Here is a 144,179-nt window from a genome sequence, read left to right as displayed (position 1 = left end):
AATAGCTTGGGGTGTCTACTTTCCAAAATGGGGTCATTTTGGGGGGTTTTGTGCTATTTTGGCATTTTATGGCCTTCGAAACTGTGATAGGTAGTGAGGAGTTAAATCAAAAATTTGCACCCTTAGAAATCCTGAAGGTGGTGATTGGTTTTCGGGGTGCCGTGCGCGACTAGACTCCCAAAAAGTCCCACACATGTGGTATCCCCATACTCGGGAGAAGTAGCGGAATATATTTTGGGGTGCAATTCCACATATAACCATGGCATGTGTGAGCAATATATCATTTAGTGACAACTTTTTGTAAAAAAAAATTTTTTTTTAATTTTTTGTCATTATTCAATCCCTTGGGACAAAAATAAAATATTCAATGGTCTCAACATGGCCCTCAGCAAATAGCTTGGGGTGTCTACTTTCCAAAATGGGGTCATTTGGGGGGGTTTTGTGCCATCTCGGCATTTTATGGCCTTCAAAACTGTAATAGGTAGTGATAGGTAGTGAGGAGTAAAATAAAAAATGTATGCCCTTAGAAATCCTGAAGGCGGTGCTTGGATTTCGGGGTCCCGTACGCGGCTAGGCTCCCAAAAAGTCCCACACATGTGGTATCCCCATACTCGGGAGAAGTAGCGGAATATATTTTGGGGTGCAATTCCACATATAACCATGGCATGTGTGAGCAATATATCATTTTTTTTTTGTCATTATTCAATCCCTTAGGACAAAAAAAATAAATATTTAATGGGCTCAACATACCCATCAGCAATTTCCTTGGGGTGTCTACTTTCCAAAATGGGGTCATTTGGGGGGGAGGTTTGTACTGCCCTGCCATTTTAGCACCTCAAGAAATGAGATAGGCAGTCATAAATTAAAAGCTGTGTAAATTCCAGAAAATGTACTCTAGTTTGTAGACGCTATAACTTTTGCGCAAACCAAAAAATATACGCTTATTGACATTTTTTTTACTAAAGACATGTGGCTGAATAAATTTTGCCCTCAATGTATGACTAAAATTTAGTTTATTCGATTTTTCTTATAACAAAAAGAAGAAAATATCTTTTTTTTTTCTAAATTTTCGCACTTTTTCCATTTATATCGCAAAAAAAAAAAATCGCAGAGGCAATCAAATACCATCAAAAGAAAGCTCTATTTGTGGGAAGAAAAGGACGCAAATTTACCAGTTAAAGCAGCGCAGTGCGAAATTGGAAAAAGACCTCTGGTCCTTAAGGTGTTTATTGGTCCGGAGCTGAAGTGGTTAAAAGGACTTTTGTGGACCTAATAGCTAGTGATTTGTGTCACTGCAGTCTCTCCCTGCTCCACACAGCGTCCTGTCCCTACACTGACATAAGACAGAGTGTAAAATGGCCGCCAGATCAGGTCTATTTATAAGGTAGGGGGAATGTCCAATTGTCCATGTGCTGAAATGTCTCAATTGGCTGTCCTGTACCCCATGATGGATGTGTCATCATGGGTCAAAGTTCTTTCCCAATGTAAACGCATATGCCCGCCGGGTGAACAGCGCCAGAAGTCCGCCGGTTTGGCGAATTGCGAACACGCAAAATTCGCCGCGAACCGACCGCCGGGCGAACCGCAAGGCCATCTCTATTCAGAAGGCATGGGCGGGCAGACCTTGGAGACCGCCTGATGCAAAGTTCACCATGTTTACCCCTTTACAGATGCATCAAGTACAAATAAAATATGTGTTGATCTGTCTGCCAGAAATTAGGTGTGCTACTGAGCTACCCAACCAGTGTTTCAACCCTGCCTGCTGGACTACAGAACTCAGCATGCATACAATATTTTATTTTTTTGTAAAAAAAAAAATGCTGCTGGTTTGACTCCAAAAGCCTACCCACACACTATGTGTAGGGGAAGGGCTTTGTGAGATGTAGTTCTGGGGACATGCCTAAATCAATAGGAACTGAGCTTTCAGCAGTTGACCCTAAATAAATGTTTGGTAATGATGTCACATGGATCAATGAAAGTTGTTTTTTTTCACTACAGTTACAAGGTAAATTAAAGGAGCTCTTTTTTTATTAATTCATATTTCTCCTTTCGTCTTCCAGGATAGCCTCTGAGACATAGGGCTCTTCCCTCCGGGACAGGTAACGTTCACCCAAAATCTAAAAGGTGGTTCTCCAGGCCTCTCCTTTCAGTTTTTTGTGTTTACTGCCATATGGGAAGGGAGCATGTAAGAACCTTAGGGACAGCTCTATGCTCAAGGCTATCCTAAAGGAGCCCTTGCCGTACCTTCCCCTCCATCCAGTCAGGGAGGAGTGGTGCTGCGCGTCCCATGGTGCCTTAAGCTTGGGGAGAGCAGGGCCCCTGGAGTTTGTTGTGGTCCCCACCGCACTATGCAGGAGCTTCTCATAGTAGGGGTTACCTGGTCCAGGATTCTTAGAATCGTGGGGATGTTTCCTCCTCAGCCTACCCTCCCTGAGGGAGGACGGGGAAGAGGGCGCCGTTTCACCAGGGAGCTCGAGGTTTAGACAGGTCTGTGTCCCTTTCTGATGTTGATGTGCTGGTCAGAGCGGATGGACTATTTCTTCAGTTTCCAGCACATGCCCATTCAGCTCCGCTCACATGTTCTTCTGCCTTGGCTCAAATCCCGGGCCTGCCTGCTTATTTCCTTGTCTTCCCCGGCAGAGTCATTTTCCTCCTCTCCCCACGCAGTAGTAGTCGGAGCCCGAAGAGTGAGACCTGAGAGGCTATAAGGCGGGCGGCGGCGACGGGCAGAGAGAGGCAGCTGAGCTCAGCTGACGATGTCCAGCAGCAGGAATAGAGGGGAAACAGATCCAATCGTGGGGCTGCCAGTGCCTTCAAGGCTTCAACACAGGTGTGCTTTGGGGGTGTCTGTGAATAGACTACATTGCACCGTGCCTGTCTCTCTGGCATAATGGGTGGTATTAGAACTCACAGGCAGTAGGCACTTATTGGTCATAAGTTAACAAAATCAGCACCCAGCAGCCATGTTATGTGACACACTGTGACAGACAGCCAGAGCCATGACAGAGTGCCAGATTTACTGCTACAGGCCGTGATACTGCATTTCTGGGTATTGGAGCCAATCAGCTGACTTGCCTAGTGGTCTGCCTATGTAAACAAGGCAGTTCACCATTCTGTCAGTATGGAAGACATTGATCCTGTGTTCCTGCAAAGCAAGTACAGGGATCTATGTCTTCCCTTAGTAAAATCACCCACAGTGAGAAAACACTTGTTAGGCACACATTTAACCCATTGATTGCCCTAGATGTTATCCCCTTCCCAGCTATGTCATTAGTACAGTGGCAGTACATATTTTTAGCACTGATCACTGTATTATTGTCCCTGGTTCCCACAAAGTGTCAAATGTGTCACTAATGCCGCGTACACACGAGCGGAATGTCAGACAGAAAAAGTCTGACAGAATCTTTTCATCGTATATTCCGATCGTGTGTATGACTCATCTGACTTTTTTTTTTTTCGAAAATTCGGAGCTGCCTAGAAATAGAACATGTTCTAAATATTTTCGACTGAACCATTTCCTATCAGGAAAACCGCTTGTTCCGGCTGTTCCGGCGGACCAAAAAGGACGCATGCTCTAAAGCAAGTACGAGACAGAAGCTTTTGGCTACTGGCTATTGAGCTTTCTTTTTCTAGTCCCGTCATATGTGCTGTACATCACCGCGTTCTAAACGGTCGGACTTTAGTGTGATCGTGTGTAGGCAAGACGGTTTCAGTGGAGCTCCTTCGGAGTTTATTCCAACGGGAAAACCGGTCGTGTGTACAGGGCATTAGTGTCCGATTTGTCCACCGCAATATCGTAGTCCCGCTATGAGTCACTGCTGCCATTACTAGTATAAAAGAAAAAGTATGTCCCCGGATTTCATTTTAAAAATCTGGTCACCTTAGCCCATGGCTTACTCTGGCGTGTATCCTTACTTTCCCTAGTCCCTGTGTGGGGAACCACAGGTGACGGGGGGGAGGACTTTTTTCTGATAGACCCCAAGCACAGTGGTGGTGAGGGTCCGGAGCACACACTTATGGGCAATTGTCACTCTGATTTTGGCCTTTAGGTTAAAGCCCAGGACAAAGCCCAGATGCAGCCTCCCAGAAGAAGATGTGCCATGTGCAGCAAAGATGAGCACCAACTGGGAAAAGCCTCTTTGCCCTGAGTGTGTCAGTAGTCTGGTCAGGGACAATTCGATGACTGCGTGTCATAAGATCCTTTTGTCCGTTAAGGATGAGATTGCATCCACTTTCCAGTCTTTTAAAGGGATGATGGATAGGATGCAGGGTCCCTCTATTTCCCTATCCAGGGCAGCTAGCATGCCCTCTCTGGCAGAGCCTAGTCAGGAGGATAGTGAGAATAGGGAGAGGGAATCCAGGTTGCTTGCCTCCACCCAGGCAGACTCGGGTCTTATTTAGAGGGAGAAGAGGATTACTTCAGGGGGTCCAGGTACAGGTTGTCGCTGGACAACCTAGATGACATACTCAATGCGATCTACGACACTTTGGAAATTGGAGAGGAGTCGGTATAACTTTCATAGCACAACATCATGTATCAGGGGTCCGGTGCACAGAAGGCCAGGACATTCCCCATGCACAAATCTCTAGTGGAGTCAATCTTATTGGAGTGGGAACACCCTGAAAGGAGACCCTTCTCGAAAGGGAACCTGCGTTTAGGGCTGCCTGAGAAGAAGGACACGGCCCATCCTTGGAACAAGATTCCCAAGTTGGATGCACCGTTGACCAAGGTCTCTAAAAAGACAGATTTGCTATATGACAACCAAGGGTCCTTTAGGGACCCCATGGCTAAAAGAGGACATGCTGCTTTAAAGGGCTTGAGATGCCTCTTCCATTGGGCTTAGGCCAGCTCTAGCATTTATTTGTGTCACCAGGAACTTTGAGTGCTGGATAGCGCAGTTGCAGTCTCCCATTTTGGTAGGCATGTCCAGGCAGAAGCTACTTAAGTCATTCCCATTACTGTTTAAGGCAGTTGGCTTCTTAGCGGATGCCTCAGCAGAATCAGTAAAGCTGCCAGCCAGGACTGCAGCACTGGTGAATGCCACGAGAAGGGTTGTGTGGTTGAAGGCTTGGGGCAAGGGGATGCAGCGTCCAAGCTGAAACTGTGGAGGTTACCTTATTAAGGTGATCACCTCTTTAGGCCGGGTCTACAGGAGGCACTGGTGCGGACCCAGGACAAGAATAAGGCGTTCCCAGAAAAAGGAAAAAAGGCAGAGGGTAAATGCTTTTTCTTTATCGTACATCACGGGACACAGAGCCACAGTAATTACTGTATGGGTTCTATAGGCACCTTTAGGTGATGGACACTGGCACAGCCTAGCCTGGCACAGCTTAGACAGGAAGTTTAACTCCCTATATAACCCCTCCCCTTACCGGGAGTATCTCCGTTTTTTCGCCAGTGTCTTAGGTGTTGGTCACGAGTAGAGATGTGCTGTGCTGAGCTCCGCTGGAGTAACCCTTGCTGGGGCAAGCCATGCAAATGGATCCATTCAAAGTGTCTTTTTAGGCCAAATTGAATGGTACCCGGGCCTCGTGTCGGTGTAACGCTTCTCTTTTTTTAGAGAGCAGGATCCAGTACTTTGGTTTTTTCAGCCATATTTCCTGGTGGGGTGCTATAAGGGTCCAAGGGTGTTGAACCCCTGATAAAAAAGGGGCCCCGGTCCTTGAAGGTTTTTTTAATGGAGTCCGCCGTGAGGGGTGAAGATTGGGTCTGTTTAGTTTACCACATAACCCTGCAGCAGGATAAGGTAAGTGGAGATTCCTAAACATTTTTTTTAATTCTTATGGGTTTTCTCCTTTAAGTAAATGTTGTTATGCCTAAAGTCGCCACCGGGGCTGTTAAGAACATGTACTTCTTCCATGCTTGTCAGTCTCGCTCTGTGTCAGTACAAGCTGCAGGCTTCTTCTAGTCCCAAGCCTCAGGTAAGATGTTGGAAGGGGTTTTTTTTCTTTTTAAACATCCCTCACCCAGACAGAAGTATCTCTTCTCTCCAGGAGGCAGAGGGAGCACGGGCCAGTCGGCGGTATGCTACACCGCTCCCGCTGCCACCATCATAGTATGGTGGTTCTCCTTCCATCGGCTCTCCTACAGCCCACCCTCCCCCCACATGCCAATCAGAGGCCCACTCACATGGGAAAACAATCTTTTTTGAAAAGAGTGGGGGGGGGGGGGGCACGGTGGGAAGTCGGAGGAAGGGGGGGCAGGGCTTAGCATGGCATTAACGTGCCTCAAACGTTCACAATGCAGGGCTGTGTAGGCAATAAGTGCACCTTTTGCAGGTGCATTCAGCTGAATGGGCAGATGGGGGCATGTGAGTGTTGGTGACACAGGCATTCCCAATGCACGTTTACTTAGCATCAGGCTGAGCATTAATAGCAGAGGCAGTTGCTGGACTATTTGCTCAGCAGTGAGTGCATTTTTGGCAGTACCTCTGCATTTGTGCTTGGCACTATGGTCAGAAGGGGAGGTACAAATACCCCAAAAAACAAGGGCTCAAAGGGATCGCCCTCAGGCTCTGAGGACCCTCCCTCTGCAACACCATACCCTCCTGAAAGGCCTAGGGAGGCTGGTCAGAGTGAGCCATTGGGTTCGTCAGGGGTTGCAACTGCTTCCAACATTTCAGCCCCTGTCTATATTACTGAGGAGGTTTTCTCCTCAGCCATGATTGGATTTGAGGAAAGGTTAGCAGCTTTAATCGCATCTTCCCAGTATGGGAGAAAATGCATTAGGTCCCCTTCTACCACCCAGGACCCTCAAACAGAGGAACAGTGGGAGGGGGAAGATGAATCCCCCTCAGGGGACCGTGAAGAGGCTGATGACTTCTCTTCCAAGGGATCAAGTGGGGAAGGACCTTCTTCAGCTTCACAAGCTGAGAAATTGCTGGTGCAATCTCTTACTGAAATGGTCTGCTCCACATTTTAAGCTACCCTTAACTAAGTCGGTTGAAAAGCCCACTTCTTGTTTGGGTTCACTAAAGCCTCCTCAAGCTTTGCATGCCTTTCCTGTACATTCATTGCTGGAAAAGCTTTTTCCCTCCTAAAAAGTTTTCAACACTTTAACCTATGGAGGAAAAATTTACTAAGATGTGGGGTATACCAAAAATTGATGCCGCTGTATCCTCTGTGAATAAAAGTTTGACTTGTCAAGTTGACAACGCACAAATGCTTATGGATCCAACCGAAAAAAAAATTGGAATTCCTCAGGGGTTAAGTCCTGGGAAAATAAGTACAGGAACTCATCCAAGATCCCCCACCCCCACCTCAAAAATACAAAATGTGTGTATATCGCCTTTACATCAGGGTCCGCAGAGTTCCCCCTTGCAGTGTAAGGGGGAATCCTGCAGACTCTTACGTAAAGGGGAATGCTGGGAACTCTGCCCCCTTCACTCTGCCCCCTAGTGTTCTCTGTATCCTTCACCCCCCCCAGTAATATCATCTGTCTCCTTCATCCCCCCATTAATGTCCTCTGTCCCCTTCACTCCCCCCAGTAATGTTCTCTGTCCTCCCCCCCCCCAGTAATGTCCTCTCTCCCCTTTACTCCCCCCCCCAGATATAATACTAAAGTGCAAAGAACTCAAGCGCTGGTGTGGTAAAAAATACTCAAAAAATTACTCAAAAAATTAATAATAAGAATAATAATAAAAGCTGCACCAAAATGTCAGTGATCCCTCACTCGTACAAATGTAAAAAACGATATAAATATTAGTGCACTAATATCAATACTCAATAAATACTTGTGCCATAAACATCTGTAATTATGTGAATAGATTGATAAAAAATGACCGTATATGTGAATAAATGAATTAAATGTGAATTATAAATAAATGAATTCTCCATAAATAAATACACCTCCTCCAGATATGTACTCTGTCCCCTTCACTCCCCCCCCCCCCCCCCCCCAGTAATGTCCTCTGTCCCCTTCACTCCCCCCCAGTAATGTCCTCTGTCCCCTTCACTCCCCCCGAGTAATGTCCTCTGTCCCCTTCACCTCCCCCCCAGTAATTTCCAGTTCCTGGAAGAGTGGGGGCTGGTGAGATCTCAACTGAGCTGTCAGCGAGGGGGTGAGCTGTCAGCAGTGTGGTTCTTTTCCTTCGTTGACCATGAGGTGGCAGCAGTGGCCCCGTAGAGCGGAGGCTAGGTGGTATCGGTAGTAGTGGAGATGGGTGAAGGATGAGGGATTGAGAAGGAGAGTGGAATGGGGCACACCTATGACATCACACACCAGGCATGCCGATTCTATGAGGTTTGCCATTACACCAGGACACTCACAGCCGGTGTTTGGGACTCGGGAGTTGTAGTTTCCTCCTGCGCTGCTCAGTTCTCTCCAGTCTCCACCCACTGCCACCAGAAACTTGAGAGTGGTCCAGACTACAACTCCCGGAATGCAGTGCAGCAAACTGCCCTCCCAGCTCAGCCCGCCCCTGTTCAAAGGCCAGTCCTGCTAAAGGGAACTGCGTTCCTGCTATGGAAAAAGTACAGGGACGCCGTTCCCATGCGGTCCCGCAGGACTCGAGCTCTGGAATTCCTGTTGAAATTTTTTTTCTCTTTGGCAGGTTCAGTAGCTCGACAGTGGAGGCAATTGGGGTATGTCAATCCTTGAGAGACCATTTGAAACAGGTGCTCAAGGTTTTCCTTGAACAGCAGGCCCAGGATTTATGTGGCTTTGGGGGCTTTGTGTTTTGTAATTGACACAATCAGAGATTCTATTATTTAGACCTCTCGACTTACCCTTAGGTTGGTACATATGTGTAGAATCTTATGGTTGAAAAGTTGGTCAGCCGAAGCTCCATGCAAAAAAACTCCTGGCTGGTTTTCCTTTCCGCGGTGAAAGGCTGTTTGGAGATGATTTGGACAAATATATCCAAAAGATATCAAGTGGGAAAAGTACCCTTTTGCCAGTTAAGGAAAGGAGTAAACATCCCTCATTTAAACAAGCTCCTTCTCCACAGCCAGGGGCATCAGCCTCCAGGCAGTCGCGACGGCCTCTACCAACAGGTTCAGAGGTAAACCTCAGGGTCAACCTCAGGGACTAAAGAAGTCCTGGGGGAGGAAACCTACAAGACAGAACACTAAAGCCTCTTTATGAAGGGGCACCCCCCGCTCACCCAAGTGGGGGGGAAGACTTCTGCAGTTCTCAAGGGTCTGGCAGGAAGAGTTTCGAGACAGAGTGACAGGGTGGTCTCCACAATAACTCTGTTACAAACTAGAGTTCCAAGAATTCCCATCTCCTCGTTTCCTCAGCTCAAACGTCCCTAAATATCCAGAGAAAAAGAAGTCTCTCTTTCAATCATTAGACCGACTTTTGTCTCAAAAAGTGATCATGGCGGTCTCCGTGAAAGAACAGGGGTTGGGGTTTTATTCAAACTTTTTCACTGTGCCAAAACCAAATGGGGATGTCAGACCCATTCTAGATCGCAAGGATCTAAATGGATTCCTGAATATCCGCTCTTTTCGCATGGAATCAATCCAATGTGCTTGGAACAAGAAGGTCCAAGCGCTAGATTTTCCAATGCGTTTGTCGCCAAAGGTGCGCCAGAGCCTCAGTTGGTGGAGGATATACAAGAATCTGCAGAAGGGGAATTCCTTCTTACCAGATACCTGGAAGGTGGTAACAACAGATGCCAGCCTGTCAGGTTTGGGAGCAGTCCTGGAAGAAGTGACCGTCCAAGGAAAATGGCCCAGGACCAAAAGGACCTTGCCCATCAACATTCTAGAGATTTGAGCAGTGCGCCTAGCCCTAAGGGCCTGGACATTCAGGTTGCAGAATTATCTTGTCAGAATTCAGTCTGACAATGCCACAGCAGTGGCTTATATCAATCACCAAGGGGGCACCAGAAGTCATGCAGCCCAAGAAGAGGTAAACCATATCCTAGCCTGGGCTGAAAAGCATGTGCTGTGCATATCAGCATTTTTCATTCCAGGGATAGAGAATTGGCAGGCAGACTACTTGAGTTGCCAGCAGTTGTTCCAGGGGGAATGGACCCTTCCCCCGACATCTTCCTGGCTATATGCAAAATATGGGGAGATCCCGGATGTAGATCTGTTTGCGTCCAGGTTCAACAGCAAAGTCAACAACTTTGTGTCAAGAACAAGGGATAAACTTGCATGCGGAACAGATGCGTTGGTGACCCCGTGGGATCAGTATTCACTGATTTATGCATTCCCTCCTTTTCTGCTGCTACCACGACTTCTTCGCAGGTTCAAGCAGGAAAAGAAGTCGGTGGTGCTTGTGGCCCAAAAGATCTTGGTATGCAGAGATCATAAAGATGGCGGTAGGGGACTCATGGACCCTACCACCACGTCCAGACCTGCTTTTACAGGGACCAGTGTTCCATCCTACCTTCCAAACTCTACATTTAACGGTTTGACTATTGAAACCCACATTCTGAAGAATCATGGGCTTTCAGGCTCAGTGATATCTACATTGATTAATGCAAGGAAGCCAGCTTCCAGAGTCATTTATAATAGAGTCTGGAAGGCATATGTTTACTGGTGTGAATCCAGGGGTTGGCATCCCAGAAAGTATATCACAGGTAGAATCCTTGCCTTTCTGCAAATGGGGTTAGAGATGAAGCTGGCCTTGAGTACTATCAAAGGCCAGGTCTCAGCCTTATCAGTATTGTTTCAATGACCACTTGCTTTGTAGTTTTTGGTCCATAGCTTTATACAGGGGGTAATCCACCGGTTAGGTCACCCCTGAACCCTTGGAACTTGACTTTAGTTAGTTAGTTTTGTGTCGGTGTTACAGAAACAGCCTGTTGAGCTGATACGACATATTCTCTTGGTCCTTTTGACAAGGAAGCTAGTTTTTCTGGTAGCCATATCTTCTGCAAGAAGGCTGTCAGAATTGGCTGCTCTTTCTTGTACAGAGCCATATTTAATTATTCACAAGGATAGAGTAGTATTGCGTCATCCTAGCTTTCTGCCGAAAGTGATTTCCGCTTTTCATTTAAACCGGGATATTGTTCTACCTTCATTTTTTTCAGAACCCTTTTCTATGGAAGAAAAGTTACTACATTCTCTGGATGTAGTGAGAGCAGTCAAAATCTGTTTGGAGGTGACTGCTCAGATTTGGAAAACGGATGTTTTGTTTGTGTTGCTTGAAGGTCCTAGGAAAGGACAGGCAGCTATTAGCTACTATTGCTAAGTGAATTCGGCAAGTAATTATTCAAGCTTATGGTTTGAAGAGGACAGATCCACCTTTTCAAATCAAAGCGCACTCCACCAGGGCTGTTAGTGCTTCATGGACAGTGCATCACCAAGTCTCCACGGCTCAAATCTGCAAGGCCGCAACTTGGTCTTCAGTCCATACATTCACTAGATTCTATCAGGTTGATGTAAGAACGCATGAGGATATCACCTTTGGGCACAGTGTGCTGCAGGCAGCAGTATAGGTCCTCAGGTCTGATTGCACCCTACTTCTTTGTGTCTCCCTCCCCTCAGATAGCATTGCTCTGGGACATCCCATACAGTAATTACTGTGGCTCTGTGTCCCGTGATGTACGATAAAGAAAATAGGATTTTTATAACAGTTTAACTGTAAAATCCTTTTCTTGGGGTACATCAAGGGACACAGCGGTCCCTCCCCTCTTTTGATACACGTATATTGCTTTGCTAAAAAACTGAGGTATTCCCAGTAAGGGGAGGGGTTATATAGGGAGTTAAACTTCCTGTCTAGGGTGTGCCAGTGTCCATCACCTAAATGTGCCTATATAACCCATACAGTAATTACTGTGGCCCTGTGTCCCGTGATGTACTCCAAGAAAAGGATTTTACAGGTAAGCTGTTATAAAAATCCTATTTTTCAAGGCCACAATCAGCAGGCCCAGCAAGAGAGAGTTGGTCACCCCAAAAATCACTGGACCAGGTCACAAGGGATGAGGAAAAGGAGGAATCTTATTCAATCCTCAGACCGCCACAAAGCCCCAATAATGCCTGTGTTCCAGTGGGAGGAAGATTGGGGGACTTCCTTCCACAATGAACTACGACAACTTCAATCCATTCATATTAGAAGTTATAAAGAATGGCTAAAAGTTGGAATTCAATTCAATTAAAATCCCCTTCCAGTTGTCTTGTCACCCCATTACCCCACGATCGTGAAAAAGCAGGGGCTATGAGTCTACTGTTAGGGGAGATGTTGGATCAGCAAGTCCTCACACAGGCGACCCATGGAGAACGCTGCCAGGAAGTTTGTTCCGACTTATTCGTGGTCAAGGGAGGCGTGGCTTGGCGCATGGAGGAGACGGCAGCTTGAGACCTCAGCTCCCACTCCACATCACGGAACGGCGCACAGCACAGCCATCCATCACCTCGCAGCCTTTCCCCATGAGCAGGAGAGGGACCGGAGACACCCCCGAGCCTCGGGGGACCTCAAATCCAAAGAAATCGGCAGTTATTTTGCCACGAAAGGTCCCGCAGGCCGGACCACGCCGGCTTCAAAGATGGCGGCGACCCGCGCGGCGGCAGCACAAGCGGCCCTCACTGCCTCTCAGGTACCCGCACAGCTACCTACACCCTCCCCTCCCTCACCGCAATCCCACGGATCAGGGAACCGGAGCCCCCACAGCCCTCCATGTCCCGGAAGCCCTCCGCCCCAGCCATACACTCGACATGGGACATGGAGAGTTACATCAAGGCCCTCCCCACTAAAGGGGACATTGAGGCCTACATCAGCAGGCTTAAGCGCTCCTACAAGCGTGAAATCACTGACCTACGCCATGATATAGGACAGCGCTTTGATGATATTGAAGCTACTGTGGAGGAGTCTGTGACCAGAATTATCGAACATGATCACATCCTTCAAGAACACACTAATCAGATCCAACAATTGTTTTACGGTCTCGACGACCAGGAGAACAGAAGTCGTCGCAATAATATTCGCATCCGAGGGGTACCTGAATCTGTTGAAAACAAAGACCTTGTTAAAGCAGCCACCACAATGTTTAATCAGCTACTGAACAAACCTAAGGAAGAGCACCTAGAAATTGACAGAATTCACAGATCCCTGGGCCCCCGCAACCCCAACCCTGCTTACCCCAGAGACATTATATGCCGCATTCACTTCTTTCATATCAAGTCTGAAATCATGCAGGCCGCCCGGAATCAGGAATCCATCTTTTTCAATGGCTCTCCCATCATGCTTTTGACGGACCTCTCCCGGCAAACTCTTCTTCTTATGCGGAAAGCCCTGAAGCCGCTCACGGACGCACTCCACTCCAAGCAAATTAAATACAGATGGGGCTTCCCTTTCCACTTGTTTGCATCCCATGAGGGTAAATCGGCCACATTTCGCACCCTGGGAGATCTACCTAACTTCCTAGGGGTATTTGAACTACCGCAGATTAGGATTCCAGATTGGCCATTGGAGGCGGCTACTCCCGGGTTCCCTAAAGCACCTAGATGGAAAAAGCAATCCAGGAAGAAGCGATCCAGATCTCGCACCTCTAAGTCTCCACCGGGATGATTTTTTTGTCCCCCCCCTTTTTTATGGGGGTCCTCCCCCCCTTGTGTTTTTTTTCCCTTTGCACTTGTTGGTTTGAAGGCCTGACCCTCCGTTTTACAGTATTTTCCTTTCCTCCTCTGGGAGGCCATTGGTCGGGCCAATAAACACTGCTGACAAGTTCCGGCCTGAGAAGTTTTGCCTTTTCTACAGGACTGCCTACTGGTTCTACCTATTTTTGCCAACCCTTTGTAGAGCTATGCTCGACATAGGCCCCCCTGCGGGCCACTTAAGCCATGGGTGGATACCGGCTTTGAACAAAGACATAGACTGTACTTTAGTCACTTTGTTACTGACTTTGCACTGTTCAATGCTGATTTGAATGCTCTGAATGCACTGTGCTGTGCGCTTTAGACAAGCACTTTTTCTTTAGTATTGTTTGTTTTGTCATGTTGGGGCGGAGCCCCTGAGAATTGCCTTTCCACGTTCCCCACGTTAGGGCGTGCAGAGTCTTTACTGCCTCTGTTTCTTGATATTTCCTAGGAAACCTGTGTAGTGTTCACTTCCCCTGAACACTAGAGGGTGGGGCTTGACTGCGCCCTACCCACCCTTCCTGAGGGCACCGTATCCCAACGCACCCGTACGGGCTCGCCGGGGCCCTCCCGGGGGTGCTGTTACCCCCTGTGTGTTTTCCCTGAACGGTAGTATCACCCCTCTGCTGGAGGGGGTAACTGGTTGTTTTTCTTGACGCCCTCCCCTCTCCTAAACCTACAATCCATTCACTGACCTTTTGCTTCCTCAGCTGGAGGCTACCTCCTCTGGCTCCCATGACAGGAACCCTAGCACTCCCCCCTCGTCCCCCCCTCTTGGTATGTCCTCCCTAGGCATAAAAATCTCCTCTCTCAACTGTAGAGGGTTCAATACTCCAGGGAAACGTAGACAGCTCCTACACCACTTCCACAAAGCTAAAACGCACATTCTACTGCTGTAGGAAACTCATTTCAGGTCGGACAAGCTCCCTACCATCTCTGACAAGCGCTACCCGACTTGGTTTCACAGCACCAACCCCGACGCTAGAACACGGGGGGCCTCCGTGGCCTTCCATAATTCCTTTAACTCAACCGTCCTTGACCAGGAAATAGACCCCAAAGGTAGATATGTGTTTTTGAAACTGCAGGTTCAACAAACGGTTTTAACTATTGTTAATGTTTATTTCCCTAACCAGAATCGGTACCGATTTCTCTCCTCCGTGGCATCCCGCCTCCGTGTATTTGGAACTCATAATTTGATCCTGGGAGGAGATCTGAACGTACCGTTAGTACCGAGACTGGACTCATCCACTGGTAAGTCAACCATACCGCCTTCCACACTGATTAATATACGCTCCGCTCTGAAAGACCTCTCCCTAGTAGACCCATGGCGGGTACTCCACCCGTCTGCGCGGGATTATACTTACTACTCCCCTGCACATAACTCCTACAGCCGGCTCGACTATATACTAGTCTCCCGATCGTTGTTGGACTGTGACCCTACATGCGAGATCGGACTGAAAATCTGGTCTGACCAAGCCCTGGTGCATCTGACACTGGGGAGACCCCCACACCTCCACAGACACAAATCCTGGAGACTGAATGATAACCTCTTGCGGGACTCTGTTTGCAACGCAGTGATAAATGCGGCGATCACAGAGTTTAACCTGACCCATGCTCACGACGAAACCTCTAGTCTAACCAAATGGGAAGCACTTAAATGTGTTCTTCGAGGCATTTTGATTCAGCATGGTTCTAGGTTAAAAAAAAGCCCGTACTGCCGAAATTCATAGACTGTTCACGCTGATCTCTACTCTTGAAGATTCCCATAAACGTTCCCTTGACTCTAGGACACTGGCAGAACTCTCTAATGCACGTAGGGATCTCAAACGGATTTTCACGGAACGTTCGGTGATTGCCTGTACTAAAGGCAGACATATCTACTATGCTCATGCGAACAAATGCGGGAGACATTTAGCCCGCACGCTTCACCCCCAACAACGTAGACAAAATATCTCCCACCTTATGTCCCCTACCCAGGTCAAACGCTCCAAAAACTCAGAAATAGTTTCGGATTTCCGTGACTTCTATTCATCCCTATACAACCTACCAGTAGCCAACACGTCCACCACCTCCTCGCATCTGGACCTCTTACAATATGTACGTGACACCTCATTACCATAGTTACCCCCAGATGCAGCAACAGACCTGGAACGACCACTGTCCACATTAGACTTTTTAAACGCCATAAAGGGGCTCAAGAAAGGCAAAAGTCCGGGTCCTGACGGTTACACGCCTTTGTTTTTCAAACAATACGCCCAACAATTGGCCCCACTGATGGCAAAGGCATTTGAGGAGGTTGACGACGGCTACCCACTATCCGTCGCGCTTCTGCAAGCCCAAATAGTGGTGATCCCCAAACCTGGGAGGGACCATGCACTGTGCGGTAACTATCGCCCTATATCCTTATTGAATGTCGACCTGAAACTTTACGCTAAAATTCTTGCCACACGCTTAGCCCCCCTCCTTCCCTCTTTGATACACGGGGACCAAGTGGGGTTTGTCCCAGGCCGAGAGGCCAGGGACAACACCACGAAAACACTCCACCTGATCTCTTACGCTAAAGCACATAATATTCCTACCTGCCTCTTGGCCTGCGATGCTGAAAAGGTGTTCGACAGGGTGAGCTGGAAGTTCCTCAGAGCATCCCTGCAACAAATAGGCTTAGGTCCCAAATTACTGTCGAAGATCATGGTCCTGTACTCCCATCCTACCGCTCGAGTTTCAGCTAATGGGCAATCGTCCGCACCATTCCAAATTAGCAATGGTACCAGGCAGGGCTGTCCTCTTTCGCCCTTGCTGTTCGCAATCACGGTGGAACACCTGGCACAGGCTATCCGTAACAATGCCTCTATTCATGGTATTCCCACTCCCTCGGCTCCCCGCAAGCTGTCACTTTATGCTGACGACTTACTTTTGTACGTCACGAAACCCCACACTAGCATACCTCACATTCTCGCGGAATTAGACCGCTTTGGTAGCTACAGTAACTTCAAACTTAATATCGCAAAAACAGAAGCCCTGAACATTTCTCTACCCCACCAGGAACTGACGGCCCTACAAGGAAAATACCCGTTCCGGTGGCAATCACGCTCAGTTAAATACCTAGGGACCGCAATCCCGAGGGACCTGCAGGACATCTACTCCTTGAACTTTAGCCCCCTGTTGACTAACCTTAGGCGCTCCCTTGACTCGTGGCACAAACTGAAACTTACTTGGTGGGGGAGGATGAACGCCATTAAAATGGATATACTGCCTAAAGTCTTATATCTGTTCCAAACCCTCCCCATACTCCTCCATAGGACTTTCTTCCTCTCCCTCCGCTCTGCGATAATCAAATTTATATGGCTAAACCACCCTCCCAGACTGAAACATAAGGTCCTCTGTGCCCCCAAGCTTAGAGGCGGTACTGGCTTGCCTGACTTTCAATTGTACCACACGGCGTCCTTACTATCCAGGCTATTGGAATGGTTCCCGAGACCCCTGACTAAACCCTCAGTGATTATTGAACAAGACATGACTCCCATTGATCTTAGGGCCCTTTTATGGGGACATCACGCTAAACTCAGTTCGCTCCGACAGGTTTCCCCTCTGACGGTCACGGTCCTGACCAAATGGTATGAAGTGTCTGGTAAAGCGGGCTTGTCCACGGATCCCAGCCCTCTCTCCCCCCTCTTTGATAACCCACTCCTTCCCACTCTCCTCTTGGCAACCCATGTAGGGGCATATCACAGAGAGGACTGGCCCACGGCTAATCAATTTGTTCACCCTTCCACAGGTCATCTAAGGGACCCGGCAGCATTATCACCCTCGCCCAGCTTGGACTGGCTTTCCAAGCGATCCCTAAACCAATTTTGTAAATTGCTACATATATCCGGTAATATCCATAGGCCGCTCACCCTGTTTGAGGAATTTTGCACCCTCCCCCACACTCCTAAACACACTCTATCTCTCTTCTATAAGGAGATCCAATCACTCACCTACACCTCTCTTCCTATATACACTAATAAGTGGTTGACACGGAGATTACCCCAACACAATGGCATACAGCCTTTATACTTACCCATCAATCCTCCAGATCAGGATTCACTCAGGAAAATAATTATAAACTGCTGTCACGGTGGTACAGAGTTCCAGTCTCGGTGCATAAGATGTTCCCCGGATCAACGGATGTGTGCTGGAGGTGTCACGGAGCGACAGGTACATTTCTTCATATATGGTGGGACTGTATTATGGTCCGTCCTTTCTGGGATAAGGTTTTTGAGACGTATAATGCTATGTATCAGACTGCCATGTCCCCCTCGCCCTTGGTTGCTCTACTGTCCATCATACCGGGCTCCATTAAATCGCACAAAAATTGCCTCCTTAGATTCCTCCTTTCTGCTGCCCGCCATAACATCACCCTTTATTGGAAAAAAGATCGTACCCCATTGGTAATTGGCTGGGTTGACATTCTTAATGATATGATGGTCATGGAGGAGCTACAGGCGAGGGCTGATGACAGGTGTGACAAGTTCACCGCCCTGTGGTCTATTTGGCGCCATCACTCAGCCTCGCTGAGCTTTCTGGATGGTCTATGCGTTCCGTACTGAAATTTCATGTTTACCGGGGACACCATCCAGAGGGTCACACGGTTCAGGTGTCTGACCTCCTGGTTGTCTACACACACCCATTTTTAACTGGTTCCTTCTCTCCTCCCCTCCCCTTCTCTGAGACAATCTATGCTAGAAGTCAGGTCATTACCCTGGGGCTGCCCCGGTGGTTGTAAAGTTTATTCGAGCGCTTTTCATTCTAGGGTTCCTGTCTACCTTGCTTTTCCCCTGCTCCCTTCCCACTGCATCCCCCCCCCCCCCCCCCCCCCCGTCCTCCCTATCAACTTATTCCTCCTTCTGTTTATGTTTAGAATCGGATATTAACAAGTTCTGTTATACACGAAGCTCTCTCTCTCTCGCTCTCTTTATATATATATATATATATATATATATATATATATATATATATATATATATATACTTGTAATGTAAAATATTTCAAAGTCTTAAGTATATATGTTGAGATCGATCAATCTTGTGAGACGAATTTCCTTAATTAGATCTGAGTCAGCGTTATTCAAAAATGTGTATTTATTTGTAAACATTTAAAATAGAAAAGAATACTTACAAAAATAGTACAATAATAATAATAATTTGTGTCTTTCTTTCTTATTCAACATATCAAATCATGTCTCATTTAAAATGGCGGAATAACCCTTTGTATGCTGGAAGGCTGTGTGCAAGACATGTGTCTTTCTTCTAGCTGCTGATCTTCCAGAGGCACATCTGCCTAGTTGTGTGTATAAGATTCAACAGGAAGTCTCACTCCCAGCTCTTACCATTATATTAACCAACATTCCTGAGTTCCGGCCGAAAGATAACTCCTCCTTTACAAAATTGTGAGCTTATGAGTGATTGTTATAATCAATCTAACATATGTTAACACTTAAAACACAGCTCCACAGTCTAAAATGACCGGATGTAAGGGGGAAGGGAGATTCTAAGCAAAATATCTTCTCCATTACATAGGAAAGACCTTCTAAAAACATATATATAATGAACTGGAGAATTTAACATAAACAACATTTATCAAAATCCTGACAGGTTTTAAATATTTACTTCTTCAATTATCGCAAGTCATAACATAGAAATTACTGTCTCAAAGTCTCTTTCACACAATATGGAAAACTTATATTCTGAATAAAGTATAATAAAGCCAATTAAAATTTAGATATTAAGAATATAACAATATATATATATATATATATGTACCTCAGCACTTGTGTATTTTTGGAAATGTTTTGTCATTTTGTATTCCTGACTTGCACTGAACTTGAAATAAAAATATGTTCAACCTTATTCGTGGTCAAAAAGCCATGAGGCATGTTTAGGCCAATCCACAATCTCCTTCCTCTAAATAGATTTCTATGGTACGAACACTTCAGGGTGGAGTCCATCTTCACAGTAACAAATCTTCTGTTTCCAGATTGCTATATGGCAATGATCGATCTCAGGGATGTGTACCTCCATATACCAATACATTGACATTTTCAGTAATTTCTCAGGTTGGCGGTCAGAGTGAATTCTTCATTTTTAGTTATGGGCACTGCCATTCGGACCAGCGTCCTCACTGAGGATTTTTTACAAAAGTCCTGGCAGAAGCCTTAGCACCGCTGCCCATCAAGGTCATTACAATGATCCCCTACTTGGATGATCTGCTGTTCGTCACCCGATCTCATCATCAACTGGAGATGTACTTGGAAGAAGCACAGGATTTCCTGCAGTGTCTCAGTTGGCTGATCAACCTGAGCAAGTTCCAGCTTGTTCCAACTAAAGAAGTGCAGTATTTAGGCTACAGGATCTCCTCAATAGAGAGGAAGATCTTTCTCCCTCTTAAAAAGATTGAGAAGATGGGTCAGGAGGTGGCACTGCTTCAGACCAATTGGCAAGCCCAGATTAGAGAGGTAATGAGGGAGGTAGGACTAATGACATCCTGTTTCCCACCAGTAGGGATGAGCCGAAAACCCCCCGGTTCGGTTCGCACCAGAACCTGCGAATGGACCTAAAGTTTGCACGAACGTTAGAACCCTATTAATTAGAATGGGCGCCAACGTTTGAAATCTAAAGTGCTAATTATAACGACCAATATGCATGTTATTATTTGGGGACCCGGGTCCTGCCCCAGGGGACATGTATCAATGCAAAAAGAAGTTTTAAAAACTGACGTTTTTTCTGGAGCAGTCATTTTAATGATGCATAAAGTGAAAAAAAAGTAAAATATTTCTTTAAATATCGTACCTGGGGGGTGTCTAAAGTATGCCTGTGAGGTGGCACGTGTTTTCCATGTTTAGAACAGTCCCTGCACAAAATGACATTTGTAAAGGAAAAAAAGCTGTTTAAAACTGCTTGTGGCTTTAATGTAATGTCTTGTTCTTGCAATATGGATGAAAATCTTTGAGAAAAATGGCATGGCTACCCCATCAGCCCCCTTACCCCAGCCCATTACCAGCCCGTTTTGGTCTTGTAGGGATATTAAGGGGAACCCCGCATCCAAAATATGTTATGTTAAAGTTAGGCAGATGCCTGTGTTGCACAAATCAACTACACAACACCAGCAATGAGGTGGGGTAGATTCAGGTATATGCTGTGCAGGAGGCACACTACACCCACTGTAACAGCGCTAGGTTAGGAAGCAAAGCAAAGCTGACACTGCCCCTGCCTATCTTGCTCTCTCCCTGAACACTACACTCACTGTAACAGCGCTATCTAAAGAAGTAAAGCACAGCTGACACTCTTCCTGCCTATCCTTCTCTCTATGAATGCCGCAACACACTACACAAGGCCGCCGCGCTGGCAGCCTTAAATAATGTGGGGTGTGTACTAAACCCCCTGAGCTATAATTGGCCACAGGCATCCAACCTGTGGCCAATTTTGGCTCTCCTCGCTGCCAGCGCTGTGATTGGCCAAGCATGCGGGGTCACAGTGCATGCTTGGGCAATCAGCCAGCAATGCACTGCGACTGGCGCAGTGCATTGTGGGCCGTTCATATCACACAAATTTGATGCAAATGGCCCACAAAGTTCTGGTTTCGACGAACGGACGAAGGGCCGATGTTCGATTCGAACATGGGTTCGAATCGAACACCGGGGTCATCCCTACCCACCAGTCCACTGGGCAAGGTTTCACCTGCTGGACAGGGGTTGGACCAGCCTACCGTCCAGAGTCAACTGGGCGCTGTGGTTGTGGTGAGCCAGTCACAATCTAGACAGGTCTATTGTGGTAAAGACCGACAGCCCTGATAGTGACAACAGTTGCCAGTTCTTTCGGCTGGGGTGCCCAGTTGGAGGAAAACTTAGCTCAAGGAACTTGGTCTCCAGTGGAAGCCAGACAGACTTTCAAATCAGAGAGAGTTGCTGGCAATTCAGAAGGTTCTAGAAGCCTTCCAGTCATAAATAAGGGGGCAGAACCTTCAGTTGCGGATGGACAATGGGCAGCAGTCGCATATATAAACAAACGGGGGGGGGGGGGGGCGGGGGACGGACCAGGAGCCCTGCCTTACAATTAATTAAAATTTTCGGCTGGGCTGAACTAAACCTAGCTTCATTGATTGCCATCAACTTAAAAGGGACTCAGAATTCTCTAGCGGATTTTCTCAGCCACCAACTCAACCACTCGAGGATATTGGGCAGTCATGGGGCCGGCCAGAGGTGGACCTCTTCGCCTCAGAGAGCAACAAGTTCACCCAGCAACAAGTTCACCCAGTTCTTTTCCTTGCATCCGCGGGATTGAGCCAGGGGGATAGATGCCCTTGCCAATGCATGGGAGTTCAGCCTTTGCCAGGGCCGGACTGGCCTACCGGGATACCGGGAGATTTCCCAGTAGGCCGCCTGCCCTGGGGCCACTTTGCAGCTACAGGGCTCCCTTCTCTCCTGCTCCTGTGGATCACAGAGCTCGGTCTGTGTTCAGCGGCTGCACTGTAACAAGTTCCCGCCCCTCTAGATCGGCTCATGTGATAGAAGATAGAATATCACACAAGCCGGTCTAGGGGGGCGGGACCGTGTTACAGCACTGCACAGCTCCGTGATCCCCAGGAGGAAATGCCCACCCTGTGTGCCTGGATAGGGGGGCGGCATATAGAGAAAATTAGCTTTCTATATTCCTCCATGCACCCGCTGAATGCTTGCAGGAGGAAGAGGAGAATTAAGCATTCAGCGGCTGCATGGAGGAATATAAAAAGCTAATTTCCTCTATATGTCTGCCGATCCCAATCCTATCCAATCCAACTTCCTTTACTGCCCCCCCCCCCCAGTTCTCCAGTGAAGGAATACAAACACCAGGAGGCATGAAAGAGGACTGGAGGGGCGGTGGAGTAAGGGGAGAAAAAAAAAAAAGACTCTCAATAATGGAAGGAACCCCAATAGACCAGGGCCTGGACTCACAAAGACCTACCGCTAAAGAAAGAGTAGCTGTCAGCGAAGAGGAAGGAACCCAAGGTATAACTGATGAGGGAGGTAATATACCCGAGGAAGAGCAAAAAGAAAAAAGGGTGAGAGACAAAGACCATAAAGGACCTAATGGTGATACACCAAGGAAAGAAATGGTAAAAAAGAGTCTGGAAAACCCTAGTAGGAAAGAGCAAAATAAAAGAGGTTCTGAGGGGGAAGAGACGGAAAGTATAAATATAGAATGGGACTTAAGAGAGCATATAAAGGCCCTCCCTACGAAGGCGGATATTCAACAATTAATAGCAACAGTAGAGAAATCATGTAAATTAGCGGTAGAGGAATTAAAGGAAGAGGTGGTGACAATAGGTAATAGAATGGAAGGAATTGAAAATACCCAAGAAGAGATGGCACAGGCGGTAGCAGAGGCCCAAGACACTATTAAATACCATGAGGAAGTAATGAATAATTATAGAGATCAAATGGATGAATTTGAGAACAGGGATCGGCGACAGAATATACGCATACGAGGTCTACCGGAAAAATATCATAGCAGTGATCTGCCAACAGTAGTCCAAAAGCTATTCTGTCAAATTATGGGAACAGCTGCGCCGGAATTTATTGAAATGGACAGAGTTCATCGTGTTACCTCCTTCAGCACCCCAAACAAAGAGAAGCCCAGGGATGTGATATGCAAATTGCATAAGTATACAATAAAGGAAACAATAATCAGAATTGCACGAGACACCCCTACAATTGAATATGAAGGAGATCATATCCTTCTGTTCCCTGACATATCCCGTCGCACACTAATGCAGCGAAGAATGGTCCGACCATTGTTGGAAGTTCTACAGGCACCGGGGACCGCCCTGTCAGCTCTCCGCTCTCCTCTATGGGGATCGGACGAGCACGGACCGTGTGTCCGTGTTCATCCGATCCGCTCTGCAGACGGACAGAAAAATAGGATTTTCCTCCGTCTGCAGAATCGGACATTTGCGGAGGCGGACAATAGCGGGTGTCTGCGGATGCTCATCCGCAGACACCCGCTATCCCATAGGGATGAATGGATGTCCGTATTTCATCCGCAAACGGATGGATGAAATACGGACATACCATCAGCATGTGTGAAAGGGGCCTTAGGCCCCTTTCACACATGCTGACCGTACATTCGATCAGTTCAGTCACGTTTTTTATCATCAGTTGTTGTCAGTTTTCATCCTTTTCATTTCAGTTTTTCATCCGTTTTTCATCAGTTTATGTCCGTCTTCATCCATTTTTTGTCAGTTTTTCATCAGTTTTTGTCAGTTGTTATCCGTTTATGTCCGTTTTTCATCCGTTTTTGTCCGTTTTCCATCCGTTTTTGTCTGTTTTCCATCCGTTTTTCATCCGTTTTTGTCAGTTTTTCATCCGTTTTTATCCACTTTTTTAGAACTGTATGCAATAATTTGTTCATGAATTATGTGGATTTTCCCATGATTCCTTGTTTTCCCCAGCATGCATTGTGCTTCCCATGCTGCTTTGTGGTTTCAGCTGGCTTTGTGCTTCCCGATTCCTTGCTGTAGTGTATGTGCTTATTTAGCAATGGATTTGGACAGATTTTTTGAGCATGTGACATTATTTGTCATGCTATCTTATTTGAGGAGACAGAAACGCATGAGCAGGAACAAATCTGCAATAAGACGCAGGTACTGGACACATCCCATGCTGCTGAAGAGGCCCACTGAAGGGTTTTTTGCTCTGCACTATGCAGATCTGCGACAGTTCCCACAAATTTTTTTTAATTTTACGCGAATGTCTCTACCAACGTTTGAATTTTTATTAGAAAAGTTGCAACCCCGTTTGGAAAGGATGAACACGGATATGAAACGTTGTGTGCCTCCAGAGGACTTCTACTTACCCTGAGGTAAGCCAGCCAGGCTTTCTGCTTATGTCCAGCATAATGTAGGGTTCCTTTCATTATTTGTTCTACTCTTCCCAGGTTTCTGGCATCTGGACTATCCTATACGTCCCTAAACCACTACTTTTTGTTGGGAATCTCTACAATTTCTGGAATTGTGCACGACACCTGTCAAGCAATATGGGAGGAGCTTCGGTGTACTGCAATGCCTGTTCCAGATACATCTATGTGGCAGGAAATTGCAAATGGGTTTTGGAATAAGACCCAAATCCCTAATTGTGTTGGAGCCCTGGATGGGAAACACATCCGAATTCAGATGCCACCTGGATCTGGCTCACAATATTTTAACTATAAGAAATACTTCTCCCTTGTGCTTATGGCAATCTGTGACAGTAATTATAAGTTTGTAGCTGTAGATATTGGAGCGTATGGATGTACTGCAGACCCAAGAGTGTTTACAGCAGCGAAAATAGGGAGAAGACTACTTGAGGGCCACTTCCATTTGCCATCAGACAAACCTCTTCCAGGAACTGTGGGGCCAGATATGCCACATATACTTGTAGCTGATGAGGCATTTGCACTTTCTATGAATTTCCTAAGGCCTTATGCCAGGCACAATCTAACTCCCCCCCAAAAAAAATTTTTTACTATCGGTTGAGTCGCGCAAGGCGACTTATTGAATGTACCTTTGGCATTTTGACCAGCAAGTGGCGCATATTCCATACAACAATTCAACTGAGCCTGAAGAATGACGAACTAGCTATACAAGCATGTTGTGTCCTCCATAACATTATACGTGAGAAAGAAGGAATTACTGTTGAGGAAGAGGACGAGATCGATTTACCTTCTGTACGGTTTACTGGACTGCGACCCAACAATTCAGTTGTTACCATGCGTGATACGTTTGCAAACTATTTCATGTCCCCAGAGGGAGAGGTTCCGTGGCAGTATCAACATGTGTAAAAACACTCACCAGGCACTTTATTAGGTATACCTTTGTTAGTACATGTTTGACCCCCTTTTGGTACCCTGAATTGTATTTGTTTTCCCACATAAACTGGAAATGCAATAGTTTTAAGAAATAATGCATTTTCATGTTAGCAGTATAGCAGTCTTGTAACTGCTATCAGTGTATAAAGCTTGTAGTTTTCATTCTCCTAGTGCCAAGATCAATCACCATTGACCCTATGACCATCACATTCTTTTGTATCAGTTGTTTTTGTGTTATATAGAGTACAATAAATACAATAAAATATTCCATGCAGTCAATTATGTTTATTAATGTCAGTGACGACAACATAGAAACGCAAAAATAAATTCAAATCTACAACCATATTTCCAAAAATATATATAACCCAAAAAAAAAATATATTGCTGCAGTGCAAACTGGGTGGCCAACTACAATGGGGCAACATAAAATGTTTTTTTTTAAAGGTCTTGATAATAAGGACTGTGGGAAGTGGGATAGGGATTGGACGACTGGGGAGAACTAAGGTAAGAAGTGGCCGGGGAACTGGATGACTCAAAGGTGGGTGCCACTTGACGTGGGGGTGCAAAATTTTGGGCAGTGGGGGCTGGAGCACGTTGGTGATGGCGGATAATGCCTGGGTGGTGATATGGATGGGGATAAGGATGCTGCGGAGCTTGCTCACCATATGGACGTTGGGGATGGCTAATAGGGATGAGCTTCGTGTTCGAGTCGAACGTATGTTCGACTCGAACATTGGCTGTTCGTCCGTTCGGCGAAATCCGAACACTTGGTCCGTTCGCGTCAAAATTCGGATGGCGCTCACGGCCCACAATGCACTGCGATGGCGCAGTGCATTGCTGGCTCATGATTGGCCAATCGCAGCGCCAGCAGTGAGGAGAGCCATGATTGGCCACAGGCAGGATGCCTGTGGCCAATCATAGCTGAGGCTGTGTAGTGCACGCCCCACACTATATAAGGCCGCCATTGAGGCGGCCTCGTATAGTGTGTTAGCATCTGAAGCAGTGGGTGTTCTGTGTACCTTCAACACAGTACACACCGATAGTTTTTGGCTGATTTCCTATCTGCTGTTGTGTAGTGGTTATTGTCTGTGCCCTGACCGCAGTATACACCACTATATTCACTATTCACTTCACTATATTTATATATCTTTAATAATAGAGCTTGCAGTCAGTAGTGTTAGGAGATAGTGCGTGCTGTCTGCGTGCTCTGTACCCAGTACATACCGCTATAATCCACCTACATAGCTGTTCTCTATTTGAGCCCAATTGCCATCTGCAGGAGTTATTGGAAGTTGTGTGTGCCTCCAGCACAATATAAACTACCCAACTGCTGTTTTACCCAACTCCCTTCAGGCCATTACCATGTCTGGAAGGCCAGCAAGGAGAGGCAGACAGGCGCGAGCCGATAAAAGAGGGCAAGCAGGCTCTGTGTCTAGAGACAACAGTGCTGGTCGTGGACGCGGTGCATTGTCATCAGCACGTGGCCATGGGACATGCTTGTCCTTCTTTTCAGCAGCTGGACATGTTGAACCGCAACATGCCAACGACTTGGTAGAGTGGATGACCAAGCCCTCTTCATCCTCCTCATCCTCTCTCACCCAGTCTCAGGGTAGTCGCAAAGCAGCTGCCAACGCATCTTCTTCCCTCCTCTCAATGTCATCATCAGTGACTCCTTCCCTAGACCCACCACGTCCTCCTGAGGAGTCTCCTGAACTCTTTGAGCACAGTGTTGGGTACATGCTCCAGGAGGATGCCCAGTGTTTGGTGGGCTCTGATGATGACACTCAGCTAGAGGAAGGCAGTAGCGTGAGCGCAGAGAGAGGGGATGCTCAAGAAGGACAGCAATCTGGCAGTCATGTTCCACAAGCTGCAGCATACTGCCAGGTTTGCTACAGCGATGAAGAGGGAGGGGATGATAAGGGCACTGACTCCACGTGGGTGCCTGGAAGGAGGGAGGAGGAGGAGGAGGAGGCACATGTCCAACGAGGCAGGATGCCCTCCGGGGGCCAGCTTAGGGGCAGCACACCGACTGAATCACACCGCAGAGCTCCGCCTGTGCAGAGCGCTGCCTCTGCGCGTTATTCTAAAAGTTCTTTTTGAGACGAGTGCATCAGATCGCACCGCTGCTATTTGCAACATATGTCTCAAGCGTATCTCACGTGGCCAAAACATCAGCCGCTTGGGCACCACATGCTTGACCAGACATATGTTGACCTGCCATGCAGCTCGTTGGCAAGCGTACCTCAAAGATCCACACCAAAGAACAAAGCGGACCTCTCCTTGCTCCTCATCAGCTGGCATCTCCAACCCCACTAGACCTTCAGTCCTCTCTGAAACCTGCTCTGAGAGGAATGAAGGTGTAGAATTAGGTGTGTCACAGCCAAGTGCTTCCGGGAACTCTGCTAGCGGTACACCCACGTCCGATTATAGCAGGCAAATGCCCCTGCCCCAGCTGCTGGACTGGCGGAAGAAGTTTATTCCCAGCTATCCACATGCCCAGCGGTTGAATGCTAGCTTGGCTAAATTGCTAGCACTTCAACTGCTGCCTTTTCAGTTGGTAGACTCGGCCCCCTTCCGTGAGTTTGTACAATGTGCGGTTCCTCAGTGGCAGGTCCCCAAACGCCACTTTTTCTCACGGAAGGCGATTCTGGTTCTCTACCGGCATGTGGAAGGCAATGTCCTTGCCTCGCTGGACAGGGCGGTCAGCGGTAAGGTGCATATTACCGCTGACTCATGGTCCAGCAGGCATGGACAGGGACGTTACCTGTCTTTCACGGCCCATTGGGTCACTCTTCTGGCTGCTGGGAAGGATGCAGGACAAGGTGCAGTAGTGTTGGAGGTTGTTCCGCCACCACGCCTCCAAAATGCTACTATTGGTTGTGACACACCTCTCTCCTCCACCCCTTCCTCTTCTTCTTCCTCCATGGCCTCTTCCAGTGCTCTGTCCTCAGAACCAGCGGTGCTCCGTAGGCGTTGCAGGGGCTACGCAAGTACGCAGGCAAAGCGATGCCATGCCGTGCTTGCGCTGGTTTGTTTGGGGGACAGGAGCCACACTGGGGCGGATGTTTTGTCAGCTCTGCAGGGGCAGGCCGAGAGGTGGTTGACGCCACACCAGCTTAAGCCAGGAATGGTGGTTTGCGACAATGGCACCAACCTCCTCTCCGCCCTCCGACAGGGACAACTGACCCATGTGCCCTGTGTAGCTCACGTCCTTAACCTGGTGGTGCAGCGGTTCTTGGGCAGGTACCCCGGCTTACAGGATGTCCTGAAGCAGGCCAGGAAAGTCTGTGTGCATTTCCGCCGATCATTTAATGCCTGTGCTCGGCTGGCTGAGCTCCAAAAGGAGTTGAACCTGCCCAAGAACCGCCTTATATGTGACATGCCCACCAGATGGAACTCAACATTGGCCATGCTGCAGCGGCTGCACACGCAGCAGAGGGCCATCAATGAGTACCTGTGTGACTACGGCACCAGGACAGGGTCAGGGGAGCTCGGTTTTTTCTCACCACGCCAGTGGGGCATGATCAGGGATGCATGCACTGTCCTGTCACCGTTTGAGGAGGCCACAAGGATGGTGAGCAGTGACAGTGCATGCATCAGTGACACTGTACCTCTTGTCCACCTCCTAGAGCATACGCTGCGTGGAATAATGGACAGGGCACTTGAGGCAGAACAGAGGCAGGAAGAGGAGGACTTCCTTGCCTCTCAAGGTCCCCTTTATCCAGACAGTGTTCCTGCTGTGCCACCCATCACACAGGAAGAGGATGAGGAGGAGGAAGAGGAGGAGGAGGAGGATGATTGTGTCAGCATGGAGGTGGAGGCTGGCACTCAGCATCAGCAGCAGCAGTCTTATAGGGATGATTTACAGTCCCAAGAAACACGTGGACTTGTACGTGGCTGGGAGGAGGTAGCTGCGGATCATGTTGTCCTTAGTGACCCAGAGGACTCCGGACCGAATGCCTCAGCTAACCTACGCTGCATGGCCTCCCTGATCCTGCAAAGCCTGCGGAAGGATCCTCGTATTCTTCGGATCAAGGAGAGGGACCATTACTGGCTGGCCACTCTCCTTGATCCACGGTACAAGGGTAAGGTTGCCGACCTTATCTTGCCATCGCAGAGGGAGCAGAGGATGAGACATCTCCGGGAGGCCTTGCAGAAAGCTCTGTGCAACGCGTTCCCAGAGACTGGGAGGTTACAAACTCCTGGTCCTGGACAACGTGTTGCTGAGGCATCGGTCAGAAGGAGCGGTGGAGAAGGTGGCCGTCTGATGCTTTCAGACAATTTTTTAGTCCGCAGCCCCAAGGTATGATTGGTTCCAGCACCCATCGCCAGCGTCTGATTTACATGCTGCAGGAATACCTAGGGGCAAGGTCAGACTTGGACACCTTTCCCACCGAAAATCCTCTGGCTTACTGGGTCTTGAGGATGGATCACTGGCCAGAGCTTGCACAGTATGCAATTGAGCTACTGGCCTGTCCTGCATCCAGCGTTCTTTCGGAACGCACCTTCAGTGCTGCTGGTGGCTTTGTTACCGATCACAGGGTGCGCCTGTCCACCGAATCAGTTGATCGACTGACCTTCATCAAGATGAATCAGTCTTGGATCACCCACAGCTACCAAGCACCTGAAGCTGATGTAACCGAATAATTTTTTTTGAAATACCACATCCCTTCAAGACTGCCTATGCTGATGCTGAGTGACTGTCCTGTTATGTTGATTGTCTATCCTCTTTCTCCTCCGCTGATATGTTGGAAGAACATTTTTGGTTCTGGGTGATGCCAGCAGCCCAATTTTTCTGCCCCTGTTTAACAGGGGCGTTTAATTACAATTTTTGATGCAATGCTTTGCAGCAGGGCTAATTCCTGCAATAAAACTAGAGTATATGGCAGAGGTTGCAGTGTGGTGGCACCAGCACCAGTGCCTAAGGCCCAATTTTTCTGCCCCTGTTTAACAGGGGCGTTTAATTACAATTTTTGATGCAATGCTTTGCAGCAGGGCTAATTCCTGCAATAAAACTAGAGTATATGGAAGAGGTTGCAGTGTGGTGGCACCAGCAGCAGTGCCTAAGGCCAAATTTTTCTGCCCCTGTTTAACAGGGACATGTAATTACAATTCTCGATATCATATTTCACAGGAGGGCCCCTTCCTGTGCCCACCCAGAGTAACGGTGAGGACTTATAGTGTTGTGGTACCAGCACCACAACCACCAAAGGTCAATTTTTCTACCACTGTTCAACAATGGCATGTAATTACAATTCTTGATATAATCGTTCCAAGCAGGGCGCTCCAGCGCCCACCAAGAGTCACTTTGAGGGCTTACAATGTTGTGGCAAAACCAACACCTTGTTCCGCCATTTCTGCAGAGCATATAGGGCAGGCCCCTACTTTCAAACATCCAACTTACAAACATCTCCTACTTGCAAACGCAAGGAGACAGCAGCAAGTGAGATGAAAAAAGATGGACGACAAAACAAATTATACAGGGGTGATAACCCTTCCCTATGTTTTCCAAAAAGCTTAAAAATAGTTTTTTTGACTGGAGCTACACTTTAAAAATGTACCAGTTGAAAATTACAAACAGATTCAACTTAACACAACAAACCTACACAGTCCCTGTCTTGTTTGCACCGCCTGTATACTGCTGTTCTGAGTATATAGGGCCTGGGGGCCACACGCATTTCCTTTTTTTAATATGGGTACAGGGTTACCCTTAATATGCGTACAAGACCCAAATAGGCTGGTAATGGGCAGGGAGGGCTACCCATGCCATTTTTCTGAATGATTTTCAACCATATTGCAGGAACCAGATATAACATTAAAACCGCAAGCAGTTTTAAATGGTGTTATTTCCATTAAATGTCATTTTGTGCAGGGACTGTTCTAAACACGGGAAACACGTGGCACTTCACAGGCATACTACAGACACCCCCCAAGCACCATATTTAAAGGAATATTTCACTTTTTTTTTCACTTTAATCGTCAGTAAAATCAGTGCTCCCGCCAAAACGGCCATTTTTAAAAACATTTTAGGCATTGACCCATGTCCCCTGGGGCAGGAGCCAGGTCCCCAAACCCTTTTTAGGACAGTATCTTGCATATTAGACGTTAAAATTAGCACTTTCCATTTCGAACGTTCGAGTCCCATAGACTTCAATGGGGTTCTAACGTTCGTTACGAACGTGGGGTCCGTTCGAAAGTTCTGGTGCGAACCGAACCGGGGGGTGTTCGGCTCATCCCTAATGGCTAATAACTGGTGGCATGGGATCTCCAGATAGTGCAGCCACACACCAGTGAAATTGAAGATGGCCATGTGAACGTCCATTTTCCGTGCAGTGGGAACCTTTGAAATGTGGTGGTATAGGTTTTTCACAAAACTTGCATCTTCGTTATTGGGGTCGGAAAATGGATCGTTGCTATCCGCCCGTCTCATTGCCCTCATTTCTTGCATAAACGACAGCATAGCTCCATCCATGTCAGGCCTTTGCTGTCCGTGTCGTTTGCTTCTGGAAGCAGTAGCTCCAACAGAATGAATCTGAGGGTTGGAACATTTATTAGCACATTTTATTCTATCAACATTTCAAAATGGGACATTTTATATAGGATACTTACAGGCACACGTTGTGGCACACGTCTTTCAAGCGTGGCTGTAGATTGTGAAGATGGGATTTCCTCAGGAGCTTGCTCCCTACCACCAACTCCAATGTCTTCCTCTGCCGCAGGCTGGGTATCCACTGCACCCCCCTCCTCTTCTGTATCCGAAATGTTGCTGGTAGTACTGTAAAATATTTGTTAATAGATGGACTACAGGTGAGTACAGTAGAGTTATTACAATACATGGATCCATGTGTGTCATTAAAGTGGACCACTTATACATACAGGTAGGTGCAAGAAATATCCCCTAAACCTACACGGTTTGGAGATATTAGCAGAAAACCCGTAGACAACGGCGCCTAAGCGTGCCGTTTCTGAAGACGATTGTGCCATGACTGGTGGATCCCACGTGCATGACGTCATTGTGGCTAGGGCCAGTCACAGTACCGAAGCCATGATACGCAGAAGTCACTCAGGGAGTGATGGCGGCAACGGAGGAGGGGAACGGGGACCACAGCGGGGGCTTCCATCACAGGTAAGTAATTCATAATGAGCTAGCATGCTTGTACTTTTCTGTACTTTTGTACTTCCTCTTTGGAGTATATAATTTTTTTTACTCGGCCAAATAATTTAATATAGGGGAGAAATAATGTATTTACTTACTTTCTTAAGTTCATAACACTTCTCAAGAAGTCCAGTGACTCAAAAAAGGGGCTTTTTTTGTGGATGGTCCTGCTCCGCTCCGGCTTTCTCTTGCCTCCTCCTTTAGCTCCCGTCTGTAGAGGTCTCTAAGGGATCTCCACCTTGTGATGATTTTATCACCTGTATAGGAACAGTAGACACAATGAACTGATAGAACTCCAACATGACAATTACTTATAATATGAGGCCACGTGACCTCGTGACCATGTGGCCACGTGACATGCCACATGGCCACGTGACAATGTGGCCACGTGACATGCCACATGACCACGTGACATGCCACGTGGCCACGTGACATGCCACGTGGCCACGTGACATGCCACATGACCACGTGACATGCCACGTGGCCACGTGACATGCCACGTGGCCACGTGTCATGCCACGTGAAATGCCACGTGGCCACGTGTCATGCCACGTGAAATGCCACGTGGCCACGTGACATGCCATGTGAAATGCCACGTAACCACGTGGCCACGTGACATGCCACGTGAAATGCCACGTGGCCACGTGACATGCCACGTGGCCACGTGACATGCCACGTGAAATGCCACGTGGCCACGTGACATGCCACGTGAAATGCCACGTGGCCACGTGACATGCCACGTGAAATGCCACGTAACCACGTGACATGCCACGTGGCCACGTGACCACGTGACATGCCACATGGCCACGTGACCACGTGACATGCCACGTGAAATGCAAGGGGCCACGTGAAATGCCACGTAACCACGTGACATGCCACGTGGCCACGTGACCACGTGACATGCCACATGGCCACGTGACCACGTGACATGCCACGTGAAATGCCACGTGACCACGTGACATGCCACGTGAAATGCCACGTTACCACGTGACATGCCACGTGAAATGCCACGTGACATGCCACATGACCACGTGGCCACGTGACATGCCACATGGCCACGTGACATGCCACATGGCCACATGACATGCCGCGTGGCCACGTGACATGCCACGTGACATGCCACGTGATCACGTGGCCACGTGACATGCCACATGGCCACGTGACATGCCACATGACCACGTGACATGCCACATGACCACGTGACATGCCACATGGCCACGTGACCACATGACATGCCACATGGCCACGTGACCACGTGGCCATGTGGCCACGTGACATGCCACATGACCACGTGGCCACGTGACATGCCACATGACCACGTGGCCATGTGACCACGTGACATGCCACGTGAAATGCCACGTGAAATTCCACGTGGCCACGTGACATGCCACATGACCACGTGACATGCCACATGGACACGTGACCACGTGACATGCCACATGGCCACGTGGCATGCCACATGGCCACGTGACATGCCACATGACCACGTGACATGCCACATGGCCACGTGACCACGTGGCATGCCATGCCATGAAATGCCATGTGTTTAACCATGCCAAGCCACAAACTGCTTACCACGTATCCGACGGTGCTTATTACTAAGCGACAACCAGTTTGGTGTGACCTCCTCGAAAATCTCCTCCCACTTCATACTGGTGATGTTGCGGTCACTGTACTCAGCACATGTTTTGTCCCATAAGCCTGGCCTGGCATGCACGAGCTGAATGAGCCTTTCATGGGAGACATCTCTGGCCATTTCTTCACTTCTCTCCAGGCTGCTCTCCTCTCTCTCTCTCTTGGCAGGTCTCCTCTCTCTTCAAATCACACAGGTTCAGGCAGATTTCGCTCTACAGTAGGCAGCTCTCTTTCTATGCACTCTCCTCTCCTCTCTCCACTCTCTCCACTAGCAGCATGTGCTTGTGCATGTGACTGACCACTACCTGGGTCAGAGGTCACCTGTACATTAATGTATATGTTTTGCTTAAAAACGGATGTCCACGGAACGGATCGTCCGCAAACGTCAGTTTTACGTCCGTTCCGTTTTTTTGACGGAAGAGAAAATAGGGTTTTCTTCCGTTCAGAAAACCGCAGCTGAACAGAAACGGACGGAAACGGACGTTAGCGGATGATCATCCGCTAACGTCCGCGATGCCATTGACATTGTGCTCCATTTTAATCCGTAAACGGATGTAGGGAAAAACGGACGAACGGTCCACACATGTGAAAGTGTCATTACATGTCTGTCTTATCTATATATAATACACTCTTCAAATGTGATTTAAAATTTATGGTTTTCCCTTTTATGAACAAGAAAAATAAAATGAAAATAATATAAAAAATAATGACGTTATGCTGTTGTGCTGTTATAATAATGCTGTGGGGCTGGCATAAAAACATTTCCAGGGCTGGATTTTATTCCCAGTCTGGCCCTGGCCTTTGCTTTGCCTTCCCACCAGTAATACTAGTTACTGAAGTTCTCCAGAAGTTTTTGAGCTTGGTTTGCTAGCCTAATGAGGCTTCCCATATATCTCCTGATTCCTATCCCAGTGAGGGAGGATCTTGTCACACACGGACCAATTTGGCACCCTCGGGTATGTTGCGCTCTTCTCCTGATGGGCAGACGCTATTATTTTTTCAAATTTAGTTGTCTGAAGCTGTAGTTTGGCTCAGACTAATTCTCTCTAAAAGTTCTGGTTTCTGTACCAGTCCAGCTGGGTTACACTGGTTCCCACTTGACCATAGGTGTCGCTCTCACCGCAGGTAAGTGTGGAAATGCAGCAGGCTGGATGCATTGGATGCCACCTCTTGCTTGGAAATAGCTCAGTGGGAGTGGTTTGCCTGCTGTGCATTCTGGGAGAGGGTATTTAAGGTACAGACACCATTTTTGTTTGTCTCTTTCTGGGGTCCGCTATTCCGACCTCATGGCCCTCCTGGCCTGGGGTCTGTGTCGCATGGTTCTGTGCCTCTGGGCCGGCTGGCCCGAGCCCTTGCAACTGAGAGTGTGGGCCCAAAAATGTCTTGGGGCCTGTTGATCCAGGGGTGTTCCTGTGCTGTCTCGCCTGCAGGGAGAAGCCAAGAAAACTGGAGGATCCAGGGGAGGACTTCTCCGGTGGAGGACCAAGTGCAAGGCTGGTGTCTCTGGAGGAGCCTGGAAACTCAGTTGGAGGGCGCAACCCAGATCAATACCCATACAGTATCGCCGGGTCAGCTGAAAGAATCTGGTACTGTATGGTAGTTCTTCTAAAACTCTCAAGATTTCTAAGTTCAATTGACAAGTCTGTGGCAGAGACTTTGTTGAGCATCTCATTGGCTGCTAGGTCAAGTGAGAGGGGCCTATTCGGTGATTGCTGCTATTTTTTGCTAAACAAATAAAAAGTTTTGCTTTTGTTTGTATTATAAAATTTTTTAAATAAGTTTTCTCTTTCTGATGGGCACTGATAAGGCGGCACTGAGGGGCACTGATAAGGCAGCACCGATGAGGTGGCACCAATGAGCGGGCACTGACAGACAATGGGCACTGGTAGGCGGCACTGATATGCACCACTGATGCGGCACTGGTGAGCACTCATGGGTGGCACGGGTGGGCACTGATGGGCAATGATAGGCGACACTGATGGGCACTGAAAAGATGGGTACTTATGGGTGGCACTGATAGGCGACACTGCTGGGCACTGATAGGCGGCACTGATGGGCATTGATACTTGGCACTGATGGGCACTGATACACGGCATTGATATGAGGCACTGATGGGCATCCCTGGTGGCACTGGCAGTGGTAGGCATTGTCAGTGGGCACTGATTGGCAGCTGCCTGGGCATTGATTGGCAGCTGTATGGGCACAGATGTGCATTTCCCTTGGGGTCTAGGGGGCCTGGTGGTCCAGTGTGGATGGCCATCCTGGTGGTCCTGGGTGGCATGATGGTGGTCCTGGGCGGGATCTGAGGGGGACTGCGCTGATAAACAATCAGCACAGACCCTCCCCTGTCAGGAGAGCCACCTATCAGCTCTCCTCTACTCGCGTCTGTCAGAGTAGTCTGTCACACGCGAGTGAGGAAAAGCCGATCACCGGCTCTTCCTATTTACATCGTGATCAGCCATGATTGGACACGGCTGATCACGTGGTAAAGAGTCTCCGTCTCAGACTCTTTACCTAGATCGGTGTTGCGGGGTGTCAGACTGACACACTGCAACAACGATCACCACGATGCGTGCCCCCGGGGACGCACAGCGGCTTGATATCCTGAGGACGTCATAAGACGCCCAGTCTCGATATTGAAACCACTGTGCCAACGTCATTCTGTTATATGGCGGGCGGCAAGTGGTTAAATTGCCTACACCAACCCTTATCATAAAAATCTGTTAAAAATAATATCTGACCAGAACTTGTAATGAGGACTTTCCACAGACATGGATCAACAAAATTTTGAGTCAACAAAATCACAAAATAATTAGCCAGTAAAGAGAATAGCTGTATACATATTTGTTTGTTGGCCACTTTTGGTAAAATATCATGCTATGGCAGTTGTCCAATTTTACAATTACAGCTGAGTGGAATAGTGCGCCCCCCTCTGGCTGCTGTGGTTCTTTCCAACTATGTCAGCAGGAGGAACCAGAGTGGTCAACCAGGGTACCCACTCTTCTACCAGCCTGAGGAGTCAAATTGGATCAGCATGGGAGCTCTGCTACAGAGTTAAACCCCGTACACATGGGCTGAATGTTCACACTCTGGCTGTTCTCCTCACACAGGCACATCATGTCTCATAGCATGTCTCTGTGCAATATCACCAGGTAACTATCCCCGTGATGTCCTCTCTATCACCAACACTGCACACCTCTTTATTCTTCTTCACCCTTTTCCCTTTTTCACTTTTTATTTTCTTTTCTCTTTGTGATATGATTCCCTTCACTTTGTAGCAACTACGCTTTTCACTTTTTCAGGCAATAATGGGTGATGGTTTATTTGTTCATAAATACTGTATGTATATACTGATATAATTCACACGTATAGGTCCAATATCATTTACTCTACAGACATACAGTGTTTGCATTTTTACAACCTTTGCCTATTACATTTGGACGGTGCTCCTTGGGTGTGTTGGTGAGCTTGCTTCTTCCTTGGGTTCATTCCCTCAGCTCCTGGGACAGAATTGCCTCGCAGATCCTGACTTGCAACGCTGCTTATTTAGAACAATTTATATGTAAGTGTAGCACTGACTCCTGAAGGAGCGGCTGAAATTATTGGGCTTACCGTTACCTTCTTCACCTCATATGCGTCTAGGGGTTTCCCGAGGTAGATGGCCCAAAAACTGCAGAGACTGATGACAGATCCACTTAAAGGGATTTTTATTTGCGAAAAAGTAGTTAACAACACAGTCTCTCAGTATAGGATCAGAAGGTTTAGGTGAAAAGTCCAGGTACTCTTAATGTTAAATTCAGTATGAAAATTCTCTCACTTTGAATATATCCAGAGAATGGCCATTCATAGCTGGATCCTCACCCTAATTGGATAGTCCTTCTCTCACCAGGACTAGCAGCCAACAGGGTGCTTGAGTCAGGAACAAGTCTCTGCCACAGACTTTGCTATTGAACACGTGAGGGAAACTTGAAAAACTTGTAGGACACTCGTGTGGTACCAGTATCTTGTAGCCAGTCCGGCGATACCACCCGAGGTTGGATTCACTTGGGTCCTTCAGCTTGTCCAGGCTCTTGTTGAGAAGCCAACCCTTGCGTGGCCTTCTCCCGAAGAGTCCTCCCCTGGAAACTTCACAGTTGCTGGGCCTCTCCACTAACCGAGACGGCACCGGACCACCTCTGAATCCTTCTTTCAGTTTCCTCGCCTCGGGCTAGCCAGCCCCGGGACTTAAAGTCAGGTGGAGCAGCACCCCAGACCATGGAAGTCCTGGGAGCTGGTCAGGAGGACCAGGACCATGCAGTCAGAACATACTTCTGGACCGGAAACCCGAAACACGTGACATCCGCACCTTAAGTATCCTCTCCCAGAAGGCACAGCAAGAGTGACACACCCACTGGGCTGGTTCCGAGAGAGAGTAACGTTAATGCACCCAACTAGAGTTTCCATGCCTGCCAAAAGTGACAGCGCCCCCTATGGCCAGGCAGAACACCCTGCAGTCCAGTCAGACTGATGCTGAGGTCAAAAATTTAGAACAATTAAACCCAAACCAAACTGCGGTTTTAGGGTAACATTAAATTGCAAAAACAAATAGCGCGTGCTCTTCAGGAGTCGGCGCTACATAAGTATTCCAGGAAGATATAAATATTGTTTCCCCTTGCCCCTCACCTTCTTTCTTACAATCTAGGCAAAACATTAGATCCTATTTGGTACCTTTTTTCATTTTGTTCAGATACGCTATGCGTTTTCTTCCGGATGAGTGGCAACTGGTCACGAAACGCGTCAAGTCTAATCAATGTCATCATGTTCGCAACACATAGCTTGACCTCAACTGTGATTCATTTGTATCCTATAACCCATTTTTATCCACTACTCAATAAGCATTTGGCTTTTTATACTAGTTACTTCCATGGGATACTATGCGATGTCAGATGCCATCGCCTTGTATATCCACTTTTAGATCGGACCATTTTGCGGGCTTAAGACCAGACCACTTTTTGCGATTCGGCACTGCGTCGCTTTAACTAAAAATTGTGCGGTCGTGCGATGTGGCTCCCAAACAAAATTGACGTCCTTTTTTTCCCACAAATAGAGCTTTCTTTTGGTGGTATTTGATCACCCCTGCGGTTTTTATTTTTTGCTATAATTTTGAAAAAAAAACATTATTTTTTACTTTTTGTTATAATAAATATCCCCCAAAAATATATAAAAAAAACATTTTTTTCCCTCAGTTTAAGCCGATGCATATTCTTCTACATATTTTTGGTAAAAAAAATCGCAATAAGCGATTATTGATTGGTTTGTGCAAAAGTTATAGCGTTTACAAAATAGGGGAAAGTTTTATGGCATTTTTATTAATAATTTTTTTTTTTTACTATTAATGGCGGCGATCATCGATTTTTATTGTGACTGCGACATTATGGCGGACACATCGGACATTTTTGACACATTTTTGGGACCATTGTCATTTATACAGCAATCAGTGCTATACAAATGCAGTGATTCCTGTGTAAATGACACTGGCAGTGAAGGGGTTAACCAGGGGATGGCAGTGTAGGGGTTAAGTGTTCCTAGGGGCGTGTTACTTAGACCCCTTTTACGCCAGGGCGTTTTGCAGGCGCTATAGCGTTAGAAATAGCGCCTGCAATAGCGCCCTAATAAAGCTGCACCATTGTGTGTAGTGTGAAGGCCCAAGGGCTTTCACACTACAGCGGTGCGCTGGCAGGACGTCAGGGAAAAGTCCTGCCAGCAGCTTCTTTAGAGCGGTGAAGGAGCGGTGTGTTTACCGCTCCTCCGCCGCTGCTCCCCATTGAAATCAATGGGGCAGCGCTGTAATATCACTGGCAAAACGTCGCTATTGCGGCATATTGCCGGCGGTTTTAACCCTTTCTCGGCCGCTAGCGGGGGTAAAAGCGCCCCGCTAGCGGCCGAAATGCGCCGCAAATCCGGCGGTAAAATGCCGCTAAAAATAGCGGCGTTTTACCGCCCACGCTATGGGCGGTGTGGTGTGAAAGGGCTCTAACTGTGGGGGGCTGGGCTTTGTTTTAGTGAACACTGATCTCTGCTCCAATCACATGGAGCAGAGATCAGCGTCACTTGTTGCTAGGCCGAAAGGGGGGATGCTGTTTACAACAGCATCTCCCCGCTCAGCTGCCCCGTGAGACGATCGCGGGTATCCCCGCGGCGATCGAGTCCGCGGGACCCGCGGCCGGACTCACAGGGGTCCTGACCGGCGCGCACGCAATGGCAGGGCGGAATATAAAAATGGATGTACCTGTACGCCAATATGCCTGCCCGTGCCATTCCGCTGACGTACATCGGCATGCGCCGGTCGGGAACTGGATATAGATAAAAATGCTCATGTTCAACCATGTATCACATGTTTATGAAGTATGCTTTGTTTATGTGCCAATTAAACAATTTTTACAATTTCTTCTACCACGTGTCAAAATCCCCCAAAAAAAACTTTCTTATGGGCTGAATGTCATGAGACTTTCGGCCCATGTGTATGGCACCCGGTCTGACAGAAGCCAGACGAACTGTCAGACGAACATGCTGGAAAACCAGCAGTTTAACGGCTCCCGATCAGTGCTTTCAGCCAATGGTGGAGTTCGCTGATCACAGTGTGCTGGCCTGGCACGCAGGGGGCAGTCTCCCGGTCAGAACACAACAGCTCAGTGGGGGTGGGGTCACTGTACTAACATCAGATTGTTGTCAGGTTAATTATAGTTTGTATCAGGCATTAGGTTTTAGCACACAGACAGGTAAACAGTATATATAAAGTTGTTTTCTTCACCGGTTATTTATTTTGTGATTTTAATGATTATCTGTCATTTCAATAACAGTAACTGTTTCGTATCATAAAAAGATGTATTTATTTAACATTTTTTATAAGAAAGTCACAGCAGTTATCAATGTATCGACTTGCAGAAAGTGAATATATAGTGGTAAAAAGTTTATGAAAAAAAACGTTAAACTTGATATGCGTTTTTTTTTTTCATTTGCTAAATAAGTACCTAAGCTACATATATATATATATATATATATATTGAAGTAGACATATCCTTAGGATTTACTGTAGGTACAAACACTCATTCCAGTCCACCACAGTTAAAGTAGAACTATGGTCTCATTAAAACAATCTGTACTCCAGCACTCAATTAAAGTACATCTGCACCTCTTTGGCAGAGGTGGCCAGCTATGCCACGGTTTTAGTGCCGTCACAGCTGGAGGAGGTAGTTCACATGCTGTGCCTGCTTGCACTGTAGTGGGATAATGTTTTTGGTAGGGATGGGGGGAAAGGGTAGTGGTGGGGGGTGACAGAAGTGAAGTGACTGTCAGCAGATAATAAGGGGGTTGAAATAATAGTAATAGGCTTACCCGATTTGAAGTGAGCAGGGGGCGTGGTAAGGTGTGGTAAGGTGGGACAGGGTGGGGCCAACGGTGGTCTAGGCAGAGAGGGGGAGTTGACTGAGGGTCAGTTGGAGCCAGGCAGGCAAAAATAAACTTTTCCCTCCCTCCCCTAAGGTTAAAATTTGTAGTTTCACCCTTCTCTTTTTTTGGTGGCCTTCCCTATAGACACTTGGAAAGGGATGGGGTGCGTTAGTTGCAATGGTATTTTGTGAGGCGATCTGATGGAGTCATAGCAGTGGGCAGGGGTCTCAGGGTTTTGAATGTGGGCATAGCCAATATTGTCTGTGGAGACTGATGGGAGGGGTCCATCTTTGGTATGGGTACCTTCCCGAATAAGCGACGTCAGTAAGGCGATATCGGTATTGGGGCTGTATCAGGTGGTAATGTAGTAAAGAATTGTCCCCGAGTTGGTGTATAGTAGCTGGGGACCATGGTATGGAACTGGTGCTTGATACAGCTGATTCGGTAGACCATCCTTGCCTCCAAATACCTAAATACCCATACTAAGAGATTCATTCAGTAATGCCTTGTACACACGGTCGGACATTCCGACGACAAAATCCATCAGATTTTTTCAGACGGATTTTGTTCCAAACTTGTCTTGCATACACACGGTCGGACAAAGTTGTCAGAAAATCCGATCGTTCGGGACGAGGTGATGTTCGTTGTGTAAGACTGGACTACGTAAACGCTTGTAGCCAATAGCTTTGGTCTCATAATTTAATCTGAGCATGTGTGACACTTTGTCTGTCGGAATTATCTACAAACGATCAGAAAAAGTACGATCGAATTTTGTTGTCGGAAAATTTTAGATTCAGCTCTCAAACTTTTTCCGTTTTCGGACAGAAAAAGTCAGAAAGAGCCCACACACGATCGGATTTTCCGACAACATAATCCGATCAGACCTTTCCTGTCGGAAAATCCGACTGTGTGTACAGGGCATTAGTGTACATTAGTGGGGTGAAGTTTTATCTTCATGGAATGTGATAAAAGATGTATTGTTAATGGTGTTTTTTGTAAATAAAAGACTGCTATGGCTGTTTAAATCCCTTCTACAGTTGTCATGTCTTATTCATATAAGGTGGGAAGTCAAGTGTGGTCACGGCAGCCGGTACATCAGCAATACACCAGTCATGTTGCTGCAACCCTCCTACTGTGAGCTCTGCAGTGTCTGGGAGGGGGGGGGGGGACATAAATGAGCAATGATTTGGCTCAATCATGGAGGGTAAAATAATTTTTTGTTCACTTTATCAGACTTGTGCATGATATTGCATAGATTTGGGGCTTGTTTGGACAGAAGCCTTTAATTATACTTAAAGTTTACTCTCAAGAAGTCTTGCCAGTTCCTTGTTACCATATAGGCTACATGTTCTCGTATAATGCATCAACGCCGGTGAAAAGGATCCACGTTAGCAGGAACTGTCAGTGCTCTCATCAACGAAGGGTGGTGACGGTTCATGAGCTGCAGTAATGTCCTGCAGCTTTCTTTTCCCTGCTTCATAATCATTATTAGTGTCTCTCTGATTTGCTCCTGCACCACGTCGGAGCTTCGTACATGAGCCAGTTGCTCGTCTGTAAAAATACTTTGTGAAACAAGCTCATCCAAAATATAGCTCCATTCAGGTTTTGCTTTAATGATTGCAGCAAAATTTATTCTAAGAAACCCTGTAAAAAATAGATAAGAATGTGTTATGGTTGGACGTTCATAAAGCAAAACTCATGATACAGATTTTCGTTTTTTAAGGCAGAAATATTGGCAGCTAAAATCAATACGTGATTGTGATATGTTTTAACAGGGAAACAGACAGCAATAAAAACAGACAAGCATTCTAATCCCTCTGCTCTCTATCTAAAATAAAAAAAACTTTGCCTTTAGTTGTGCTTTAAAAGGTTAAACCACCGTGTCACAATTGCCTGCATTGCACGTGGTTGCAGAGCGATTGCGGCACCCATTTTACTTCTCCTTGGCCACCTGTGCGAACAAGGTCTTAGGGTCCTTTCACATTGACGTTCCGTTCAGGCCCGCCTGTCAGTTTTTCAGGCGGACCTGAACGGGTGCTCCATAGAGGTCTATGGAGCGTCGGATGTCAGCGGTGACATGTCCGCTGACATCCGACCCGCTCCGATCCGAAAAAGTGTAACGGAGGAAAAAGCTATTTTTCCATCCGTTTGCGGATCGGATCGGATGACAACGGGCACTGCGGTCCGTCGTCATCCGATCTCCCATAGGGGAGAGCGGCGCTGTGACAGGTCCGTCCCTGCACAGTGTGCAGAGACAGACCTGTCATCTCCCTGCTCAGCGGGGATCGACGGAGTGATCCCCGCTGAGCAAACGGATATCCTCGGGGCGGATCAGAACTGATCCGCCCCGTGTGAAAGGACCCTAAGTCATTAAGTGGCCTAGTTTTAGAGGAGACTTTTTTTGGCTAATGACATAGTAGTAGCACCTGGTGGTGTATGTGTTACATAAAACTTTTAAATTAGTGAAGCAGCTGACAGGTTTACTTTAACCACTTGGCGCCCACACTATGTCTATTGACGTCATGGGCTTTGTGGTGGTATATCTGAATGATGCCTGAGGCCACAGGCATCATTCAGATATCGGCGTTTTCAGCCGGCGATTCCCTGCACCATAAGAACGATCATAGTGGCTGTTCCGCCGCTTGATCGTTCTTATGGAGGCAGGAGGGGGCGTCCCCTCCTCCCGCCGCCCTCCGGTGCTTCTACCGACTCACCGCTTCCATCAGTGAGTCCGTCACAGGATCCGCTGGCCCCCGGAAGTTACCATAGAGATTTCCGGCAGACCAGATCATCCTCGGAGTCTCTATGATCGCTCGGAGGCCGGGCGCGATGTTATGATGTCACGCCCGGCCTCTGCATTCAAATTAACGGCGCCGTTTTGGCTGGGAGGCCAGAATCGTTTCTTTAAATTTTTTTTTATTTTAGGTTTCCCAACCATAGAGATGAGATATGGGGTCTTATTGACCCCCATATCTCACTGTAAATAGGTCCGATCGTGCCATATTCCTATTACAAGGGATGTTTACATTCCTTGTAATAGGAATAAAAGTAATCAATTTATTATTTTTTTTAAGTGTCAAACTAAAAAAAAAAAAAAAAAAAATTAACAATAAAATTTTTTTTTAAAGCGCCCCTGTCCCCGTGAGTTCGTACGCAGAAGCGAACGCATACGTAAGTCCCGCCTACATATGAAAACGGTGTTCAAACCACACATGTGGGGTATTGCCGCGAACGTTAGAGTGAGAGCAATAATTCTAGCTCTAGACCTCCTCTGTAACCCAAAAAACCCTAAAAAAATTTAAAGCGTCGCCTATGGGGATTTTTAAATTGGGCTAACTTTACTGTTTTTTGTTTTTTTTAAGCATGCGTGTTCGAAAAATTGCTGTACAAATACTGTGCGAGATAAAAAGTTGCAACGCCATTGTATTCTCTAGGGTCTTTGCTAAAAAACATATATAATAATATATATTGGGGGTTCCATGTAATTTTCTAGCAAAAAAATTATGAATTTTACATGTAGGAGAGAAATGTCAGAATTGGCCTGGATGCGAAGTGGTTAAGAACCAGATAAAAAAAAACATAAAAGAAACTTACTTTCAGCATCCTCATAGACAATTGTTTCAACTGTAACACCGTCCATAGTTGTGTCCTACGGAGAAAAAAAATGATTTAGATAAATCTGTCAAAATTTGGTCAATGAAAAAGAGTCAGACACAAACATTTTCTGGGGTTTTACTGTGTAAGGCTCCGTTCCCACTAGTGCGCACTGTTGTGCGACTTTGGACACATAAAGTCGCATGGCAGGTCACAGCACATTGATTTCAGTGACATCCGTTCCAATCTATATGACTTAACGTTGCAGCAACTTTGAAAAGGTGCCTGCACTATTTGATTTTGATGCAACTTTGTCTCAACGAATGTAAAGTCAGATCAAAATTGTATCAAGGTGGAACTCCAAAAAGTCACACTTTAAATTGCACGACTTTGGAGGCACACTAATGGAAATTTAGCCCTATTCCCTCCCTTGCCAACATGTTGGGTATCTTCCTGACAAGCATTGGAACTGAAGAAGTAGCTTGGTGAGCTATGCATTGTCTCCAACATTACAGAACAAGTCCAGTTGAAGGTGATCAACTATCCCTTAGCTTCTTTGCTACCATGATGATAAGTCTCTTTGGGGCTCTATTGTTCTTTTTTATTGATTTTTTTGGATATTGTAGTTTCTGATTAAATGTTTACATATTGAGTGTTTTACATTTATTATTATTATTATCCGAGTGGTTTTAACTTCTGCTTTCCAGAACGTTAATTGTTTGTGTGTATATATATATATATATATATATATATATATATATATATATATATATATATATATATATATACACTACCGTTCAAAAGTTTGGGGTCACATTGAAATGTCCTTATTTTTGAAGGAAAAGCACTGTACTTTTCAATGAAGCTAACTTTAAACTAGTCCTAACTTTAAACAAATATACTCTATACATTGCTAATGTGGTAAATGACTATTCTAACTGCAAATGTCTAGTTTTTGGTGCAATATCTACATAGGTGTATAGAGGCCCATTTCCAGCAACTATCACTCCAGTGTTCTAATGGTACAATGTGTTTGCTCATTGGCTCAGAAGGCTAATTGATGATTAGCAAACCCTTGTGCAATCATGTTCACACATCTAAAAACAGTCTAGCTCCTTCCAGACGCTACAAAACTGACCTTCCTGTGAGCAGATTGAGTTTCTGGAGCATCACATTTGTGGGGTCAATTAAACGCTCAAAATGGCCAGAAAAAGAGAACTTTCATCTGAAACTCGACAGTCTATTCTTGTTCTTAGAAATGAAGGCTATTCCATGCGAGAAATTGCAAAGAAATTGAAGATTTCCTACAACGGTGTGTACTACTCCCTTCAGAGGACAGCACAAACAGGCTCTAACCAGAGTAGAAAAAGAAGTGGGAGGCCGCGTTGCACAACTAAGCAAGAAGATAAGCACATTAGAGTCTCTAGTTTGAGAAACTGACGCCTCACAGGTCCCCAACTGGCATCTTCATTAAATAAATGAATAAGGAAGGCTATCACTCCATTTTGCAAGGCCATGCCATACCCAGTGGACAGCGCTTGATTGGAGCCAATTTCATCCTACAACAGGACAATGACCCTAAACACACCTCCAAATTGTGCAAGAACTATTTACAGCAGAAGCAGGCAGCTGGTATTCTATCGGTAATGGAGTGGCCAGCACAGTCACCAGATCTGAACCCCATTGAGCTGTTGTGGGAGCAGCTTGACCGTATGGTACGCCAGAAGTGCCCATCCAACCAATCCAACTTGTGGGAGCTGCTTCTAGAAGCGTGGGGTGCAATTTCTCCAGCTTACCTCAATAAATTAACAGCTAGAATGCCAAAGGTGTGCAATGCTGTAATTGCTGCAAAAGGAGGATTCTTTGACGAAAGCAAAGTTTGATGTAAAAACAATGTTATTTCAATTAAAAATCATTATTTCTAACCTTGTCAATGTCTTGACTCTATTTTCTATTCATTTCACAACGTATGGTGGTGAATAAGTGTGACTTTTCATGGAAAACACAAAATTGTTTGGGTGACCCCAAACTTTTGAACGGTAGTGTATATGTATATATATGTATATATATGTGTGTGTGTGTATATATATATATATATATATATATATATATATATATATATAATATATGGCAACTCTCGTATACATAACCATGCCCCTGATGATGTCTGTTTGTGATGAAACACGTGGGAGGAGTCAGGTCACGTGTCGGCCATCTTACTGGTTGGAAACATTGATTGTGTCTATTGGATTTACATGCGCTTAATTACTATGATGTTTGTGAGTATTCTGGCTTTTGCTGTGCTCTTAATAAATGTACTTGTCAGTAATACTGCGAAATTATGTTTTTTATGCCTATTACCATGACAATCTGATGCGATGATAGCTTGTCCAAGGAGGATCCTATTGGTGTTCACACAATTTATCTCTCCATGTGTATGGTGATATCGAAGTGGATAATTTTTAAGCGCTGTTTTGACAAAGTGGTCCATTAGTTGGGGTAAGAGTCATTGTGAATTCTTCCCTCTAGGTGACGGATCCCTCCCAGTTCTTCTTTGTGTGGACTTGCACCCATTGGACTGTTTTTATATGGAAATGCTTCATCTTTCTAGTATTGGGACTTTATATTAGTTTTCAGCGCTGCACTTGTGATTTATGTCACCATGATGATAACGTTGTCTTTCTTCCTTTAGTACAACATATAAGGAAGTATATCTACAGTACTTCTATCAAGTAGCCTTGGATGCAATTCTATGTTTGCTCATGGTAACATTCTCAAAAGCTTAGCCTTTTATAGGACAGCTATCAAAAAACAAGTTGTTAAACTTCATATGGGTATAATACCAGCAATTTTGCACCTAAACAATACAGGTGAATAGAAGCATGACAGAGTCAGGCTAACATGACCAGAAGACCACTAAGAATAGTCTTGCAGATTTTGCAGATGGACTGGACCATGAGAGTAAGGTAGTATGGTAAGCAGATCATATCCTTGTGCTTTGGACCACTAGCTTGTTTGTGCTGAAGATGGGTTATTGTGTGGCTAAGTAAGATGTCCCTCCGTTAGGTTATGCCCAATGGTGGATACTGGCGTTGAACCCTCTTAGGCCTTGGGCTGCTGCCTTTCTGGTATGGCCTTAAGGGCGTTTCCACATATAGACTAGGAATGGGAATAATAAGAAAGGAAGTGTGCCTGATGTCTAAAAGAATGCAAGTTCAATGGTAAATTAAGAGGTGTTTATTGAGAATAGCGACAAGTATATCAAGCTAATGCGTTTCAAGAGAAAAGGGTTCTCCCGTCTTCATGGCTGGTGCTGCACGCTATTAAATGGGAATGATTACCATGCAGGTTGCCCCTGGAACCTCAGTCACTTTGTCAATTTTACCTCAGAAACCTTGCAAATATATAACTGTGTGGGAATCATTCCCATTTAATAGCGTACAGCAACAGCCCTGAAGAAGGGAGAGCCCTTTTCTCCCAAAACACGTTGGCTTTATATACTTGTCGCTATTCTTAATAAACGCCTCTTTACTAACCATCAAACTTGCATTCTTTTGCACATCAGGCACGCCTCCTTTCCTATTATTCCAAGTCTACTGGTGCTTTGGACAAGGATCCCTTTTACCATTAATTTTTTTGCAAACAAGCAAATATCTGAGGATATAAATGACATTATAAATAAAAATGATGAAAACCCTAACTTTAAATTTGAAAACATGTGGGACCCATGGGCCCAATGTATCCAGAACTGAGTGCTTTCTCCAAGTTGAATAGATCTAGCGCCGGGTGAGGACATTCAGACCTAATTCTCTTCATGTTTACTTTCCCTTCTTTGGTTCTTTTTTTCTTTCCCTTTATTTTCTCACTATTTGTTTCTTCTTGGTTATTGCCCTACTTGAGAAAGAGGCTTGGGTGACCTTGAAATGCATAGATCTGCCCTCGGAAATCCCAATGACATCAATTCTCCACCATCTTGTTGGTTTCCATTTCCTCCTCTAAGCTGTCATTCAGCCTGATGTCTGGACTTTCCAAGCTGCAAGTTGTAGGAAGAGGCTTCCCATCCCAGATGCATGAGCTGACCACTTACGGATTACATACAAAAAGTGACAGTTCTTCTTCCCATGAGAGTTTCTAATTTACTAGTGTTTCTTAGTACATTTAAAGAGGAAGTAAACCCTGATGGGTTTACTTCCTCTTTGATTCCCTGCAAAGGTAAAGCATAATGGACTACTATGCATCGCATAGTAACCCATTATGTGTCACTTACCTGACACAGGAGCCAGCGAAATCACCATTGTCCCCTTGTGTACGGAGCCTCCATCTTCTTGGTGGGTCTTGCTGCTCCGGCGCTGTCATTCGACGGAGCCGCAATGACGTCACTCCCGCGCATGCTCACGGGAGCCCCCACTCAAGGCATATCGCCATTAACAGCGGCACGCTCAGTGCGCCTGCGCACCGTTGTCTACGGCACGGTGCCTGTCTTTTGGCAAATATATCCTAAACTGTGTAGGTTTAGGAGATATTTCTTGGACCTACAGGTAAGCCTTAATCTAGGCTTACCTGTAGGTCAAAGTGGTTTGTAATGGTTTACAACCACTTTAATGCTGCACTTAGTTTGGTGCCCCCTGGTGTGTTCTCTTGGCCCTGCAGGTGAATCCATCTACCCTGGTCTGAGGTTCCCTGTTGTTGTGAGACTGACCATCAGAAGCCCTTACTATGTGATGAGCCTGATTATATGTGAGTTGCCATTTATCCTTTCACCACAATAAATCTGTTAATATTCTACACTCGGGTTGCACACTGCTGCGTTTATCTAATGTGTATATTCATGTATGACTGAAACCGTTACTTGTGTTTCATAGTATGTAGCAAAACTTTTTTGGAATAGGCTTTCCTTGTTTAATTGGCTACTGGCTATTGCTATTTGATGCCTTATGGAAACTGAGGATATCCTATGTAGTCTGTTATTCAGTTGTCTATATTGTACTCCCTGCTAATGTCTCCTGCTGTTTATGTAAAAGTATCTTGTATATACTTTGAAATTTTGAATAAAAAACATTGAAACTAAAAAAAAAAAAACTTTAAAAATATTACTGTCAACATTTTAGGCAAATTAAGTTTAATAAAAACCATGTTCATTATGAAGTAATTTAATAGATAGCTACTGTTATAAATATTGTTGGACTACCCAGCCTGCTGCTGTTGGACCTACCCTTCTGGAGTTGTTGATAAACTGTTCTATCCTGGAAGCCTTGATGTCTAAAACAGAACAAAGAAGTCACAATAAGTTTTCTATTAACATGTAAAATTACTAAGACAAAAACCTGCAGTTGAGTAGTTTCATTGCAACATAGTGTAAACAGGGACAGGCCAAATTTCGATCCATCTATGGCCATTTCTGGGTAACACGGATATGCAACTTCTGAATTTGACATAGAAAATCTATTTTAGTCCACACTCTGTCCACTCATGCCTCACTATTGGTATCTCGGAGTAAAAAGGGGCCACACTGACCAATAGTAAAGCACCTGTGGGCTTTCAGCACCCGCTGCTGGGTTAATTGGTTTTTCTAGTGTGCCAGGGTTTCTTTAAATTTACACTGCCAGCAATAAACTATCAGGGTGTTCATATCAATAATATGTATGAAATTAGACTGATGCTGCCCTTGATATAGCAATTCTAACAGTTTACATTTATTATTTCTAGCATTATAGCAAATATTACCAGTAAAGCCTCATACACACGTTCGGACTTTGTACAAACTTTCCTGTGGATTTTTGTACAAAAGGGCGTCGGCCATGAACTTGTATTGCATACACACGGCAGGACTTTTTCAGCCAACTTTCACTAAATCATGTGGTTTTTCTGCTCTTTACCGCCACCTTTGGTCAACTTCTGTATTGTTGTCTGATCTTTTGCATTGGTTCTGAGCATGCGTGTTTGTACTTTGTACAAAAGTCCTATGGCTTTCTGTACAAAGGATCGGACTTTGCTCCATTGGACTTTTGTTGCCGAAAAGTTTGTACGTTCATACAGCCAACAAAAGTCAGATGAAAACCGAAAAAAGTTTGTCCAATGGAGCGTACACACGGTCGGATGTTGCCTTAACACAGCTAATTTGCATGTTTGTTGTCAAAAAGTCAGATCGTGTGTATGGGCCTTAACAATGCTGTAGTTCTCTTCCAAAAGTATTAAGCCCCATACACACTATCAGATTTTCAGCTTTTTTCCTTCAGATTTACCAAAACCATGTAGTGCAAGGGCCTGTCTGATTGCATACACATTGAAACTCCTAAGGCAGGGGTCTCAAACTGGTGGCCCTCCAGCTGTTGTGAAACTACAAGTCCCATCATGCCTCTGCCTGTTGGAGTAATGCTTGTAACTGTCAGCCTTGCAATGCCTCATGGGACTTGTCGTTTCGCAACAGCTGGAGGACCGCAAGATTGAGACCCCTGTCCTAAGGTTTGACCTCATATTATATGGTTGTGGTAAATCTAAAGGAAAAAATCAGTAGAAAATCTGATAGTGTGTATGGGGCTTTAGAAGTATATCTTTCTGTACCAGACAGCCAAATGATTCTTGGTTGTAGACCACTACCTGTAAAACCACTGGCACCCTTCAATGACAGCATAGAGCATATGTGTTGTGTAATAAATAAAATAAAATGAAAGCACCACACTACTGTTTAGGCCCCTTTCACAGGGACAGGACCGTTCGGGTCTGCCTGTCAGTTTTAGGAGACAATTGGACCATCCATTGCCCTCTATAGAATGGCGGGTGTCAATGGACATGTGTCCGTTTATACCCTACCTCCCATAGAGGACTGCTGGCTGTGTCTGCTCTGCATAAGTGGAGTGGACATAGACAAGCCATCTGCCTGCTCAACGGGGATCAGCGAACAAATTTACTGCTGAGCAGGTGGACTTCTAATGGAGTCTGCCTCATGTGAAAGGAGGCCTAAGAGGTCCAGATACAATTTTATTCCATTAAAATTAAGGGATAAAATTAAAAAAAAAGTGTTTTGGGGGTTAGACATGTGCAAAAGGAAAAAAATTGTTTCGTTTCGTTTTAATTCGTTAATTAATTTCGTTTAGTTATATTAGTTAAATGAGTTAAATTCGTTTAGGATTTCGTTTAGTTTTCTACTGAATTCGAAAAATCGGTCGCATTTGAAAATATTTCAACCAAATTCAAAAATATTTCTACCGGATTCGAAATGATTTCAACATGATTCGAAATGATTTCAACTGCATTGGAAACTATTTCAACCGGATTCGAAAATATTTTGCAACCCGACTTTAGGGCCATGTATCTCGGGGTCACTTGGAGATTTTGTAGTGCTAAGTCTACTGTGTTTGCATACCTTATTTGGGGTGTCTAGCTATAAGTGGCCTGAGATACGTGGCCCCAAAGTCAGGTCGCAAAATGTAATTCTCTGCTGCAGAAAAGTACTTGGCATATTGCCCATATCTGGGGTCACTTGGTGGCAGGTGACGTGGCAAGTGGACAATCCACAACTTGGCCATGTGGCACTCGTGGCCGGTCACATGGCACTCGTGTCAGATCACGTGGCACTCGTGGCTTGCCATGTGGTAGGTCACGTGGCACTCGTGGCCAGCCATGTGGCACTCGTGGCCAGCCATGTGGCACTCGTGGCCAGCCATGTGGCACTCGTGGCCGGCCATGTGGCACTCGTGGCAGGTCACGTGGCACTTGTGGCAGGTCACGTGGCACTTGTGGCAGGTCACGTAGCAAGTGGACAATACACAACTTGTGGCAGGTGACGTAGCAAGTGGACAATACACACCTTGTGGCAGGTGACGTGGCAAGTGGACAAATACAATACACAACTTGTGGCAAGTGGACAATGGCAAGTATGAAAAGTTGATGTGACAGATATATATAAGTAAGTAACTAACCATCTTCCAAAATTTCTAATTCAAATAGAAAAGATTAGAACAGAATAGAAAAAAATATAATTTAATAGATTAAAATAGAAAGAATATACAACCATCTTCTGAAATTTGAATTTGAATAGAATAAATTAGAATTTAGAATAATATGAATTCAAATTTTTAAATGAATTAATTTTAAATTTGGATAGAAAAGATTATAATAAAATAGAAAATAGACTAGAAAAACAATGGAACAGAATAGAATATATTATACTTTATTCTGTTCTATTGTTTTTCTAGTCTATTCTTTTATATTCTATTAAAATCTTTTCTATTAAAATCGAAATCATTATATACTAAATTCCAATTTTCGGAAGATGGTTATATATATATATATATTTCTTTCCGACATTCAAATTTCGTATAGAATGAATTTGAATAAGAAAGATTAGAATAGAAATAGACAATAGACTAGAACAATAGAACAGAATAGAATATAGATACTATCTATTTCATTTTACATTTTTTTGCAGATTACCATTTGTTTTAATAAGATCTCCTGCAGACTATTAGCATTTATTTCATTTTTTTGCAGATCTCCTGCAAACTATTAGTATCTATTTCATTTTTTTAACAGATCTCCTGCAGACTATTAGCATCTATTTCATTTTTTTGCAGATCTCCTGCAGACTATTAGTATCTATTTCTTTTTTTAGCAGATCTCCTGTAGACTATTAACAGCCATGTCACTTATTTTTTGCAGATCTCCTGCAGACTGTTAGAATCAATTTCATTTTTCTTTTTTGCAGATTACTATTTATTTCCATCAGATCTCCTGCAGTATATTAACATCTATTTCATTTTAATTTTTTTTTGCATTAGGACAGCCATTTCCTTTAGTTCAGCAGATCTCCTGCAGACTATTAGCATCTATTTCAATTTTTTTTGCAGATTACTATTTATTTCCATCAGATCTCCTGCAGATTATTAGCATTATTTATAATTTTTTTGCAGATCTCCTGCAGACTATTAGTATCTATTTAATTATCTCATCAGATCTGCAGACTATAAGCATCTATTTATTTTTTGCTGGTCTCCTGCCGACTATTAGCACTGCAGCCATTTCCCTGTGTATAGAGATATAAGCGGTGATGTCTTTCTTGTTGTCTCTTCCTCATACCGTTCCTCCATTCATAAATGAAATAGCTGCTAATAGTCTGCAGGAGATCTGCTGAAATAAAGGAAATGGCTGCTCTAATGCAAAATAAGAAAAGCAAATGAAATAGATGTTATTATACTGCAGGAGATCTGATGGAAATAAATAGTAATCTGCAAAAAAATGAAATTGATTCTAACAGTCTGCAGGAGATCTGCAAAAAAAGTGAAATGGCTGTTAATAGTCTACATGAGATCTGCTAAAAAAAAAGAAAAAAATGCTAATAGTCTGCAGGAGATCTGGTGAGAAAATGAAATAGATACCAATAGTCTGCAGGAGATCTGCAAAAAATGAAATAGATGCTAATAGTCTAATAGTAACAAATAGTAATCTGCAAAATAAATAAAAAATGAAATAGATAATATCTATATTCTATTCTATTGTTTTTCTAGTCTATTCTCTATTTCTTTTCAAATCTTTTCTATTCAAATTCAAATTCATTCTATACGAAATGTAAATGTCGGAAAGAAATATATATTATAAAACCACCATCTTCCGAAATTCGAATTTAGTATATAATGATTTCGATTTTAATAGAAGAGTTTTTAATAGAATATAAAAGAATAGACTAGAAAAACAATAGAACAGAACAGAATAAAATATAATATATTATATTCTGTTCTGTTCTATCGTTTTTCTAGTCTATTTTCTATTTTATTATAATCTTTTCTATCCAAATTTAAAATTAATTAATTTAAAAATTTGAATTCATACTATTCGAAATTCTAATTTATTCTATTTGAAATTTGAATTTCAGAAGATGGTTGTATATTCTTTCTATTTTATTCTATTAAATTATATTTTTGTTCTAATCTTTTCTATTTGAATTAGAAATTTTGGAAGATGGTTAGTTACTTACTTATATACATCTGACACATCAACTTCTCATACTTGCAGTGTACCAGTGCAAAAAAACACACACATCTTATTTCACTTATATTTATCACATCAATGAATTTGTCAGCATGCCTGATTGAAGAAGTCACGGATGTCGATCGCAAGGCAAGTACATATGCTGTATGTCATTGTCCACTTGCCACGTCACCTGCCACAAGTTGTGTATTGTCCACTTGCTACATCACCTGCCACAAGTTGTGTATCGTCCACTTGCCATGACACCTGCCACGAGTGCCACATGACCAAGTTGTGGATTGTCCACTTGCCACGTCACCTGCCACAAGTTGTGGGGTTCCTAGCACCAAGTGACCCCGAGATATGGACAATATGTCAAGTACTTTTCTGCAGCAGAGAATGAGCTTTTGGGACCCGACTTTGGGGCCAATTTCAACAAAATTTGAAAATATTTCTACCGGATTCGAAATGATTTCAACATGATTCGAAATTATTTCAACCGCATTTGAAACTATTTCAACCGCATGTGAAACTATTTCAACCGGATTCGAAAATATTTTGCGACCTGACTTTAGGGCCATGTATCTCGGGGTCACTTAGTGCTAGAAACCCCAAATTTGGAGAGGTTGCAGTGCTAGTTCTACTGTGTTTGCATACCTATATTTGGAGTTTCTAGCTGCAAGTGGCCCTGAGATACGTGGCCCCAAATTCGGGTCACAAAATGTAATTTTTCGAATTTGATTCGAATTTCGTTTGAATTCGTTAGCATTGTAATTCGGTAATTCGGATGCATCCGAATGTCCGAATAATGAAAATTCGTCTGAATTTCGATTCGGAACGAAACGAAATGCACATGTCTATTGGGGGTGCAAGAGCATCCCCCTCATATCAGGGCATGGCTAATAATAATATGAACAACCAGAAGCGAGTTGGTATTTTTTCCAGCCCTGATAAGGTGCGTGTGTGTGCGCGCGCGTGTGTGTGTGTGTGGGGGGGGGGGGGGGTGATCGCGGACTCCCAAAATACACTATTTTTTAGATTGTAATAGAATAAATGTGAATCTGGTCCTCTTAGCAGAGTGGTGTTTTCATTTCATTTTTTTGTTACATTACACTGCAAGCCAAGCAGACTATAGAGATCTGGAGGGTAGAAGCTGCATGCCCAGGATCCATATATTTTACATCAATACCTTTATAAAACACCAAAGATATAACACAAGCACTATCTTTTCACTTTCCTCAACTAGAGGATGTGTGTCGGAGAGTGCCTGAAAACTCTTAGTAACAACAACGCACAGGTAGAGTTTTCTTTGCCAAGCATCAGAAACTTGTCACTGGAAGTCTAACAGTGCATGTATGTACAGTACCTCTCCAGAACATTATGGGTTACCAGCAGTGTAACAAAGTGAGGCCTGAGTAATCAAAGAAGCATTGAGATGGAGTAGTTTTGGAAACAATTCTCTCATTCATGCAGCCTCTGTGCTATCGCTATAAAGCCCTGGAGTATTTACTTGCAGTGGCCAACCAACCTGGTGACATCAAGACATGAGATGGGGACAATGGGAGCTGTCTGCTACATGAAGCCTCTAATACTCTTAGAAGTTTGGATTGTACCAAACTCCTGAACTCAATCTATAATTAACCCAGGGTTTGGGTTGATTTTTACCATAAAGAAGTGCTCATTGTTCATTTTTTTGCTGTCACTAAATGATTATACCTAGTAATGCTAAAATTGCTCAGAGATGCTGTTACACTTACTGACCTGCACGCATTGGATTCAGATTGGGACTCTCCATTTCAATAGCCATATTGGAAACCTGAACAAGAGAGAGACAGAATAAACCTCAGCATGTAAATAAAAACAGAGGAAAACGCTATATAACTTTATATATACAATGCCTCTCTGTAAATAGCTTTCAGCCAATGAGCTGTTATTTGGGGAAGTCTATACACCAAGGATGTGATCTTACAAGGCACAGTTTCCTAGTTACATCAGTCAAAGTTTTTATTGCCATTGTGCTTCCATTGTAGGGGAGGATTAGGCTGAGGAGCACCGAGATGATATGCTCTACCATTCCGACCTCAATCAGTTGTGAGTGACAGCTGCTGGGCTTCCTGTACTTATCCGTCCCGAGCTGCTCCCTGGTCAGGCCTGCAATCCCGGGATTGAGAAATGGGTTTCAACATTTCTGGCTCTGATGTTTTATACAACTGAATGCAGACCCGGGCTGTACAACATCTTGGTGATAGGGTATAGCTAGTTGGGAAAATAATGGTAATTAAATCCCTAATAATACTTGGTTTACCATAAATAAATAAAAAAAAATAAAAAATCCGGCACTGTAAAAATGAAAAGGGCTACAAAATATTATTATAAACAGCAATCATTACCCACTTTACCTAGCTGCTTTGTTGACGTTTTCAAAGTACTTAAACTGATGGCACCATTATCTCCTGATTCAAGCATGGTCCTTTAATGCACCCTTAATGCATTAAATGAGGCCCACCCTGACTCACAAAGGGAAGGAAGAGAGGCTGGTGTCAGGGGTAGCACACCTTAATGACCATTCAATGCTACAGTCTGTGGGGATAGGTAGAGCAGAGATGCTATGCCTCAGCAATTTCAAAAGATACAGCAGGAAATTGTACTTACATATAAACTAAAATTGTATGATATATGAATCTACCTAATATGGGAAAATATGCATAGTTTGTGAGATCCACTTGGTTCTAAAAGTCCACGCTCTGAATGGGCACCAACAGTGACATCTTACATCAAAGATGGCATACTGATGTGCGTAACTGGGGAACAATGTGCCTTATGCCGCATACACACGGTCGGGCTTCATCTGACTTTTTCCATCGGAATTTCCGACACACAAAGTTTGAGAGCTGGACAGTTCTGACAGACAAAGTGCCACGCGTGCTCAGAATAAATTACCAGATGAAAGCTATTGGCTACTGGCCCATTTATAGTCACGTTGTACGTGTTTTACGTCACTGCGTTCAGAACGATTGGATTTTCCAACAACTTTCTGCGACCGTGTGTATGCAAGACAAGTCCGACCGTGTGTTAGACTTCCAGGGGAATTGGGGCAGAGCCAACAAGCAAAATGTGTTAATAGTAGTGGGCCCATGTAGCATGCAGTATTAAAATTTGGGGATAGTGTGCAATGGCAAATTGAACGCTTTAACAGTGGCACATGTAGCCCCCTTGTCCTAAGCAGCGGCTGCTACCCTAAATTTCATTTTTGTTTGTGTAGAAGTCAGCCCAGACTAGTTGTGTAGAGCTTTGTCTGGTCTTCCCTAAACTTAGTAGGGTTGTGATTTCTCAATTTCACCGGTAGTTTCAATGGTATCGCTGGCCATAGTATGATATTTCATAAACAAAACTGAGTTACAAATCTTTATATTTCCTTCAGCCAACCAAGTAGGAGGGTTTAGGCTACTGTTGCATCCTGAGAAGGAAAAAATATTTGGGACAGATCACGTGCTTGCTCTTTTTTTTTCTGGGCTGGAGCCTGGCAGGGTGCTGCTGGATGGAGCTCTGCTGTTAGGTCCAATAGCCTGTTTGGGACCTAACATGAGCAGAAGTGGTCCTGAAGCCATTCCAAGGAGAAGATCCAGAGGAGGCCCCTTGCTGGAGAAAGCCAGGAGGAAGGCTGGTCTCTCAGAAGGGCCTGGTGACTCACTTGGAGGACATAATTAAATTTGGGAATGCGTTTACACAGTTACCAACTTGGCTCATAGAAATGGGCTCAGGCATGTTCAGATCGTACTTGCCAAAAAGCCATCACTGCACACCGACAATCATAGGCAGTGAGGCATTTTCCGGTCCGCAGCTGCACATACACATGCTGCCTATGTTTGGCGATGTGCAGTGATGGCTTCCTGACAGGTATGATCAGAACACGCCTGAGCCCATCATTATTGGCTTAAAGGTTCTGACACTGTGAAGCTGGACATTGATCTGGAGAGTGTGTAAGTGATCCACATGGTATCCAAGACCCCTAACCCTTATCTCTGACTGTTCTACAATAAAACTTTAAAATGGCAAAGTGACCGGTACCCAATGTTCTGTCTCAGTCCCCCATTTTAGCCATGGACTCAGCCCTTGGGTGAAATTCTAGCCATCCCTTGCCTTTGGAGTTGCCATCCTGCCTTTGGGATGTCGGGGGGGGGGGGGGGGTGCTACACTCACATGGTGAGCCAAGGTAAAATATTACAGTGAAGTTTGATAAATTATAGTAATACATGGCAAAATGCAGACAATTAATAGGTAATGGTAACCAAATGCAGACAAGAAATGGACAGTCCATATCTTTTGCTAGAGACAAATAGGCAGTGGGTGTCAATATGCAGGCAACAAATGGAGAATCGTAACAATAATGGCTATAGTGACAATACTAGGCAACAATTGGGACTCTGGGTGAAAGCTGGAGAGATCCAATCTTTGTTGATATCTAGTGCCCATAATTATATGCTCTAAAGTATATGACACAAATTATATTACGCCCCAGACATGCTGCCGTTGGCCACCCCCTCCTTCTTTAGCTCTGGTGGGGCATTTGTCCTCCATGAACCTGAATCACAGAATCACCCCATCCTCTTCTGTGGAACAGAGTTCAGCAAAGTTGCCATATTAGCTGTAACAGTTGCAAATTCTTTTGTACCCCCCCCCCCCCCCCCAATAACAGATTGTACCTTAGAAAAATAGTCTTTGAGTTTTTTCAAAACATCAAAAACAACATCCAAAATTTCCCCGGCATATTGTTCATTCATCTTCTCTAGCAAGTTCGCACATTCTGCAAGATAGTCATGAAGACAATCAGAAATATGTACTCTTAAATCAGTGCTCTAACATCAAACATAGTAGAAAAATAGTATGTAAAATTGAAAGAAAATGGGTGCTAAAATTAAATGTTCATTAAATGTTCATACAGTTGGTTGGTGCACTGAATCCATCTATGAAAAATAGAAAACAGACATAAATGCATGCATGATATATATATGATAAGCTACCTGCAGGTATGATATAATCTAATATATTATTGTATTTTAATTAGAAAGTGTTATAGGGACTTAAAGGGTTAGTTCCTTTAACATAGATAGGTGCCTTTAGATAAAAACAAGGATAATATGATTGTACTAATGAGCAAACCAATAACTAACTCTAGTGAGTAGATACTTACACGAAATATGTTCCCACACAGTGATAATTAAAAATAAATGTGGTGCTTTTTCAGTGACCAAAGTGCTAATGCTATATAAATCCTTAATACCAAAATAACCAAATATACACAAGCAAATAAAACAATTCATCAACAGCCAGAATAATAAAGCGTTAAGTGCAAATAATCTTCAATACAAAAATAATTCCATAAATAAATGTTGTCAATCACAGTGCGGAGTAATGATTTATAATAAAAATATGATAGTGCAATAATATTCAATGAGTTCATAAATATAAGTAAAGTGCAATAAAGCCCAGGAAAATTTGACCTGTTATGGGCTCCTTGGTTGAATACCCCAGGACTATCCCCACTAGAATTGGTAATCGACAGATTGCTTCTTTAAGATATGTGATAATGGGTCACGAGAGAACTGTCTATTTGTATGAAGACAGATAATTGTACAGGATTGCCTAGGTGAAAATTGTTGAGGCCTAGTTGGCCATATACCTATTGAATGTCAGGTTGTGGTATGTAAGAGAAACAAATTCATTTATTCTCCAATGTTACACTGGAATGACTAATTTTTTTGAACTTGTATGTTACCTTTTATACGAATAAAATTCCTTTTTTGAAAAAAAAAATGGGAATAAAATGGGATTTCGATATTCAGAATATATGCATTTTATTTGATTTTATTAAATATCTGTTATATTAACTTGGATCTATTGCTAGATAGTATACTGTGTTATACGGTATACCTGTGGTTAATTTGAGATGTGCCAAATAACCGTGTTTGGTGTTATGGGAACAAAGGACTGTATTTAAGTCGGCCTAGTTCATCTGACTCCATACCCTTGATGAAGTCCCGTGAGCAGTGACGCAACACGTAGGGAGGAGCCCGGTGAATGTCCCCTCCGGTCGTGGCCAAGACTGGAAGTCCCTGATAGATGTGAAAGCTGACAATTGTGAATCTATATGTGAGTTACTATGTTTTTAATAAATTATTTGTGTTGGAATTCTACACATGGAGACTTATTTTTATTACATGTGAGCCTTATTGGAGAAAAGAGGAGGAGGTGGAGCAGATAGTTAAGTTTTAGTGGAAATTCCTGCCTGTATCTGAGAACACCACTGGGCTGATCTAGCAGAGGATTACAAGGAAAGAGCTTACTGCTGTAGATACATATGCGAGATTCATCAAAAATGTGATTAGACCAGTAGGGGTCTTCCTTTGAGGTGAGAGGTTGGGGCACACTTTACACACGGATGGTGAAAGCACTATTTAGGAATTGGATATATTGGTTTTCACTGTGATCGTTCACACAGTAGTGTTTATGAACTACTCCCTGCACTGAAGATTTACTGCACCAAGCACTTTATGGACTTTTGTGTTATTACAAGTTACTATTGCACTGTTCTATTGCACTTTAATTATATTTATGATGAACTCATTGAATATTATAGCACATAATATAGCACATCATATTTTGATTATATCATTAATTCACACTGTGATTGACAACATTTATTTATGAAATTGTTTGTATTGAAGATTCTTTGCACTTAGCACTTTATTATTCTGGTTATTGATGAATTGTTTTATTTGAGTGTATATTTGGTTATCATTTCATTATCACTTGAGGATTTTAAAGAGGAAGTAAACCCTGATGGGTTTACTTCCTCTTTTTTTCCCTGCAAAGGTAAAGCATAATGGACTACTATGCATCGCATAGTAGCTCATTATGTGTCACTTACCTGACACAGGAGCCAGCGAAGTCGCCGCTGATCCCTGTAGTCTGCCGCATCCATCTTGCTGGTGGTGTCTCGCAGCTCCGACCAATGACAGCGGCGAAGCCGCGATGACGTCACTCCCGCGCATGCGCACGGGAGTCGCGTCTCACAGCTCCGCCGCTGCCATTCGGCGAAGCCGCGATGACGTCACTCCCGCGCATGCGCACAGGAGTCGACAAATTAGGCAAATCCATTCTTGGACTTGCCGCATTTAGTGCGCCTGCGCGCCGCTGTCTACGGCGCATGCGCCGTAGACAGCGGTGCCCATTTTCGGGCAAATATCTCCTAAACCATATAGGTTTAGGAGATATTGCTTGGACCTACAGGTAAGCCTTAATCTAGGCTTACCTGTAGGTCAAAGTGGTTTGAAGGGGTTTACTTCCTCTTTAATAGCATTAGCACTTTGGTCACTGAGAAAGCGCCAAATTTATTTATTTTTAGATAAAAACAAACTGTGCAGCTTTGACTAAAGTTGGATAGTGCCCTTGGTATAGGTCAGAGTTCTCCAAACTTTCTAAACAAAGGACCAGTTTACAGTCCTTAAGACTTTTGGGGGGGGGGGGGGGTCAGACTATGGCCAATGGGAGTAGAAAAGACTATAGCAGTAATTTTGCTCTAGATATGGTATTTTGTCCAAATAAACTCAGTAGCATTTGGATGTTAGTTGGAGGAACTGTTTCATCACCCATATGCCCCACAGGGACATCATTCGCACAACTTTTATAAAATACATTTTGAGAAAGTAAAACCACTACCATATACAGTAATTTCAACTGTGTATTTAGCTGTTTGCCTAAGTTTAGCTTTAAGTGTACTGATTGCCCCATATTTTATTATTAACTCCTTTTTTCTTTGGCTGGACTAAGTAATAAAGGAACGTAAAATAAGTCATGCATGAATGCATATTATGAAGTCCTTACCAACAAAGCTTGGTCGTTTATTGGACTCATGATGCCAACATTTCTCTATCATCTCTATGGCTTTTATCCCAGCGATCGTCTCAGCTTTGCATTGATCCAGATGTTTCATTAGGGGTCGCTTTTTATTAAGTACACAATTCTTAATTATAATTTCATTCCTAACTAAACACATAAAGACATTGAATAAATTAAAACATAAATAAAAAAAAAATAGTTTTTTTTAGTTTCGGATAGATTCATTATGTTACTAATTTAGTTTCGTTAAGGAATTTGTTAAGTTTGGTTTTGTAATTTAAGTTTAGTTTTCCTTAAATTTCATTTCGTTTTCGTTAGAAAAGTAATAAATGAAATAAATTTTAACGAATTCCAACTTTTCAGAACGATTAGAATTTGGATTGGTCGAAAAACGATCGACCGATTTGTATTCTGTGTGAAGAAATAGCTGGTTGTTAAGCAGTGGGCCAGGAAGCTGGCCACCCGGGTCCTCAACAATCATGAGTCATCATCTGTCAGTGGGCTGATAGATGAATGTAAAGAAAAGAATGCTGTCAAATACCCAGCAATAGAAAAATGTAAAAAAATTTTTTTTTTCAAACTGGCGTGGGGGTCCACCCCATAATCCATAACAGACCCTTATCCGAGCATGCAGCCTGGCAGGTCAGGAAAGGGGGAGGTATGAGCGAGCACCCCCCTCCTTAACCATACCAGGCCATGCGCTCTCAACATGGGGGGGTGGGTGCTTTGGGGCGGTGGGGCTCTGCCCACCCCCACCCTAACGCACCTTGTCCCCATGTTGATGGGAATTCCTTCGACCGATCTTAATTTGAATCTTTGAAATTTGAAAAGTTGAAATTCGTTAAAAAAATGAATATAATACAATAAATATGCGATGCAATATGTGGGCAGGACCAAAAGACCCATATGGAAGCGCCTATGTGAACACATACAAAATATCTGCAGCGGCTTCCCAAAACATAATGTTTCACACCATTTCTCAGAGGTTCATAACAAAGACCCCTCCCAACTTAGGTTCTGGGCTATTGATAGGTTTGACCCCCACTGGATATATATTTTATATTTTTATATTCTTTTATATACTTTTTCAATTTTTCATTTTTTTTTTAATCGTATTTATCAGTATTTCTTTGTGCTAATAATAATAATTTGTTTATGAATTTGGGATTTTTGATGGTCATATGGTCAATTTGGGATTTGCTGATCTTTATTCAGCTCCCCCCCCCCCTCTATCTCTCTCTCTCTTTTTTTATTCCTGTTTTTTTGTCTCTCTCCCCTATTTTATCGTTTTTTTGCAGGTGATAATAATACATTTTTTATGATATAAATAAAAAAAAAATTTCCTCATTATATTTTATACATTATTGGTTATATATTTTTTAGAATATTTTTTAGAATATTTTTTAATGATTAGATATAAATTACTACTCTGTATTTGGTATTTATATATAGTATTATGGCATGGTATTTCCTACATATATATTCCTATTTAGGATATGTGTCATTACTAATAATAAGCTGATATTCATGGCAGTTTCCTTGGTATCCAGCGGAGGGAGCTCTTAATATCTTTTATCTGAGCATTCATATTTTTATTTCATATTAGAGTTGTATTCTAATTCTTTAAACTATTTGTAATACAATGTATCTTTTACCTGGTTTGTTACATATTAATAAAGCTTTTGAGCCAGCGCAGAATGGAAGAATGATTACTTTTTACAGCTGTACGGCGGGGAGTGCGGAGCCACACACTCGCGCATATAAGTAGAAAGAGTCATGGGTCTCCTAGCAACCCTTTGAAAAAGTCACGTGTTGGTGACGCAACGCGTGAGGGAGAGGTGACCTGACAGCGCACGAGTGATTCTAGCAGAGCAGCGGCTGCAGGATCATGCAGTGATCTGACCATTCGTATTGCGCTTTCATTCTTCTGGACATGTGAGTGGCTCTCTATACTGATTCAGCGGTGTTTGTTGTTACAATACTGCGCAATGTTACCTTTCTTTTTTTTTTAAACGGACGGAACTACCGGATTGGAGGAAACAAGAACTATCTCCCACCTCTTTTCCTTGTGGCTTATTTCTACTGAAGGAGGATAAGTGTGGCGATCTTCCCTGGGATATCTTCATTGATCTGAAGTTGCTTATGCACCCAGGACGAGTCCCCCCCCCCCCCCCCTTAGCCCTTGTACACACGGTCGGAGATTCCGTCGGAATGTTTTCTATCGGAGCGTTTTGTCGGATATTCCGACTGTGTGTGGTTTGCATCGGACTGTTTCCGTTGAAACATCCGTCGGACCAACTTTTCCAACTTGCCGGAAATATTTTCCGACAAAACTCTCTGATCGGACATACTCCGATCATGTGTAGCCTACTCCGAAGGACAAGGTGCCACGCATGCTCAGATCAAAAACCTACACCAAAGCTATTGGCTACTAGCCTGAATGTAGTCCCGTCCTAACGAAATAACGTCATCACGTTATGTACAATCGGATTTTCCGACAACTTGGTCCGACCGTGTGTATGCAACATCACTTCCGGACCTCTTACGGAATTAATCCGTCAGAATAACTCTGATGGATTTGGTTGTCGGAATCTCCGACCATGTGTACAAGGGCTTAGTGTGATCCTCCCTGGATAAGTACATTTTTACACATATTTGCATAATAATACTTCCTATCGATGCAAACTTTTTTTCCGGATGATTATTATAATTTTTACTATAATTATTGAAAATATTTTTTATATTATCTCTATTAACTCTTATTGGGCACACTGGTTGTGTTGCTCTGCACTATTTATCTATATTGTTTATTAATTTTAATATTTTTTCTTTTTTTAAATACCTGGTGGGTATATGATCCTTATCACAATTTATTTTATTCACTTATCGCCCGTTATATTTTGGGATATCATTATTAATTTATGTTGGTGCTAGGTTGTGGATTTATTCACAATTCATTTATTTATTTATATATAATTATATAAATATACAATATTAGTATTACTATTTAAATACATTTTTTTTCCTTTCACCTGTATCCCATTTTGATCACAGGGATATTAGGAGTGGATTACTTTGAGGAGGTTTTGTTCCTTCACTCCTTAACAAGATTAATACTAAGGATCTTTAGCCCCTTTTTTTTAGCACTTGGTACTTTTATCTAGCACTTTTCAATTATTTATTCTGCACTTTTGGTTGTTGTGGCCAGATTGCGGAAAGCACACCATATGTTGTACTTCTCATGGGATAATTTAATATAATATATTCCTTGATTTATATTATTTTTTGATATATTAGACACTTGGCACTTTATTATCGAAGATAGCGCAGCACTATCTATTGTATTATATTTATTTTTGGTTGGCTGGCTTGTTTTGAGTGTTTGCAGCTGTTTTCTCTTTCTTTATTTTATTTTATTTATTATTCTTTTTTGTACTTAATATTTCTCTATTCATTACTTGCGCTTGAGTATTTTTTCTTTTCTTTATTAAAAAATGAATTTTAACTTATTTCAACAAAATTTGTTACTATTTCATTCAGAATCAAAACAAAAAATTGTCTGAATTTGCTTTCGGAGCAAAATTAATTGTCTAAAAATTATGAAATGGCTTGGACATACCGGGATAAGGCTCACGACCTGACAATACTGACCAGGTTAGGATGCCAAAGCTGAAACACAACAGGAAAGATTCATTATAATTATCAGATGACCAGCATCATACTTACCTGTCCTCTAGAATTTTTTTTGCCGCCTCTGCAAAATCTATCCAGATGTATACATACATATACAGGTATACGTCACTACTGGACTATTATTGCATAGCCATTTAGAGCTTCTGAAATATGTCCAAAGCTCATCAATAAACATCAAGAATTTTAGTTGGCCTGCAGTAGTTAAAACGTATGCATAGACTAAACAGTTTTCTGCTTTTAGCTGAAGTAGAGAAGACTTTGAAGCGGTCAGTTTTTATTGTGACCCAAACTTAATTTACAGGTTGCTGCTCAAGGCTCCACCAGGTCCTCTAACTGTATGTACAACCGTTTGGAGTGCAGACAAGGACAGAGCTCATCCCAGCTCTGGGCATCTAAAGGAAAAGGTAACATTTCTAGAAGTTGCACATCTCTGTAAAACCCTGTAAGAAGGTGTATGAGAGCCTTGGCCTGGGGTCCAACCAGGCTACACCCCCCAATGCATTTCACTCCGCCCACAGAGCTTAGTCAAATGACGGCTATCATACACCTTCTTATGTGGTTTTGCAGACGTGCGATTTCCATGACTTTTACCTTTTCTATTAGTTGTTTGTTTTTGTTGCTGTTTGTGTCTCCTCTGGGTAGATGGACCCTCTCTCTTTATGTCCTGATGAAAACTATCACTAAGTTAGAATAATAATAATAATAATAATAATAATGGGCAGTTCTAAATTATAGTTGTAACCAGGAGGGGAGTAAAAATCTTTTATTGGGGAAATCTGTTTGGAAGACAACAATCCTGCTGTGTCTCCAGGACAGGAAGTGAAGGAATATCTCTCCAACAGGGTAGTCAGTAAAAAATAAACTGACAGGGGTCTCAACCTATATTTATATAATTAGTCAGGTTGAAAAAAAAGAAACAAGTCCAACTACTTCAACCATGAGAAGAAAAAAATAGAAAACCACAACTGATTCAGAAAAGATTAAAAAAAAAAAACAATAAAGCATGATCCAATTTGATCAAGCAGGGCAGGGGGAAAAATACTTCCTGATCCCCCAAGAGGCAATTGGATATCCCCTTGAAATTGGTGTTATTACCTCTAAATGTTATTATCCAGTTATATTTTATGCATTTAGGAATGCACCCAGCTCTTTTTTTAAAACTACTGGGCTGGCCAGAGCTAGTTCTTGAGAGAGTCTATTCCACATTTTAACAGCTCATACTGTGACGCTGAGGTCCTCCTCTTATCGGATTGGTTGCCCTTCTCTGCACTTTCTCTAGTACTCCCGATATATACTTTTTGTGAACTGGTGCCCAAAACTGAACTGCATATTCAAGAAGAGGTCTAACTACAGGAAGTCCCTGAGTTACGAACAGACTAGTGACTGTAGGTTTGTTCTTAAGTCGAATATGTTCGTAAGTCGGAAGCACATGCACAGAAAGGCAGAGATGTTGTTTTCTGATGTTCTGTCGAAAGTGCCTGCCTCCGAAAAGTGGCCGCGCATGCGCAGAATAGCAGACACGTCACACCGCCTCCCGTTTGTAAGTAGGAGTCATTTGCAAGTTGGGTCTTCGTAACTCAGGGACTGCCTGTAATGATTTGTACAAGGGCAAAATTATATATCTCTCTCTGGAGTACATACCTCTCTTAAGAAAGGATTTTGTCCCCTTTGGAAACCGCAGCTTGGCATAGTTACATAGTAGGTGAGGTCGAAAAAAGACACAAGTCCATCAAGTCCAAGCTATGTGTGTGATTATATGTCAGTATTACCTTGTATATCCCTGTGTGTTTTGGTCGTTCGGGTGCTTATATAATAATTTCTTGAAACTATTGATGCCCCCCGAAGGGAATTCCACATCCTTGTCGCTCTTACAGTAAAGAACCCTCTACGTAGTTTAAGGTTAAACCTCTTTTCTTCTAATGTTAATGAGTGGCCATGTGTCTTGTTAAACTCCCTTCCGAGAAAAAGTTTTATCCCTATTGTGGGGTCACCAGTACGGTATTTGTAAATTGAAATCATATACCCTCTCAGGCGTCTCTTCTCCAGAGAGAATAAGTTCAGTACTCGCAACCTTTCCTCATAACTAATATCCTCCAAACCCTTTATTAGTTTTGTTGCCCTTCTTTGTATTCGCTCCATTTCCAGTACATCCTCCCTGAGGACTGGTGCCCAGAACTGGACAGCATAATCTAGGTGCGGCTGGACCAGAGTCTTGTAGAGCGGGAGGATTATCGTTTTATCTCTGGAATTAACCTTTCTAATGCATGCCAATATTCTGTTTGCTTTGTTAGCAGAAGCTTGGCATTGTATGCCATTGCTGAGCTTATCATCTACTAGGACCTCCTGGTCCTTTTCCATCCTAGATTCCCCCCAGAGGTTCTCCGCCCAGTGTATAGATTGCATTCATATTTTTGCCACCCAAATGCATTATTTTACATTTTTCTACATTGAACCTCATTTAGGCCATGTAGTTGCCCACCCCATTAATTTGTTCAGATCTTTTTGCAAGTTTTCCACATCCTGCGGAGAAGTTATTGTCCTGCTTAGCTTAGGATCATCTGCAAATACAGAGATTGAACTGTTTACCCCATCCTCCAGGTCGTTTATGAACAAATTAAACAGGATTGGTCCCAGCATAGAATCCTGGGGAACCCCTGACCATTCCAAGTACTTCCCATTTATCACCACCCTCTGAACTCGCCCTTGTAGCCAGTTTTAAATACATGTACTCACCCTATGGTCCATGCCAACGGACCTTATTTTGTACAGAAAACATTTATGGGGAACTGTGTCAAATGCTTTTGCAAAATCCAGATACACCACATCTACAAGCCTTCTTTTATCTAGATGGCAACTCACCTCCTCATAGAATGTTAATGTTGGTTTTGGCATGAACGATTCTTCATGAATCCATGCTGATTACTGCTAATGATACCGTTCTTATTACTGAAATCTTGTATATAGTCCCTTATCATCCCCTCCAAGAGTTTACATACTATTGATGTTAGGCTAACTGGTCTGTAATACCCAGGGATGTATTTTGGGCCCTTTTTAAATATTGGTGCTACATTGGAGAAAAGCCAATCAGCTGGAACCATTCCAGTCAGTAGATGGTTAGTAAAAATTAGGAACAATGGTCTGGCAATTACTTGACTGAACTCCCTAAGTACCCTGGGGTGTAAGCCATCTGGTCCTGGTGATTTATTAATGTTAAGTTTCCCAAGTCTAATTTTAATTCTGTCCTCTGTTAACCATGGAGGTGGTTCCTGTGATGACCTGTGCAGATACAGACACTGCCCTTTTGCATCATCCAGGAGGAAACTGCTCTGCATGTTTTCTGGGAGTGTCCCTTTGCACAGGGCCTGTTGAGGGCTCTGGAACCTGATCTCAAAGACTTTGTTCCACAGACTGCTATCACACACTTTGGTGTGTTGAACGGACTCTTTTGTGGAACTCATTCACAGGAGGACATTGATAGTGCCTGGCGGGTGCTGTGTTGCTTTAAGGACGCTGTTTGTTGTGCCAGAAAGCTCCTCATCCACCAGAGAGAGAGGATGTCCAGCGAGGACTGTCACAGACTGATTCACAGTCTTCTCAGAGACTATCACTTGATGGACTTTAATTAGGAAGAGGAGGTCTGAAGATCCCCCCACCACCACTATGTATCCTTTGGCAGTTCAATAAAGCTTCAGGCCTGTGAACTCTTTTTCCCCTCCCTACCCCACCTTCTCCACCCCCCCCCCCCCCCCCATCACACATGTTGCTCATTGAAATGCCATTTGACTTTGACTATGACAGTATGACCTGTTTTTTCTGACATGTTTTCTGTAATGCTTTTAGGGTAATGCGGCGTCATGCATGATGTGATGTTTCAGGGTATTATTACTCTGCGCAAGATATCAGGAATCATACCGTAGGATGAATGTAATTTATTTGTATGCTTGGAACTGTATTGTTATGTAGTGTATTTATGCGCTGCGTCGCAGTACAGAGTGGAATGTACCCTGTTCAAAGTATTTGTTTTTTGTATATTTTCTTGCAAAATAAAGTATACATTTTCAATCAAAAAGGTGGTTCCTGTGATGTTTCATGAGGATAAACACTGCAGTTTTGCTTACTGAAGCCCCCTGATTCCTTTACAAAGACTGGGGAGAAGAATAAATGCAATACCTTCGCCATCTCCGCATCCTTTGTAACTAGATGTCCTTCCTCTGTCTTTATGGGGCAAATATGGTCTGTCCTTCCTTTTTACTGTTTACATACTGAAAGAATTTCTTCTCCTCCACTATGTGTCTTTCTCATATCGTCTTCCAGGACAGCCTTTGAGATATAGGGCTCCTCCCTCCGGGACAGGAAACACGTCAAGCCAATTAAATAAAAGGTGTGGTCCTCCAGGCCCTCCTCAGTTTTTGTGTTTCCTGCCGGACGGGAAGGAGCACGTCTTGGAACTGGTAAGGGGAGCTCCTTCTCAGGGGTTTTACCTGGGGAGAGCGCCTTGATGGACCTGGCCCTTAGCACCCCTCGGTCCGAACGAAGGGAGGAGAGGGTAGCTTTCAGTCCCCGCTGCCATTTAAACGTTCGGAGAGAACGGGACCCCGATACGCGGCAATCTCCCCCTCGGAGCGCTAACCGCTCGTACCTGTCGGTCGGAGGCGGCGGGAGACGTTCGCTCTACCGACCGGCGTTCGGGTACTGTGATCGGTACGTTCGTAAGAACGCACGGCGTCGGGGCGGAGTTTTTGCGTTCTGGCGTACGGAAGTGGGAGAGACGCACTTCCGCCGGATTCGCGTCATCAGGGGGCGCCGCAGGACCCGTTCCAGTCCTTTGGGCGCGGCGGTGTGACTACAGGGTTGCCTGGAGCAGTGTGAAGGCTCAGAGAGACTGGGTGATACACAGGAACCATGGAGAGTGCGGTTGTGCAGGTGGACTCCGGTTCAACAGGCTCCAGTACCTCTCAGGTAAGCTTGGTGAGGGCAGACCAGGACTTACACTGGGGGGTGGGGGGTCACTCTGACCCGTAGCACCTTCCCGGGGTGGAGAACCTGCTGGTGAAGGGGGGCACTTCCTAAACAGACCCTAGAAGCACAGTGGTGTGGTTAGGGGTGGTATTTTAATGGGACCCTGTTTTTCTTTGTTTTTAGGTTAAACAGGACAGAGCCCAGATACCTTTACCCAGAAGGAAATGTGCCGTGTGTGGGGCTAAGTTAGGCACCGGTTGGGAGAAGCCGCTTTGCCCAGATTGTGTCAGTAGCCTGGTAAAAGAGGACTCGGTGGCAGCTTGTCACAATGTTTTAACATCCGTAAAGGATGAGATTGCATCCACCTTCCAATCTTTTAAAAACATGATGGATAGGATGCAGGGTCCTTCTGTCTCTTTACCCAGAGCCGTGAGTATGCCTTCCTTATCCGAACCAAGTCAGGAGGAGGAGGTGGATAGGGAGAGGTTATCCAGGTCATTAGCCTCCTCTAGGACAGAGTCTACTTCAGAATCTGAGGGGGAGGAAGAGGCCATTAGATCAGCCAGATACAAGCTGTCTTTGGATGATGTGGGTGACCTCCTCAAGGCTATATATGACACCTTAGAGATCAGAGAAGAACAGGTCCAGCTTTCAAAACACGACATGATGTATCAAGGGTCGAGTGTAATGAAAGACAGGGTATTCCCCGTCCATAAGTCGCTAGTGGAGGCGATTCTGCTGGAGTGGGAACAACCGGAAAAAAGGCCATTTTTTTCAGGTAGCCTTAGAAGGAGGTTCCCTTTTGAATCGGATGCGGTGCATCCCTGGAACAAGGTTCCCAAGTTAGACGCTCCCTTGGCTAAGGTCTCTAAGAAGACAGATTTGGCCTTTGATGATATGGGTTCACTCAGGGACCCTATGGATAAGAGGGGAGATCTACTGCTCAAGAGAGCCTGGGATGCCTCTTCCATTGGGCTTAAACCGGCCCTAGCAGCTACCTGTGTGGCCAGAAACTTGGAGTGTTGGCTTACACAGTTACAATCACATATTTCTGCAGGTACTTCTAGGCAACAGCTGTTGAAGTCCTTTCCGCTACTGTTTAAAGCGGTGGGCTTTTTAGCGGATGCCTCTGCAGAATCAGTCAAACTGGCTGCTAGATCAGCAGCACTAGTGAACGCTGCCAGAAGGGCCGTTTGGCTTAAAACCTGGTCAGGAGACACAGCTTCAAAACTAAAGTTGTGTGGATTACCCTTTTCAGGGGACCATTTGTTTGGGCCCGGCCTGCAAGAGGCGTTAGAGCGCACGCAGGATAGGAAGAAAGCTTTCCCAGAAAGGAAAAAGAGACCTGAAGGGAAACGCCTTTTTCGAAGCCCCAGGCAGCAAAACCTGCAGGAAAGGGCATTGGACGGGTCACAAGGGAAGAGGCAGAGGAGGTATCTTATTCAATCCTCCTCAACCCTCCCCTAAAACCCAGTGACTCCTGCGTCCCGGTGGGAGGAAGACTGGGGAAGTTCCTCCCACAGTGGGAAGCTTCAACCGAAAGTCCGTTCATTCGAGATCTTGTAAGGAACGGCTACAGGTTGGAGTTTGGTTCAGTTCCCCTCCCGAACTTTCAAGTAACAAGGTTACCAAGGGACCAAGAGAAAGCAGAGGCTTTGGCTCTTCTTCTGGGGGATCTGGTGGACCAAGAAGTAATGGTGCAGGTACCTCAGGAGGAGCGAGGCTTGGGGGTTTACTCCCACGTATTCGTGGTAAAGAAACCTTCGGGGAAGTTCAGGTTAATACTGAATCTCCGTCCCCTGAACAGATTTATAAAATACAAGCGGTTCCGGATGGAGTCAATCTTCTCGGTAACCAAATTCCCGTTTCAGGGCTGTCACATGGCCACAGTGGATCTCAGGGATGCATATTTGCATATCCCGATTCATCCGGAATCTCAGAGATTTCTCAGGTTGGCGGTGAGGTTGAACACGGGGGTGTTACACCTCCAGTTTCGAGCTCTCCCCTTCGGGCTTTCAGCCTCACCAAGAGTCTTTACAAAAGTTCTGGCAGAGGCACTGGCCCCATTAAGGCTCAAGGCTATAACAGTGATCCCATATCTGGACGATCTACTGTTCATAGCCCAGTCGGCCCAACAGCTGCAGAGGGACATACAGGAGGCCTTGGTTTTCCTGCGCTCACTGGGGTGGCTGATAAACCAGGAAAAATCCCAGCTGACCCCCTCACAGGAGGTCCTGTATTTAGGATACAGGATTTCTTCAGTGGAAATGAGAGTATTTCTTCCGGAGGAGAAGATCGGCAAGCTAGAGCAGGCGGTAGCCCAGCTTCAATCTGGTCGGGAAGCCCAGATCAGGGAGGTGATGAGAGTCCTAGGGTTGATGACATCATGCTTTCCAGCGGTGGCCTGGGCAAGACATCATCAGCGTCCTTTACAAAGACTCATGCTCCGTTATTGGGATGGCAGGCAGGAGAGCCTGGATCAGGTTATGCCCCTATCCTCGGCAGTCAGGAGGTCTCTTTGGTGGTGGCGGGCCCAGGTCAACCTAGACAGGGGTCTTCCCTGGTCCCCACAAGCTACGGTGGTGGTCACGACCGATGCCAGTGCGCTGGGTTGGGGTGCCCACCTAGAGGGAAGCTTAGCCCAGGGTTCCTGGTCGAACCTAGAGACAGGTCGTTCCTCAAACCAGAAGGAACTTCTGGCAGTCTGGAAAGCTATAGAAACATTCCAGTCCCAGTTACATGGCAGGGATCTGCAAGTTCGCTCAGACAATGTGACAGCAGTAGCCTACCTGAACAAGCAAGGGGGAACCAGAAGCCCTGCACTGCAGGTAATTGCGGACAAAATCTTCTGCTGGGCAGAGAAGAATTTGTCCTCAATATCAGCCATTCACCTAAAGGGAACCCAGAATTTCCTGGCCGACTTTCTCAGTCGCCAGAAGATAGGTCAGGACGAGTGGGCCCTCAACAAGGAAGTGTTCGAGGAGATCGTGTCATGCTGGGGAAGGCCAGAAATAGACCTATTTGCAACAGAAGGCAACAGGAAGGTGACACAATTTTTTTCGGTTCACCCACAGGATCGGGCCAGGGGGATAGACGCCCTTGCCAATCCATGGATGTTTGGCCTGTGTTACGCCTTTCCTCCTGTAAGGATGGTGGCGGAGGTTCTGCAGAAGTTCCGTTCGGAAACTACGGACCTCATTTTAGTAGCTCCTTTTTGGCCAAGGAGACCCTGGTTTGCCAGCATAAAGAGATTGGCCGTACATCCTCCGCTGTTTCTACCAGTCAGGGAGGACTTACTTTCCCAGGGGCCGATCCTGTGCCCTCAGATAGAGAGGCTCAAGCTTGCGGCCTGGTATCTGAGGAACAAATCTTAAGGTCACAGGGTTTCTCAGAGAGAGTGATTAAGACCTTGTTAGAATGCCGTAAACCTGTTACTAGGGCAATTTACGCCAAGGTAGGAAAGAGGTTTAATTCCTGGTTGCGAGAACAGGGGATTGCAAGTCCCGGGGTCCCGGCAGTCCTAGATTTTCTACAGGCAGGGGTAGAACTGGGCCTATCTATCAGCACTCTAAAGGTACAGGTGGCGGCCTTAAGTGTTTTCCTTCAGTCCTCCCTTCAGCAGAATCCATTTGTCAGGAACTTCTTCAAGGCTCTATCTAGATCCAGGCCTGTGAGAATGAAGTCCTGTCCTACTTGGGATTTGGCCTTGGTTCTTAGAGCTCTGACCCAAGATCCATTTGAACCATTAGAGGGGGCTTCACTTAAGTGGATTGTACTAAAGACTGTATTTTTGATAGCGATCACGTCAGCTAGAAGGGTCAGTGATCTACAAGCGCTCTCGGTCAGAGAGCCATTTCTGTTAATCTTAGAGGACAGGGTAGTACTTAAGACTGATCCTAGTTTTCTTCCTAAAGTGGTGTCCACTTTTCATAGGACACAGGATATTATTTTGCCAACTTTTTTCTCAACCTCAGACAAGGATGAGGCGAGATCTTTAAGTTTGTTAGACGTCAGAAGAAGTCTATTGATTTTTTTAGAAGCCACTAAGGTCTTCAGGAAGTCAGACTCACTTTTTGTTAATTTTTCGGGCGCCCGCAAGGGCTGCAAGGCGTCCAAAGCGTCTATCGCCAGGTGGATACGAATGGCGATAGTTAAAGCCTATGAGTTAGAGGGGAAGCAGGCACCCTTAGTTAAGGCACACTCTACAAGGGCGGTTTCCGCATCATGGGCAGAGAGAGCTGGAGCCTCTCCGGAGGAGATCTGCAAAGCAGCAACATGGTCCAGCTACTCAACGTTCGCAAGACATTACCGTCTGGATTTATGGTCTGATAAAGAGCAGACTTTTGGACGTAAGGTCCTCCAGGCAGTGGTCCCGCCCTGACAAGGTGAGCTCCTTGCTTATCATCTCAAAGGCTGTCCTGGAAGACGATATGAGAAAACCGGAGTTAGACTTACCGGTAACTCTTTTTCTAGGAGTCTTCCAGGACAGCCTGGCTTCCCACCCAAAGTTGTTTAAATTGGACTAAGTGGTGAGGATGTGTATTAACATGATTGTTAGTGTGTTATGTCTTTCAGAGCCTCCCGGCGGTTCTTGGAGTAAAACTGAGGAGGGCCTGGAGGACCACACCTTTTATTTAATTGGCTTGACGTGTTTCCTGTCCCGGAGGGAGGAGCCCTATATCTCAAAGGCTGTCCTGGAAGACTCCTAGAAAAAGAGTTACCGGTAAGTCTAACTCCGGTTTTCATGTTCTATCTTAGCCATCCTTACTGCCCTTACATTTCTTATTGCATTCTTTATAAAGTCTGAATGCTGATGATGATCCCTCAACCTTGTACTTTTTGAAGGCCTTCTCTTTTGCTTTTATATGCATTTTTACACTGGAGTTAAGCCATGCAGGACTTTTGTTCGCTCTTTTAAATTTATTACCAAATGGGATGCATTGGCTAATGCCCTTTGTTCCTAAGATTTTATCCCAATTTATGCCTTCTAGCAAGGTTCGCAATTTAGGGAAGTTGGCTCTTTTGAAATTCAGTGTCTTTGTATACCCCTTATGTTTCCTATTTGTGTGATTTATACTGAAGCCAATTGATCTGTGATTGCTGTTGCCTACATTGCCTCATATTTTCACATCCGTAGATCCAGTAATGCTTTATTTCTAGTTGGTGTGTCTACCATCTGACCCATAAAAATTGTCCTGCAAGACATTTAGGAACTGGCGAGCCTTAGATGAATGCGTGGTTCCCTTCGCCCAGTCTATGTCTGGATAATTTAAATCCCCAATCCATTATGATAACACTTCCCATTCTTGCTGCTAATCCAAATTGTGTTAGGAGATCTGTCTCCCCTTCCTCCTTCAGGTTAGGGGGTCTATAGCATACTCCCAGTATTATTTTCCCCTTAGCTTCGTCCCTTTGGAGCTCTACACATAAGGATTCCATCTCCTCCCTAGCTCCCTTAGTAATGTCATCTCTCACATTCACTTGTACACTTTTTTACTCTCTCTATCCTTGCGAAAAAAGGGTATACCCTTGAATGGTTGCCAGCCAATCATGAAAGCTGTTGAACCAGGTCTCTGAAATTCCCACAAAATTCAAATCCTCCTCATACAATAGTATCTCTAGTTCACCCATCTTGTCCGCCAGGCTCCTGGCATTGGTGAACATGCCATGTAGTTTAGAGCAGTCGCATATTATCCTCTTATTGGGTGTTCCAAAATTGCAACTAGGACTTGCTACTATAGTTACCTTGGGTTTATGTGCTTTGGTGAAGCTATCACTAATGCCCCCAATACTACCCTCTGGAATATGTTTCGCACTGACTATCTCTGCCTCTGGACCCCCCCCCCCCCCATCGCCTAGTTTAAAAACCCCTCTAACTTTTTGGCCATCTTCATTCCCAACTGATCTGTACCCTCCTCATTTAGAAGCAGTCCATCCCTTCTATAATACTGGTTATCGACTGAGAAGTCGGCCCAGTCCTCCAGGAACCCAAACCCCTCCTTACTACACCAGCTCCTCAGCCACTTGTTTACTTCCCTAATCTCCCTCTGCCTTTCTGGTTTGGCTCTATGTACTGGTAGTATCCCGGAAAATACTACCTTGGAGGTCCTTTTAATCAATTTAGCTCCCAAGTCCCTAAAATCGTTCTTTAGGACACTCCATCTGCCTCTGAATTTGTCATTGGTGCCAACGTGCACCATGACAGCTGGGTCTTCCCCGGCCCCTCCCAGTAATCTGTCCACCAGATCCAAGATGCATTGCATGCTATTATTAAGCTTATGTTCTACCAGAACACCAAGATCCTTCTCCGCCATTGATTCCCCCAGTTGTACTCCTCCTAGTATGTATGATGCATGCATAGTCTTGGCCGCCAAGTGCAAACTTTACATTTATCAACATTAAACCTCTTTTGCCACATAGATGCCCTATTACACAGTGCATCCTGTAAGGATGTTATTCTACTACATAGCTTGCTCTCATCTGCAACTTTGAAATTGTACTTTTGATCCCAGACCCTATATCATTTATAAATAGGTTAAAAAGTAAGGATCCCAACATTGAACCTTGGGGTAAATCACACCTTAGACCATTCAGAGTATGAATCATTAGCCACTACTCTCTGACTATGGTCTTCATGCCATTTTTCTCTCCCTTTACAAACTGAATTTACTAAGCCTGTAGATCTTAATTTTCACATTAGCCTTGTGTGGAGAACTGTGTCCAAAGCTTTTGTAAAATACAAGTATACTATGTCCACAGCCACTCGTTTCTTTAAGTTTCCGCTTACTTTCTCATAAAAATAAATCAGATTTGTTTGAGAACCTTAATCTTTTCTAAATCCATGCTTGCTACCACTTAAAATATTGTTTTTGGCGAACACTCCTCTATGTGAACTTTTATTAACCACTTGCCGACCAGTGCACAACGATATACATCAGCACAATGGCATGGCTGTGCAAATGAGCATACAGGTACGTCCCCTTTAAGACGCGGCATTGTGGGGGCGAGCGCCCCCTGCATGCTCCTTGATCGTGCCCACGGGTCCCATGGACTCAATGTCCGCCGGTGTCACGCGATCGTGTCATGGAGCGCCAGAACGGGGAGATGCAAACAAGGCATTTCTCTGTTCTGCCTTGTGACATGACAGAGATCTACTGCTCCCTGTCATCAGGAGCAGTGATCGCTGTCATGTCAGTGGTAGCCCATCCCCCCACAGTTAGAATCACACTCTAGGACACACTTAACCCCTTGATCGCCCCCTAGTGTTTAACCCCTTCCCTGCCAGTGTCATTTAAACAGCAATCAGTGCATTTTTATTGCACTGATCACTGTATAAATTACAATGGTCCCAAAATAGTGTCAACGTGTCCGATGTGTCCGCCATAATGTCGCAGTCACGATAAAAATCCCAGATTGCTGCCATTAATAATAAAAAAATAAGAATAAAAATGCCATAAATCTATCCCCTATTTTGTAGACGCTATAACTTTTGCGTAAACTAATCAATATACGCTTATTGCCTTTTTTTTTGCCAAAAATATGTAGAAGAATACATATCAGCCTAAACTGAGAAAGACATTTGTTTTTTTATATATTTTTGGGGGATATTTATTATAGCGAAAAGTAAAAAATATAGTTTTTTTTCAAAATGGTTGCTCTTTCTTTGTTTATAGTGCAAAAAAAATGCAGAGGTGATCAAATGCCACCAAAAGAAAGCTCTATTTGTGGGGAAAAAAAGAATGTAAATTTTATTTGGGTGCAACATCGCACAACTGCGCAATTGTCAGTTAAAGCGACGCAGTACCGTATCGCAAAAACTGATCTGGTCAGGAAGGGGGTAAATTCTTCCGAGGCTGAAGTGGTTAAAGTGGTTCTAAAGGCAGGTTTTTTTTTACTTTAATGCATTTAAGGTAAAAATACTTTTGGGTGTAGTTCACCCCCAGCCCCCTTTATACTTACCTGAGCCCCATATGGGTCCAAAGATGTGCATGAGAGCAGCGGCTCTCCCGGGCCTCTCTCTCACAGCAGTGGACCAATGAGGAGAGAGTGGGGGCAGGGCTGAGCCATGCTCTGTGTGTGAATTGACAATGTTGAGTCTTCTCGAGTGCCCTCATGACAAGAGGCTTGCTATTGGGGCACTCGGCATGGGGGAGGATTGGTAAGTAAGTATATTGGTAAGTATAAAATATTATTATTTTTTAATTACAACTTCTAGAATCACTTTAAACTCTCAAGTATATTCATGTCTATAGAAGTTAAACTAACCGGTCTGTAGTATTTTGATAAAGACTTTAACCGCTTTTTAAATATATGCACCACATCGGCCTTACGCCAATCCAGTGATGCTATACCAGTCATTAACCACTACAATACAGGGCACTTTCTTGATCATACATCACGGGACACAGGAGCTTCATTACATAGTGGGTTATATAGGCACCTCTGGTGATTGGACACTGGTTGACCCCAATTTAGGAGAATTCCTCCCCTATATAACCCCTCCCACATGGGAGGCACCTCAGTTTTTTCGCCAGTATCTATGGTGGTTGGTCACTTAAAACTTTAGCTCTATGCAGGTCCCTAAGGGCTACAACAAAACCGGATCCATACCTCGGGCCGATATTTGACTCCCAAGATGGTATGGTACCCGGGCCTCATCAGCCGAAGAAGCGAGGTTTGGCCTGTAAGTCCTCTCCTATTGGAAGACTGGGCTCTGGGAAAACCAGACTTGGTGTACTGTTTATACAGAGCGCACGAAAGTTTCTGGCAGAGTCTTTTACATGGTCCAGGTAGGAGGCTCTTCCGAGAAAGAGCCCCAGATAAACCTAAAGGTTGGCTAACACTACCCGCTGTGATGGGTGAAGGCTGGAATTTGTCTGTTTCAGCAATTCCTGCGGCGAGGACAGGTAAGGGAAGTTAATCCTATATACATATTTATGTGATGGATTTCTTTGTTTTGAGTAGTTGTATGTCTTACCTGGTTTCCACCACTAGAGGGAGTAAGAGCAGCCTGATGCATACTTACATGCCTTTCAATACACATGCTCAGTGAAGCCTGGTTCTCCAGCTGTCTCACGTCTCCATTGCAGGCCCTGCCACATCAAGGTAAACACAGGGGTCCCACGTAGTCTGGGGGTCCCACGCAGCTCCGGTGGGGTTCTCCTTCCCCTGGATTCCGCAGTCTTCGTGCACGCGCCGGGCTCGTTCCCGGCCTAATGGAGGAGGAGGGAGTGTGGTTGTGAGCCGTGCACGTCAGTGTGCACGGCGCTGTACTGCGCAGGCGCCAGGCGGCATATTTAAAAAGCCCAGAGCGTCAGGGGGCTGTAATTGGAGACACAGGAGCTGTGGGCAGTAAGTATCCGTGGGGATTGGATCCAGGCAAACCTTAGACACCTACTCAGCATCAGGTTGTGCAGTTTAAAGCGGGAGTCCACCGGGACTCCGCGTTTTTTTTTTTTTTTAAAAGCCAGCAGCTACAAATACTGCAGCTGCTGACTTTTAAAATAGTGACACTTACCTGTCCAGCGCGCCCGTGATGTCGGCACCCGAAGCCGATCAGTAGATCGTTTCTCGGGTGCTGTCACCGCCATCTTGGGTATGGGAATCAGGAAATGGAGCCTTTCGGCTTCATTTCCCGGTTCCCTACTGCGCATGCGCGAGCCGCGCTGCGCAATAAGGACGGTCCCTGCTGCCTCTGGGATCTGTGTGTTTTCCCAGCAGGCAGCGGGGCACTTGCGGAAAGGGGCGGGACTTGCGGAAAGGGGCGTAATATACGCCCCTTTCCGCAGAGAGCTATCCCGGAAGTGGGTGCAGAATACCTGTACTGTACAGGTATCTGCACCCCCCTCCCCCCTGAAAGGTGCCAATTGTGGCGCCGGAGGGGGGGAGGGTTCCGATGAGCGGAGGTCCACTTTAGGGTGGACCTCCACTTTAAGCATTTATATTTATGGTGAGACTTTAAGCACAACAGTGATTGCACTTGTACTAGTACCTCTGCTTTGTAGCTTAGGACTATGTCTCCTCATAAGAGGGTCTTGGGGAGGTAGCAAAGGCACTGGTAAATCACTGTGTAGGTCCAGGGGTTCTAAAAGTGCCTGTAAGTTACCACCCCCCCCTGCAAGACTGGAGCCAGCCTCTCAAGACGAGTCAGTGCCCCTGTCAGGTTTTGCAGCCTCTCCTAATGTCTCAGCCCCGGTTTATGTCACTGAGGACTCCCTTAAGGCTACATTGGAGGGTTTTGAAGGGAGAATAATGAATTTTATTTCTGCTTCCCTGAAAGATAGCAGGAAAAGGGGTAGACCCCCTCCCTCTGCTGAAATCCCTCTCTCAGATGTTTCTTATAAAAATGAGGAGAGATCTCTATCTTGGGATAGGGATCATGAGCAGTCGGATGAATCAGAGGAAGAGGAGAGAGTCCCCTCCTCCCAGGCGCTCAGAAAACAGGTGCAGTATTATACTGAATTGGTGCGTACCACATTCAGAATGCCTGCTGCTGAAGTCGCTACGTCCTCTGTTTCTTCCCTGGGAGTCAGGAAAGCCCCACAGACTGCCTATTCCTTCCCAATTCATCCCTTAATGGATAAATTGATGTATAAGGATTGAGGACATCCCGATAAACTATTTGCTCCTCCTAAAAGGTTTTCTGTGCATTATCCTCTGGAGGAAAGTTTCACCAAGAAGTGGGGGGTCCCATCTGTCGATGCAGCTGTTTCTTGCGTGAATAAAAACCTGACTTGTCCGTTGGATAATGCGCAGGTATTTAAAGATCCAACTGATAAAAAGCTGGAAACCTTATTAACCACTTCCCGACCAGCGCACGACGATGTACGTCGACAGAATGGCACGGGCAGGCATATTGGCATACAGGTACGTCCAATATTCAATGCCGCCCTGCCATCGGGAGCGCGCCGGCGCGCTCCCGCGCTGGTCGGGACCCCCGTGAGTCCGGTCGCGGGACCCGCGGACTCGATCGCCGCGGGCATCCCCGCGATCGTCTCACGGAGCGGCCGAATGGAGGAAATGCTGTGTAAACAACATTTCTCCATTCTGCCTAGCAACTAGTGACGCTGATCTCTGCTCCATGTGATTGGAGCAGAGATCAGTGTTCACTAAATGAAAGCCCAACCCCCCCACAGTTAGTAACACACCCCTAGGAACACTTAACCCCTAGACTGCCACCCACTGGTTAACCCTTTCACTGCCAGTGTCATTTACACAGGAATCACTGCATTTATATAGCAGTGATTACTGTATAAATGACAATGGTCCCAAAAATGTGTCAAAAATGTCCGATGGGTCCCCCACAATGTCGCAGTCACAATAAAAATCGCTGATCGCCGCCATTACTAGTAAAAAAAAATAATACAAAATTATTAATAAAAATGCTATAAAACTATCCCTATTTTGTAAACGCTATAACTTTTGCGCAAACCAATCAATAATCGCTTATTGCGATTTTTTTTAACCAAAAATATGTAGAAGAATACGTATCGGCCTAAACTGAGGGAAAAAAATTGTTTTTTTATATATTTTTGGGGGATATTTATTATAACAAAATTATAATAAATATAAAATAATGCGTTTTTTTTTCAAAATTGTCGCTCTATTTTTGGTTATAGCGCAAAAAATAAAAACCGCAGGGGTGATCAAATACCACCAAAAGAAAGCTCTATTTGTGGGAAAAAAAGGACGTCAATTTTGTTTGGGAGCCACGTCGCACGACCGCGCAATTGTCAGTTAAAGCGACGCAGTGCTGAATCGCAAAAAGGGGTCTGGTCTTTGACCAGCAAATTGGTCCGGTCTGCAAGTGGTTAAAAGCCTCCTTTTCCATGGCTAGCGATGTAGTGCAACCTACAGTCGCAGCCGTGGGGTTGTGCCAGTTCCTCAAGGAACAGGTTAAGCAGATGCTTGGGCTCCTTCCCAGTGAGGAAGTAGAAAATTATGCAGAAATGCCTCATATTCTATGTTTCATGATTGATGCGATTTTGGATTCTGTTCAACAAGCATCACGTTTGTCTCTCATGTTGGTTCACATGCGAAGGGCCCTATGGCTAAAGAATTGGGCAGCTGAGCTGTCATGCAAGAAGCATTTGATTGGGTTCCTGTTCAAAGGGGAACGTTTGTTTGGAGAAGAATTAGATAAATTCGTCCAAAAAATCTCAGGAGGTAAATCTACTCTCCTTCCAGTCAAAAGGAGCAAGCGTCCTTCATTCAGGCATGCTCTCTCTCCCGGAGCATCAAGCTCTAAGCAGTGGCGACGGCCTTCTCAGCCCTCCTCTACGGGAAAGGCTCAGGGCCGAGCCCAGGGGCAGAAAAAGACTTGGGGGCGAAAGCCTGCCAAGCAGAGCCCAAAAGCTTCCTTGTGAAGGGGCGCCCCCGCTCGGCCGAGTGGGGGGAAGGCTCCTGCAAACTGCAGTTTGCAGGAGCCTGGCGGGAAGAGATCCGGGACAAGTGGGTGATCTCTTCGGTATCTCTGGGCTACAGGCTAGAGTTTCAGGAGATTCCACCTTCTCGTTTCCTAAGGTCAAGGATCCCCAGGGATCCAGTAAAGCAAAAAAAAGGGTTTTTTTTTTGGCCTTGGATCACTTACTATCCCAGGGGTTGATAATAGAAGTGGACCCAAAAGAACAGGGTTCAGGATTTTACTCGAATCTCTTCACCGTTCCGAAGCCAAATGGAAGTGTCAGACCTATCCTAGATCTGAAGGATCTGAACCGGTTTTTACGCGTCCGGTCCTTCCGAATGCAGTCAATCCGCACTGTAGTTTCCTCCCTGCAAGGGGGAGAATTTTTGGCATCAATAGACATCAAAGATGCATATCTCCATGTGCCAATTTTTCCCACACACCAAATATTTCTAAGGTTCGCGGTAGAGAAGCGCCATTTTCAATTTGTGGCCTTGCCGTTCGGGCTTGCTACGGCCCCACGAGTCTTCACGAAGATTCTGGACCCTCTCTTGGCAAACCTAAGAGCTCAGGGTATAGCCGTCATGGCTTATCTAGACGATTTACTTCTCATGGAGAAAACAGTAGCGTTCCTGAACCGCAGCGCTACCAGAACGCTAGAACACCTGGAATGCCTAGGTTGGATTATAAACCTAGAAAAGTCATCCCTACAGCCTGCCACCAGGTTGGAATACCTGGATATGGTCATCGACACTGCTCAGGGCAGGGTGTTTCTTCCAAGGCCAAAAGCCTTGGCCATTGGGGATCTGGTGCGCCTAATTCTGGGCAGGAGATCATCCCCCATTCGATTATGCATGAGACTGTTAGGGAAAATGGTCGCCTCCTTTGAGGCCATCCCATTCGCCCAGTTCCACTCAAGGCCTCTGCAAAGATGCATCCTTGCGGCTTGGAACAGGAAGCCCCAATCCTTGGATCTTCCTATGTGTCTATCCCCAGGGACATGCAAGAGTCTCGTATGGTGGTTACAAACCAAGAATTTGCTGAAGGGCAAAACTTTTCTTCCTCTTCCATGGAAGATTATCACGACAGAAAGCCAGCCTGACGGGCTGGGGAGCAGTGTTGGAGGAGACGCGCTCGCAGGGGAAATGGTCTGCGATCGAGAGGCTATTGTCCATAAATGTCTTGGAGATCCGGGCAGTTTATATGGCTCTCATAAGGTGGTCTTACAGGCTACAAGGTCTCCCTGTTCGGGTTCAGTCCGACAATGCCACAGCAGTGGCTTATATCAATCACCAGGGCGGTACCAGGAGTCTGGTGGCCCAAAGAGAGGTGAATCGCATACTTGTCTGGGCAGAAAAGCATGTTCCGTGTCTTTCTGCAGTCTTCATTCCAGGAGTGGAAAATTGGCAGGCGGATTTTCTGAGCCGCCAGCAGTTGTGCCCAGGAGAATGGGCTCTACACCCCAACGTGTTCAGGAACATATGTCGCAGGTGGGGTACTCCAGACGTAGATCTGTTTGCATCCAGGTTCAACAGGAAACTGGACAATTTTGTATCAAGGACAAGAGATGCACTTGCTCAGGGGTCAGATGCTCTGACAGTTCCCTGGGATCAGTACAATCTTCCCCCCGAGCCCGCTTCTGTCGCGGTTCCTGGGAAGAGTCAAGAGGGAGACAAAATCGGTCCTTTTGGTGGCCCTGGCTTGGCCCAGGAGACCATGGTACGCAGAAATCATGAAGTTGGCAGTAGGCAGGCCATGGATCCTCCCTCTCCGGCCAGATCTGCTCTCACAGGGTCCAATTTACCATCCTGCTTTACGCAGTCTGAATTTGACGGTCTGGCTGCTGAGACCCACATTCTGAGAGACCGTGGCCTTTCGGGGTCAGTCCTTTCTACTCTGGTCATTGCCAGAAAGCCGGCCTCCAGGCTTATTTATTACAAAATCTGGAGGGCATATGTTTCCTGGTGTGAACTCAGGAAATGGCATCCTAGAAAGTATGTCATTAGCAGGATCTTGGCCTTTCTCCAGTCAGGCCTAGAAATGAATTTGGCCATAAGCACTATCAAGGTGCAGATTTCGGCCCTGTCGGTGTTTTTTCAGAAGCCACTTGCATCACATTCCCTTGTGCGGGCTTTCATCCAGGGGGCCATACGGTTAAGACCGCCAGTCAAACCTCCGGTATGCCCATGGGATCTGAATTTGGTTCTAACGGCTTTGCAGGGGCAACCATTTGAACCTTTGCATCTGGCTTCATTAGTTCTGACTAAAAAATTGGTCTTCTTGGCAGCCATATCCACGGCTAGAAGAGTATCAGAGCTAGCAGCTCTCTCCAGCAAGGAGCCGTATCTAATTATTCATAAGGACCGGGTGGTCATGCGCCCCAACAGGTCCTTTCTACCTAAGGTGGTTTCGGGATTCCATTTGAATCAAGACGTAATCCTACCATCCTTTTTTCCAGACCCACAGTCCGCAGAAGAAGAATCTTTGCACACTTTGGATGTGGTTAGAGCAATCAGTATCTATCTTCAGGCAACTGCTCAGATAAGGAAAACGGATTGCTTGTTTGTTTTGCCAGAAGGCCCTAGGAAAGGCCAGGCGGCGTCAAAATCCACTCTCTCAAGATGGATTAGACAGGTTATTTCTCAGGCCTATAGTGTAAAAGGGAAGATACCTCCTTTTCAAGTTAAAGCGCACTCAACGAGGGCTGTAAGTGCTTCTTGGGCAGTGCATCACCAGGCCTCGCTGGCTCAGATCTGTAAGGCTGCAACTTGGTCATCAGTCCACACATTCACCAGATTCTATCAGGTGGATGTCAGAGGGCAAGAGGATATCGCCTTCGGGCGCAGTGTACTGCAGGCTGCAGTTTAGGTCCTCCGGTCCCTGGCGGTCTATATTTATGCTCTGTGTCTCCCTCCCCTCAATCAGCATTGCTTTGGGACATCCCACTATGTAATGAAGCTCCTGTGTTCCGTGATGTATGATCAAGAAAATTGGATTTTTATATACAGCTTACCTGTAAAATCCTTTTCTTGAGAGTACATCACGGGACACAGGGCTCCCGCCCCTCTTGGGTTTTACGTGGTTTCTTATTGCTTTGCTACAAAACTGAGGTGCCTCCCATGTGGGAGGGGTTATATAGGGGAGGCATTCTCCTTAATTGGGGTCAACCAGTGTCCAATCACCAGAGATGCCTATATAACCCACTATGTAATGAAGCTCCTGTGTCCCGTGATGTACTCTCAAGAAAAGGATTTTACAGGTAAGCTGTATATAAAAATCCAATTTTCGCCCCCTTCCTTCCCAGCCCAATTTTCAGCTTTCATCACTCTCGCACTTTCAATGACAATTGCGCGGTCATTCTACACTATACCAAAATGAAATTTTTATCATTTTGTTCGCAAAAATAGAGCTTTAGTTTGGTGGTATTTATTCACGACTCCGTTTTTTATTTTTTGCGATATAAGAGCAAAAAAGCGGAAATTTGGAAAAAAAACAATATTTTCTTTTTTCTATTTTAAAAGAAATCCAAAAAAATCAAATTTTGTCATAAATTTAAGCCAAAATGTATTCTGCTACATGTTTTTGGTAAAAAAAAATCCGTTAAGTGTATAATAATTGGTTTGTGTGATCACGGACATATGTACGCAAATGATCATGTACAGATGTGTGCAGGTGATCACGTATATATGTGTGCAGATAATCATTGGAACATGTGATTTTAGTGGGACATATGTGGGGGACATGTGTTTTGTGTGTGGTGATGTGTGTATTACACTAGACTAGTGATCAGTGAGTAAAAAGCTGTAAAAACAGCTCATACTTACTGATCACCAGCCGGCTGCAGCGATCTGCTCTCCTCTCCTCAGCGATGACTTCTGTGTGAGGAGAGGAGGAGCCGATTGCTTAGCAACCGGATGTTTGTTTACATCACATGACGGCCGTGATTGGACACGGCCGTCATGTGATCAGGAGGGCCAATCACAGAGCCCTCCTGCCGATCCGAGATGCGCCGTGTCCGGGTGACACGAGCACATCGGGATCGCGCCGCTGCGTGGGCACGCGCGCGCGCGCGATCCCCCTCCTTCTGAAGGACGTTCCTGAATGTCCTATCAGAAGTAGACGGCTCCCACCCGGCCGTATATGTACATTGGCCGGGTGGGAAGTGGTTGAAGAGTCTCTAAAATGATAAATAACGGCTTTGAAATAACAGACTCTTTGAGGACATGTGGCTGTAAGGCATCTGGTTAAGGTGCTTTATTCACATTTATTTCCTCTAAATGTCTCTGGATCATGTCAGCTTTGAGCCATTATGGATCTTTTGGGGCTAATATATATATATATATATATATATATATATATATATATATATATACAATCCCCATTAAGGACTTGAGCTCCCCCATTATCCTTTATATCAGGGATATGCAATTAGCGGACCTCCAGCTGTTGCAGAACTACAAATCCCATGAGGCATAGCAAGACTCTGACATACACAAGCAAGGCACCCAGAGGCAGAGGCATGATGGGACTTGTAGTTTTGCAATAGCTGGAGGTCCACTAATTGCATATCCCTGCTTTATATACACAGAGCTGAAGTAGTTATTTAAAAAAAAAAGCCTTCTCTATGCTCCCAGTCACCAACTTGAAATTATCTTGAAAAGTACTTCATGGTCAGACCAAATCTTTTTTTAATGTATTTTAAGAATGTTTTGGGGTTTGTCCTACACTTTTTTGCAGACTTTCAATTGTTTTGAATTTTTGTGGCCTTAATTTTCTTTTTACATACTATGTTATATTCTTTGTAACTTTTAAATAATGGTAGTGTTTATATTGTTTCTAAAATTTTGCAAGTGAGCCACATAGCTTTTTACATGTATTGCCCATTGGAATATACTTTATTTTGCACCTACAGGCGATTTTTGAAGCATTCCCATTTCCATTCTGGGTTCTTTAATGACATCATCACCTCCCAGTCTTAGAGAACAGCCCTTAGTCTATTTCGACCCTTACCTACTCTATCCAAAATTAGAAAAAAATGGCTATACATACACTTTAATACAATTGTATGTGTAGCACCCTCCTAGTATAGAGTAGGTTGCAAGGCAGATTTAGTGAGCTCCACTGTAATTAGAAAAGCAGGATTTGATTATTAAAGGCTGCTCAGTGTTTCACAGGCTGCTGCTCTGTTACTTCCCCTTGTCTTCTGGAGGATTCTGGATGGCATCACTGGTTAGCGTTGGCCAGAAATTACGTTGACGCGCTTCGCCCCCTCCTCCAGGGCATTATCAAAGACATCCAGGGATGCATGACAGTATTGCATGACTGCGCAATTGTCATTCAAAGTGCGACAGCGCTGAAAGCTGAAAATTGGCCTGGGCAGGACAGGGGTGAAAGTGCCCGTTAGGCAAGTGGTTAAGCACAGCAACCTAGCATAAAGATGATATTGTGCCCATAAAGATGATTTTGTGGCCTTATAGAATTTAAGATCCCCACTGGCTTAAGCCAATGCAGGTGTAGTTTTTTTGTAATTGATCAATTGCCTAATTGTATGTTTATTTATACCTTCACTTGCTGTGGTTGCAGCATATTTTACATGGTTTTGTATGTGGCTCAGATTGCAACAGCAAAAGCAGGTACATTCTCCCCCCAAAAACATGCGGAATGTGGCTGTAGATGGGGGAGGGATCTAACGCTTTATGTGATAAAGCCCCTCTCCTTCACCCATTGTCATATGTGAACTTAAGATGAAGCCCCCCCCCCCCCCCCCCGAAAAAAAGTTCTGCAGATGCCTATGGATGTGCTTAGGTCAAATTTAATGAATGGGGTTTACAACCACTTTAAGCCTTGTACACACAGTGGTCAGACCAAATGTTGTACTAGGCTTAAATAAAAGTCCCTTTTTGTATTAAGAAAGGTATGGACTACACACAGAGAGAGAGACAGAGAGGGAGAGAGAGAGAGAGAGAGAGATCATTTAACCCCTGTACATTAGTAAGACCTCATCTGAAATATGCAGTTCAATTTTGGGCTCAAGTTCTCATAAAGAATATTGGAGAACTGGAAAAAGTGCAGAGAAGGGCAACCTTGTGGAATAGACTCCCACGAGAACTTGTTCTGGCCAGTTTAGTAGATTGTTTTAAAAAGGAGCTAGATGCATTCCTAAATACACAAAATATAACTGGATATTAAGATGTATAAGTAATAACACCAAAGATTGCTGATCCAAGGAATAACTGATTGCGTCATGGGGGATCTCCCACTGGAGCAAATTGGACCATGTTTTTTGCCTTCCCCTGGCTCAACTGTAGGTATAGGATTGTGCATATTGGGGTTTTATATTTGTTTATTTATGTTTTATCTGTTGAACTATATAAATTTGTCTTTTTTCAACCTGACTAACTATGTGAACTTCACATATGGTGCATCTGTGTGGCCATTTTGTTGCCTTGCTAATCTACCCCTACTTCAAACCTGCTGCAAACATTTTTGAGTCAGATAAGGAGGGAGACAAATAGGGCTGCATGGTGACAGATAGATATACCTGTATTCTCCACTAGTATTACAGGTTCAAAATACCTTTTGGACTTTAGCAGACTCAAAAAATGTAACAAAGTATTTATTTTATTTCTGTACTTTGAAGCAAGCAGGATCAACTAAATATAATATTATAAAGGCCTCTCATTTTTGCTTGTGTTTTTTTCCCACTCTGTTTCTTGGATACCCATCAAAAACATTGCTCTGCATTGAAGGTTTACCAAACCCTCTATAAGACTCACCTGTAGACATCAAACTCTTTAGTGGGTTTGTAATCAACAGATTCCAAGGCCTCCGGAGGCATATAGGAAAGCGTACCAGCTTTACTTGATAAAACTGATGTTTCAAGTTTGGCAAGGCCAAAATCTGTCAACTAAAAGAGAGGTGAGTTCAGCTTTTAGAATATCTAAGTCATGACTTTAGCGTACATAAGAAAACTTTGCATTCACATAATTTTCTGAGTAAATGATAGGTATTTGGACCACTAGAAACACAAATTGGTTTTAGTGTAAATCCAAAACATAGGTTATTGTGATGAGTGTTTAGACCTTGTTCAGATCGTAGGCTGTTAGCTCTCTGAACATGATGTAGAAACCACTAATCAGAAGATAAAATTCCATATGTGTGGTTGGGTGCGCCTAGCAGAAATGATCATCTCCACTGGAAATGTTTTAAATTGTTCCTTGAACAAGAACATCAGATACAGCCAACACATTTCAAATAATGGGTACCCCCCTTCTTTGAGTCTATAATATAAAAAAAAATATATATAGATTCATGCCGCTTACATACGATTGGACATTCCAACAACAAAATCCATGTTTTTTTCCCGACGTATGTTGGCTCAAACTTGTCTTGCATACACACGGTCACACAAAGTTGGTCGGGAATTCTGAACGTCGAGAACGTGGTGACGTACAACACGTGCGGCAGCACTATAAAGAGGAAGTTCAATAGCCAGTGCGCCACCCTTTGGGCTCCTTCTGCTAACTTCATGTTTATCTTGTGTTAGCAGAAGTTTGGTGAGAGACGATTCGTACTTTAATAGACTCATGCTTTTCCGATCGTTACTGCTCTTCAGTTTGTGCTTGTGGGTTCGGATCTGGTTTTCCATGCGCGTAGTCAGTTCACATTTGATTTTATAGTACATAATTGAATTTGCAGTGCATTCTTGTCCACTTGTTTCTGATTTTCAGCTCGCTCTTCTCAAGCCTTTGTTTTTCCAGTGCGTTCTGTTAGTTCGTTCTGACCAGCTGACCGTTTTGAAGCCATGTTGTGTTTACGTACTTATCATAGAGTTTGGGCTTGTGTTGGGGTTCTTGCTTTGACACAAGCCTAGTCCATGAACAGGGTCGGGAGGAGTTCATGGATGGAGAATTGGTTGCAGGGGGCGTGACCAATTCTCTCAAATGCCTTTGTTACGGGAGATCCGTGAGCATAATCCTGATGATTTCAGGAATTATCTCCAGATGACAGACCCCATTTTTCACCGTTTGTTAGATTTTCTGTCCCCTTATATTAGCAGGCAGGACACCTGCATGCAGCAAGCCATCACTCCGGAACAGAGGCTAGTTGCCACATTGCGGTACTTGGCAACAGGGAGAAGTCTGCAGGACATCAAGTTCTCGACAGGCATCTCCCCCGAGGCTCTGGAGATCATTATTCCAGAGACCTGCTCTGCCATCATACAGGTCCTGCAGAAGGACTATATTAAAGTAAGATTTCTCCTTTAACATCGCATTCTATGTATTTAATGTTTGCTAATATAGTGTATTTCTTTCATCATTCCATAATTACCATGATTGTAATATGCTGTGAATGTCCCCTTTATCCTCATGCATTTTGGAATTTTTTAAACTTCCTTTTTTGTCCTTCATGCATATTTGCCTTCACGAACCTGCCCAGCATGGTATCCTGGGCCCATACCCACCTAGCCTAGTCACTTAACAATGCATTTTGTCAGCTCCAAAGTAATGCTTTACCCTAAACACCCTCTAAAATGTGTACAAATGTTATTTGTGTGCTTAAATTCAGGCAGAGTGCCAGAGGCTTTTTTTGTGGTCCCAAAATCATTTGGAACCCTCCTTCCTCTCAACCGCTAAGTCAACTGATACCAATCCTCTATCTGCTGACTTTGCCCAACCCATACACACTATACCTACCTCTTTTGTGTTCATATTTCTGGATGAATTCACCAAAGCATGTAGTGAAAGGTCCTGCCTGAATATTTTCAAATGGTACTGTTTAAAGTTTTGTTCTCCTATTATGTTGATAGGTAATTGCAGAATGTAAAAAAGTGCTTCAATTTGTACAGTGTGTATTTATATTTTCGTATTATGACACTATTTACCTGTCCAGTGGGATACCAATAGTGTAAAGTAAGGAGGGGCTGGCCAAAGAAACACGCATTATTTATGCATTCAGCTCTCAAAGAAGTGGAGAGGGTTACCTGTCCAAAACATCACCAGCCCCCAATAACATTTTTACAATGGGCCTTCAGAGGGGGTGAGTAATCTGATAAGTGGACCTTAGATTTTTGTCTTTAAGTACTCCTTAAAATAAATGTTATACTGATGTTGGCCAAGAATGTCTGTGTCTAATCTACGTGCAATGTTATGTGCAAATGTACTATTTTTTTTTCCTTGTTTGATTCCACAGTTGCCTTCAATGAAACAGGAATGACAGACTGTGGCACCTCACTTTGCCCAGCGGTGGGACTTTCCCAACTGCGGAGGGTCAATAGATGGGAAACACATCCACATCGTGCCACCCCCCAACTCGGGGTCATACTATAATAATTACAAGGGGTTTAACAGTATTGTGTTGTTGGTGGTGGTGTCGGCTACTTAAAAGTTCCTGTATGTGGACGTGGGGAAAAATGGCTGAATGTCAGTTGGTGGAGTCATCGCCCACACAGAGTTTTACCCACGGCTCCAGAATGGCAGCTTGGGCTTGCCACCTCCGGAAGACAATGTGATAGGACTCCCGTTTATGACACCAATCCACATGGTGGAATATAAACTCAACCATATTGTGTTTGCCTGCTGCATTCTGCACAATTTTCTTAGAAAAAAATGCAACAAACTATGTGGCCTCAGTTGGGACTGAGGCCGGCTTTCCTGATCCTTCAACCCTGATGGCACTTGAAGCTGGCCGCCCTGGCTTGCCCCTCCAAAGCACCCGCGAAGTGAGACAAAAATATCTGGAGTCCTTTTCGGGTAGGGGGGGCCATTGATATGCCACAGAATCAAGAAACATTTTAAAATATTTTTTGGGGGATAAACTGAAATAATATTTCCTTGGATTTACTGCTTGTGTTTCTTTCTTTTGTGTTTTTTTTTGGTAGTCACGAAAACGGCGTGATGGTGGCAAATTAAAAAGCACCGTGTGAGTTATTTAATAAAGGAAAATACACTTTGCAGTTTGCACTCCAAGTGCACTGCAAAAGTGCACTTGAAACTACAATGAAAGTGCACTTGTAGTACAAAGTGGAGTTTCCTTTAGTAAATAACCCCCATTGTCACTGTAAACACCAACTTACTACAAAAACTGCTTTTGAGCATTGAAATAAGAAGCCACACATTGTTGAGTAGAAAACATTTTACTCAAAGCACATTCACATATGCTTTAGAAAAGGGTTTTTGAACAAACCAACATCTTTGTTGTATAAAAAATGTTTTGTCACATTAGAAATAGCCTTTTTTTGGTTAAACAGGCATGTTTCCAAACAGAACATACACAACTTTGACAAAGTGTAGGCAATATCAGACATTAGTATGTCCAAACTGTGTTGATATTGCCTTCATCAGATGGGGTGATGTCACCGCTGTAAAAGCCAAATTTTGAAGATGCACACAAATTGTGATTGCAAATGGGGATTTCCCTCCTGATCCCATGCCTAATGTCAACATGTGCTACCTCCCATCATGGGGGATCAATGGATGTGTTTTGGGGGTGCAACCCCTTCCTCTCACCTACTTCAGTTGCACCCACAAAACGCGTCCATTGATATCCCGTGATGGCAGAGAGCACATGTTGACACACCCGTGTGCATCTTTAAAATTTGGCTTTTAAAATATTTTAAAACTTGTTTTTAAAAGCAAAAATACATGATAAAATGGTATAATTTTTGTGTGTTTTTATATTCTGCCTAAAACATCAATGATGTTCTTCATTTTTTTGTTGAATATCATTGATGCTTTCCTTTATCTTTTCTAAATCACGATTGCACACCATTATCTCCCCGATGAGGATCTGGGCACTTTTCACTTGTGAAATGAGAAATTCTTCTTTCACAACATCCACATCACCTAAAAAAAAACACACCATGTATTATAAATATGCAGGCATCCATCTATTACCTGAAGCTGTGGTATCAGGGACCTACCAGCAGTAGACAGGCGCATATGCTGCATGCGCCTGCGCACCCCTCCGTGAACTGAGCAATGACGTCCGTCCATTACTGTGCATTAGCACGTCCCTCAGGCGCACGCGTGCGTTAGGCACACGTGTGTGCGTGTTAGCGATGTTTGGCGCCACTGGGCGCATAAAGTATCCTTAGCTGCACTGGTGCATCGCTGTTTCGTCTTCAGCTTCTGTGACCTGCTACCTGTATCCAATTGCCTTCCTGCTATACTGACCCAGCTTTGTCTGACCTCTCTGCTCTCTCCGATCTGACCCGGCCTGCCTGACCCTGCTATTGCCTCTGCCTGGGATCCGTTGCCGACCTCTGCCTGTTTTACCGACTCTGCCTTTGCCTGCTGTTTACACCTGCCTGATTGCCTGCCGACCCGGACTGTCTGATCCTGCTCTTGCCTGCTGTCTGTTCAGTGTGCTGCTGTACTCCCGGCTCTCCTCACACAGCTCCAGTGACCACTGCCTCTGCGCTCATTGGCTCTTCAGGCTGCTGCCAACCTCTGTCCACCATCACCTGCAGTCCAGCCATCCCGGAGGGATCTCTACTCTGCTACCAGTACCAGTGGCTACTATATCAACAGGCATTCCTACCCACTGTGCTCACGAGACCACTGTTCCCATTCCAATGGCTCCTGAACCAGCGTTGTAAGAGAGATCTCCTCCTGCAAGTCGGGCTCCACTTCCAGGTACCTAACATGTGGTCTCAGACACTCACCTGTTGTGGTGACTATTTTGCTCACTTCATAAACGTCTCCCCCCTCATCCTCTGCTTGTGGTTTGGGGATTTCCTCTTCTTTAGGAGGTGTGGGGTTCCTGGTGTCCTCAGATGTCCTGAGTCTTTTCTCCCATATGTGAATAAAAAAAAGGTATACATAGCACAGATATTTGAGGCCAGAAATAGGAATATGAAACATTGCTTGGAAGTGTCGTCCAATTGTCTGTTTTGGCAGAGTTCCAAGCTGAAGAAATTTTTAGTTCCTTTGTAAAGCTGGAATATTTACCTTTTTTGTACAAGTTTCATACATGGAGACACCCCTATAGTATCCACTGGAGCACTTGTGTGGGACACCCTAAAAAGTTTGTTATGGTGTCCCACACTAGTGCTCCTGCATCCAGATGTGTAAACAGCTGCAGAGTGTCCTCTCCTTGAATGGATCACCTTATCTCCTTCTGGATCACCCATGATCTGCATACAATCACCTCCTGTGCTCAGTATATGCTCACCTCCAGACAAGACCCGAATTGCTATTCAAGGGTCAGATGCGCTTTTGCGCATCTATGGAAGAAGCCTGTGGATCGGGTGTAACACATTTCTGTTTAGAAAGTGCACTTCCCGTTAGAATTTTCTCTTCCTGATTTACCTGTGGGTGTGGATTCTTGCCATACACTGTAAGACAGCTGATTGGAGTAAAGGCACACACCCCCTCTCTACATAGGCAGAAAAAGGAGAGCTGTGCTGTGAATAGACCAGCTCTAAGGAAGAGAAAATTCTAACGGGAAGTGAACTTTCTAAACAGTTCATAAAGCTGACGACAGCAGATACACATGTAAAACTTATGTAGGAGGATTTTTATCACAGTTGACAAAGAACTTGTCAGAATTTTTCATGATGATAACAGAAGAACTGAGCAGGAGAAAGCCAGGGGACGTAGGGCTTTGAAGAGAGATAACAAAGCACTGCAGATATATATGCCCAGCTCAAATTTCATAAATGGGTTTTACATCCACTTTAAGCTCATGATCTACCAGAACACCCAGATCCTTCTTCAGCATTGACTCCCCCAGCTGTTCTCCTCCTAGTATGTAATATACAGCATGTTTCTAGTCCCCAAGTGCAGAACTTTACATTTATCAACATTAAACCTCATCTGCCATATAGTTGCCCAATGAAACTGTACATTGAGGTTGGCCTGTAAATTGGTCGTTATTCCACTGCATGGAGTCCCAGAGACAGCGCGGACCGTTCCTAGTGCGCTGCACGACTCGTGCATGCGCAGTAGGGAACCAGGAAGTGAAGCCGCAACGCTTCACTTCCTGATTCCCTCACCTAGAATGGCGGCGGCAGCAGCCGAGAGCTGAGCGACCGATCGGCCTCGGCTGCCGACATCGCTGGACCCCGGGACAGGTGAGTGTCCATTTATTAAAAGTCAGCAGCTGTAGTATTTATAGCTGCTGGCTTTTAATATTTTTTTTTTCAGTGAAATCCCTCTTTAAAGTGATTGATTGAAACAATCCATTCACTTAAAAATAGAAATGAAAGGCAAAACATTTGTGTATAGATATTTATAATGTTTTTTTATACTTTTGTTTTTCTTTTTTATATGATCACATTCCCTCTGTTCTCAGCTGCATAAAGAGCTGGCGGGAGGACAAGCAGCAGCACACTGAGCTTGCCAGTGAATGGCTGTGCAGCGGGGGCGTGTTAGGACAAGTCTGATCATTGGAGGAGAGCAGGCTAAGTTCCCAGCATAGCTAGAGAACTGACGACGGTGTGCTCTCCTGCTTAGTGTGGTCAATTTGTAATAGGAAAGCAGAGGGACTGGCATTTTACACTAAGAGAGGAATACAAAGAGAACAGGATACTTTCTCATACAAGTACATGGTAGTGAATGAAAAATTTACTTCACTGGATAAAAAATGCACCCTGTGCATTTTGTTTCTGCAATTGTGCAGACCATCATCAACATCTTATGGGTCCTATAGGTGTGGATTGTGGGTGATTGCCTGTTTCAATATTATAGATCTTTACACCCTTTTGGGAGGAGTGTAAGATTAGCGCAAAATGATGTTATTCCCACCCTGAATCAACAGCCTGATGCAACACTCAGCTGGGGGTTAGGTCATTTAAGGCTGGCAAATAGTGTGATAATAAACATTTCAACATATCAAAAACCTTATTTTTACAAAGAGTTGTCCACCTTGTTGGATTCTCCACCCCATCACACTGTTCAAGGAGGAAACTGCCTATGATCCATAGAGGTGGTCTATCAGACAGATGGACTGTGGGATGTGCCAGGCAAACAAAGTAATAGCTAGGAATGTTTCCTACCTGCATGCACTGCCGAGGAGGTGCAGGCGTACTTTCCAGCCTGCCTCCCAATGAACTGATCCCATAGGTACCAGTATGCAAAATATAGCTATAGAGAACAGAAGAAGTTTGGAGACCCTGGTATAGAGGTAAAACTGGAGAACACAAACTACAGCCCTCTACAAGATTGTATCTGATCGGCAGCAACTCTGTAAAATAAGGAGATCAGTGCATTCACTGCAGTCAGCCATGACCCTCCACTGGTCCCAAATGCAGATTTTCCCTGCCCCTCCCTGCTGTGATTGGTTGCTAGGATCACCTGCATCTTAGAAACCAATGATGTCATTGCCCCTTCCCCCAAGCACTTACAGGAGGTCCTGAACTTTTGTTCAGACCTGCCCCATCTTCCAGCTTCCACCCTATTGCTCTGTCTTCTGAAAAGTAAGTAGGAACTCTGCTGGGCACACATGGATGTAAGAGGGGACTCAGATGTGGACTCCTGGATGTACGGGGGTAATATGCTGGACACTCCAGGATGTAAGAGGGGGTCTTTTATGTGCACTCCTGAATGTAACAGGATAACTTGCTTAACCTCCCTGGCGGTATGATTCATTCTGGTTTTAGATACTGAAAGCGGTACAATTATTTTGCATGGAAATTTGCCGTTTTATATTGTAGTCCTGTAATTCTTAGGAATAACTCTCTTAAATCTGTTCAAACCAGAGTCTAGCAGACATCCCGGGTATGATAACGTTTATAATATAATAAAGAATAATAAAAAATATTCAATAATGTAATCAAATCCTAAAACACTGAAAAAGGGACACTTTTTGGTTGCTATGGACAATCTCCAAACTTCAGGCAGAAAAAACAGTATTTATAATATAAAAGTGCATGCAGGGCATTGCACAGACCACTAGGGACAAAGGGGGTGTGTAATTTTTTAATACAGTATTGTAATCTGTAAGATTACAATACTGTGTGTGTTTTGTGTCTTTTTACTTTTTTGAATTTGGCGCCGATCTCCGCTCCCGTGCGCCGTAACATCGCAGGGAATGGAGCTCGGCGGCATTCGGCACTGTGTGAATCGAGCGGAGGACAGCTCAATCACACAGCGCGGAGGACATCGCTGGATCCAGGGGACAAGGTAAGTAACTCTCCTTGTGTCCTCCCTGCATCCAGCGATGCGATCCCGAGTCTGGCTCTGGGTTACCGCTCGTGATAGTAAAATCCCAACCCGAGCCAGACTCGGGATTACCGCTAGGGAGGTTAATTAATAAATGAATTTATAAAAACATTTTTTTTTCAGCCCACCAATATTTGTAAAAAATACCACATGGTCCTCTTACTGAAAAGTTTATACTCTTATAGCATAATGAGAAGATTCAAAGCACTTCAAAAAATTGTCAGTATTACTAACCCGAACATTTAAAAACTGGTCCAACAGGACATTCTGGGGCTTGATATCGCAATGAATTATAGGCGGTGTAAGACTGTGGAGAAAAGTCATTGCTAGTGCCACTTGGTGAAGTATCTGAAATCTCAAAGCCCATGGGACGAAGTCATCATTGCTGTCGAATGTGTCGAAGAGTAAGTGCAGAGAACCATGATGCATATATTCCATCACCAATCCATACTCAACGTTGTTTTCAACCTTTTTTTCATATGTGGCCAAAACACGAAGCACATAGGTGTCATTCGCTTTCAACATCATGTCTTTTTCATTCATGAGATTTTTAAACTTGTCGCTGACAAATAAAATAGAAAAATAAAGTTTAAAAACATTGATACTGATGTAGCCAGGTATCTTACCTACAGTTACAGAAGACACTTTGCAACATTGCTTCAGTAAAACTGTTTCCCTCTAGTAGCAGCAAAGACTCTGTGTCATCACATCCTGCCAGCAGAGTAATTACTAACAGGAAGCAAAGCATACAGGGAATTGTAGTTCCAGGACTCAAGTTTCACATTGAGATTGCACTGTTTTAGGACTACAACTTCCAGACTGCTGAGAAGAGAAGGGGAGACTGCTGGGAGAGAATATAAAAAGGCTGGTCTATGACTAGATCGCTCTCTTGGAACCCCAGCCTGGATCTGCTAGCAGTGACTCCTTGTGTCTGTATGTGCTGTGGCCGAGTCACGGCCTGCGCAAGAAAGAGTCATCAAGCCGATAATCAGAGGGTCATCTGCAGACAGCATTGCCTTCCTATCTGGCAGCAGTCTGGAGGCCGTTCCTGCTCCATCCATGCTACCCGCACATCAGATCCGGATGGGCCACGGTGCAACAGAGGTTGGACGCCATCCCCTGGGCCAGGGCCCAGAGGGAGATTCTGAAAAGCCATCACCATCTTCATGACTACTTGCAACCTCAATTACAGTATTGGTGAGCGGGCACCTGCCCATTTAATCACATAGAAACTGCATACAGACACCATTGTCTTTGTTCACATCTCTGGTATTTGTAGTACCACGGGATGCAAGCTAATTTAATCCCAAAGACACTGTATTCAGGCAACATTGCCTTACCAGTGCTCACATTTTTAGGAAAACTTACACCCTGCTGAACAGTCACTGAATTTCATCAACCTTACCAGGATACTGCTAGCAACCTACATTCCACTTTGCCTTACCAGGATATTTTCAAGTACACTTTGTTTATCCTGCTCAACAGGACACCAAGTGCACCAACTCCAGGCTAGCTAAAGATCCTGGATATCTCCATTGTGAGGACCCTTTCTGTTAAACTTTCAGTATCAGTAATTTCGTGATTTCACTGATTACCCTTTAAAGGGGAATTCTCACATTAATTGTTAAATTGATCATTTGCATTCGTGGCCTATTGCATCACATGATCATTACCTGGGTCTGTGTCGGGATTTGAGGGAAACAGACTGACAGTTGTTAACCACTTCAATACAGGGCACTTATACACCTTCCTGCCAAGACCAATTGTCAGCTTTTAGAGCTGTTGCACTTTGAATGACAATTACGTGGTTATGCTACACTGTACCCAAACTAAATTTTTATCATCTCCCACAAATAGAGCTTTCTTTTGGAGGTATTTGATTTCCTGATAAACAAAAAAAGGCAGAAAATTTAGAAAAAATAAGTAAGTTTTCTCCTTCACTGATGGGGCTGCACTGGCAGGCACTGATGAGGTGGCACCAATGAGGTGGCACTAATGAAGTGGCACTGATGGGCACTAATATGCAGCACTGATGGGGCACTGATAGGCGGCACTGATATGCAGCACTGATGGGTACACATAGGTGGCACTGAAAGGCAGCACTGATAGGTCGCACGAATGGGCACTGATAGGTGGCACAGATGGGCATGGATGGGCACTGATATGTGGTACTGAAGTACACTAATGGATGGTACTGATGGATGCCAATCAGTGCCAAACAATGCCTGTCAATCAGTGATGCCCATTGTGGGCACTGATTGACATCCATTGTGAGCACTGATTGGCAACCATTGTGGGCACTGATTGGCATCCCTGGTGGCCATGGGTGGCATATCTGGTGGTGACTAGTGGTGGGCATCCCTGGTGGTCCTGGTGGCGTCCCCGGTGGTCCAGTGTGGGCTGCGCTGATAATCAGCACAAATCTCCACTGTCAGAAGAGCAGCCGATCGGCTCTTCTCTACTTGCGTTTGACAGACGCGAGTGCTAAAAAAAGCCGTTCAACGGCTCTTCCTGTTTACATCATGATCAGTTGTGATTGGACACGACTGATCACATGGTAAAGGGTCTCCATCAGAGACTCTTTACCTAGATCGGAGTTGTGTTGTGTCATACTGACACACCACAACAACGATCGCCGTGATGCGTGCAGCAGCTTGTTATCCTGAAAGATACCATATGACGTCCGGTCAGGATAACACAACCGCTTTGCCGATGTAATTTTGTTATATTAGGGGAGGAAAGTGGTTAAGCTACATATGTTCCCCTTTATGCCTGAGTGCATAGGCCACTTTACAGTAATTTAAGTTGCTTTACTGTGCTATTTTGAAGTCTGCATTTGGTTTTGATTTACATCGATAAAGATCAAACTTTTGTATTCTTACTATTGAGTTATCAGACTACTGTTTGTTTGATTGTGGAAAGTCTCCCAGTAAACAAACTCCTGTTCACTATATTTGTATCTGTATTACTGTGTTTGCAAGTACACTGTTTGCTAGGTGTGCCAGAGGGGCTGGGACAGTTCTTGGGGTTGAGAGGCAGAGTACGGAACCAAGCACTCCTCGCCCCTTGGCATGCCACATTTGGCATGTAATTTTTTTTTGGGGGGGGGGGGGGGGGCGGGTGTACCTTATTTTTAGTGGGACTTCTTGTCCCACTTCCTCCTTGCTCTTTTTGGCCACCTAGGCGTCTCCTCCTCTCGCCCTAGGCAGCCCCTCGCTGCCAGCGATCTTCTGAGACACAGCACAGGTCCCAGAACATTGGCTGGCCAATAGCAGAGTGCAGCGCGACTTGCGCATGCACAGTGCATGCCCGGCCGTGAAGCCGTAAACCACAGTTGCTATGACGGCGTCGAGAAGGGGGAGAGGAGCAAGCTTCTGGGCAGCCGCATCGCTAGACCGTGGGACAGGTAAGTGTTGGTTTATTAAAAGTCCGCAGCTACACTTTTTGTAGCTGCTGACTTTTAATAAACTAAAAAAAACGGGTGGAACTCGGCTTTAAATAGCTCCTGCGGGGGTAGCGCTACACCACAAATCCACAATGGTTAAAGTTGGTGCAACAGGTGATAAAGCATTTGTTTTATAAGTAAAAAAAAAAAGTTAATCTTCTCAGAAGTTCAGCGTCTTGTGCTCTCTGCCTGATTTATCTCAGAGTCTATTTAGCCCTCCTAGTTCCTGCCTTAAAGGGGTTGTAAACTCTTGTGGTTTTTCACCTTAATGCCTTCTATGCATTAATGTGAAAAACCTTCTGTAATGCAGCAACCCCCCAGAGCCCCCTTTTACTTACCTGAACTCGATCTTTCCAGCGATGAGAATGAGCACACACAGCAGCTCCAGCCGCTGTCTCGGGTCCTCATTGGATAGATTGATAGCAGCAGCAGCCATTGGCTCCCCCTGCTTCAATCAAATCCAGTGACACAGGATCCAGGGGTTGGGGTCGGGTCCTGCTATCTGTGTCAATGGACGCAGCAGCAGGACTCGGGAGCGCACCCGTCTGGGTGCCCCCTTGGAATGCTGGTCTCCGAGGGGGCACTTGATGCAGGGAGGAGGCAGAGTCAGGAGCACCACTGAAGGACCCCAGAAGAGGACGATTGGGGCCACTCTGTGAAAAACCCTTGCCCAGAGGAGGTAAGTATACCATGTTTTTTTAGTTTTTTTTAAATAACAAACAACCTTTACAACCCCTTTAAGCTGGCCATAGATTGTTAGTATTCTTGTTGCGTCTGGGGGCTTAATGAAAAAAATGACATCCACGAGCGAGGTGGATGAAGAAATCTCCCCTTCAGGACATTGTATTCTGACAGCTGCATCCGTCTTTGGCTAGCTGTAGAACTACAAGTCAATTAGCACCTATGCTTCTGAGCTGCAGACAGTGGGAGTAGCTGAGTAGTTTAGGAGAATAAACTAGGCAGGGCTTGTGGGAGGAACCAACTCGCCTGATGCACATGGAGCTTTTTTACTTTCTTTCACTCTTCTCCTTCCGTCGGACTCTCCGCTGTATGCCCTCACTAATACCCAGGACGAGGCGGGCCACGTTCATGTGAGATCAACATTATGGTGGTACCCCGTCTTAGACCGAGCCATACACCCTGGTATCTCTGTATCATAACCTGACGCTGTCATACAAGTGCCTCTTGGTCCCACAATACATACACCTTCTCAGGATGCGACATTTGAAGGAGACACCAGAGAGCGGTGTCTCATTCTATCAGTCCAGCTTGACTCTGCCACCTATCTCCCAGTGACAGAATGGGTTCAGGTTATCGGGGTTCTGTGCCACCTGGACGGCTGTCTGGGTGGACGTGTGTTGTGCTGCCCCGGGCTGCTATGCCAGAGCCTGCTGCCTATCCTGGGGTCATCTGCCTGTCTAAAGGGCCTATCCAGAAGCAAGAGAGCAGCGTAGGGTTGGGATTGCAAATTGCCGTCCAACCAGAAGTGACGGTTCTGCCGGCCAGATAACTTGTCATGGTCGAAGGTAGAGGGGAAGCTGTCTCCACTAAGGGACCATCCACCTTACTACCAGGGACCACTGTGAAGGAAGTACCAGAGCAGTATTCTCACCAACCGGGGGAACGGTGAGGAATTGGGAAACTCCAGCAGATGTCAAGCCAGCGACCCAGCCAGTGGGGGTGATGCTTGCAGAGCAATATCGTATGTCAAGCCAGGGACTGAGCAGGCTAGTGAGGTGACGCTTGAGGAGTATCTGTGAGTGCCAAGCCAGGGACCGAGCAGGGACGCGGGGGTGCTGCTTGAGGAAAATACTGAGTGAGAAGTTTGGAAGAGCTCAGGGCATCCAGTGGCAGTGGATTGGCAAGTCTAATAAAAGACTGAGAGCTCAGTTGAGTGAAGATCTACAATAGGAGATTGTAAAAGAAGTGAATAAGTTCATTATCACCTTTGTTAGAAACTTTCAAAATTGTTGCCAGGAGACAGTAGTCCTACTCACGCAGATGTGGTGTCCTGCTGGATGCCTTTCCCTGCGTGGCTGTCTACCTATAGAAGTCTTGTTGTCTGCTAAAGTAACATTGCAACTACTAAAGGCTGTCTTGGCCCTAACCCTCTCTCCCACAGTTTTGTTTAACCGCTTCCCGACCACCTCACGCAGATATACTGCGGCAGAAGGGCACATACCGGCAGAATCACGTAGCTGTATGTTGCCCCTAATGAGGCGGGTTGCGGGCGCGTGCCCGCCGGGGGATTTGTGAGCACGATTGCGGGTCCCACGGACTCGATGTCTGTGGGGATACCCACAATTGTCTCACGGAGAGACGCTAATGTATACAAACATTTTGTCAGGGCTGGCTTAGCCCTTCCTTCTCTGGGCTGGCCGCTCAGCTGTCGGCTAATTGCCAGCTCTCTTCTCTCTCTACAGTTACCAGCTGTTCCTGATGATGCTCGTCTGACCTTAAAGCCTTCCAGCTCACTTCACCTCTGCCTTCGCCTTGGTCACATCACTAGAAACCATCTCCTGTGGTTTGTTTAAAGACTGGCTTGCTGACATCCCTTCTGGCTCCTTATCCTGCTTGCTGTTGCTCTACTTGGATCCCTGACTTCTGAACTGGCTGATTACCCGATCTGGTTACTGGACTCTGGCTATGCTTTGACTACGCTTTTTCTATTTACCTTTTTATTTTTATTAATAAACAAGTGTGATTTAATTGTACTTCTGTCTCAGTCTGATTCATGGTTTCTGACAGTAGGCGAAGGCCATGAATGCAGAAGATACAGTCAATCCACTTGTTGGTAATATTTTTTCCAGATTGGATGAGCAAGATCACCACATGGATCAGTTTGCCTTGGCGTTACAAACGCTCCTGAATCGCATGGCTCACCTAGAATCCCCCACGGTGGCTGCTCCGGTACAACCTGAGTCGCAGGCCATCCCTGCTGCTGCGCCAGTCTCTGTGCATGCACCCGCCTCGAGTTTTACCTCTATAAGAGGTATGTCTGGTTCTGCTCCGCTTCCCCAGCGATTTGGGGGCAATCCAGTTCAATGCAGAGGGTTTCTCAATCAGGTTGAGATATACTTCGAGATGCTGCCCCAGACATTTCCAACGGACAGAAGCAAAGTAGGTTTCCTGATATCTTTGCTTTCTGGGAGAGCCTTGGTCTGGGCTAACCCTCTATGGGAGACACAAAAACTTGTTGTCTTGAGTTACCCTCAGTTTGTGGCCTCCTTTAAAAGGGTATTTGACATTCTCGTACGCTCCGCTTCTCTTGCCAAGTGCCTCATGTCCATCAAACAAAGTACGAGAACTGTTGCCGACTACATCATTGAATTCCGTACTCTGGCCTCAGAGGTTGCTTGGAACAATGAGGCCCTCGTGGCTGCTTTTTCTCATGGTCTCTCGGATTCCATCAAGGATGAGATAGCAGCTTGTGATATACCCACTGAGCTGGAGAGCTTCATCTTGTTTGCCATCCTCATTGACTCCAGACTCAGAGAAAGACTTTCGCTTAAGGAGTGCTTGCGGAAGCCTCCTTTACGTTTGTCTCCGAGCTTTGTAGTCCCACCCATGACTCCCTCACCTCCCATGCCTCCTGGTACCGAGTTGGTCAGTTAAGATGAACCCATGCACCTGGGCTTCATGCATCTCTCTGCGGATGAGAGAGCCTTTAGGAGGAGGGAGAGATTGTGCCTTTATTGTGGCCAGGCAGGTCACTTTTTGAAGTCTTTTCCTACCTGTCCAGGCAACGCCCGAACCTTGAGGTCCTGTCATGGACAGACCTTAGGTGGCGTTGTTTCATCCCCAGTTATCCAGAAGGATAAGCCCCTGGTTTTGGTCACCCTTTCTTGGGCTGAGTCATCCATCGTGATACAGGCTCTAATTGACTCTGGGGCTGCAGGCCTGTTCATTGATGCTGCATTTATTTCGCAGCACTCGATTCCACTGCAGTTGCGTGACACTCCACTTGCCATTGAGGCTCTTGACGGGAGACCTTTACAGCCTGCCCATGTGACTCATGAGACGGTTCCGTTGTCCATGGCCGTAGGGGCTCTTCACCATGAGGTAATCCAATTCCAAGTTATTTTCTCACCCAGGTTTCCGCTGGTTATTGGTTATCCTTGGCTACAGAGGCACAACCCCTCTTTTGATTGGCTCCATGCTGAGGTTCTCTCCTGGTCACCACAATGCAGGGAGACATGCTTCCTGAAGGTATCCAAGGTCCTGTGCACCTCTTCACTCTCCTCCCTGCCGGAGGAGTACCATGATTTTAGCGATGACTTTGATAAAGGTCAAGCTGGTAGTTTGCCTCCACACTGGTCTTATGATTGTACAATTGACCTTCAACCTGGTGCCATATCTCCTGGTGGCCGGGTTTACCCTTTGTCGGTCTTGGAGAATAAGGTCATGAAGGAGTATGTTGCTGACGCACTTTCTCGAGGTTTCATCCGCAAATCCTTGTCTCCTGTTTTGCCTAAGGCTCCAGTAGTCCTGTGCTCCAGTTACAGCGTTCCAAGACTGACTCCGGCTTCTGACCCTGGCTCTGCTTATCCTTTATTCTGACTTCTGGAATCCCTGACTACGGCTTTACTTTGACTATCCCTTGGCTATTCCTGTCAAGCCCCCATGCTCAGATTCACAGCCCAGGTAGCTTATCTCTTTGTTATCGTGAGCTGTGTGTATTTGCAAGGGTGAGCGTACATCTCTGCACCATGGACTCCAACCTAGGTAAGCCCTCACACATTTCCCCGTTCTACCTAGTGACACTGACACTGATCACAGCACCCTGTAATCGGGAGTGGTGATCAATGATATGTCACACACAGCCCCTCCCCCCCACAGTTAGAATCACTCCCTAGGACACGCTTAACCCCTACACCACCTAGCGGTTAACCCCTTCACTGCCAGTCACATTTACACAGTAATCAATGCATTTTTAATCACATTTATACAGCTATCAGTGTGAATGGTCCCAAAATAGCACCAAAACTGTCCGATGTGTTCGCCATAATGTCGCAGTCATGATAAAAATCGCTTATCGCTGCCATTATGAATAAAAAAAATTATTAATAAAAATGCCATAAAACTATCCCCCATTTTGTAAACGCTAGAACTTTTGCGCAAACCAATCCATAACCGCTTATTGAAATTTTTTTTTACCAAAAATATGTAGAAGAACAGCTATTGGCCTAAACTGAGCAAAAAAACGTTTTTTTTATATATTTTTGGGGGATATTTATTATAGCAAAAAGTAAAAAATACTGCTTTTTTTTCAAATTGTCGCTATTTTTTTTTTCTATAGCGAAACAAATAAAAACCACAAAGGTGATCAAATACCTCCAAAAGAAAGTTCTATTTGTGGGAAAAAAGGGACGTCGATTTTGTTTGGGAGCCACATCGCACGACCGCTCAATGGTCAGTTAAATCGATACAGTGCCGAATCGCAAAAAGTGTTCTGGTCTTTGGCCAGCCAAATGGTCTGGGACTTAAGTGGTTGCATAGTTACATAGTAAGTAAGGTTGAATAAAGACACCAGTCCATCCAGTTCAACCTGAGTGAGTGTCTACAATTGTCCCTATCCCTGTATATTGCACACTCACATTGGTCCCTACCTTCAAGGAGCCCACAATCCAAAGTTCCCATTCATATACTAGGGCCAATTTTGGACAGAAGCCAATTAACCTACCTGCATGTCTTTGGAGTGTGGAAAGAAACCCACGCAGGCACAGGCAGAAGATGCACACTCCAAACAGGTAGTGTCAGGGTTGGGGTTGGGATTCAAACCAGCAACCCTTTTTACTGCTAGGTGAGAGTGCGATACCCACTAAACCACTGTGCCACTCCTGGTTAAGAGACAATAAATCTCTTTTCATTCAAGAAATGTCTGCCGCACATTAATCTACCTTGCTTTGCACCCACCATGCTTCGTAACACCACTCTACAAAGAAGGATGTCCCTAACTCTGGTGGTCACTATAGGCCTGGAGAGGCTTGGCTACATGTTGAAGAAATTAGATTTTTACATTTTTTTATTGGATGCGTTTTATAGCAGAAAGTAAAAAATATAGTTATTTTTTTTCAAATTGTCAGTGTTTTTTTGTTTATAGCAGAAAAATTGAAAAACCGCAGAGGTGATCAAATACCACCTAAAGAAAGCTCTATTTGTGGGGGAAAAAAGGACGTCACTTTTAGATTGTAAGCTCTAACGAGCAGGGCCCTCTGATTCCTCTTATACCAAATTGTAATGTAACTGTAATGTCTGCCCTCTGCCCACAAACTGTTGGTGCTATATAAAACCTGTATAATAATAATAATAATAATTATCAGAAGGGGAAGAGAGGCAGAGCTCAGTAGAAAGTGTGGGAAACAGGTTAACTGTTCCCCTCCTGGCTGGGGCAGCAGCTGTCTCACTAACCTGCTTACAGGCTGACATCACTCAAAAAGTGAGTTCACAAAAATGTCGTGTGTTAATCGACAAAATTGCTGCTCCCGCAAAATGGAATTACAACTTTTGCTTTGGTACATGTCCCTCAGGGCATTGCCCAGCGCCCCCCCCCCCCCAATGCCCATAGTGTGACAACCTTTGTCCTATTAGCCTAGAAAATGGCCATTACAGATTTTGTACCTTAAGCTTCCATTAAATTCAAAGGGGTTTGGATAAGGACTTTCCAGGAAAATTTCACTGATGTACCCCTAATTGAAACCAATTTGCATTTGGCTCGTCACTACCAGGGCCATCTTTAAGGAAGGACAGAAGGGGCAGCTATCCGGGGCCCTGGGCTCTGTCATTGTTGTGGGGCCCAAAACAGCTACCTCTACCCCTGTTTAAATTCCCATCTCTTGAAGTTTTAATCCTGTGCTGTTTCCTGATATCTCAGTGTGAAGTGCTGCGCCTAATGCTGCCAAACTCTGCCCTTTTGTTTTGTGCAGATGACTCACCTGCAGACCCTGTGTTTACATGTAAATAACCTGCATTCATATGTAAATTGAAGCAGAATTCATACGTAAATAGCTGCATCTGGCAACATAGATAAGTAAATAAAGGCAGCATTCATATGTATGTCATGCCCCCTGCAGTGAGGAGATGATGTGCTGTAACCTCTAGCAACCAATAAGTGAGCAGTATTGCTGTACAGTAACCTCTAGCAACCAATAAGTGAACAGTATTGCAGTAAAGTAATCTCTAGCAACCAATCAACAAGCAGAAATCATATGTTGTAACATATAGCAACTAATCAGTGAGCTGTAATGTCTGCTGTAACCTCTAGCAACCAGTCAGTAAGCAGCAATGACACACTGTAACTTTTGGCAACCAATCGCAATCGATGCCTGATATGATACCGTAAACTGAGTATAGCTGCTACTTATTGTATGTCTCAGAGCAGATGGAGAGCGAAATTGTATTGGTGGGGGGGGGGGGATGTTTGCCAAGGGTCCAATTAATATTAAAGACGGCCCTGATCACTACACAGTAAAAGTACACTATATTACCAAAAGTATTGGGACTCCTGCCTTTACACGCACATGAACTTTAATGGCATCCCAGTCTTAGTCCGTAGGGTTCAATATTGAGTTGGCCCATCCTTTGCAGCTATAACGGCTTCAACTCTTCTGGGAAGGGTGTCCACAAGGTTTAGGAGTGTGTCTATGGGAATGTCATGTTGCAACAGGAAGGGGCCATCACCGAACCTATCCCCACAAAGTTGAGAGCATGAAATTGTCCATGATCTCTTGGTATGCTGACACACTAAATTGTAAAGTCTCATTTAAAAAAATAAAAATAAATAACAAACATGTCACACTTACCTGCTCTATGCAGTTGGCTTTGCACAGATTAGCCCAGATCCTCCTCTTCTCGGGTCCTGACCCCTCCTTCCTGTTGAGTGCCCCCATAGCAAGCAGCTTGCTATGGGGGCACCCCTAGCCGAGTCGCAGCGCCATGTGTCTATTTAGACATGGAGCACTGACCCGCCCCCCCTCTCTCTTCTAAATTGGCTAACTGACTTTAATTGACAGTTGTGGGAGCCAATGGCGACGCTGCTGTGTCTCAACCAATCAGGTGGAGAGTCTTGGACAGCTAAGACGCTTGTGGAAATCTCTGGACAGAGATGGGGATCAGGTAAGTATTTACAGGGTGCTGGGGAGGCTGCTACACACAGAAGGTTTTTTATCTTAATGCATTAAAGTGTTTGTAAACCCTTACAAACCACTTTGACCTACAAGTAAGCCTAGATTAAGGCTTACCTGTAGGTCCAAGAAATATCTCCTATATCTCCTATACGGTTTAGGAGATATTTGCCTGAAGACAGGCACCACTGTCTACGGCGCAATGACGAAGATGCCGCGCGATGCCACGAGTGTCGGCTCCCGTGCGCATGCGCATGCGCGGGAGTGACGTCATCGCTGCTCCGGCGAATCACAGAGCCGGAGCAGCAAGACCCACGGAGACCCACCAAGAAGATGGACGCTCGGAAATTCAGGGGACAGCGGTGACTTCGCTGGCTCCTGTGTCAGGTAAGTGACACATAATGGGCTACTATGCGATGCATAGTAGTCCATTATGCTTAACCTTTGCAGGGAATGAAAGAGGAAGTAAACCCATCAGGGTTTACTTCCTCTTTAAAGTGGGTGTAAACTCTCACATATACCTAGTGAAGTGAACAGCCTCAGATGATACACAGAGATGAAACAAATCTCCCTACATATGTTTTACATGTATATCTGCTCTCTTCATCTTTATATACTGTTTAGTAGACATGTGCATTCGTTTTCGTCCGAATGCATTTTCGTCCGAATTTCAGCTATTTTTGTTTTCGTTTTGACAAACGATAACGAAAGCACAGAATCCGAAAAACAAAAGATCCGACATAAATAAATGCTTTATTTTCGTTTTCATTGTTACAACAGTTCGATATAGAATAGGAGATTCGACGTGACTCTGACAATAACAATCTGTGTCTATAGAACCTGTGGTCGAATGTGCCTAACCTTACCTCTATTAGTCCAAGATTATATAGAGAAAATATTCGACAGAGAAAAAAGATTCTGCAAGTTACTGTCCTAAAAAGTGTTTGGGGACCCGGGTCCTGCCCCAGGGGACATGTATCAATGCAAAAAAAGTTTTAAAACAGCCGTTTTTTCAGGAGCAGTGATTTTAATAATGATTAAAGTGAAACAATAAAAGTGTAATATTCCTTTAAATTTCGTACCTGGCGGGTGTCTATAGTGTGCCTGTGAAGGGGCGCATGTTTCTGGTGCTTAGAACTGTCCCTGCACAAAGTGTCATTTATGCAGGAAAAAAAGTCCTTTAAAATCACTCGCAGCTATTATGAATTGCCGGCTCCATAATACAGAGAACACTCATTGAAAGTCATTGATAAAAAAATAAATAAAAAAAAAAGCGTGGGGGTCCCACAAATTAAATTACCAGGCCCTTCAGGTCTGGTATGGATATTAAGGGGAACCCCACGCCAAATTAAAAAAAAATTGACGTGGGGGGTCCCCCTAAAAATCCATACCAGACCCTTTATCCGAGCACGCAACTTGGCAGGCCGCAGGAAAAGAGGGGGGGACAAGAGAGCGCCCCCCTCCTTTCTGAACCGTACCAGGCCACATACCCTCAACATTGGGAGGATGCTTTGGGGGTCTGTGACCCCTCAAAGGACCTTGTCCCCATGTTGATGAGGACAAGGGCCTCATCCTCACAACCCTGGCCGGTGGTTGTATGGGTCTGCGGGCGGGGGGCTTATCAGAATCTGGAAGCACCCTTTAACAAGGGGACTCCCAGATCCCGCCCCCCCGTTTGAAATGGTAAGGGGGTATAAAAGTACCCCTACCATTTCACAAAGAAAGTGTAAAAAATAGTTAAATAAGACAAACACACTTTTGAAAAATTCCTTTATAAAAAATAAAAAAAATATTCCAGCGGTGGTAATCCACTCTTGCTATCCAGCAACGGACGATCATCTCTCCGGGGTCCAGCGATGGCTCATCTGAATCAGCGCAGCAAATCCATCCATTTTCTGTCTCCACTGAGGAGACACTGCGGGGATTCCGGCGGCCTGACGTTTGTTATATGCGCAGTGTCTCCTCAGTGGAGACAGAAGATGGATGGATTTGCTGCGCTGATTCAAATGAGCCATCGCTGGACCCCGGAGAGATGATCGTCCGTCGCTGGATAGCAAGAGTGGATTACCACCGCTGGAATCTTTTTTTTTATTTTTTTTTATTTTTTATTTTTTTTTATTTTTAATAAAGGAATTTTTTTATTTTTTTTTTATTTTTTTATCAATAACTTTCAATTCATTATAGCTGCGAGTGATTTTAAAGGACTTTTTTTCCTGCATAAATGACACTTTGTGCAGGGACAGTTCTAAGCACCAGAAACATGCGCCCCTTCACAGGCATACTATAGACACCCGCCAGGTACAAAATTTAAAGGAATATTACACTTTTATTGTTTCACTTTAATCATTATTAAAATCACTGCTCCCGAAAAAACGGCAGTTTTTAAAACTTTTTTTTGCATTGATCCATGTCCCCTGGGGCAGGACCCGGGTCCTCAAACACTTTTTAGGACAGTAACTTGCAAATTAGCCTTTAAAATTAGCACTTTAGATTTTGAACGTTCAAGTCCCATAGACTTTAATAGGGTTCACACGAAGTATACTATATACTAGCTCCGTCGAATTTTCGTTATACATTCGACAGACACCATAAGCCTTCAAAGACAGATTCGACCGTAATCCATGTGGATTTTTGGACGAATGCAATTTTTGAACGAAAAACAAAATAAATAAAAACAAATTTCGGGAGTAACTAAATAAATTCATTTTTCCGACGAAAACGAAATTCCGAAACAAAATTTTTTACTCTGTACATGTCTACTGTTTAGAAAGTTCACATCGTGTTAGGAGATTTTCTCCTCCTGGTTAGCACTGCAGTGAAGTCAGGCATACAGCCAAGACAGCTGACTGGAGGAAAGGCACACTCCCCCTCTTCTCATATGTAGACACTTTCAGCTCTGTTCGTTGAATCGTTCAGGGTTCTGCTAATCTATTTATAGCATCCTCCCCAACACAAAACTCAGACTGCTTTCATCACATGTGATGGAGAATTTGTCAGATGTTATCAGGCTGATAACAGAAGAACGGACCAGGAGACAGCTACTGGACATAGTGCTTTGGAGAGAGAAAAGAAAACACTGCAGATATATGTGCCTAGCTCAAATTTTGTGAATCGTGTTTACATTCACTTTAAGGTAAAAAAAAACTTCTGCCTTTACAACTCCTTTAAGAGTTCCTGTCACTGGAACTAAGGGGCCAAGTCCAACCCCTGAAATACAATCCCACACCATAATCCCCCTCTCTACCGAATGATTTTGACCAGTGCACAAAGCAAGGTCCATAAAGTCATGGATGAGTGAATATGGGGTGGAGAAACATGACTAGCCTGCACAGAATCCTGACCTCAACCCGATTGGAATGAACTAGAGTGGAGACTGCAAGATAAGCCTTTTAGTCCAACATCAGTGCCTGACCTCACAAATGCGCTTCTGGATGAATGGTCAAACATTTCCATAGACACACTCCTAAACCTTGTGGACAGCCTTTCCAGAAGAGTTGAAGCTGTTATAGCTGCAAAAGGGTGGGCCAACTCAATATTGAACCCTATGGACTGACTGAGATGCCAATAAAATTCATGTGGGTGTACAGGCAGGAGTCCCAATAATATAGTCACTCTGGGATAGATGGCGGCATTGGAGGAGGAGAACGAGGGTCGCTTCGGGGGCTTCCATCTCAGGTAAGTTATTCATAATGAGCTAGTATGCGATGCATACTAGCTCATTATGCCTTTGCCTTGCAGGGTGTATTTTTATTTATTTATTTTTTTGTTTGGCTTTACTTCCTCTTTAAGAAAAAGTACAGTTATTGCTTGTTAGCAGCTTCGGTTTCATTTCTGTGTAAGTGACAGGGAGACTTCTGCTGGTCACGATTAGGGATGAGCTTCGTGTTCGAGTCGAACATACGTTCGACTCGAACATCGGCTGTTCATCCGTTCGGCGAAGTCCGAACATTTTGGTCCGTTCGCGCCAAATTTGTGTGGCGCTCACGGCCCACAATGCACTGCGATGGCACAGTGCATTGCTGGCTCATGATTGGCCAAGCATGCACTGTGACCCCGCATGCTTGGCCAAATCGCAGCGCCAGCAGCGAGGAGAGCCATGATTGGCCACAGGCAGGATGCCTGTGGCCAATCATAGCTCAGGCTGTGTAGTGCACGCCCCACACTATATAAGGCCGCCAGCGCGGCGGCCTTGTGTAGTGTGTTGGCGTCTGAAGCAGTGGGTGTTCTGTGTACCTTCAACACAGTACACACCGATCGTTTTTGCCCGATTTTCGATCTTGCTGTTGTGTAGTGGTTGTTGTCTGCGTGCCCTGACCGCAGTATACACCGCTATATTCACCTCACCTATATAGCTAGTGATCTATCTTTTATAATAGAGCTTGCAGTCAGTAGTGTTAGAAGCTTGTGCGTGCTGTCTGCGTGCTCTGTACCCAGTACATACCGCTATATCCACCTACATAGCTGTTCTCTATTTGAGCCCACTTGCCATCTGCAGGAGTTATTGGAAGTTGTGTGTGCCTCCAGCACAGCACAGTATACATCTGTATATACCCCTTTATCTCTGGTGTTCTATAATAAAGGCATCTGCAGGAGTTAGTGGGTGTTCTGTGTACCTTCAACACAGTACACACCGATCGTTTTCGGACGATTTTCGATCTTGCTGTTGTGTAGTGGTTGTTGTCTGCGTGCCCTGACCGCAGTATACACCGCTATATTCACCTCACCTATATAGCTAGTTATCTATCTTTTATAATAGAGCTTGCAGTCAGTAGTGTTAGGAGCTGGTGCGTGCTGTCTGCGTGCTCTGTACCCAGTACATACCGCTATATCCACCTACATAGCTCTTCTCTATTTGAGACCACTTGCCATCTGCAGGAGTTATTGGAAGTTGTGTGTGCCTCCAGCACAGCACAGTATACATCTGTATATACCCCTTTATCTCTGGTGTTCTATAATAAAGGCATCTGCAGGAGTTGGGGTGGGTGTTGTGTGCCTCTAGCACAATATACACTACCCAACTGCTTTTTTACCCAACTCCCTTCAGGCCATTACCATGTCTGGAAGGCCAGCAAGGAGAGGCAGACAGGCGCGAGCCGATAAAAGAGGGCAAGCAGGCTCTGTGTCTAGAGACAATAGTGCTGGTCGTGGACGCGGTGCATTGTCATCAGCACGTGGCCATGGGACACGCTTGTCCTTCTTTTCGGCAGCTGGACATGTTGAGCCGCAACATGCCAACGACTTGGTAGAGTGGATGACCAAGCCCTCTTCATCCTCCTCATCCTCTCTCACCCAGTCTCAGGGTACTAGCAAAGCAGCTGCCAACGCATCGTCTTCCCTCCTCTCAATGTCATCATCAGTGACTCTTTCCCTAGACCCACCACGTCCTCCTGAGGAGTCTCCTGAACTCTTTGAGCACAGTGTTGGGTGCATGCTCCAGGAGGATGCCCAGTGTATTGTGGGCTCTGATGATGACACTCAGCTAGAGGAAGGCAGTAGCGTGAGCGCAGAGAGAGGGGATGCTCAAGAAGGACAGCAATCTGGCAGTCATGTTCCACAAGCTGCAGCATACTGCCAGGTTTGCTACAGCGATGAAGAGGGATGGGATGATGAGGGCACTGACTCCAAGTGGGTGCCTGGAAGGAGAGAGGAGGAGGAGGCACATGTCCAACGAGGCAGGATGCCCTCCGGAGGCCAACTTAGGGGCAGCACACCGACTGAATCACACCGCAGAGCTCCGCCTGTGCAGGGCGCTGCCTTTGCGCGTTATTCTAAAAGTTCTTTGTTGTGGGCCTTTTTTGAGACGAGTGCATCAGATCGCACCGCTGCCATTTGCAACATATGTCTCAAGCGTATCTCGCATTGCCAAAACATCAGCCGCTTGGGCACCACATGCTTGACCAGACATATGTTGACCTGCCATGCAGCTCGTTGGCAAGCGTACCTCAAAGACTCACACCAAAGAACAAAGCGGACCTCTCCTTGCTCCTCATCAGCTGGCATCTCCAACCCCACTAGACCTTCAGTCCTCTCTGAAACCTGCTCTGAGAGGAATGAAGGTGTAGAATTAGGTGTGTCACAGCCAAGTGCTTCCGGGAACTCTGCTAGCGGTACACCCACGTCCGATTATAGCAGGCAAATGTCCCTGCCCCAGCTGCTGGACCGGCGAAAGAAGTTCACTCCCAGCCATCCACATGCCCAGCGGTTGAATGCTAGCTTGGCTAAATTGCTAGCACTTCAACTGCTGCCTTTTCAGTTGGTAGACTCAGCCCCCTTCCGTGAGTTTGTACAATGTGCGGTTCCTCAGTGGCAGGTCCCCAAGCGCCACTTTTTCTCACGGAAGGCGATTCCGGCTCTCTACCGGCATGTGGAAGGCAATGTCCTTGCCTCGCTGAACAGGGCGGTCAGCGGTAAGGTGCATATTACCGCTGACTCATGGTCCAGCAGGCATGGACAGGGACGTTACCTGTCTTTCACGGCCCATTGGGTCACTCTTCTAGCAGCTAGGAAGGATGCAGGACAAGGTGCAGTAGTGTTGGAGGTTGTTCCGCCACCACGCCTCCAAAATGCTACTATTGGTTGTGACACACCTCTCTCCTCCACCCCTCCTCTTCTTCTTCCTCCATGGCCTCTTCCAGTGCTCTGTCCTCAGAACCAGCGGTGCTTCGTAGGCGTTCCAGGGGCTACGCAAGTACGCAGGCAAAACTATGCCATGCCGTGCTTGCGCTGGTTTGTTTGGGGGACAGGAGCCACACTGGGGCGGATGTTTTTTCAGCTCTGCAGGGGCAGGCCGAGAGGTGGTTGACGCCACGCCAGCTTAAGCCAGGAATGGTGGTTTGTGACAATGGCACCAACCTCCTCTCCGCCCTCCGACAGGGACAACTGACCCATGTGCCCTGTGTAGCTCACGTCCTTAACCTGGTGGTGCAGCGGTTCTTGGGCAGGTACCCCGGCTTACAGGATGTCCTGAAGCAGGCCAGGAAAGTCTGTGTGCATTTCCGCCGATCATTTAATGCCTGTGCTCGGCTGGCTGAGCTCCAAAAGGAGTTGAACCTGCCCAAGAACCGCCTTATATGTGACATGCCCACCAGATGGAACTCAACGTTGGCCATGCTGCAGCGGCTGCACACGCAGCAGAGGGCCATCAATGAGTACCTGTGCGACTACGGCACCAGGACAGGGTCAGGGGAGCTCGGTTTTTTCTCACCACGCCAGTGGGGCATGATCAGGGATGCATGCACTGTCCTGTCACCGTTTGAGGAGGCCACAAGGATGGTGAGCAGTGACAGTGCATGCAATAGTGACACTGTACCTCTTGTCCACCTCTTGGAGCATACGCTGCGTGGAATAATGGACAGGGCACTTGAGGCAGAACCGAGGCAGGAAGAGGAGGACTTCCTTGCCTCTCAAGGCCCCCTTTATCCAGACAGTGTTCCTGCTGTGCCACCCATCACACAGGAAGAGGATGAGGAGGAGGAAGAGGAGGAGGAGGATGATTGTGTCAGCATGGAGGTGGAGGCTGGCACTCAGCATCAGCAGCAGCAGCAGCAGTAGCAGTCTTGTAGGGATGATTTACAGTCCCAAGAAACACGTGGACTTGTACGTGGCTGGGAGGAGGTAGCTGCGGATCATGTTGTCCTTAGTGACCCAGAGGACTCTGGACCGAATGCCTCAGCTAACCTATGCTGCATGGCCTCCCTGATCCTGCAAAGCCTGCGGAAGGATCCTCGTATTCTTCGGATCAAGGAGAGGGACCATTACTGGCTGGCCACTCTCCTTGATCCACGGTACAAGGGTAAGGTTGCCGACCTTATCTTGCCATCGCAGAGGGAGGCCTGTCTTGCATCCAGCGTTCTTTCGGAACGCACCTTCAGTGCTGCTGGTGGCTTTGTTACCGATCACAGGGTGCGCCTGTCCACCGAATCAGTTGATCGACTGACCTTCATCAAGATGAATCAGTCTTGGATCACCCACAGCTACCAAGCACCTGAAGCTGATGTAACAGAATATTTTTTTTTGAAGCATCACATCCCTTCAAGACTGCCTATGCTGATGCTGAGTGACTGTCCTGTTACGTTGATTGTCTATCCTCTTCCTCCTCCGCTGATATGTTGGAAGAACATTTCTGGTTCTGGGTGATGCCATCAGCCCAATTTTTCTGCCCCTGTTTAACAGGGGCGTTTAAGTACAATTTTTGATGCAATGCTTTGCAGCAGGGCTAATTCCTGCAATCAAACAAGAGTATATGGGAGAGGTTGCAGTGTGGTGGCACCAGCACCAGTGCCTAAGGCCCAATTTTTCTGCCCCTGTTTAACAGGGGCGTTTAAGTACAATTTTTGATGCAATGCTTTGCAGCAGGGCTAATTCCTGCAATAAAACTAGAGTATATGGGAGAGATTGCAGTGTGGTGGCACCAGCACCAGTGCCTAAGGCCCAATTTTTCTGCCCCTGTTTAACAGGGGCATTTAATTACAATTTTTGATGCAATGCTTTGCAGCAGGGCTAATTCCTGCAATAAAACTAGAGTATATGGCAGAGGTTGCAGTGTGGTGGCACCAGCACCAGTGCCTAAGGCCCAATTTTTCTGCCCCTGTTTAACAGGGGCGTTTAAGTACAATTTTTGATGCAATGCTTTGCAGCAGGGCTAATTCCTGCAATAAAACTAGAGTATATGGGAGAGGTTGCAGTGTGGTGGCACCAGCAGCAGTGCCTAAGGCCAAATTTTTCTGCCCCTGTTAAACAGGGACATGTAATTACAATTCTTGATATAATATTTCACAGGAGGGCCCCTTTCTGTGCCCACCCAGAGTAATGGTGAGGACTTATAGTGTTGTGGCACCAGCACCACAACCACCAAAGGTCAATTTTTCTACCACTGTTCAACAATGGCATGTAATTACAATTCTTGATATAATCGTTCACAGCAGGGCGCTCCAGCGCCCACCAAGAGTCACTTTGAGGGCTTACAATGTTGTGGCAAAACCAACACCTTGTTCCGCCATTTCTGCAGAGCATATAGGGCAGGCCCCTACTTTCAAACATCCAATTTACAAACATCTCCTACTTGCAAACGGAAGGAGACAACAGCAAGTGAGATGAAAAAAGATGGACGACAAAACAAATTATACAGGGGTGATAACCCTTCCCTATGTTTTCCAAAAAGCTTAAAAATAGTTTTTTTGACTGGAGCTACAATTTAAAAATGTACCAGTTGAAAATTACAAACAGATTCAACTTAACACAACAAACCTACACAGTCCCTGTCTTGTTTGCACCGCCTGTATACTGCTGTTCTGAGTATATAGGGCCTGGGGGCCACACGCATTTCCTTTATTTAATATGGGTACAGGGTTCCCCTTAATATGCGTACAAGACCCAAATAGGCTGGTAATGGGCAGGGAGGGCTACCCATGCCATTTTTCTCAATGATTTTCAACCATATTGCAGGAACCAGATATAACATTAAAACCGCAAGCAGTTTTAAATGGTGTTATTTCCGTTTAATGTCATTTTGTGCGGGGACTGTTCTAAACACGGAAAACACGTGGCACTTCACAGGCATACTACAGACACCCCCCAGGCACCATATTTAAAGGAATATTTCACTTTTTTTTTCACTTTAATAGTAATTAAAATCAGTGCTCCCGCCAAAACGGCCATTTTTAAAAACATTTTAGGCATTGACCCATGTCCCCTGGGGCAGGAGCCAGGTCCCCAAACCCTTTTTAGCCGTTAAAATTAGCACTTTTAATTTCGAACGTTCGAGTCCCATAGACTTCAATGGGGTTCTAAAGTTTGTTCGAATTTGGGGTCCGTTCGAAAGTTCTGGTGCGAACCGAACCGGGGGACTTGTTCGGCTCATCCCTAGTCACGATATGTATATATGTACACATATGCATACAATGTATACCAGTACTATGTGTGTGTAATATATTTTCATACAGTGGTTGCCACTTACCTACTTTGGCCACGTAAAAACTTTATGGCAACATCCCTGCTCAGCTTCTTGCTCCTTCCTTTGTAAACTGTCCCAAATCCTCCCCACCCCAGCTGATCCATCTTCTCCAGGTCTCCGGCTTGCAGTGGCTCCATGTCTCCCCGCTATAGTTTCCACCTTCTGCCTCCAGGGACCCCGATCAGCAGCACCTGTGCGTTGAGCCTTGCTTCTCCTCTGAACACTGGATGAGGGCAGTTCCACTGATGGCAACCTGTTATCGAAATCTAGAACAGAGAAGAGGAAGTTGTCAGGTTTGTGTAATGTTAGGCCTCATGCACACGGACGTTTTTACAGCCGCTTTTTTGAGCGTTTTTTGCAGGTTAAAAACGCCTGTCCATGTTAGTCTATGGCTTCATGCCCACCTAGGCGTTTTTGAGCTGCAAACGGCATAGGCGTTTTTAAGCTGTAAAAAAAACCCAGGACCAGTGCGTTCCGTGACGTGGAGCTAGAGCAGTAAAAACGCGAATCGTGGAAAAATGTGAATAAATGCGCATAAACGCGTAACATATTTTCTTTGTTTTCTGTGGCATTGTGGGAAATTTGGGAGTGCTATAGCCAAGAGATGTGTTTCTTTAAAAACGCTACTGCTAAAAAAGCGCGCAAAAACACCAATGAAAAACGTGGTAAAAATCGCGTTTTTAACACCGATTTTTCCAGGCGTCGGAGCTAGCTTTGCAGCCAGTTTTTGCAGAGACTAGTAGTTCTACATAGAGGACACATATACATTAAGTATGCTGGGACTCAGGGCCAACTTTGGACATCTTAGGGCTGTGTACCGTCTACTTGACAGCATATGGGCAGGGTTATCTGCGCCCATGCATGTGGGGACACCTCTCAATCTTATCAGTGCCTGGGATCAGGCGGAGACTGCGGTCATGTGAAGAATCTAACATTAGGTCAGTTCCCCAGTTTAGAGATGAGCTGTGTACAGTGTTCACTGTGTACAGTAATAAAGTGCAAAGTTTCTCAGAAAATCGACTTGTCCCATAACATCACACATTGTAACTTGTATGTTTGCATTAGGAGGGATGTGCTGAACCTGCACACACTTCACCAGTCCAGTCGCTCCGTGAGGTAAGAACAGATGATGCTGGAGCTACAGCCTCTTCTGGGTCCAATGTTGGAGACATGATAACCTCAGTTGAGGTGGGACGTTCCTCCTCACTACTATCAAACATTAGACCCCATTCATACCTGAGCGTTTTGTAGCTTGAAGCCTAAAGCTACAAAACGCTAGAGGGGAAAAAATCTATTATTCTCAATGGAGATGGTTCACATCTCCACTCCATGTTGACTGAAGCCAAACGCCTGAAGCTCAAACAAGTTCTGGACCCTTTTTTGTCGCTCGAATCGAGCAGATTTGGGTGTTTTTCTTCTTTTAACATTGGTGACCTTTTGTCCTTCACAAAATTCGTGGTAAAAAACGCTGCAAAATCGCGGTAACTTCGCGCAATTTTCTGCTTGAAAATGCTACGCTCGGGTGTGAATGCAGCCTAAGAGTACTCCAGGATACCATAACAAAACTTCTCTTGGCAAATGGGTGAAGGCTGTGGAGACTCCGGTGAGACAAGTGAAGTTGTAGCAAGAAAAGCTTCCAGGAGTAGCAGTAAGGGTATTTCATGGTTAACACTAGCAAGACCACAGTGCTGGTGATGTCCAGGAGTGGCTCATGTCATGTCACTCTGGATGCCAAAAGGGCAATGACAAAGAGAGACCCGGAATAGGAGAGCAGGGACTAATGGAAGGCCGGGCATGACAAATGGGGACAGTGAGTGAGAAGGTGTTAAATGTTTGTAAAGCAAGAGAAGGAGGAGAGCAGGCAGGGGCGATGTTGGGACGGTGGGAGGAGCGGTATAAAAAAGGAGGAATGGCTACGGACAGGAAGCAGAGAGGGGGAGAACGTGTGGAGACAGGAAAGTTTCCCACCCACCCTCTCATTATTAAGGGTTTGGGGTTGTTTTCTGTGTTGTGTTCTTCTCTTTGCAGGTATTGGGAGAGCGGGTCGTCCTAGCAGTGATAGCAGCGGGGTCTTTTGATCTTTGATGGTGGCAAGTAAACTGATGTGATGGAATGGTGGGGGGGCTCATAGGTGGTATGTGCCCCCCTTTTTGGTGTATCCCAGCGGAAGGGTAGGCTGAAATACGGAAATGGTTGCACTGCGGGAAAGGGGGTTGTCTCCGCGCTGATAAATGGCCGGAGGCCTGTTATGGTAAAGTTGGTCCCGCAGTGTACTGGTGAAAAAGTGTTTAAGTGGAAAGGTGAAAAGTCGGGTGCCGTCAAAGACCAATAGACTGGGAGAAAATTACTGTCGGGGGAAAAAAAGATTGTACATGAGTTAATGAGGTTAATTTTATATTGGTTTTAAGATATTGGTTAATAAAAGGCTGCTAAGGCCAGTTACACTCCAAAACTCCTGTGTCGCCTATTGATTTAAGGTAAAGGCTATTAGAATGGTAAAATAAGGGTAAAAAAGTAGTAGGGGAGCCTGTTAAAAGGTTGGAAGGAAGGATATCTGGAATACATTAGTCAAGGTGCTGGCAGAGTCCTGTGGACAGGTGGTAGACTGTTCCAGACAGCGGCAAGACAGACATAGTCATACATCACAGTGGTAGAAAATGATGGTGGAAGTTAGGTCGTTTCAATTACTTAAGAAGACAATGATAGTATATTGATATGAGAACTTATGTCCATTTGATATATGTTTCAGGTAGACTTCCATCAGGGGGATTTAAACTAGACATTCCATAGATAACAGTTCTTGGCTTGTTAAAGTATTACCCATTGTGATGTGGGAAACTACTTTGTTCCCTACCAAGGTATACTCTGTTATGTATTTCCCACCTACACTAGTGGGATTGTTTCAAACCGCAATCGGTAACCTTTCGTAAGTAGGGAGAACTAGGAGAGAAGGCAGAGAAGAAGAAAGATGAATTGAAGAAGAAAAGAGGAGGAAGAGGGCAGGTTGAGAAGAAGATAGATAAGAAGAGGTCCTATCGGTGCCCGTTACTTAACAAGGTTTGGCTTGATCCTACGAGGTTGTCAGGGAGATGTGCATATCATCAGCCCATGGTTCCCAGGTGGCCTCAAATTTCTTAACTGTATCTTGGAGGATACTGATCATCTTTTCCTGGGCCATGATCCATAGTATTTTTTGTTTTGCCAGATTACTGGAGACAAAGGTCTGTTTCCATGCTCCTCCTACTTTTAGTGGTCGTTAGAACTTTTTAGGTCTGCCTCCATCAGAGATGTATTGAGGATTCCTCAGTTTGAATATGTTATCGTTCTGTGCCAGTCATCCAATTCCCATTTCTGGTTGAGATCTTTCTCCCAGGCCAACATATAGTTTGGTTTAGTGTGTACTGTAGAGAGTGACTCATATATGGTTGTGATCCCTCCCCTCTGCTCCGTAATCTGGCCACACCATGGGTTTGGACTTCCATATGGAGTGTAAGTAGTGTGATATTTGTTGAAATCTAAATTTTTCAGTTGTTGTCATTTCAAGTTAATTAAAGAGGAAGTAAACCCTGATGGGTTTACTTCCTCTTTGTCTACCTGCAAAGGTAAAGCATAATGGGCTACTATGCATCGCATAGTAACCCATTATATGTCACTTACCTGACACAGGAGCCAGCGATGTCACCGCTGTCCCCTGTAGTCCAGAGCGTCCATCTTCTTCCTGGTATCACTGCTCTGGCCACTCACAGCGCCGGAGCAGCGTTGACGTCACTCCTGCGCATGCGCATGAGAGCCGCCACTAACGGCATATCACCGTTAGCAGCGGCATGCCGCTAACGGCGATAGTGCACCTGTGCACCACTGTTTACGATGCATGCACCATCGACAGCTGTCATTTTCTTTTAGTAAATATCTCCTAAACCATGTAGGTTTAGGAGATATTTCTTGGACCTACAGGTAAGCCTTAATCTAGGCTTACCTGTAGGTCAAAGTGTTTGTGAGGCTCGGTTCACACAGGGGCGACTTGTCCAGGTGACTTCGCCGCCTGACAAGTCGCGCTCCGTTCTGTACTATGGAACCGTTGTAATAGGAGCGACTCAAGTCGCTCCGACTTAGAAAATAGGTTCCTGTACTATTTTTGGGGCGACTTCAGGCGACTTGCATTGACTTCTATACAGAAGTCGTTTTGCAAGTTGCCGCTGATCGTGTGCAGGTCGCGGCGCTGCAAGTTGTGCCGCCCCTGTGTGAACCGAGCCTAAAGCCGCGTGTACACGGGCGGACTGTATGGCCTACTTAGTCCGTCTAAACATATTTCAGCGGACAGTCCGCTCGTGTGTGGGCTTCAGCTGACTTTTTCAGCGTGCAGTCTGGCGTACTAAGTATTTCGGAATTTTCGAAAATACTGTCCGTCATACTTTGGTTTCAGCGGACAATCCGCTCGTCAGTAGGCTAGTTCGACGGACTAAGAATGGCGCATGCTCAGAAAGGATTTACACGGCGAAAGGTTGCATTGCTGTGTATTGGACTTCCTATTTCTAGTCCCGTCGTACGTGCTGTACACGTCATTGCGCAAGCTTTCGACGGACTGTTTGTGCATCCGTGTGTGGTCAAGTCCGTTCATTCGAAAGTAGGACGGACTGTCCGTCGGATACAATCCGACGGACTAAGTAGGCCATACAGTCCGCCCGTGTGTACGCGGCTTAAGGGTTTACAACCACTTTAATGCAGTGGTTTAGGGTAAGTGGACCTGTTGAGTATAAATAATGACCAATTCTGTACAACCCTGCCTGAGGGGAATTGGGGTTCATGGAGGAAATGGGCTAGAGGACGAATCGGAGAAACCAACTCTGGATGAACTTTGAGTTTGTCCCATAATGTAAGGGAGTGAGAGAGTGTTGGAGCGAGAATCGCTGGTCGCTTTCTTGGGTGACTCCACATCAGGTAGTCCAGTGTGAATTGTGGTACCGCTTCTCTTTCCATGAGCACCCAACCGGGTTTAGCAGTCCGAGAGTAGACAATTGAAATCTGGGCCAACTGGGCAGCTTGGTAATACCAGAGTAGGTTAGGTAATGACATACCCCCTTTGTTTCTGGCTCTAACGAGGATCCCTTTTGCTAATCGGCTGTCCCTTTGAGCCCCAGACAAAGGCTATGATCTTTGCCTGGAAGTGTCACAAATGATTCTTAGTAATGGGTATGGGTTCAAAAAAGGTAGAGGATTCGTGGAAGCAATGTCATCTTAATAGAATGCACCCTCCCCAACCATGACAGATTGAGTCGAAGCCAGTCACCAAAATCCGTTTCCAGTTTTTTATATATTAGCGGGAAATTGGTTGCATATCTTTGATCTATCCTGGATGGGAAGTGCACACCCAAATAGGAATAGTAGAATCACTTTAGGAAAAAATAAAGTGACTCTTCAGCTGAGAGACTAGTGAATCTGGCACATTTATGGTAAGGGCTTGTGACTTGGAGGAGTAGTGAATCTAGCACATTTATGGTAAGGGCTTGTGACTTGGAGGAGTAGTGAATCTGGCACATTTATGGTAAGGGCTTGTGACTTGGACATATTGACATGAAGGCCTGAGATGTTTCCGAAGTTGTCTGACATTTGGTAGGGAGATAAGTGGTGATGTAATGAAAACGATCAGATCATCTGCAAAGAGTGCACATTTGTGTGTATGTGGGCCATAGGGATGAGCTAAATACCCCCCGGTTCGGTTTGCATCCAGAACATGCGAACAGGCAAAAAATGTGTTTGAATACGCAAACACCATTAAAGTTTATGGGACAGGAACATGATTAATCAAAAATGCTCATTTTAAAGGCTTATATGCAAGTTATTATCATAAAAAGTGTTTGGGGACCCGGGTCCTGCCCCAGGGGACATGTATCAATGCAAAAAAAAGTTTTAAAAACTTCAGCTTTTTCGAGAGCAGTGATTTTAATAATGTAGAAAGTGAAAAAATAAGTAATACTGTATATATTATTTTCGAAGAATGACATGTTAGGGATCTATCTCGACGTAACATCATATTCCACATTAGGCTGGGTTCACACTGCTGCGGGGGGAGAACCGGATGTGATTCGCACAGCAAATCACATCCGATCTCCGTAGCGCTGCGAGTTCAGCCATACAGATAGTATGGCTGAACTCGCAGCGGTCCCGCAGCAAACTCGCACGGGACCCTTTTTTGGGTCCGCAACGGAATCGGATCGCATGGGGGTTCACACCATGCGATCCGATTCCTGTGCGAGTCGGCAGATTGCACTGCGATATGCCGACGGATCTGGGGGTGTCATTAACATAACATTGACACTCCCAGCCGTCCGCATAGGGCAGTGTGAACTGCCGGCGGGAGGTATGCGATGCGGGAAAACGCCGCGGATTCGCGGCGTTCCCGCATCGCAGCGGTGTGAACCTAGCCTTATACAAAAAAATTGAGCTAACTTTACCGTATTTTTTTTTATTCATGAAATTGTCTTTTTTACAAAAAAAAAGGGCACTCGAAAGGCCGCTGCGCAAATACCGCGTGACATAAAATATTGCAATGATCACCATTTTATTTTCTAGGGTTTCTGCTAAAAAAATATATACATAATGTTTGGGGGTTCTAAGTAATTTTTCTAGCAAAGAATACGGATTTTAACTTTTAAGCAACAAATGTCAGAAATAGGCTTTGGCATGAAGTCACCGGGTGCCTTATCTGCATTAAATTATCCTTGGAACCCGTGTAATTCATATGTGTTTGGGTTTAAAGGGATGAGGTAGCAACCCTAGAGTGCACGCACATACGCTCTCCTCTCCTCCTTGTTGCTGACCTGGAAAGTGCTTTTTTTAGTGCCAACTGAAGCACAACAATGATAAAAGTCATAAGAAGCTGAATGAGTTGCTCATTCCTTAATCACAGTTTTACGGCAGCTGTTTGAAGGAGGATATCGTTGTTATGGCAGCAGCTAGCTGCCATAACCCCGGTATCCCTTCTTCAGTGGGCGGTCCGCTACAAGATAAAAGTGGTCCCTGTGGTGGATTCGCTGCGAGATCACTTTTATCGGTGGTGGGAGAGGGGCTCCCGCCACGATCTGGTGCCCTCCGCCACTTACCGGAGGTCTGAGGACTTTTTGACCAAAGATCTCATATTTAACCGGTTCCCGACCGCTTCACGCCGATATACGTCGGTAGAAGGGCATGTATAGGCAGAATCACGTACCTGTACATTGCCCTGTAAGAGGCGGCGGGTGCACTCGTGTGCGCCGCCCGCGGGAGGCTCCGTGAGTCGGGTTGTGGGTCCCGTGGACTCGATCACTGCTGGGATACCCACGATCGCCTCACGGAGAGGAAGAATGGGGAGATGCTAAAGTAAACAAGCATCTCCCTGTTCTGCCTAGCGACAGTGTCACTGATCTCTGCTCCCTGTGATTGGAGCAGAGATCAGTGATGTGTAAAACACAGCCACACCCCCCATAGTTAGCAACACACCCCTAGGATAAACTTAACCCCTACACTGCCACCTAGTGGTTAACCCCTTCACTGCCAGTGTCATTTACACAGGAATCAGTGCGTTTGTATAGCACTGATTGCTGTATAAATGACAATGGTCCCAAAAATGCGTAAAAAATGTCCGATGTGTCCTCCATAATGTCACAGTCGCGATAAAAATCGCTTATTGCTGCCATTTAAAAAAAAAAAATATTTATAAAAATACCATAAAACTATCTCCTATTTTGTAAACTTTTGCACAAACCAATCAATAATCGCTTATTGCGATTTTTTTTTTACCCAAAATATGTAGAAGAATACGTATCGGCCTAAACTGAGGAAAAAAATAAGTTTTTTTTATATTTTTTGGGGGGATATTTATTATAGCAAAAAGTAAAAAATAATGTGTTTTTTTTCAAAATTGTCACTCTTTTTTTGTTTATAGCGCAAAAAATAAAAACCGCAGGGGTGATCAAATACCACCAAAAGAAAGCTCTATTTGTGGGAAAAAAAGGACCTCAATTTTGTTTGGGAGCCACGTCGCACGACCACGCAATTGTCAGTTAAAGCGACGCAGTGCCGAATCGCTGGTCAGGAAGGGGGTAAATTCTTCCGGGGCTGAAGTGGTCAAGAGGTCCTGTCATGCTTTTTTCTATTACAAGGGATGTTTACATTCCTTGTAATAGGAATACAAGTGACAATTTTTTATTTTTTCAGTTTAAAAATAAAAACTAAAAGGTAAAATAAATAATAATAATAATAATAAAAAAAATTTTTTAAACGCGCCCTGTCCCGCCAAGCTCATGTGCAGAAGTGAACGCATACGTGAGTAGCGCCCGCATATGAAAACAGTGTTCAAACCACACATGTGAGGTATCGCCGCGATCGGTAGAGCGAGAGCAATAATTTTAGCCCTAGACCTCCTCTGTAACGCAAAACATGCAACCTGTATAATTTTTTTAAACATCGCCTATGGAGATTTTTAAGGGTAAAAGTTTGTCGACATTCCATGAGCGGGCGCAATTTTGAAGCATGACATGTTGGATATCAATTTACTCGGCGCAATATTATCTTTCACAAAATAAAAAAATAAAAATGAGTGAATTTTACTGTTGTCTTATTTTTTTATTCAAAAAAGTGCGCTTGTAAGACCGCTGCACAAATACGGTGTGAAAAAAAATATTGCAATGACCGCCATTTTATTCTCTAGGGTGTTAGAAAAAAAACAATATATCATGTTTGGGGGTTTTAAGTAATTTTCTAGCAAAAAAAACCTGTTTTAAACATGTAAACACCAAAATCACAAAATGAGACAGGTCCTTAAGTGGTCAACGGGCAAGGCACATTGTGTAGAGACCATCATAGGTGACTCACCGAGGAAGGTAGGTGGCAAATATTCATCCAGCCAGGTTCCACTGAAGGAAGAGGGGTCCCATCACAGGGTGTATCTCCAAGGGGTGGTTCCTGATGGCTGCCAGATTCCCGCAGTACGAGGAAATAGAAACTGAAAGTGATATGGTTCCTCGAGCAGGAAGTGATGTAAGCTGTCGGAAAGCCAGCTAAACAAGCACATATTTCTGCTGCTATACGCATGCAGCACAACTGGTTTTCTCACAGCGAAAAAGAAGGGGGAGGGGGTTTAAGACAAGAAGAGGCTGCAGAACAGGCAGTAGGGTCAATTAAAAAAAAATAAAAAACGAAGGGGAGAACATTTAATCAAGGAATATTTAATGTAACCACCCCAATACACTTTTAGCCCCTTCCTGCCCAGCCCAGGCCAATTTTCCACTTCAGCGCTGTTGCACTTTGAATGACTATTGCGCAGTCATGCAACACTGCATCCAAACTCAATTTTTATAATTTTGTTCACGCAAATAGAGCTTTTATTTGGTGGTATTTAAAATGGAAGTAAACCCTTCCAAACAACTTTGACCTACAGGTAAGCCTAGATTAAGGCTTACCTGTAGGTCCAAGTAATATCTCCTAAACCTATATGGTTTAGGAGATATTTGCCCGAAAATGGGCACCGCTGTCTACGGCGCATGCGCCGTAGACAGCGGCGCGCAGGCGCACTAAATGCGGCAAGTCCAAGAATGGATTTGCCAAATTTGTCTACTCCCGTGCGCATGCGCGGGAGTGACGTCATCGCGGCTCCGGCGAATGGCAGCGTCGGAGCTCCGAGACGCGACTCCCGTGCGCATGCGCGGGAGTGACGTCATCGCGGCTTCTCCGCTGTCATTCGTCGGAGCTGCGAGAGACGCCACAACCAAGATGGATGCGGCGGACTATAGGTGACAGCGGCGACTTCGCTGGCTCCTGTGTCAGGTAAGTGACACATAATGAGCTACTATGCGATGCATAGTAGTCCATTATGCTTTACCTTTGCAGGGAAAAAAAGAGGAAGTAAACCCATCAGGGTTTACTTCCTCTTTAATCACCACTGAGCTTTTTATTTTTTTTGCTAAATAAAAAGAAAAAAAAACAGAAAAAAAAAAGTTTTTCTTTGTGTTAGAAACGTTTGCAAATAAATAAAATTTCTTCATGATTTTAGGCCAAATGTATTCTGCAACATTTCTTTGGTGGAAATAACCCAAATCAGTGTATTATTTAGTCTGTAGGGTGCACAAACTATGGTGTATATATATCTGAAAATGTACCGATCCTGATGTACTGACGGCCTCATCTCATTTCCTGAGGCGTTAAAAACACCAGGACAGCACAAATACCCCCCAAATGACCCCTTATATTACAACAAGGGGTCATTTGGGGGTTATTTGTGCTGTCCTGCATTATATTACAGTAGACAGTCTAAGGTATTTAGTAAGAGGTATGGTGAGTTTTTTTAAAGTTGTAACTTCTTGTTATTTTTTAGAAAATCAAGAAATTTAAAATATACAGTGCCTTGCAAAAGTATTTACCTATTTTGTTACATTACAGCCTTTCGTTTAATTAATGTTTTTTTTTTTTTATCTGAATTATATGTGATGGATCAGAACACAATAGTCTAAGTTGGTGAAGTAAAATTTGAAAAATATATACATAAAACTATTTTTCAGAAATAAAAAAAATGATAATTGGCATATGCATATGTATTCACCCCCTTTGTTATGAAGCCCATAAAAAGCTCTGGTGCAACCAATTACCTCCAGAAGTCACATAATTAGTGAAATGATGTCCACCTGTGTGCAATCTAAGTGTCACATGATCTGTCATTACATATACACACCTTTTTGAAAGGCCCCAGAGGCTGCAACACCTAAGCAAGAGGCACCACTAACCAAACACTGCCATGAAGACCAATGAACTCTCCAAACAAGTAAGGGACGATATTGTTGAGAAGTACAAGTCGGGGTTAGGTTATAAAAAAAATATCCAAATCTTTGATGATCCCTAGGAGCAACATCAAATCTATTATAACCAAATGGAAAGAACATGGCACAACAGAAAACCTGCCAAGAGAAGGCCGCACACCAAAACTCACGGACTGGGCAAGGAGGGCATTAATCAGAGAGGCAGCACAGAGATCTAAGGTAACCCTGGAGGAGCTGCAGAGTTCCACAGCAGAGACTGGAGTATCTGTACATAGGACGACAATAAGCCATATGCTCTATAGAGTTGGGCTTTATGGCAGAGTGGCCAGAAGAAAGACATTACTTTCAGCAAAAAAACAAAATGGCACGTTTTGAGTTTGCAAAGAGGCATGTGGGAGACTCCTAAAATGTATGGAGGAAGGCGCTCTGGTCTGATGAGACTAAAATGTAACTTTTTGGCCATCAAAGAAAACGCTATGTCTGGCGCACCCCAACACATCACCCAAAGAACACCATCCCAACAGTGAAACACGGTGGTGGCAGCATCATGCTGTGGGGATGTTTTTCAGCAGTCGGGACTGGGAAACTGGTCAGAGTTGAGGGAAATATGGATGGTGCTTAATACAGGGATATTCTTGAGCAAAACCTGTACCACTTTGTGTGTGATTTGAACCTAGGACGGAGGTTCACCTTCCAGCAGGACAATGACCCCAAACACACTGTGACACTAGTCAAAGCCCAGACCTCAATCCAATAAAAAAATCTGTGGTGAGACTTAAAGATTCACAAGCTCAAAACATCCAACTTGAAGGAGCTGGAGCAGTTTTGCAAGGAGGAATGGGCAAAAATCCCAGTGGTAAGATGTGGCAAGCTCATAGAGACTTATCCAAAGTGACTTGGAGCTGTGATAGCCGCAAAAGGTGTCTCTACAAAGTATTGACTTTAGGGGGCTGAATAGTTATGCACATTGACTTTCTCTGTTAGTGCCCGTTCACACTACCGCGACTTGTCAGGCGACTTAGCCGCCCGACAAGTCGCGCTCCGTTCTGTACTATGGAACCGTTCTAATAGGGGTGACTCAAGTCGCTCTGACTTAGAAAAAGGTTCCTGTACTATTTTTGGGGCGACTTCAGGCGACTTGCATTAACTTCTATACAGAAGTAGTTTTGCAAGTCACTGCTGAAGTCGTGTGCAGGTCGCGTCTGTGAGTCGCGCTGCAAGTCGCGTCGCCCCTGTGTGAACCGGCACTTATTGTGTCCTATTTGTTGTTTGCTTCACAATAAAAAAAAAAAAACATCTTCCAAGTTGTGGGCATGTTCTGTAAATTAAATTATGCAAATCCTCAAACAATCCATGTTAATTCCAGGTTGTGAGGCAAAAAAACACAAAAAATACCAAGGGCGGTGAATACTTTTGCAAGACACTATATATATATATATATATATATATATATATATATATATATATATATATATATATATATATATATATATATATATATAATTTTATTTTTATTTTTTTCATACTGTCACCAGTGCAGTACAGCGTCATCATGTAATTGGTGTGGCAGTGATCCGAGACACTGATTGGTGACAGTACGAAAAAACACTTTTTAAAAAAAAAATGTATTGTATTTTCTTTTTCTTACGATTTTTTGTATTTTAACCACTTGCTTACTGGGCACTTAAACACCCTTCCTGCCCAGACCAATTTTCAGCTTTCGGTGCTCTCACACTTTGAATGACAATTACTCAGTCATGCAACACTGTACCCAAATGAATATTTTGTCCTTTTTTTCCCACAAATAGAGCTTTCTTTTGGTGGTATTTGATTACCTCTGGGGTTTTTATTTTTTGCACTATAAATGAAAAAAGACCGAAAATTTTGAAAAAAAACGCATATTTCTTTGTTTCTGTGACAGAATTATGCAAATTATTACTAATTACTAATTATTACTAATACGTGGCACTGATGACAGATGGCACTAATACGTGCCACCGATGACAGATGGCACTAATACATGGCACCGATGACGCGTGACACTGATGACAGATGGCACTGATAAGTGGCATTGATGACACGTGACACTGACAACAGATGGCACGTGACACTGACAGGTGGCACTGATGACAAATGGCACTGATACGTGGCACTGATGACAGATGGCACTTATACGTGGCACTGATGACAGATGGCACTGGGGACAAATTGCACTGACAACAGATGGCACTGGGGGCAGGTGGCACTGGGGGCAGGTAGCACTGGGGGCAGGTAGCACTGGGGTGGATGGCACTGGGGGCAGGTAGCACTGGGGTGGATGGCACTGGGGGCAGGTAGCACTGGGGTGGATGGCACTGCTGGGGGTGGATGGCACTGCTGGGGGAGGATGGCACTACTGGGGGAGGATGGCACTTTTTTCTTTTTTTTTTTGTACCTCGAGGCAGAACGGCTGCCGCTGCAGCCCTTCGTCTCTCCCCTCTCACACTGTCTGTGTGAGGAGGGAGAGCGGCGCTGAGAGATGATCTCATATGTTTACATATGAGATCATCTCCCATTGGACACGCCGATCACGCTGTAAACGGCCGCTGTGATTGGCCGTTTACAGCGATCTGCGTTTGCCTGTTCCCGGGGGGGGACGAACGCGCCTGCTCTACGGCCGTCATTCGGCTATAGGGCGGGCGCGAGGTGGTTAAACACTTTGACCAGAGCAATATAATGTTACCATAGTAACATTATACTACTCTAGGGAAGTGATCAGTATTTTATTTTTTTACACATTATGTTTGCATATACCGAGTGAAGGGTAAAAAGTATTTGATCCCCTGCTGATTTTGTACATTTGCCCACTGACAAAGAAATAATCAGTCTATAATTTTAATGGTAGGTTTATTTTAACAGTGAGTCTCTTAAAGGGAGTGCTCCTAATCTCAGCTTGTTACCTGTATAAAAGACACCTGTCCACAGAAGCAATCGATAAATCAGATTCCAATCTCTTCACCATGGCCAAGACCAAAGAGCTGTGCAAGGATGTCAGGGACAAGATTATAGACCTACACAAGGCTGGAATGGGCTACAAGACCGTCGCCAAGCGGCTTCCTCTAGGGTGACAACAGTTGGTGCGATTATTTTCAAATAGAAGAAACACAAAAGAGAGATTTAAATCGGGTTATAACTAATCAGAGGCCGCAGACAAAGGGGATGGGCGTAGTCATTGGAAATAGGAAATGTTGTCAGATCAAACCACATATAAAAAGTTGGTAAGGGATCCCACATTAGGATATAGGGAAGAGTAAAAAAACATTGGTAGATTATGGATATAGATTTAAAAACATTGATCGATTATGGATATAGGACTAATGTGTTACCAAAAAAAGAAAAGATATCTGGTACGTAGAGTTCAGATAATCTATACTCTACCAATAATACATAAAGACTCACAGTGCCCCACAGACCATCCCATTGTTAATAGGATCAGATCAATAACAGCGAGATTGGGGGGGTATTGTGATACATTTCTGCAGTCAAGTGTAATTCAAACTAGGGCTTATTTGAAAGACACCAAGAATTTTTTACAGGTGATTAAAGATATTAAATTACAGGACATGATCCCAACTTATTTGGTAACAGTGGACTTGTTTTTATATACTATCATACAGGATTATGGTGCCCTATTGGTATTAATGGTCTAGCGCTACAGTAATGTTATTACTACTCATTAGCCATTAATATATAAATCTGATGGTACCATCTACAAAACACCTCCCTCTTTTATGTTAGTGATACTGTGGATTTCTAAATTCAATAGGCATCTGTAGTGAATTAAAGCATACAAAATTAAATATTGGCACAAACTACAATACACCTCTCCCTTAGGCCCCTTTCACACATGCGGACATTATGTCCGTATTTCATCGATCCGTTTGCTGATGAAATACAGACATACATGCATTCCTATGGGATAGCAGGTGTCTGCGGATGAACATCCGCAGACACCCGCTATTGTCCGATTCTGCAGACGGAGGAAAATCCTATTTTTCTATCCATCTGCAGAGCGGATCGGATGAACACAGACAGACGGTCCGTGCTCATCCGATCCCCCATAAAGGAGAGCGGAGAGCTGACAGGGCGGTCCGGGCACAGTGTGCAGAGACCGCCCTGTCCGCCGCCAGCTCAGCGGGGACAACGGAGCAATCCCCGCTGAGCGAGCGGATCATCACAGGGCGGATCATTACTGATCCGCCCCGTGTGAAAGGGGCCTAACATGATCAAGGTGAAAAAATTCTAAATGTAGACTGGATAAAAATTTCAACATTTAAAGCACATCCTCCTATTGGATGTACTGAAGATACACCTATTCAGTAGGGGACTACAACGCACCTCCACAAGAACAATATATATACTGTAAAGTATATATAACCTAAAATATAAATAGTTCTGAATCAATAGTCCATAGGTGATACCGTGTTAAAGCGGAGTTCCAATTAAAAAAAATGAATGAAAAATGAAACGTCAGCAGCTATAAATACTGCAGCTGCTGACTTTTAATAATTAGACACTTACCTTTCCCAGGGTCCAGCAATAAGGGGGTGGCACGAGTGCCTGTAATGCCGCGTACACATGACCGGACTTTCTGGCAGACTAGGTCCGACGGTCTTCCCGACAAACTTTCCGAATGAATGGACCTGCCCACACACAAACGGACTAAGTCCGTTCGAAAGTCCATTCATGTTGAACGTTATGATATAAGACGGGACTAAAAAAGGAAGTTCAATAGCCAATAGCTGCTCTTGCGTTGTGTTTGGACCAGCACACAGACGAACAGTTTTCCCGATAGGAATTGAGTCCAGACAGATTTTAAACATGTTCTATTTCTAGGTCCGTCTGATTTTTTATTTTTTTATTTTTTATGAAAAATGATTGGATTAGCCCACACACGATCGGAATGTCCGATGGACTGATTCCGTCAGACCTAGTCTGCTCGAATGTCCGGTCGTGTGTACGCAGCATTAGTCTTGCTAGTAGCAGGGCAAGTGTCCACACTGGGCAGGGAAAGTCGTCAGAGGGCTCCAGTAAGCAGGCAAGCTGGTATGCAGAAGATTGAGGCAAGCTGGTACTGGCAAAAGCTGGCAACTGAGACAGTTGCTGGTAACAGACTGTAGGTCATCTGGAACAGAAGGATGATAGACGTGTTCCCCTGACAGCTGGCAGAGTAGCAGAGTTAGACAGGCCAGGTCATAGACAGGATGGACAGGGTACAATGCACAAGCAGGAGCGTGGTCAGAAAACAAGCTGGGCCTGGAACTGATCAGAGAAACAGGAGCCAATAGAGCAGACAGAACTGGAGGTCCGAGGACAAGCCAAGGTCAGTTCAGGCGGAGTTCAGAGAGTGGACAATACAAGCCGGATACACAGGAGGCTGAAGACAAAGTAGCACTGGCCCAGTTTAAATAGCCTGTTTGGTGCCAACATCTGTCACATGAGCGCCAGCGCGTACAGGTAGGTGCATGCGCATTAGCAAGTGCCAAATTTCTATAAGCACGAAAGGGAACATGTATTAGTTTGGGCACAGACGTTCGTCCAGAGGAGCCATCTTGTCTATTGCATGCCCTTCCTTACAGAAGCGGAAGTGACGTAGAGACCATCTCAAGGTGGTGAGATTAGGGTTGTCACATCATCACTTTAATCCAGGACACATATGAATTGCACAGGTTCTGAGGCTGAATTAATGCAGATAAGGCACCAGGTGAGTTTAATTACTACCTTAATCAGCCACAGAACCTGTATTATTCATGTGTCCTGGATTAAAGCGATGATGTGGCAACCCTAGGTGAGATACTGCTATAGACTGGCCTGATGCAAATTTTATGTCATGAGCTATATTATTAGGGTTTTAAATGTGAGTGGTTTTCTTTTAATAAATGGATGTAATTTGAAATACTACACGATTAAAGGTGTTTTTATTTTCTCCTATATGTTTTAATGGCTTAAGAGCGGGATAAAGGAGTTGGAGGGGTTGAAATTCCCAAAGTGGAATGTAATTATCATTACAGGTGCTATTGCCAGTCATGAGTGGCCATTGGGTCCGGCCAGCGATACTCTGAAGGGAGAAGGACCTATACATTCACTTCGGTGGTGGTTTCCTATTTATTGATTTTATTGAGAAGAGGCAAGACACCTTTTTGCCACTTTATGGATTTTTGATTGAAGGACTTATTTATGTGTGGTGTTTTTTGTTTTTTTTGTTTTTTTGTTTTTGTTTTTTATAATGTTTTCATTTGCACTACTGTGGAATGTTATTGGGTGTTCAACAGTGATGATTTTTCACCTTTTTTTAAACAGATATACTATTGATTATTTTAACAAATGATTTATAATTCTGTACAGACAATCGGTTTATTTAAACACATTCAACAGCTAGATAATAGACAGGGGACCTACAGATCTGATCAAACAATTCATTTTCCTGGTTCAGCAGTTATATGATGCCATCTAGTGGATCTTTATAAGAATGTTTCTAAGAAATTGCATTACAAGAATTCCATTAATTTCATTGAAACAGAACATTGTGAAAGAACCTGGCAACAAAGGAATATGGAACCAGCAATTATTTGTTTTTGAAGAGGAAGTGAGGGAGCGCCAAACAAAAGGGGGTGAAGACAACACATTCAGGGACAATTTACACGTCTGTGTGCATTAAAGCAGTATTAAACCCAAAAGGAAACATTTATTATATTGCAGCTTACCAATTAATGGTGGCTGCATTTGTTTTTTTTTTTTTTTATGCTTTCTTTCTTTTATTTTAATCTGGTGATCCAAGCTCTCCAGCAGATTGCATCAATTTACATGGATGAGACAAACCACTTAACATTGGCAAGGATTATTACAATGATCATCTTTTATTTCATCATTTTTTATCCTCATTCATGCAAAACCGTTACCCCAAAAGAAAAAAAAAAAAAAAAATATTGTGCTGCAACCAATTATAAAGTGTGAGCTGGAATTTGGCTTAAATTCGCTATATTCTGGACCCTGGACCAGGCCTTTTTCTCACATTTGTTGTTTATAAGTGTGTGTGTGTGTGTATATATATATATATATATATATATATATATATATATATATATATATATATATATATATATATATATATATATACACACACACACACACACACACACACACTTATAAACAACATACATACATATCTATATAGATACAGGTGTACATGTAAATTACTGGCATTCATATGTAAATGGAGGGCGGCCAGCGGCATTGATGTGTATATCATGCCCCCCTGAGGTCATATCCACAGTAATCTCTAGCAACCAATCAACAAGCAGAAATCATGTGCTGTAACCTCTAGCAACTAATCAGTGAGCCGTAATGTGTGCTGTAACCTCTAGCAACCAGTCAGTGGTAATGATACACTGTAACCTCTGGCAACCAATCGCAATCACTGCCTGATCTGATTCAGTAAACTGATTTTGGGCCTAGCTGCTAATTATTGTATGCCTCGGAGCAGGTGGAGAGCAAAACTGCATGGGGGGGCCCCCAAGAAAAGTTTTGCCCAGAGTCCAATCAATATTAAAGACGGCCCTGACTAGTTCACCAGCATATGAGAATATTTCTGTAAACATATTAATGCTATGAAAATTGTAAGCAATTGAAGTGTATGTGTAGGAAAAACATATTTTAGTTTTAGGTGAAGCCGGGACCCCCTTCCAATTGGTATTGTTGTTGTGCTTCTGCTGGGGAGATTTGTCTCCAGAAAAAAAGGGGAGGGGAAAATCTTCCAACTGAGGCAACAGCTGCAGTGATGACCGTCTAAGGCAGTGGTGTCACTAGGGTTGATGTCACTTGGTGTTTTTACATAGCGAGGCACTGTTTACCATTTCTCAAAACGTTAATGAAACCTCAAAGTGACATTCCATTATTTGTATGTGCGGCCACTCAGCTGAGCTCAGCAACCGCACATAAAGACACAGGATCACACAGAGACCTGTGGAGTGGAGTGGAAATCTGCTCGGGTGCACGGGGGACAGCTGCAACGATCCATTCAATTCTTTTCTATTCCTTTATTTTATAGTTTGTTTTATTCTATTCTTTTTTTTTTTATTACAAATGTTTTATTGGTTATAAAAGAATAAACAGAACAATAGAAGTAGATACATGGCTGCATCAAGGTATAGCAAAAAAATACACTTCAGGTATATACAGCTGGGACAGCATCGTACAAGGCAAACTGCAAAACACTCTACAGATAGTACACGAATAGCCTAGGCCATTCGCACTAAGTGATGCTAGTCGAGACCATGCAGGTTATCAGTGAAAGGCTAAAAGGAACAATAAAGAATAACATAACAGAAAAGAGAACATTGTTATTATTATTACCGCTGACTTCACATGCAAACAACGATAGGGGCTACAGCTCCGTACCTGAATAGTAGCTAGCTGCAACCCGGTTCAATGGGCATGGGAGGACAAAGCTATCCAGTGGGGCAATCTTGGGAGTCAATAACTGGTAGGCCCAACCTAACCTGACAAGGATATCGAGTTCATCCAGACTTCAAATCACCTCCTGGTGAGGGTGGTGTAGAGATGGCCCTCCCGCGGGACTTGGATATAACGGCCAATTGGCCCATTTAGTCGTATGAATATGCATAGTATCCATAATTGTATGGTGTATCCGCTCCATGAGACGGATAGCATCCATCCTACGAAGGACCTGCGACCAGGGAGTTATCTGCGAGCGCCAGTGAAGTGCAATAGTCCAGTGGATGGCACAGAACAGCGTATTGATCAACCTCTGCGTGGGTTGGGGAATACCGGTAATCGGGGCAAACAATAAGCAGTGTTCAGGTGTTAAGTTAATATTAGAACCTACAATAGAGGACACTGTAGTGAAGACCTGATCCCAAATACTCTGGAGGTGAGGGCAGCTCCAAAAGGTATGGAGTAAGGTGCCCGTCGTAGCAAAGGTTGGGGACCGTGGGGTAGAACTTGTGAACCTTATCCGGGGTGAGATACCACCGTGTATGTAGCTTCACCACAGTATCATTTACAGCCATTGACCTGGAGCATCTATGCATATTCAGAAGCATATCCCGCCACTCTTCAGATGAGAACTCAGTGGCCAGATCGGTTTCCCACAAACACATAGCCCTAGATTTCTCAGGTAGTTGGGATTCGATAAGGTGTTTATATATGGTGGAGATAATACCCCTATCTCTGGAGTGTCGAAAGCATATGGATTCAAATTGAGTATTAGAGGGGGCAAGGGTGGGTCTATAGTGTGATTGAAAGAAATGGCGAATTTGAAGGAATTTATAAAATTCCCCCCTTGGTACCTCATGCTGTGTCTGGAGTTGCGAGAAGTAGGCGAAGACAGCTCCGTGAATGCACAGAGCCCGTAAGGTGATCAAAGATTTCCGAATCCACCATCGAAAGGCGACAGGAGATTCAAAAGCAAGGGGGAATCTCCTATCGCCTAAAAACAATGCCAACTGGGTCTATCAGGATGTAGTTTAAATTTGAGGTGGTAAAGTGACCAAAGATAAAGGGAGCTACTTACAATAGCATTAAGGGGAGCTAGGTCACCTGGCCTCAGCCCCTCCTGCCACAGGATGCCTGGGAGAAAATATGGTCGTAGTGACTGAGTCTCAAACTGTAACCATGGTATTCAAGTCGTGGGGGCATGCCACTGAGCTGTTTGGGCTAGCCTGGCTGCTAAATAATATAGCCACACGTCTGGAAGGCCCAGGCCACCCTGCAGCAGAGGTCGGTGTAGTAGGGGTCTCCCAAGTCTTGGCCTCTTACCCTGCCAAATAAAGGCGTTAATATCACGTTGTAACGCGGTAAGGGATTGGCGAGATACATACAAAGGGAGAGCCCGAAAGAAATACAATAGTTTTGGCAAAATCGACATTTTGATAGCTACTACCCTACCTATTAATGGTATCCGGTAAGTCGACCATAGCCTCAACCATCTCTGGACCATAATAAAGGCTGGGGGAAAATTGGCACTATAGATTTCTTTTAGGGACGGAGCTAGGTGAACCCCAAGGTATTGTAACGTGTGATTAGAGATGGAAAGTCCAAAAGAGTTATGAAGGTTAGATATTTCCACGGGGGCAAAATTGATAGGAAGGGCAGAACACTTAGACAGATTGACCCCTAGTCCCGAAATCTTCTGGAAGGAGCGCAACAGCTCGAGAAGACTGGGGAGTGCTATCAGAGGGTTGGGTAAGAACAGAAGGACATCGTCCACATATAGGCTTATTTTGTACTCCCCTTCCTCCTTCAAGTACCCCCCTATGTTTGGGTCTGCTGTGATTGCCCCAGTCAAGGGCTCCAAAGCTAGGGCAAATATCAGAGGGGAAAGGGGACATCCCTGTCGGGTGCCCCTGCCTAAAGAGAAAAATTCTGAGGAGCTACCTGGGAGTTTCATCCTAGTCTGGGGTCTATGATACAGTGCCTTCAACCCATTCACGAACTCTCCCCCGAACCCAAATTTGGCCAAAATCTGATCTAAGTACGGCCATAGGACACTGTCAAATGCCTTTTGGATATCCAACCCCAAAATCAAAACTTTGTGAGAAAAAAGGTTTGCGTCTTGAATGATATTCGTGGTCAATCTAATGTTATCAGTGATCTGCCTATTGGGGATAAAGCCAGTTTGTTCTGGGCCTACCAGGGTGCTAATAATGGGGGCCAATCTATTCGCCAAAATCTTTCCTAAAATTTTAATGTCATTATTTAAAACTGAAATAGGCCTATAGTTTTGGGGCAAGGAGTGGTCCTTATGCGGTTTGGGGATCAGTGTCATATTAGCGCGCAGCATCTCGTCTGGGAGTGTCTGTCCTCGTAATATCTGGTTAAAAAGTTTAGTCAACTTTGGGGCCAGGATCTGGGAAAACTTTTTATAATATAGAGAGGTGTAACCATCTGGACCAGGGGCTGTAGAAGATTTAAGAGTCTTAATGGTGGTCATAACCTCTTGGTCGGTGCATGGGGCGTTTAAAGTGTTCAGTTGTGATTTCGAAAGAGATGGGAGATGGATAGAATCTAACCAATGACCCATGGCATTGGGTACTGGCTGCGAGGGGGGGGACAGCAGGTCTTGGTAGAAAGAAGAAAACATTTTTAATACTTCACTAGGGTGGGTGACCATATGACCGGAGCTATTTTTTAATTTGTAGACATGGGCAGGCTGTAGGGACTGGTGCAGTTTACGAGAGAACATGCCTGAGGCAGCATTACTGTGTAGTAGAAACCTAGCTTTAGACCAGCGAAGCGATTTCTCTGTGCGTTCCGAGAGGATAGTGTCCAATTCGGCTCTTTTTTGATTCATCAGAAGGAGGGTGTCTGGAGAATGTGATTGTGCATGGGTCTGGTAAAGGGCACGGAGATCGCGGGTGAGGGACTGGATCCTAGCATTGTTCTGTTTTTTCCTAGTGACTGCTATCTCGATTAAGTGGTCACGAAGAACCGCTTTATGAGCAGTCCAAAGGACTTGGGGGGAAATGTCAGGAGTGTCATTAACCACTTGCTTACTGGGCACTTAAACCCCCCTCAGTCCCAGACCAATTTTCAGCTTTCAGCGCTGATGCACTTTGAATGACAATTGCGCGGGCATACAACACTGTACCCAAATGAAATTTTTATAATTTTTTTCCCACAAATAGAGCTTTCTTTTGGTGGTATTTAGTTACAGCTCGGAGTATTATTTTTTGCTAAACAAACAAAAAAAGATGCAAAAAAAAAAAAATCATGTTTTAATAGTTTGTTACAAAATTTTGCAAACGGGTCATTTTTCTCCTTCATTGAAGTGCGCTGATTAGGCGGCACTGATGGCTGCATTGGTGGGCACTGATGGGCTGCATTGGTGGGCACTGATGGGCTGCATTGGTGGGCACTGATGGGCTGCACTGGTGGGCACTGATAGGCATAGTTAAGGCGGCACTAATAGGCACAGATAAGGCGGCACCGATGGGCACAGATAAGGCGGCACTGATGGGCAAAGATGGGCACATAAGATGGCACGGATGGGTGGCACAGATGGGTGGCACGGATGGGTGGCACGGATGGGCACTGATAGGTACCACAGATAGATGGGACTGATGGGCACTGATAGGTGGCACTGATAGGTGGCTCTGATAGGTGGCACTGCTGGGCACTGATGGGCGGCACTGCTGGGCACTGATTGGCGGCACTGCTGGGCGGCACTGGGGTGCAGCAACTTTGAGGCAGATTGGGTGGCACTGTGGGTGGCACTGTGGGTGGCACTGTGGGTGGCACTGTGGGCACTATGGGCACTGACGGGGGGCACTTACTTTTGCGTTTTATTTTACTTCAGGATGGCACTGCGGGAGGCAGGTGGGCACTGGCAGGTGGCAGGTGGTCCCTTGTATTGATGGCCGTGATCGGGACTGATGTCCCGATCACGGCCGCCGGTGATCGGCTTTTTTTTTTTCTCCTCGCGCTGTCAGCGCGAGGAGGAATAATAGCCGATTACCGGCTCCGTTCTATCACATGATCAGCTGTCATTGGCTGACAGCTGATCACGTGATAAGGGGTCGGGATCGACCCCT

At 44.9% G+C, this 144,179-nt stretch overlaps 1 protein-coding gene across 2 annotated transcripts; it reads right to left on the bottom strand.

Moving 5' to 3' along the window:
* Nucleotides 1-40,975: 40,975 nt before the first annotated feature.
* On the bottom strand, nucleotides 40,976-129,801 carry LOC143943378 (receptor-interacting serine/threonine-protein kinase 3-like). 2 transcript variants are annotated; one of them, XM_077465107.1, is made up of 11 exons: nucleotides 129,653-129,801; nucleotides 120,806-121,068; nucleotides 99,517-99,844; nucleotides 90,895-91,025; nucleotides 66,683-66,732; nucleotides 63,049-63,210; nucleotides 59,868-59,968; nucleotides 56,926-56,980; nucleotides 50,414-50,460; nucleotides 45,202-45,256; nucleotides 40,977-43,251 (listed from the first exon to the last, which is right to left on the bottom strand). In XM_077465107.1, exons 2-11 carry the CDS (start codon nucleotides 120,937-120,939, stop codon nucleotides 42,971-42,973), a joined length of 1,344 nt encoding a protein of 447 aa, XP_077321233.1. In that variant the 5' UTR covers nucleotides 120,940-121,068; nucleotides 129,653-129,801; the 3' UTR covers nucleotides 40,977-42,970. The 2 variants fall into 2 exon arrangements, with proteins under 2 accessions (XP_077321234.1, XP_077321233.1); XM_077465108.1 differs by lacking the exon at nucleotides 63,049-63,210 and having other exon boundaries at nucleotides 40,976-43,251.
* Nucleotides 129,802-144,179: the final 14,378 nt, after the last annotated feature.

This window comes from Lithobates pipiens, unplaced genomic scaffold (assembly GCF_037356315.1).
Source record: "Lithobates pipiens isolate NorthernLeopardFrog02 unplaced genomic scaffold, aLitPip1_a1.2 Scaffold_30, whole genome shotgun sequence".
NCBI classification, from domain to species: domain Eukaryota; kingdom Metazoa; phylum Chordata; class Amphibia; order Anura; family Ranidae; genus Lithobates; species Lithobates pipiens.
Note: the sequence above shows the minus strand (reverse complement) of the source record. Positions and strands in the feature narration are given on the sequence as shown.

Excerpts from the sequence above, each read along its gene's own strand:
- LOC143943378 (XM_077465107.1), bottom strand. The coding sequence starts at position 120,939 with ATGGAGCCACTGCAAGCCGGAGACCTGGAGAAGATGGATCAGCTGGGG. Across the intron at positions 99,845-120,805 it reads TTTTTACGTGGCCAAAGTAG|CGACAAGTTTAAAAATCTCA; the intron begins GTAAGTGGCAAC and ends TTTATTTGTCAG. Across the intron at positions 59,969-63,048 it reads TAAACGACCAAGCTTTGTTG|AATGTGCGAACTTGCTAGAG; the intron begins GTAAGGACTTCA and ends ACTATCTTGCAG.